General features: G+C 46.3%; 1 protein-coding gene and 1 pseudogene across 1 annotated transcript; one reads left to right on the top strand and one right to left on the bottom strand.

The window, feature by feature from the left end:
* Positions 1-33,978: 33,978 nt before the first annotated feature.
* SNTB1 (syntrophin beta 1) lies at positions 33,979-113,737 on the top strand. Its single transcript, XM_038745118.1, has 7 exons — positions 33,979-34,515; positions 83,296-83,512; positions 93,142-93,349; positions 103,761-103,900; positions 105,620-105,816; positions 110,039-110,229; positions 113,061-113,737. Exons 1-7 carry the CDS (start codon positions 34,050-34,052, stop codon positions 113,151-113,153), a joined length of 1,512 nt encoding a protein of 503 aa, XP_038601046.1. The 5' UTR covers positions 33,979-34,049; the 3' UTR covers positions 113,154-113,737.
* Positions 113,738-115,664: 1,927 nt separating this feature from the next.
* Positions 115,665-138,565, bottom strand: LOC119927146 (annotated as a pseudogene).
* Between the last annotated feature and the right edge of the window lie 5,614 nt (positions 138,566-144,179).

Here is a 144,179-nt window from a genome sequence, read left to right as displayed (position 1 = left end):
GGGAAGAATGGAGGGGGTAAATGGAGGGGTAAATGGGGTCAGATGCGCAGGTGGAGCGGGTAGATTTTGAGAGAAGGCAGGAGATCTCCTCTAGAGATACTTCTGGGAAAGATGGGAGAGTTGAAGAAGGGGCAGGAATGCGGAGAGAATGGAGGGGGCAGGAGAGATTTTAGGGAGATCATGCCTGATAGTGTTAATTTTCTTAATGAAGTAGGTGGCCAAGTTATTCGGGGCAAGGGATGGGGGAGTGGAGGGAGAGGGAGTTTGAGGAGGGAGTTAAGAACATCTGGAACAACTGGTGAGGATGTTGGGCATGGGCGTCAATACAGATGGAGAAGTAATTTTGTCAGGCAGAGGAGAGGGCAGAGTTGAAGTATGCAAGGATAAACTTGAAGTGGATGAAGTCAGCCTCATATCTAGATTTCCGCAAGCAGCATTCTGCGGCTTGTGCATAAGAACAAAGGAGACAAACTGTGGAGGTGATCCAGGGCTGTGGGTAGTGGTACAAGATCATCAAAGCGATAGGGGAGTGAGTGAGTTGAGTTTAGTAGAGAGGGTGGTGTCCGCAGTGTCAGTGTGATCATCAATGGAAGGTAGTTGCTGTATGGAGGCTAAATGGGGCATGATAAATTGATAATATTGGATGGAGTCAAAAGATCAGAGGTCTCTGTGGGGGAACAGTGCAGATTTATGGGGAGGAGGTCTGTGGGAGAGAAGGCAGGTGAAAAGGTTTTGGTCAGAGGGATTTTAGAGTTGGTGAGGGTAGAGATTGTGCAGTAGCTAGAGATGATGAGTTTGAGTGTGTGTCCAGGGTGGTGAATGGGTGAATTGGGGTGGCGCAGTAGGTCAGTGGACTTGAGTAATGATTGAAGCTGGGCAGTGGAAGGGTCATCAGGAACATCCATGTGGATATTGAAGCCCCCAAGGATCAGTGTAGGTATGGAGAAAAAGAGAAGGAATGTGAGAAAGGGATAAAAATGGATAAAGAAGTTGGAGGTGGAGGTGGGCGGGAGATGACGACTACTAGAATTTGGAGTGGGTGGTAGAGGTAGTTTATATGGGCCTCGAAAGTAGAAAAAGAAAGGGATGGGGGAGGTAGAATGGTGCAAACGAGGCACTGGGGCTCAAGAAGGAAGCCAATGCCGCCTCCTTTCCCAGAGAGTTTGGGGGAGTGGGAGAAGATGATCCCCCCACTGGAGAGAGCAGTAGGGGAGACTGTCGTCTGGGGAGAAGCAGGTTTCAGGGATGTGGAGGAGGAATAGTGATTGGGTCAGGATGAAGGGAAGCTTCCCCATGATGAGCAGGGGGCTCCACCACCCGCAGTCAGTTGAGGCTATGGACGGGGCAAGGGGTTGGATGAGAGTGAGTTGAGGAGGAGGTCTGTGGGAAAGAAGGTAGGTGAGAAGGTTGTGATCAGATTGGGGGATTTCAGAGTTGGTGAGGGTAGAGATTGTGCAGTAACTAGAGATGATGAGATCGAGTGTATGTCCAAGTTGGTGACCAACTTGGTGCTGGGACAGGATTACAGGAATGGGGCAGGGAGTAGGGTGGGGAGGGGCTGGGTGGCAAAGGGGGCAGGGGAGGTGTGGTGAGAGGGGAACAGAGGACTGGGATGGGCTGACTGGAGTGGGAGGATTAAAGGGTCATGGTGGGGTCGGTCTCCCCTGTTGCTCTCTCCAGAGGGATTAGGACCTTCTGACGTCCACACCAGTGCTCTATCCACTAAACCACGCGGCTTACAGGATACTGTATTAAGTAAGGGTTTGGGAAGTGGGAATGAGAGTCAAAGACAGGCTACCGGGCACCCAAGCACTTAGTACAATGCTCTGAACATAGTAAGTGCTCCATAAATACCTGGGATTGATTGACTCTAAACAGTCTCCCTCGACTGTAAGTTCGTTGAGGTCAGGGAATGTGTTTGCTGATTCTGTTGTATTGTACTATCCCAAGCGCTTAGCACAGTGCTCTGCACACAGTAAGTGCTCAATAAATACCCTTGATTAATTGATTAACAAATAACGCAATTATTCAGGCAAAAGGATCCCTGCTCCCAGGTAAAATTCTGACATGTTTTACCAGGTCCTGACCACTAGGTGGCAATGTTGACTAGCAACCAATTGACTGAGGCGCAACATTGTCGGGCGCTGTGTGAATTCCTGGGATGATAATAATGGTATTTGTTAAGCGCTTACTATATGCCAAGAACTGTTCAAAGTGCTGGGGTAGGTACAAGATAATCAGGTTGGACACAGTCCCAGGGCCCACAGTCTTAATTCCCATTTTACAGATGAGGTAATTGAGGAACAGAGATTTGAAGGCCCTACTGAGAGCTCACCTCCTCCAGGAGGCCTTCTCAGACTGAGCCCCTTCCTTCCTCTCCCCCTCGTCCCCCTCTCCCTCCCCTCATCTTACCTCCTTCCCTTCCCCACAGCACATGTATATATGTATATATGTTTGTACATAATTATTACTCTATTTATTTTACTTGTACATATCTATTCTATTTATTTTATTTTGTTAGTATGTTTGGTTTTGTTCTCTGTCTCCCCCTTTTAGACTGTGAGCCCACTGTTGGGTAGGAACTGTCTCTATATGTTGCCAATTTGTACTACCCAAGCGCTTAGTACAGTGCTCTGCACATAGTAAGCGCTCAATAAATACGATTGATGATGATGATGATGATGAAGTGACTCGCCCAGTATCACACAGCAGACAAGTGGTAGAGTTGGGATTAGAACCCATGACTTTCTGACTCTCAGGACTTTGCTCTTTCCACTGAGCCATGGGATTTCAGAAAGTGTTTTACAGTGAGGTGTTCACTCCATAGTGCCCAATTTCTCCAAGATCACATTACTTCTTGCCATGAAACTATCATCTGCAGATCTTGGCATGGCCCCACAGCATTGATGCACATATCTGTAATTTTATTTATTTCTGTTAATGTCTGTCTTCCTCTCTAAACTGTTAAATTTGTTGCGAGCAGAGAATTTTTCTGTTATATTGTTTTATTGTACTCTCCCAAGTGCTTTGTACAGTGCTCTGCACACTGTAAGCACTTCATATCATTGACTGCCTGACTGAATTGAATCCTTGTGAAGTTCCATCACAATAATAGTAAATGTGGTATTTGTTAAGCGCTTATTATGTGCCATGCACTGTTATAAGCACCAGAGTAGGGACAAGCCAATCGAGCTGGACACAGTCCCTGTCCCAAATGGTGCTCACAATCTTAATCCCCATTTTACAGATGAGGTAACTGAGGCACAGAGAAGTTAAATGCCTTGTCCAAGGTCATATAGCAGATGAGGTGGATCTAGGACACTGCCCAGATTATCTTTCTACAGAAATGTTCAGGACATGTCACCCCTGCTCCTCAAAAATCTCCAGTAGTTGCCTATCCACCTCCATAACAAACAAAAATTCCTCACCATTGGCTTTAAAGCACTCTATCATCTTACCCTCTCATATCTCACATCACTTCTCTCCTACAACACAACCCACTGATGCTAACCTTCTCACTGTGCCTCGATTTCGCTTGTCTCACCACTGACCCCTAATCCATGTCCTACCTTTGGCCTGGAGCACCCTCCCTCCTCAAATCTGCCAGACAATTATCTCCCCTCACCTTCAAAGTCTTACTGAAGGCATATCTCCTCTAAGAGGCCTTCCAAGACTAAGACCCACTTTTCCTCATCTCCCACTCCCTTCTGTGTCACCTTGACTTGCTCCCTTTGCTCTTCCCTCCTTTCCTCACCCCACAGCACCTATTTATATATCTATAATTTTTTAAATTTATATTGATGTCTGTTTATTTATATTGATGTCTCTCTCCCCACCCTCTAGACTGTAGGCTTGTTGTGGGCAGGGGTTGTCTCTCTTTATTGCTGTATTGTACTTTCCCAGGAGCTTAGTACAGTGCTCTGCACACAGTAAGTGCTCAATAAATGCGATTGAATTAATGAATGAATTAGAACCCAGGTCCTTCTGACTCCCAGGCCCAGGCTCTATTCACTAGGCCAGGCTGCCCATGGCCTGGGATCCAGAACCATTAATTTGGTTAAATTAATGAATTAATTCATTAATAAATTAAATTAATGTGATGGTGTGGTTCTGTAGGCTACACAGGCTTACCCAGACTGAAACCAAACCAAGAATATCTATGCATCACAGAAGAATGAATATTATTGTTATTATTATGGTAATTGATGCCTGTCTACTTGTATGTTTGTTTTGTTGTCTGTCTCCCCCCTTCTAGACTTGATTAAAGACTGTCTCTATTTGTTGCTGAATTGTACTTTACAAGCACTTAGTACAGTGATCTGCACACAGTAAGCACTCAATAAATACAATTGAATGAATGAATATTTGTTAAACTTGTACTATGAACCAAGCACTGGACTAAGCGTTGGAGTAGATACAAGATCAGCAGGAGGAACACAATCCCTGTCCCACATGGAGCTCCAAAGGAGAGGGGGAACAGGTGTTTATGGACCCCCATCCCCTGCCACAGCACCAAGGAAGGGTAGAGCTGGCTCCCACCTCTAATCAGACAAAGAAGGAATAGTAAAGACAATGAATTGGCACTTCGACTTCTCCTTGAAACACTTTCCAACACTGATGGGCAAGTCACTTCACTTCTCTGAGCCTCAGTTACCTCATCTGTAAAATGGGGATTACGACTGTGAGCCCCACGTGGGACAACCTGATCACTTTGTGCCCCACCCAGCACTTAGAACAGTGCTTTGCACATAGTAAGTGCTTAACAAATGCCATTGTTATTATTATTATTATTATTATTATTTTTGCTCCAACACTCAGTAAAGCCACACTTGAAGTTAATCCTACAAAGGATGATGAGGCTGATAATCCCATCTGATGACTGTAAACTCGTTATGGGTAGGGAATCTACCTATTATTGTATTGTACTCTCCCAAATGCTTAGTATAGTGCTCCACACACAATAAGCACTCAATAAAGATGATTGAATGAATTAATGAAAGTGTCAACCCCAATGCTTAGTATGGTGAGTGGCACAACGGGAACACTTAATAAATGCTCTCCCAAGGGCTTAGTACAGTGTTCTGCACAAAGTAAGGTCTCAATAAATATGATTGATTGACTGGAATGCCACAGTATTATTATATTATTATTATTATTGTTATGGCAGCCCTGCAGAGAGCCATATAAGCTTGATGGGATATTTCATTTTATCACCTTCACAGACTCTTCCTCTGGATATGGCAGTGTGAGAGAAATCCAGAAGATTACAGAGAGGCCATTATATCACAGAATTCTAGAGAGGAAGGAGATCTTTTTCAAGAGCCCAAGATTTCTCCATAATGACTGTCTGCATAGAATTGGAGACTTGTCACACTCTTCCACAGCATTTTGACATCACCTAAGCACTTGAATTCTGACACATCCCCTTAGCACTTTTGTACCTTTTTTTATATTTGATCACTCTTCTCTGCAGGCAGCATTTTTCTGCAACTGTCTCCCCCACTAGATTGTAAGCTCTCTGAAGGCAGGGATTGTGTCTATTAACTTTGCTGTACTCTCCCAAGCACTTTGTATCATCAATCAGTCATATTCATTGGCGCATACTGGATGCAGAGCACTATACTAAGTGCTTGGGAGAGAATTAATAGACACATTCCTTGCCTGTGACAAACTTACAATCTAGAGGGGGAGACGGACATTAATAGAATTAAATTATGAATACAGACATAAGCACCGTGGGGTTGAGGGAGGGGTGAACAAAGGGTGCAGATCCAAGTGGAAGGCAATGCAGAAGGGAATGGGAGAAGGGGAAACGAGGGCTTAGTTGCAGAAGGCCTCACACAGCACGTGCTCAGCTTGTACAACTGATTGCTTGATTGATTGATCTAGTTCTTGTCTTATCTCTCCAGTCAAACTCATTTATTGGACACTTACTGTGTGCAGAGCACCGTACTAAGCATTTGGGTAAGTACAATTCAAAAGAATTAGCAGCCATGTTCCCTATCCACAGTGAACTTCATATGTACATCTCCGCCTCTGCTCCTGCTCTCTCTCCCTCCCTCCAGGCTCGCATCTCTTCCTGCCTTCAGGACATCTCCATCTGGATGTCTGCCTGCCATCTAAAACTCAACATGTCCAAGACTGAACTCCTTATCTTCCCTCCCAAACCCTGCCCTCTCCCTGACTTTCCCATCACTGTTGACGGCACTTCCATCCTTCCCGTCTCGCAAGCCCGCAAGCTTAGTGTCATCCTCGACTCCACTCTTTCGTTCACCACTCACATCCAATCCGTCACCAAAACCTGCCGGTCTCACCTCCGCAACATTTCCAAGATCCGCCCTTTCCTCTCCATCCAAACTGCTATCTTGCTCATTCAATCGCTCATCCTATCCCGACTGGATTACTGCATCAGCCTCCTCTCTCATCTCCCATCCTCCTGTCTCTCCCCACTTCAATCCATACTTCACACTGCTGCCCGTATCGTCTTTGTGCAGAAACTCTCTGGGCATGTTACTCGCCTCCTCAAAAATCTCCAGTGACTGCCTGTCAACCTACGCATCAGGCAAAAACTCCTCACCCTCGGCTTCAAGGCTCTCTATCACCTCGTCCCCTCCTACCTCATCTCCCTTCTCCCCTTCTATAGCCCAGCCCGCACCCTCCGCTCCTCTGCCACTAATCTCCTCACTGTGCCTTGTTCTCACCTGTCCCGCCATCGACTCCCAGCCCATGTCCTCCCCCTGGCCTGGAATGTCATCCTTCTGCACATCCGCCAAGCTAGCTCTCTTTCTCCCTTCAAAGCCCTACTGAGAGCTCAGCTCCTCCAGGAGGCCTTCCCAGACTGAGCCCCCTCCTTCCTCTCCTTCTCCCCACCCCCCCGCCTTTCCTCCTTCCCCTCCCCACAGCACCTGCATATATGTATATAGGTTTGTACATATTTATTACTCTATTTTACTTGTACATATTTATTCTATTTATTTTATTTTGTTAATATGTTTTGTTTTGTTGTCTGTCTCCCCCTTCTAGACTGTGAGCCCGCTGTTGGGTAGGGACCTTCTCTATATATTGCCAACTTGTATTTCCCAAGCACTTAGTACAGTCTCTGCACACAGTAAGCGCTCAATAAATACGATTGAATGAACGAACTTAGTCTAGAAGGACAGTCTATAGTCAATCAATCACCGGTATTTATTGAGAGCTTACTGTGTACAAAGCACTGTACTAAGTGCTTGGGAAAGGAAAATACAAAATAATTAGAATACCAAAAACTTCCCTCAGTGAGTTTGTAGTGCAGAGGGACAGTTTACAGTCAATGAATCAATCAATGATAGGTATTGAGCCCTTACTATAATCCCTATTGTCTACTTGTCTCATGATCTGATGGGGGGCCGGATGTCTGTCACCCCCTGTAGGTTGTAAGCTTCTTGTGGGAGGGAAACATGTCTGTTAACTCTGTTGTATTCTCCCAAGAAATCAGTCAACCACTGGTATGTATTGAGCTCTTACTGCCGGCAGAGTGCTGGATGAAGTGCTTGGGAAAGGACAATGAGTTGGTAGACATAGACCCATATATGATAATGCTTTGGATGGAACTCCTCATTGGCCGCTGAAGACACTCCCTGAAAAGCCCTCCAGCTCTGCTGATCATCGGTAGGCCTGAATAGGTCGTGTAAAGGCCAGACTATAAATAGGCTGCTTATAAAAGTTTCTATGAACTCGCTGGCTTGTGCTAGCAGTTCCTGGCATTTGAGAGGTAAAGGCAGGGCATGGACTGTGTCCAACCCTATTAGTCTGTATTTCACCCCAGCACTTAATACAGTGCCTGGCACATGGTAAGCGCTTAACAAATACCATACAAAAAAAATGTTTCCAAAATACAGTCGCTGGAGGAACAGAGGCACCAAGAAGTGAGGTGACTTACCCAAGGTCACGCAGCAGACAAGTGGAGGAGCTGGGATTAGAATCCAGCCCTTTCTGAGTCCCAGGCCTGTGCCCTATCCCCTAGGCCATGCTGCTTCTCTACAGCACTGCGTAGCCTCTCTATGCTGTGCTCCTTCTTCCCGTGTCTGCCCTGAGGATTTCCTTTCAACCCTCCCAATTCAGCTTCTGTTGGTCCACTTACCTCTGTTGGTTGTGTTAGCTTCTGAGCCCTTAGTCCGCCGGCCCCTGGAGACCAGACCACATCCATCTATTTTGTTTCAGGACCTGACCTCAGACCAGTCCTGTCTGGCCCCCTGAACTCATCCATCCATTCATTCATTCATTCATTCATTCAATCATATTTATTAAGTGCTTACTGTGCGCAGAGCACTGGACTAAGTGCTTGGAAAGTACAATTCAGCAACAGATGGAGACAATCCCTACCCAACAACAGGCTCACAGACTAGAAGGGGAGAGACAGACAACAAAACACATCAAGTAGACAGGCATCAACAGCATCATAATTAAAAAATGGAATTATAGATATATGCACATCATTAATAAAATAAATAGAATAATAAATATGTACATATATACACAAGTGCTGCAGAGCGGGAAGGGGGGTAGAGCAGAGGGAGGGAGTAGGGGTGACGGGGAGGGGAGGAGGAGCAGAAGAAAAAGGGGGCTCAGTCTGGGAAGGCCTCCTGGAGAAGGTGAGCTTTCAGTAGGGCTTTGAAGGAGAGAAGTGAGGGTTTTGGTGGATAGGAGGAGGGAGGGCATTCCAGGGCAGAGGTAGGACATGGGCCAGGGGTCGACAGCGGGACAGGCGAGAATGAGGCACAGTGAGGAGGTTAGCGGTAGAGAAGTGGAGTGTGTGGGCTGGGCTGTAGAAGGACAGAAGGGAGGTGAACTCCTCCCTCACTTCTGCCTCACCAGCTTCTGATAGGATGGGATCGTCCTAAGCAATGCTCTCTGCCCCTTCCGCCATTCAATCCTCTGTTTTCCCCTGCTTTCCCTAAGTTCAAAGGCCTTGTGATCATCGTACCTCTAGAAGTCATGAATCCACAAACTAAATGGAGCTGAAGCTCATTCAGAAACTTCAGAGTTAAATAAACAAATGGCCTTTTCTTTCCTGTTCCAGGCAGGTGCTCGTCCAGATTTTATAAGTTTCTACAGTATCCTTGATTTGGATAACTGGTTGTTTCAAATAGCCTTGCACTACTCACCTAGAGAAACAGCATGGTGTAATGGAAAGACCACAGTTCCTGAGGGTAAGAGGACATGGGGTCTGACCCCATCTCTGCCACTTTTCTGCTGTGTGACCTTGTGCAAGTCACTTACCTTCTCTGTGCCTCACTTTCCTCATCTGTAAAATTGGGATTAAATCCCATTCCCTCCTACCTAGCCTGTGAGCCCTGTGCAGGACAGGGACTGCGTCCAAATTGATAACCTCATATCTAGCCCAGCACTTAGAACAGGGATGGACACACAGTAAGCGCTTAACAAATACCATTATTATTATTATTATTGTTTCCTTCTCTGTCTTCAACTGGAAAATGGGGATAAGAGAACCACCCTCCTAATCAATCAGTTGATAGTGTCTTCAGTGTGAGAGCACTGTAATGAAGACTTGTGAGAGGACTTGTGACAGATGTAGAAGACAGGATCCAGGTCCCTCCAAGAAGCTTCTGATATGGGAGATGGAAACAGAATAACTTACATAAAAGAGGAGGAAGTAGCAGAGTATGTAAATCAAGCTTTTCAGAAATGAAATAGGAGGCTGTAAGTGCAGAAGTACTGAGATATCTGTTTACATTCAGGTCTGCTTCCCCCTCTAAGCTCAATGTGGGCAGGGAGCGTGTCTACCAACTCTGTTATATTGTACTCTCTCAAATGATTAGTACAGTGCTCTGCACATAGTAAAGGTTCAATAAATACCACTTATTGATTGACTGATTGATGTTAGTTGAGAGGTTGTAACCAGGGAAGAAAAAAAGGACTGGAGAAAAGCAACCTGGAGGAGGTGGGGTTTCAGAAGAGCTTTGAAAAGGGGTGACCTAGGGTCTAATGGATTTGAAGATGGGGGTGGGAGCAAGGGGGAAGAGGCAAGCCAAGATCCAAGGTGGGAGAGTTGGATAGTTCTAATGCCAACTCCACCATTTTTCTGCTACCTGAGTTTGGGCAAGTCACTTCACTTCTCTGTGCCTCAATTACCTCATCTGTAAAATGGGGATTGAGACTGTGAGCCCCAGGTAGGACAGGGATGTGTCCAACCCGATTTGCTTGTGTCTACCCCAGTGCTTAGTATAGTGCATGGAACATAGTAAGTGCTTAATAAATACCACAATTATTATTATCTGCTAGAATGGCTCAAAGCCAGTGGTCAGGAGTTTCTGTTTGATGCTGAGGGGAGTGGGGAACTATGGGAGATTTTGGAGGACCAGAGAGATGCACGCAAAACAGAATTTTGGAAAGATGATCTGTGCAGTAGAGTGAAGTCTAGACTGTATGGGGATAGGCTAGAGGCAGGAAGACCAGTGAGAAGGTCCGACCTCCCCAAAGTCACCCCCACCACCTTCTCCAACCCCCCGGCTCTCAACACTCTCTGCTACTCTCCCATCCTTCCCAGCAGTATCCTCAGAGGAGCTCTCCTCCCTCCTCTCAAGTGCTACTCTGGCCACCTGTGCTTCTGACCCCATTCCCTCTCATCTCATGAAATCTCTCGCTCCATCCCTTCTCCCCTCCTTAACTTCCATCTTCAACCGCTCACTCTCCACTGGTTCCTTCTCCTCTGCCTTCAAACATGCCCATGTCTCTCCCATCCTAAAAAAACCCTCTCTTGACCCCACCTCACCTTCTAGTTATCGCCCCATCTCCCTCCTACCATTCCTTTCCAAACTCCTTGAACGAGTTGTCTACACGCGCTGCCTCGAATTCCTCAACACCAACTCTCTCCTTGACCCCCTCCAGCCTGGCTTCCGTCCCCTACATTCCATGGAAACTGCCCTCTCAAAGGTCACCAATGACCTCCTGCTTGCCAAATCCAATGGCTCATACTCTATCCTAATCCTCCTCGACCTCTCAGCTGCCTTCGACACTGTGGACCACCTCCTTCTCCTCAACACGCTATCCGACCTTGGCTTCACAGACTCTGTTCTCTCCTGGTTCTCCTCTTATCTCTCCGGTCGTTCATTCTCTTTTGCAGGCTCCTCCTCCCCCTCCCATCCCCTTACTGTGGGGGTTCCCCAAGGTTCAGTTCTTGGTCCCATTCTGTTCTCGATCTACACTCTCTCCCTTGGTGACCTCATTCGCTCCCACGGCCTCAACTATCATCTCTACGCTAATGACACCCAGATCTACATCTCTGCTCCTGCTCTCTCCCCCTCCCTCCAGGCTCGCATCTCCTCCTGCCTTCAGGACATCTCCATCTGGATGTCTGCCCGCCACCTAAAACTGAGCTTGTCCAAGACTGAACTTCTTGTCTTCCCTCCCAAACCCTGCCCTCTCCCTGACTTTCCCATCTCTGTTGACGGCACTACCATCTTTCCCATCTCACAAGCCCGCAACCTTGGTGTCATCCTCGACTCTGCTCTCTCATTCACCCCTCACATCCAAGCCGTCACCCAAGCCTGCCGGTCTCAGCTCCGCAACATTGCCAAGATCTGCCCTTTCCTCTCCATCCAAACCGCTACCCTGCTCGTTCAAGCTCTCATCCTATCCCATCTGGACTATTGCATCAGCCTTCTCTCTGATCTCCCATCCTCGTGTCTCTCCCCACTTCAATCCATACTTCATGCTGCTGCCTGGATTGTCTTTGTCCAGAAATGCTCTGGGCATGTTACTCCCCTCCTCAAAAATCTCCAGTGGCTACCAATCAATCTGCGCATCAGGCAGAAACTCCTCACCCTCGGCTTCAAGGCTCTCCATCACCTTGCACCCTCCTACCTCACCTCCTTTCTCTCCTTCTACAGCCCAGCCCACACCCTCCGCTCCTCTGCCGCTAATCTCCTCACCGTGCCTCGTTCTCGCCTGTCCCGCCATCGACCCCCGGCCCACGTCATCCCCCGGGCCTGGAATGCCCTCCCTCTGCCCATCCGCCAAGCTAGCTCTCTTCCTCCCTTCAAGGCCATACTGAGAGCTCACCTCCTCCAGGAGGCCTTCCCAGACTGAGCCCCCTCCTTCCTCTCCCCTTCGTCCTCCTTTTTCGTCCCCCCGTCTTACCTCCTTCCCTTCCCCACAGCACCTGTATATATGTATATATGTTTGTACATATTTATTACTCTATTTATTTATTTATTTTACTTGTACATATCTATTCTATTTATTTTATTTTGTTAATATGTTTGGTTTTGTTCTCTGTCTCCCCCTTCTAGACTGTGAGCCCACTATTGGGTAGGGACTGTCTCTATATGTTGCCAACTTGTACTTCCCCAGCGCTCAGTACAGTGCTCTGCACACAGTAAGCGCTCAATAAATACAATTGATTGATTGATACAGTGGTTTAATTAGGTAGTGACCTCCACTTACCTAGGCCAGGGTGATGCTGTTTGGATGGAGAGGAAGGGGAGGATCCAAAAAAATGTTGAGGGGGGTGGTGGGGGGAATGACAGGACTTCACAACTGACAGATGTGAGAGTCGAAGAACGTGAGGAGTCGAGGATAATAACATGGTCGTGAGATTAGAGGTGAGAGGACGATGGTGTTGGCTAATGTGATGGGAAAGTGAGGTGGAGGAGAGGATTTGGACAGGGAAGGAGTTCAGTCTCACGTAGAACAGGGCCTGTGCCCAATTTGATGATCCTGCCTCTATCCTAATGCTTGGCATACTGCATGACACAAAGTAAAGGCTTAATAAATATCATCATTATCATCGCCACCATCATTATCATCATTAAGCAGCCATGGATAACACACAGGCCTGGGAGTCGGAAGGACCTGGGTTCTAGTCCTTGTCTTTAGGCAACTCACTTCACTTCTCTGGGCCTCTGAGTTCAACCTGATGAGCTTGTCAAAGTACAGAGGACAGTGCTTGCCACATACTAAGTGCTTAACAAATTCCTTAAAAAAGTGAATTTTACTGCATTGAGTGCCTCCTTGTGTGCAGAGCCCTCTACTAAGCCCTAGCTGTGGACAGAACACTGTACTAGGTGTTGGGGACATTAAATAATAGTAGAAGACTGGATAATGAGCTCTCTACTCTAAAAGACATTCTCCTCTTGCCCTTAAGATTTACTTTAAAGAAGGTTTACAACATATTCGAGGGATGGGATGGGGTGGGATTTAGGTTTTCTTCCTTCCTGGGACATTCTTGGGGCACCGACCAATTATTCAGAGATTGTGCCTGGTCTGTGCTGTGAATCAATCAATCAGTGGTATTTATTAAGCACTTACTGTGCGCAGAGTATTGTAATAAGCACTTGGAAGAATATAATGCAAGAGAGATCATAGACATATTCCCTGCCCACAACAAATGAATGAATGAATCATTCATTGGCATATATTGTAAATGGTAAACACTGAAGCAGAGGCAGCAGATTTCAAATGAGTTTGGGATTTAATAGGAATAGTGTTCAATTTTCTCCTCGCCATAACCTATTTTAATATCTGTCTTTGGCTGTAGACTGTCAGCTCCTTGTGGGCAGTGATTGTGCCTATCAATTCTGTTGTGTTGTACTTTCTCAAGCACTTAGTACAGTGTTCTGCACACTAAAGGTGCCCATGTCCCAGTGGACAAAGCCCAGACCTGAGAGTCAGAGGACCAAGGTTCTAATTCCGGTTCTGTCACGTGTCTGCTGTGTGACCTTGAGCAAATCACTTCACTTCTCTGGACCTCAGTATTTCATCTGAAGTACAATCAATCAATCGTATTTATTGAGCACTACCGTGTGCAGAGCACTACCTAAATGCTTGGGAGAGTACAATAGAACAATGTCACGGGCACATTCCCTGCCCACAATGAATTTACAGTCTAAAGGGTTGGGAAATAAGATTGGGAGCCCCATGTGGGATATTCATTCATTCACTCAATCGTATTTATTGAGCGCTTACTGTGTGCAGAGCACTATACTAAGTGCTTGTGAAGTACAAGTCAGCAACATATAGAGACAGTCCCTACCCAACAATGGGCTCATAGTCTAGAAGGGGGAGACAGATAACAAAACAAAACATGTAGACAGGTGTCAAAATCAACAGAACAAATAGAATTAAAAATAAACAGATACAAATATAAAGAAAGTGCTGTGGGGTGGGGAGAGGGGAGGAGAGCAAAAGGAGCAAGTCAGGTCAACACAGAAGGGAGTGAGAGATGAGGAAAAGTGGAGCTTAGTCTGGAAAGGCCTCTTGGAGGTGATATGCCTTCAGTAAGGTTTTGAAGTGGGGGGGAGTAAATGTCTGGCGGATTTGAGGAGGGAGGGCATTCCAGGCCAGAGGGAGGACATGGGCCAGGGGTTGGCGGCAAGATGGGTGAGATGGAGGCCCAGTGAGAAGGTTAGCACCAGAGGAGTGAACTTGGCGGACTGGGTTGTAGAAGGAGAGAAGTGAGGTTAGGTAGAAGGGAGTGAGGTGATGGAGTGCTTTAAAGCCAGTGGTGAGGAGTTTTTGTTTGATACGGAGTTGGATAGGCAGCCACTGGAGATTTTTGAGGAGCGGGGTGACATGTCCTGAACGTTTCTGTAGAAAGGTGATCAAGGCAGCAGATCGAAGTGTGGACTGGAGTGAGGAGACGCAGGAAGTTGGGAGGTCAGAAAGAAGGTTGATGCAATAATCTAGGCGGCATTGGATGAGTGATAAATTAATGTGGGAGCAGTTTGGATGGAGAGAAAAGGGCAGATTTTAGTGATGTTGTGAAGGTGGGACCAACAGGATTTGGTAATGGATTGGTTATGTGGGTTGAATGAATGAATAAGGATAACCCCAAAGTCATGGGCTAGTGAGACGGGAAGGATGGTGGTTCTGTCTACAGTGATGGGAAAGTCCAGGAGAGGACAGGGTTTGGGTGGGAAGATAAGGAACTCCGTGTTGGACATGTCAAGTTTGTTGTGATGGGAGAACGTATAAGTAGAGCTATCTTGAAAGCAGGAGGAGATGTGAGCCTGGAGAGGGGGAGAGAGATCAGGGGAGGAGATGTAGATTTGGGTATCATCTGCATAGAGATGGTAGTTGAAGCCAGCCTCCACCTCCCCGAGGAACAATGTGGTGAAGTAGATAGAGCACGGGCCGGGGCGACAGAAGGCCATGAGTTCTATTCTGGCTCCGCCACCTGTCTGCTGTGATCTTGGACTAGTCACTCCACTTCTCCGGGCCTCAGTTCCCTCATTGAGGGGATCGAGACTGTGAGCCCCATATGGGACAGGGACTGTGTCCGACTCGATTTGCCTGTATCCACCCCCAGTGCTCAGTACAGTGTCTGGCACATAGTAAACACCTAACAAGTGCCATTATTATTATTATTATTCTTAGGTGGAAACCACCCCTGGAAGCCTCCTGCTGAGAATGCCCCCCCGGGGCGGGAAAGGGAGGGACCTTAGATTGGAAACCTTTCTCCAGAAGGTGGGCGGTGAGGGGCAGAAAGCGGAAACGTGCGTGGGAAGGGCGACCCCTTCTCCCATCCCCACTCCACGCCTGGGCCACTCTGTGCTTTCCGCTCCCGCTCGGCACTCTGCTCTGTGCTGTGCTCCAGGCTCCATGCTCCGCTCTGTGCTCCGCTTCGTTTTCCGCTTCGTGCTGCGCTCTTTGCTCCACACTCTGCTCCTGCTCCGTGATCCGCTCCGTGCTCCAGTCCCGCTCCGTGCTCCGCTCCGTGCTGCGCTCCATGCTCCGCTCCATGTACCACTCCATGTTCTGTGTCCCCCTCCATGCTCCCACTCCATACTCCGCTCCCGCTCTGAATTGTGTCCAACCTGATTAGCTTGTAGCGTGGTCTAGTGGAAAGACCATGGGCCTGGGGGACAGAGGACGTGGTTTCTAATCCCAGCTCCACCACATGTCTGCTGTGTGACCTTGGGCAAGTCACTTAACTTCTCTGTGCCTCAGTTCCCTCATCTGTAAAATGGGATTAAGATTGAGAACCCCATGTGGGAAAGGGGCTGTGTCCAACCCAATTACTGAGACTGTGAGCCTCATGTGGGACAGGGACTGTGTAGACCCAATTTGCTTGTATCCACCATAGCACTTAGTACAGTGCCTGGCTCACAGTAAGTGCTTAATAAATAGCACATTATTATTATTATCACCCCAGTGCTTAGTAAAGTCCCCGGCACATAGTAAGCACTTAACGAATACCATTATAAAAATCACATCAATGGTTAAGAAATGCAGATCTCCGCAGTCTTCTGAGATGCCAGCATGGCCCTGCACTCAGCTCGGGCAATTTCTGAAGAACTATTTCAGAAGCACAGGTCACTCAAAGGTCAGGGAGGGTGAATAGAGTGTCCCAGGGCTGCTAAGCATTCCATTCCACGGCTGCCATGGCCTTTCCATCACTCCGCTCCTCTGCTGCAAGTTGGGATGAGGCAGAGCAGGTGGTCGGCACAGGCTGCATTTGAAAGCCTGGGTCTCTGGAGCAGCTCGAAGGGAGTGAGGCAGCCCTAGGGGGGCTGCCATATGGGGGTCACCGTGTGGGGGCTGCTGGGTTGGACCAAAAAGCCCCTGCGCAGAAACTGTTTATGGGATAACCCAAGTTCACGGATGTTTCATTCCAGGAGATGAATTTGAGATGCCAAGAGATGAATTTCTCTGAGCCCGAGGCAGAGTTGCCCTTCCACGACCACAGCCCCAGCTTCTGTTGTTCTCTGTCTGGTTGCTTAAGCAGTTTGTAAGAAAGATGTCCCAGTAATTACGAAGCTAATCATGTGTAATATGGGCTCCCTCCCTGTCTCATTTATCTAATCCCCATTTTACAGATGAGGGAACTGAGGCACAGAAAAGCTAAATGACTTGCCCAAGATGTCACAGCAGGCACATGGGGGACCTTTGAAAGAAGGTGGAGACAGCAACGGTGTCTGTCTCTGAACCCGAGGCAGATTTGATCTCTGGAACTCCTTCTCCTCCTCCCCCCTGGATGCCTCTGTTTACAAAGCGGAAAGGGTCTCTAACTGCCCACTCCAGTTTGCCAGAACCACAGAAACAAAAGGGCCTGCCCACAGTATGCTCTCATTAAATACCACGGGCAGAAAAGGAAAGAGAGGAAGGCCAATGAGGAGCAGCGTTCCCTAGTGTACAAAGCAAAGTCTGGGCGTCAGGGTTCCTGGGTTCTAATCCCAGTTCCACATATGCCTGCTGGGTGACTTTGGGCAAATCATTTATTATTATTATTAACATATTAATTAATGTTAGTAACAATTGTGGTATTTGTTAAGCACTTACTGTGTACCAGGAACCATACTAAGACCTGGGGTGGATACAAGCAGATCAGGTTGGACATGGTCCCTGTCCAACAAGGTGCTCACAGTCTTAATCCCCATTTTACAGATGAGGTACCTAAGGCACAGGGAAGTTAGGTGACTTGCCCAAAGTCACACAGCAAAGTGGCAGAGCTGGGATTAGAACCCAGGCCCTTTTAACTCCTAGGCCTGTGCTCTCTCCACTAGGACACACCACTTTCTAACTTCTCTATTCCTCAGTTTCCTCATCTCTAAAAGGGGAATTAAATACCCGTTAGGCGGTGAGCCCAGTGGGGGACAGGGAGTAATTCTTCTGTATCTCTCCCAGAGCTTAGAATAGTCCTTGGCACGGAGTAAGCACTTAACAAATACCTAATTATTAGGAAATGCTCATTTTGGCTTCAACTAGGAAATAGACGTGAGTGCTGAGCATTGTCCTCAGATGTCCCCGTAATCGATTGTTACAACTGCACGTTCTAGCATGGATCCCAAAAGCAACATGTGCTGAATAACTGTGCTTGGCTAGAACTTCAGAACACTTCCCCAATTACAGTTACAAGGTACTAAACACACTAGTGGAATTTTAATGGCTTTTATTGGTACTGCTTCAGCAAACCCTTGAATTAACCCAACATTAGACTCTGGAGCCTGGCTCAAAGGATGATGGGAAAGGGGAAGGAACTATTTCACAAATCAAGTTTCATTCTCAATTTCTCAACATGAAGGCAAGGAAAAAGCTAAACCTAAAAGACTAATTTTAAAAAAAATTTTGTGGTATTTGTTAAGCGCTTACTGTGTGTCAGGCACTGTTCTAAGCACTGGGGTAGATTTTAGCTAATAAGCTTGGACACCATCCATGTCCCACATGGGCTCACGGTCTTAATCCCCATTTTACAGATGAGGAAACTGAGGCACAGAGAAGTTAAATGACTTACCCAGAGTCTCACAGTAGACAAGTGGCAGAGCTGGAATTAGAACCCAGGTCCTTCTGACTCCCAGGTCCATGCTCTATCCACTAAGCCTTGCTGCTTCTCAATTAGCTTCCTAAATATTTACTAATAATAACAATAATAATAATAACTGTGGTATTGCTGGGGCTTATTATGTGCCCAAAACTGTATTAAGCGCTGGAGTAGATACAAGATCACCAGATCAGACACAGGAGGGAGAACAGGTACTGAATCTCATTTTACAGATGAGAAAACCTGGGCACAGAGAAATGAAGTGACTTGCTTAAGTTCACACAGCAGGCAAGTGGACGAGTCAGGATTCAAACCCAGGTCCTCTAACTCCCAGGCCTGTATTTTTTCCACTAGGCCATGCTGCATCCTAAATCTGCATTTGTATTGTGCCTTCTATTTTTTGTTGTATGCTTCCAAGCAACCAGTTCAAAGTTCAGCATGCAGTAGACACCCAGTAAAAGTCTCTGCATACCAATTAATCAATCACTCATATTTATTGACCATTTACTGTGGTTCAATATACAATATAATAGATGCATTCCCTGCCCACAATGTGCAGCATACAGTAGAAACTCAGTGAAAACTGTTGAATTTGAGATTGACAGTGAACATACAATATGACTCTCGGTAACAGTAATAATAATAATATTTATGAAGATTTTAATATGTGCCAAGCACTGTTTTAAGCACTGGAGCAAGTACAACACACTCTAATTGGACACAATTCCTATCCAACATGGGGCTGGCAGACTCAGTAGGAGGGGGAAGAGTTCCTGACAAGAGCTGGGAGTGTGGCCTATTGGATAGAGCCCAGGCTTGGTAGTTGGAAGGACCCGGGTTCTAATCCCAGCCCTGGCACTTGTCTGCTGTGTGATCTTGGGCAAGTCACTTTGCTTCTCTGAGCCTCAGTTCCTTCAACTGTGTCCCTTTAGACTGTGAGTCCCATGTAGGACATGGATTGGGCCCAACCTGATTGGCTTATATCTACCCCAGCACTTAGTACAGTGCCAGGCACATTGTAAGTGCTTAACAAATATCATTTTTTTAAAAAGTCTGATGTCCTAGGTCTACTCACCAGCTCCCTCAACTTTACTAAATTCAATTCTCATAGGTCCAGCCTTTAATGATAAATCAGCTGCAGGAATCAACCAAAACTGAAATTCCCTCTTTGAAAAACCACTGAAAATCCCTCAACCAGTCCAAACTAGCTACTAAGGTCACTCCACTGGGCAACCAGCCATTCTGCCTCCCTCAGAACTTGCATTGGCTCTGCTCCTCCTCCTCCTTTTCCTCCTCTTCCTCTTCCCCCTCATCCTCCTCCTTCTCATTCTTATCTTCATCCTCCTTTTCTTTCTCCTCCTCCTCTTCCATGCCACCGAGGAGGCGCCATCCTGTCCTGCCTTCCTCCACCCAAGCAGGAAAAAGGACAACACCCAGAACACCAGGCTGCCACAAAACCCCTAGAAGACTGGTGGCTGCTGCAACGGCCCCTGTCGGTCTGGTTGTGCTTTGGACTCTGAGCCCCAGGGAGCTGAAATTCTGCTCTTCTAGCTACAGGACCATGATGTTTTCACTGTGTGTATTTGTTTGTGTTGTGTTTCATTAATTTATCACTCCTGATGTGTCTATCTCCAGGCCCTTTTCCTCACTTAGATTGTGAGCCCCCTGAGGCACAGAGAAGCAACATGGCCTAGGAAAAGAGCATAGGCCTGAGAGTCAGAGGACCTGGGTTGTAATCCTGGCTCCAGTACTTGTCAGCTGTGTGACCTTGGGTAAGTCACTTCACTTCTCTGGGCCTCAGTTTCCTCATCTATAAAATAGGGATTAAGACTGTGAACCCCATGTGGGACATGGACTGTATCCAACCTGATCAGGCAGAAACACCTCACCCTCGGCTTCAAGGCTCTCCATCACCTCACCCCCTCCTACCTCACCTCCCTTCTCTCCTTCTACAGCCCAGCCCGCACCCTCCGCTCCTCTGCCGCTAATCATCATCATCATCATCAATCGGATTTATTGAGTGCTTACTATGTGCAAAGCACTGTACTAAGCGCTTGGGAAGTACAAATTGGCAACATATAGAGACAGTCCCTACCCAACAGTGGGCTCACAGTCTAAAAGGGGGAGACAGAGAACAAAACCAAGCATACTAACAAAATAAAATAAATAGAATAGATATGTACAAATAAAATAAATAAATAAATAGAGTAATAAATATGTACAAACATATGTACATATATACAGGTGCTGTGGGGAAGGGAAGGAGGTAAGATGGGGGGATGGAGAGGGGGACGAGGGGGAGAGGGAGGAAGGGGCTCAGTCTGAGAAGGCCTCCTGGAGGAGGTGAGCTCTCAGCAGGGCCTTGAAGGGAGGAAGAGAGCTAGCTTGGCGGGTGGGCAGAGGGAGGGCATTCCAGGCCCGGGGGATGACGTGGGCCGGGGGTCGATGGCGGGATAGGCGAGAGTTCCTTCATGGCCCTACTGAGAGCTCACCTCCTCCAGGAGGCCTTCCCAGACTGAGCCCCCTCTTTTCTCTCCCTCCCTCCCCCTCTCCATCCCCCCACCTTACCTCCTTCCCTTCTCCACAGCACCTATATATATGTATATATGTTTGTACATATTTATTACTCTATTTATTTATTTATTTATTTTACTTGTACATATCTATTCTATCTATTTTATTTTGTTAGTATGTTTGGTTTTGTTCTCTGTCTCCCCCTTCTAGACTGTGAGCCCACTGTTGGGTAGGGACTGTCTCTATATGTTGCCAACGTGTACTTCCCAAGCGCTTAGTACAGTGCTCTGCACACAGTAAGTGCTCAATAAATACGATTGATTGATTGATTGATTACCTTACATCTACCTCAGCACTTAGAACAGTACCTGGCACATAGGAAGCACGTAACAAATACCATTAAAAAAATGAACAGCAAAAAGAACTGTAAAGAACTTCTGATTTTAGCCCCTTCTCACTGCTGTTTTAAAATTGTGCTGGAGTTCTCCATTTAGGTATTTCCCAACACCTGAGAGGAATAAGACAGACCTCATAATGAGAGGATCAGTTTTCTACAAAAACATTCAGAACATGTTTCCCCACACCTCAAGAAACTCCAGTGGTTGTCCATCCACTTGTGCAACAAGCAAAAACTCACCATTGGTTTTAAAGCACTCAATCACCTTGCCCTCTCCTATCTCACCTCAGTACTCTCCTAGTACAACCCAGCAAAGTGTGCACACTTCGCTCCCCTAATGCTAACCTTGTCACTCTATCTCAGTCTCGTCTATCTCGCCGCCAAACCCTCTCCTATGTCCTGCCTTTGGCCTAGCATGTCCTCCCTCCTCAAATCTGACAGAGGATTACTTTCTCCAAAGCCTTACTGAAGGTACATCTCCTCCAAGAAGCCTTCCCTGACTAAGCCCTCCTTTTCTGTTCTCCCACTCCCTTCTGCATTGCCCTGACTTGCTCTCTCTGTTCATCTCCCCTCCCAGTACCACAGCACTTATGTACATGTTTTGTTTTGTTTTGTTGTCTGTCTCCTCCTTCTAGACTGTGAGCCTGTTGTTGGGTAGGGACCATCTCTATATGTTGCCAACTTGTACTTCCCAAGCACTTAGTACAGTGCTCTGCACATAGTAAGTGCTCAATAAATATGATTGAATGAGTGAATGAATATCTGTAATTTATTTAATTATATTAATGTCAGTCTCCCTCTCTAGGCTTTAAGCTCATTGTGGGCATGGAATGTGTTTGTTCCAAGTACTGCGCATAGTAAGCACTCAATAAATATAATTGAATGAATAAATGAGAACAGTTTTGCACAGGTGTGTTCACCGACAATAAGTGTAGGAGTGGAATTTCATAATTAGTTTGCAAAGGGCAGGCAGACAGCAACAGCAGGTCCATTTCTACAGAAATGATTTCAAATTTCCAAAGAAGTCTGAGGGAGGGGCCCCTGCTGTAGAAGTTTGCACAATAGACACAAAGTTGCCCAATAATCAGTTTGGGCAAGGAGAAACTGGCAAGGAGAGACCAGAGAAATGAGGGAGTGTAGTTCATTCAATGACATTTATTGAGGCCTCATTTGTACAGAGCACTGTACTAAGTACTTGGTATCGTACAATACAAGAGAGTTGGCAGACACATTCCCTGCCCACAACGAGCTTACAGTCTAGATGGACAGCCTTCAGATCAATTTATTTGGTATTTATTGTGCAATTACTATGTGCAGAGCATTGAATTAAGTGCTTCGGAGAGGGCAATACAACAGCTGTCAGACTCATTCCCTTTCCACCATGAGCTTACAGTCTAGATGGGAAGACAGACATTAATAGAAATAAATAATTTATAATATATAATAAAGATAAGTATGTAAGTGCTGTGGGGTTGAGGGAGGTGCAAATATCAATTGTCCAAAGGTCACAGATCAAAGTGCATAGATGACACAGAAGGGAGAGCAAGCTAGGAAAGGAGGGCTTAATTGGGGAAGTTTTCTTGGAGGAGATGTGACCTTAATAAGGAGGGGAGAATAGTGGTCTGGCGTATATGGATGGGGAGGGAGTTCCAGGCTAGGGGAAGGACATGGAAAAGGGGTTGGCAGCAAGATAGGTGAGATCAGGGCACATTGAGTAAACTGGAGCTAGAGAAGTGGAGTCTGTGGCTGTGGCTTTTAGACTGTGAACCCACTGCTGGGTAGGGACTGTCTCTATATGTTGCCAACTTGTACTTCCCAAGCGCTTAGTACAGTGCTCTGCACACAGTAAGCGCTCAATAAATACGATTGATTGATTGATTGATTGACTGTAGTGAGAGATCAGGGAGGTGAGTATTGTGTATGGAATCCTGCCCTCTCCCCACAGTGGGCAAGCACTGGGAGAAGCACATAAGAAGCAGTGCAGCCAAGTGGATAGAGCTCGGGACTGGAAGTCAGAAGGACCTGGGTTCTAATCCCAGCTCCGCCTCCTGTTGGGCAAGTCACTTCACTTCTTTGGGCCTCAGTTCCCTCATCTGTAAAATGAAGATTAAGACTGTGACCCCAATGTAGGACAGGGACTGTGTCCAACTCAATTATTTTGAATCTACCCCAGTGCTTAGAACATTGCCTGGAATATAAGTGATTAACAAATATAATTATAATTATCAGATATTTAAAGTGAAAATAAATTGTCAAAGGTGCACAGAAAATGTAAATGAAGCCCTGTATACGAGAGGCTGCATGGTCTAGTGGATAGAGCAAGGGCCTGGGAGTCAGAAGAACCTGGGTTTTAATTCCAGCTCTGGCCCCTGTCTTCTGGGTGACCTTGGGCAAGTCACTTCACTTCTCTGTTCCTGTTACCTCATCTGTAAAATGGGGACTAAGACCATGAGCCTCATGTGGGACATGGACTATGTCCAACCTGATTAGCTTGAATCCACCCCAGTGCTTACTGAACTGCCTGGTACATAGTAAACATTTAGCAAATACCATACAAAAATCAGAATTATAAAGGATGTGAAGATGGGGAAAACAGTTCTCATAAACTCCTGATTATCCATACCAATTTTTTGTAAAAGATTTGTTTCAAATAACTGTGTTAAATCATTCTGTACAGCTTTTTTTATTTAACGAATCTCAACTAAATCAATGAATTTGAGTTAGAAAATGATAGAAACTCCAGTGTTGGAAAACCATCTACAGTACCGTGGCCTAGTTGATAGAGTTCAGGCCTGGGAGTCAGGACAACTAGACTCTAATTCTCGCTCCACCACTTGCCTGCTATGAGACCTTGGGGAAATCACTTAACTTCTCTTTGCTTCGGTTTCCTCATCTATGAAATAGAGCACTAAATACCTATTCTCCCTCCCAGTTATCTTTGAGCCCCAGGTGGGACAGGGACTGTGTCTGATTGATTATCTTGCAGCTAACTCACAAGGCTCTGCACCCAGTAAGCACTCACTAAATACCATTGATTGGTGGACTGACCATAGACTGTCCCTCTGGACTGTAAGCTCATTGTGGGAAGGGAACATGTCTTCCAACTCTGTTATATTGTCCTCTCCCAAGCTCTGAGTACAGTGCTCTACACACAATAAGTGTTCAATAAATACCACTGACTGATCAATTAACGAGATCAATCTATCAATATATAGAGTGACCCCTTCCAGCACATTACACCAAGTGAGCGGTTGGCCTCAAAATTCCGCCCCGCCTCACGCCAGGGAAACAATCCTTCCTAGAACACCCCCACTGAGGGAGATTTGTAAACTTTTTTTATGGTATTTGCTAAGCCATTCATTCATTCAGTCGTATTTATTGAGTGCCTATCTTGTGCAGAGCACTGTACTAAGTACTTGGGAAAGCACAACATAACAATAAACAGATACATTCCCTGCCCACAATGAGCTTACAGTCTAGAGGGATGAGCTTCCCTTACTGTGCCAGTCATTGTTCTAAGCGCTGGGGTAGATACAGGTTATTCGGATCAGAAACGGTCCCTGTCCCACGTGGGGCTCACCATCTATGTAGGAGGAAGAACAGGTAATAAATCCCCATTTTACAGATGAGAAAACTGAGGGACAGCAAAGTGAAACAACGCGCCCAAGGTCACACAGTCAGAAAGGGATTGGAACCTAGATCCTCTGACTCCCAGTCCTGTGCTCTTTCCACTAGGCAGGGAATGTGTTTCCAGCTCTTTAGTATTGCACCCTTCCATAATGCTTAGTAGAATGCTGTGCACTCAGTAAGCGCTCAATAAATACCATTAGTTGATTGTATAGACCATCAGTGTAGACTGTAAGCTCTTTGTGGGCAGTTAACGTGTTTTCCAACTCTGTTGTATTGCACTCTCCCACATGCTTAGTAGTGTGAGCTGCATAAGGTAAGCACTCAATAAATATCACGGATTGATTGACTGACTATAGACTGTCCCTTTAGACTGTAAGCTTGATGTGGGCTGGGACTCTAACTACCAACTCTGTTATATTGTAATTTCCCAAGGTCTTAGGACAGGGCTCTGCACACAATAAATGCTCAATAAATAGAAATGATTGATTGACTATAGACTGTCCCTCTAGACTGTAAGATCATTGTGAGCAGGGAATTTTTCTACCAACTCTGATATATTGTAAACTTCTAAGGGCTTAGGAGAGTGCTCTGCACACAATAAGCCCTCAACAAATACCATTGATTGATTAATTGACTATTGTCTGCCCCTCTGGACTATAAGCTCCATCTCTTTATGTTGCCAACTTGTACTTCCCAAGTGCTTAATACAGTGCTCTGCACACAGTAAGTGCTCAATAAATACGATTGATTGAATGAATGAATGAATGTTGTATTATAATCTCCCAAGGGCATAATGCAGGCCTCTGTACACATCAAGCATTCAATAAATATCATTGGTTGACTGTAGACCATCCCTCTAGACTGTAAGCTCACTACAAGCAGGGAAGGTTGCTCAGTGCTCAGTAAATACCACTGATGGATGGATTGACGGTGCCTGACAGGGGCCTCAGTTAGGCTCAAAAGTGACATCCAGGACAGGGCTGAAATTTCTTTTGGCTCAGTTTCAGATCCGAGTCCCCATTCCAGTCTGAGGCCACCTCTGCTGCTTGCAAGTCAGTGGTGCCTGTTTGCCAAGCAGAGGGGTGGGCACAAAGCCAGGCTTCCTCCATCAAGGCAAGCCTTTGTTCTCTTACTCCTACCCTGAGATGCTTAAAGACATGCTAATGGAATAAGCCACTCATCTGGGGCCTGACCGGCTCTGGAGAACTGGGTTTAAAGGTGGAAGAGGGGAGTGTTAACTGAGACTGTTTTTTCTGGACAAGCCCCAGAATTGGGTGCTGTTGTGGAGAGGCGGGCTGCTGTTTGTCAGACTTCTCCTCCCTCTCCACGCCTGCCCCCGTGATCTGGGGTTGCAGTTACATTCCTTCCCCAAACTCGTTTTTCTTCATACCCAAATGTTATTTTCAATAATTTTGTTTGACTTTGCTCATCTCAAAGTCCACTAAAGCCTCTTTTGATTTTGTGCATGAGAAACAAAATGTCCTTTTAGATACTGAAAACCCAGCAAGAGGAGGAGGAGGGGAAGGAGAAGGAAACTGGATTTCCTGGATTTAATGTCCGGTTTCCACAGCTGAGGAGGAAGCCCCCAAACCACCATGGGATTGGTCCTGACCAGGACTATTCTGTGGCCAGCCAGATCCAGGCTCTGGACTGCAACTGCTGGACCTTCCAGAGGGTTCTTTGACCCCCTTTTTTCTGTTGTGGGTGCTCAATGAATACCACTGATTGATTAATCTAGTGTTAGATGGCCTGTAGTGTGAAAATAGGGGAAGCAGCGTGAACAAATGGCTAAAGCCCAAGCTGGGGAGTCAAGGACCTGGGTTCTAATCCCAGCTCTGCCACTTGTCCGCTGTGTGACCTAGGGCAACCCACTTAACTTCTCTGTCTCTCAGTTACCTCATCTGTATAATAGAGATTAAGGCTGTTAGCCCTATGTGGGACAGGGACTGTGTCCAACCTAATTAGCCTATATCTGTCCCAGAGCTTAGTGTGGGATCTGGCACATAGTAAGCACTTAAAAAATACATTTGAAAATAAACTGCCTTCAAAGAGTCAGTCAAGGTGCCTCTTTGCACTCGGACATTTTCAAGCGGACAACCTTGCCCACTGGGGTTTCTGAGAGACCTGAATGATTGAATGAAGACGGAGGTTTCAGTCATCAAATTTCTCAGCACGGTTACCACGTCCTCTTTCTCGAGCTATGCTAGGTATCACCAGATACCCTAGATGAAAGGCAGGAAAAAACAGGTCCAACAGAGTTTCTCCCAGACCTTCGGCGGCAGCCACATACCAGTAAAGGCTTTAAAGCAGCCTTGTATCAAGCCAGATGATAGCCGCTGATCTGGGAATCAACCTGACCTAATGGCTAGAGCCCAGGCCTGGGAGCCAGAAAGTTCTAATCCCAGCTTGGCCATTTGTCTGCTGTGTGACCTTGGGCAAGTCACTTCACTTCTCTGTTCTTCAGTTCCCTCATCTGTAAAATGGGGGTTAAGACTGTGAGACTCATGAGGAACAGGGATGGTGTCCAACCCAATTTGCTTGTATACACCCCAGTGCTTGGGACAGTGTCTGGCACATAGTAAGCACTTAACAAAAACTATTATTATTATTATCATTATTATTATTATTATCTGGGGCCTTGTATTATTTCTGTCTTCGATTCTATCCTCAAACAACAACAATGATGAGTGATGCCTTTGAATCTCATGCCCAGGGCCTTCTCAGCTTAAGGGACTTCCTGGATGCATTAGACTGGGTTCCTTAAACTGTAAGCCAGTTATAGGTGGGGAATATGTCTACCGATTTTGTTATATTGTACTTTCCCTAGCTCTTAGAACAGTGTTCTATGAAATGCTTAGAAAATTCCATTGATTGATCAATTGTTTTACCAGGGGAGGGAGTTGGTAGGAATCTTGCCCTCTCTCTACCTCTCCCCCAACCCCCATGCCCCTGATGAGGAAAGGGCTCTCTCTCTCCCCACCACCTCTGACCCCTTTGGTAGAGCGTGGACCAAATGAAAGAACCCAGGCCTGAGAGTCAAAGGACCTGGGTTTGAATGCTGCCCCCGCCACTTGCCTGTTGTGAGTTCTTGGGCAAGTCACTTAACTTCTTTGTGTCTCAGTTTTCTCATCTGTAAAGTGGGCATTAAATACCCTTTTTCTCTACTTCTTAGATGGGGCGCCCCATGTGGGACAGGGACTGTGTCTGATCTGATTATCTTGCATCTACCCAGAACTTATTACAGTGCTTGGCACATAGTAAGTGTTTAAAAAATATGATCATGATGATGATTATAAATTAAAACTCCCATGTAAGAAGGAAAGTAAAAACAAAAATAGAAAAAGCGGAACTGAGGCTACTCACCCAAGAAGCTGGAATGTTTTTGTGGTGCTCAGCTATGCAAAGAACATTGAGTGTGGGTGATGGATGTGAAAGAAATCAATCAATCATATTTATTGAGCACTTACTATGTGCAGCACACTACTAAGTGCTTGGGAGAGTACAATACAACAGAATCAGCAGACACATTCCCTGCATCTTCTCCAGAGACAATAACTGGCTGTTCACATGGTCTGGATAGTACCTGCACACTGAGAGAGTCCAGTAAATAGAAACTATAAATAGAAATAATAATAATAATAATAATAATGGCATTTATTAAGTGCTTGCTATGTGCAAAGCACTGTTCTAAGCGCTGGGGAGGTTACAAGGTGATCAGGTTGTTCCACGGGGGGCTTACAGTCTTAATCCCCATTTTACAGATGAGGTAACTGAGGCACAGAGAAGTTAAGTGACTTGCCCAAAGTGACACAGCTGACAGTTGGTGGAGTTGGAATTTGAACCCGTGACCTCTGACTCCAAAGCCCGTGCTCTTTCCACTGAGCCACACTATAATAATAATAATGTTGGTATTTGTTAAGCGCTTACTATGTGCCAAGCACTGTTCTAAGCCCTGGGGTAGATACAAGGTAATCAGGTTGTCCTACGTGAGGCTCACAGTCTTAATCCCCATTTTACAGATGAAGTAACTGAGGCACAGAGAAGTTAAGTGACTTGACCAGGAGAACCTGGGTTCCAATACCAGCTCCACCACTTGTCTGCCTTGTGACCACGGGCAAATTATTTTACCTCTCTGGGCCTCAGTTCCCTCATCTGGAAAATGTGAATGAAGACTGTGAGCCCAATGTGGGACATGGACTGTGTCCAACCTGATTAGCTTGTACCTACTCCAGCACTTAGTACAGTGCCTGGCACATAGTAAGTGCTTCACAGATATCATTAAAAAAGGGGGGCGGGGGTGGTGGTGGTGAGCATCAAATGGCAGAGCCGGGATTTGTTTAGGATCTGTATGGCATCAACGGGGTTTTACCACTCTTACAACAAACAAAAATGGTTAGTAAAATTTCTCCCAGTAGAAATGAAACAATCTGGATAACAAATGTAATAGCCATTCTATTAGGAGAACCAAAATGTCGATGATTATACAAAACAGAGCCAGCAGGGAGTCATTATAAAACTTCCTTTTTAGGTTTTTAAAAACTTTTTTTCCCAATAAAACTGTTTGAAGCTGAGAATCGACTTAAAGAGTACAGCCTAGAAGGAAACCTAGGAATTACTGGAGCCAAAAACCTCTTTTTCACCTAAAAATATAGGCAGGCTCTCTGGCCTTTGGTCAATATCATGGCACATCCTCTTTGTCATCATCAATGGTATTTATTGACTGTTTACTATGTGCAGAGCACCATACTAAACGCTTGGGAAAATACAATGCAACAGAGTTGGTGGACACTTTCCCTGCCACATCAAGCTCACAGTCTCTTGGAAGTTTTAAAATCTGTGGATGCAGAATGTTCTTATACTGGTGTCTTTGCAGAAATCTTATTTTCAAATGTTTTATAGAGGATTGATCCTTTGATTGTAAGCTTGCTGTGGGCAGGGATCAGTGTGTACTATTATACTGAATTCTCCCAAGCACTTAATACAGTGCTCTGCACACAATATGCACTCAATAAATACCACTGATTGATTGATTAATTGATTGACTCCTCCCTCTTCCACAGTGAGTCCTTTTTGGGACTGGGACTGTGTCCATCTGCTTTTATCATGTCAATGAGAAGCAGCGGCGTGGCCTCATGGCTAGAACCTGGGCCTGGGAGTCAGAAGGACCTGGGTTCTAATCTCGGCTCCACCAGTGTCTGCTGTGTGACTTTGGGCAAGTCACTCTACTTTCCTGTGCCTCAGATACCTCACCTGTAAAATGGGGATTAAGACTGTGAGCCCCATGTAGGACAGGGACTGAGTCCAACCTGATTATCGTGTATCTACAGCAGCACTTAGTACAATGCCTGGCACATAGAGAAGCTTGAGTCTAACAAGAGAAACTAGTTTGGGGTCTTTCATCATTGTCCTTCCCAAACGCTTAGTACAGTGCTCTGCACATAGTAAGCACTCAATAAATACGATTGAATGAATGAATGAATTGTCATCATCTTCGTTATTAGTAGCATAGCAGTATTTATAAAATACCTCACTAGAGCAGCAGCATGGCCTAGTGGATAGAGCAGGGGATTGGGAGTCAGAGGACCTGTGTTCTGATCCCGGCTCCTCCACTTGTGTACTGTGTGATCTTGAGCAAGTCATTTCACTTCTCTGGGCCTCAGTTGCCCGGTCTGGAAAATGGGGATTAAGATTGTGAGTGCTATGCAGGATGGGGGAACTGAGGCCCAGAGAAGTGAAGTGACTTGCTCAAGATCACACATTGTACTAAGCACTGGGGTAGATACAGGATAATTATGTGGGACACAGTCTCTGTATGTCAAGGGGCTCACAATCTAAATTGCCCTCCCACTGGACAAAATGTCCAGATTATCTCCTTGACCAGAACCACATCTGCTAGCTGAACCACTGAAATCACTTGGGGCTTTGCTCCCAAGAATTTAATACAATACTCTCTACATAGTAAGCGCTCAATAAATACTTTTGATGATGATGATTATAATTCATTCATTCAATCACATTTATTGAGTGCTTACTGTGTGCAGAGCACTGTACTAAGCGCTTGGGAAGTACAAGTTGATGATAATGACTTCACTCCTACTAAACTATGAGTTGGCAAGTTTTAGGCAGCACCTAACTTCTTTCTGAGCAGAATCTATTGCTCCAAAGGAAAATCTCTTCCTAGAACACTCCTCCCCTACTTCCACCAACCCCAAACAAATGGTTCATTTTAGTTTAGTTCACTTAGCTTTCTGATATATTGTAAAGCACTTTAAAATTCTTCTTTTTAAGCTCACTCTGGACCTTCAGAAAATCTAGAGTTCCCTTTGATTGCACCAGAAAGCTGCTTTCCAGGTGGGGAGCAGGTGTTAAGTGACATTAGAGGAGACAGGGAGGATTTTCAAGCCTATCGGAAAACTTTGGCAGATAAAAGTGACATATCTAGCCAGAACTGCCAAAGTCACCTCTTTAAAGGAGGCTTATACCTCCTGGAGCTGGTGGATTGGGAAGGGGTACTCTCTAAATGCTAGCAGTGTAAGCTTGTCATGGACAGGGGATGTGTGCTAACTCTGTTGCATCGTACTCTCCCGGCACTTAGTAAAGTGCTCTGAACGTAGTAAGTGCTCGATAAATAGTATTGATTGATTGATTGAAAGGGGAGAACGAGTGGGATACCTTTATATTAAGAGAGAAAAAAGTGAAACGAATCTGCAATTCTCCCTACCGTATTCTAATCCCACTTACCTTCACTCCCTATTCCCGAGTGTCCTCTCCCTAGCCTTTTCCAAAAACTCCACGAGTCTCACCTGTCCATTTTCCCCTAGCTCTTAGTATTATGCTCTGCACACAAAAAGCACGTAATATACCTTTACAAGATTAGTTCCATCATGCAGCATGATCCAGTGCGTAGAGCAAAAGCCTGGAAGTCGGAGGACTCCCCCTCCATCCCACGTTATTTGTTAGGCACTTTCTACATGTGTTGTTTTGTTTTGCTGTCTGTCTCCCCCTTCTAGACTGTGAGCCCGTTGTTGGGTAGGGACCGTCTCTATAGGTTGCCGACCTGTACTTCCCAAACGCTTAGTACGGTGCTTTGCACACAGTAAGCGCTCAATAAATACGATTGATTGAATGAATGAATGAATGAATGAATGAATGAATGAATGAATGAATGAATGAATATAATAGCTCCTAGCCCTACCAACCCCGCCCCTGGCCACACCGTGCATCTCCCCCCATCCCACCCCTCTAGCTCCGCCCCCAGAGCCCCGCCCCGCCTCTCTCCGTTTATTTTACTTATACATATTTTACTTGTACATATCTGTTCTATTTATTTTATTTTGTTAGTATGTTTGGTTTTGTTCTCTGTCTCCCCCTTTTAGACTGTGAGCCCACTGTTGGGTAGGGACTGTCTCTATCATCATCATCAATCGTATTTATTGAGCGCTTACTGTGTGCAGAGCACTGTACTAAGCGCTTGGGAAGTACAAGTTGGTAACATATAGAGACAGTCCCTACCCGGCAGTGGGCTCACAGTCTAAAAGGGGGAGACAGAGAACAAAACAAACATACCAACAAAATAAAATAAATAAAATCTATATGTTGCCAACTTGTACTTCCCAAGCGCTTAGTACGGTGCTCTGCACACAGTAAGCGCTAAGTAAATACGATTGATTGATTGATTGGAGAAGCAGCATGGCTCAGTGGAAAGAGCCCGGGCTTGGGAGTCAGAGGTCATGGGTTCAAATCCCAGTTCCGCCGCTTGTCAGCTGTGTGACTTTGGGCAAGTCACTTCACTTCTCTGGGCCTCAGTTCCCTCATCTGTAAAATGGGGATTAAGATTGTGAGCCCAATATGGGACAACCTGATCACCTTGTATCCTCCCCAGCGCTTAGAACAGTGCTTTGCACATAGTAAGCGCTTAACAAATACCAAAAATTATTATTAATTATTATTATTATTGAGCAGGTTGGAGGGGGGAGCGGCAGGTCCCCTCTCCCCCGCCCGAATTCATTCATTCAGTCATTCAGTCGTATTTATTGAGCAGAACACTGTACTAAGCGCTTGGGAAGTACACATCGGCAACATATAGAGACGGTCCCTGCCCAACAACGGGTTCCCAGTCTAGAATCAACCAATCAATCAATCAATCATATTTATTGAGCGCTTACTATGTGCAGAGCACTGTACTAAGCGCTTGGGAAGTACAAATTGGCAACATATAGAGACAGTCCCTACTCAACAGTGGGCTCACAGTCTGAAAGGGGGAGACAGAGAACAAAACCAAACATACTAACAAAATAAAATAAATAGAATAGATATGTACAAGTAAAACAAATAAATAAATTGGCAACATATAGAGACAGTCCCTACCCAACAGTGGGCTCACAGTCTAAGAGGGGGAGACAGAGAACAAAACCAAACATACTAACAAAATAAAATAAATAGAATAGATATGTACAAGTAAAACAAATAAATAAATTGGCAACATCTAGAGACAGTCCCTACCCAACAGTGGGCTCACAGTCTAAAAGGGGGAGACAGAGAACAAAACGAAACATACTAACAAAATAAAATAAATAGAATAGATATGTACAAGTAAAACAAATAAATAAATAGAGTAATAAATATGTACAAACATCTATACATCTAGAAGATGTATAGATGTATACATATATACATCTCCTCCTTCTAGTCTAGGAGGAGATCTATACATCTTCTAGATGTATAGATGTATACATCTATACATCTCCTCCTAGTCTAGAAGGAGGAGACAGGCGACAAAACAAGTAAACAGGTGCGAATACCATCAGAATAACTAGATCAAGCGCTTAGTACAGTGCTCTGCACATAGTAAGCGCTCAATAAATACGATTTTTACTCTTTTTATTCATTTATTTTATTTGTACCTATCTATTCTATTTATTTTATTTTGTTAGTATGTTTGGTTTTGTTCTCTGCCTCCCCCTTTTAGACTGTGAGCCCACTGTTGGGTAGGGACCGTCTCTATAGGTTGCCAACTTGTACTTCCCAAGCGCTTAGTACAGTGCTCTGCACATAGTAGGCGCTCAATAAATACGATTGATGATGATTGATAGCTCTATACACGCTCCGGGGGCGTGGCCTGCGAGGGGGCGGAGAGAGCTGGGAAATTCGTGCGGGAGCCCGTGCCGCGTCGGTGGAGCCGTGGCCCGCGCAGCCCGGCCACCGCCGGCCGTCGAGCAGCCCGGGGGCGAGGCGGGACATGCCGGGGCGATGTCGGTAGCGGCGGGGCCGGGGGCCGGGGGCCCGCTGGAGGTGCTGGTGCGGGACCGGTGGCACCCGGTACACGTGCACTTGGATCGGGACGCCCTGGTCCTGAGCGGCGGCGGCGGCGCGGCCGAGGGGGGCCCGGGGGGCGCGGACGCCCCCGGCCCCGGGGTGCGCACCGCCTTCACCGACCTGCCCGACCAGGTGCCCGAGGCCGTGGGCAGCCAGAAGCGCGCCGTGACCGTGCAGAAGGCGGAGACGGGCGGGCTGGGCATCAGCATCAAGGGCGGGCGGGAGAACCGGATGCCCATCCTCATCAGCAAGATCTTCAGGGGCCTGGCGGCCGACCGCACCCGCGCCCTCTACGTGGGCGATGCCATCCTGGCCGTCGACGGCGCCGACCTGCGCGACGCCACCCACGACGAGGCGGTGCAGGCGCTCAAGCGCGCCGGTGGGGAGGTGCTGCTCGAAGGTAGGGAGCCCGGGACCGCCCCCCGCTCAACCCAGAACTCCCCGACGCTGCGCCGTGCAATCAGTCAATCGTATTTATTGAGCGCTTAGTCTGCAGAGCACTGTACTGAGCGCTCAGTACAGTGCTCTGCACATAGTAAGCGCTCAATAGATACGACTGATGATGATGCAGAGCACTGTACTAAGCGCTTCAGAGCGGACCGTGCAACACTGTCGTGCAGTGCCTCTCTTCGCCAGGAGGGGGCGCCGTTGTTGCCGCCCGCACTGTCATTCATTCAGCCGTATTTATCGAGCGCCTACTGTGTGCAGAGCACTGTACTGAGCGCTTCGGAGCGGACGATACAGCAGTATCGTGCAGTGCCTCTACTCGCCAGGAGGGGGCGCTGTTGTTGCCGCCCGCACTGTCATTCATTCAGCCGTATTTATCGAGCGCCTACTGTGTGCAGAGCACTGTACTGAGCGCTTCGGAGCGGACGGTGCAACAGTATCGTGCCGTGCCTCTCCTCGCCAGGAGGGGCGCTGTTGTTGCCGCCGCCCGCACTTTCATTCATTCAGCCGTATTTATCGAGCGCTTACTGTGTGCAGAGCACTGTACTGAGCGCTTCGGAGCGGACGGTGCAACAGTATCGTGCAGTGCCTCTCCTCGCCAGGAGGGGGCGCCGTTGTTGCCGCCCGCACTGTCATTCATTCAGCCGTATTTATCGAGCGCCTACTGTGTGCAGAGCACTGTACTGAGCGCTTCGGAGCGGATGATGCAACAGTATCGCGCAGTGCCTCTCCTCGCCAGGAGGGGGCGCCGTTGTTGCCGCCGCCCGCACTGTCATTCATTCAGCCGTATTTATCGAGCGCCTACTGTGTGCAGAGCACTGTACTGAGCGCTTCGGAGCGGACGGTGCAACAGTCTCGTGCAGTGCCTTTCCTCGCCAGGAGGGGGCGCCGTTGTTGCCGCCCGCACTTTCATTCATTCAGCCGTATTTATCGAGCGCCTACTGTGTGCAGAGCACTGTACTGAGCGCTTCGGAGCGGACGACACAGCAGTATCGTGCAGTGCCTCTCCTCGCCAGGAGGGGGCGCTGTTGCCGCCGCCCGCACTTTCATTCATTCAGCCGTATTTATCGAGCGCCTACTGTGTGCAGAGCACTGTACTGAGCGCTTCGGAGCGGACGGTGCAACAGTATTGTGCAGTGCCTCTCCTCGCCAGGAGGGGGCGCCGTTGTTGCCGCCCGCACTTTCATTCATTCAGCCGCATTTATCGAGCGCCTACTGTGTGCAGAGCACTGTACTGAGCGCTTCGGAGCGGACGGTGCAACAGTATCGTGCAGTGCCTCTCCTCGCCAGGAGGGGCGCTGTTGTTGCCGCCGCCCGCACTTTCATTCATTCAGCCGTATTTATCGAGCGCTTACTGTGTGCAGAGCACTGTACTGAGCGCTTCGGAGCGGACGATACAGCAGTATCGTGCCGTGCCTCTCCTCGCCAGGAGGGGGCGCCGTTGTTGCCGCCCGCACTTTCATTCATTCAGCCGTATTTATCGAGCGCCTACTGTGTGCGAGCACTGTACTGAGCGCCTCGGAGCGGACGATACAGCAGTATCGTGCAGTGCCTCTCCTCGCCAGGAGGGGGCGCTGTTGTTGCCGCCGCCCGCACTTTCATTCATTCAGCCGTATTTATCGAGCGCCTACAGTGTGCAGAGCACTGTACTGAGCGCTTCGGAGCGGACGGTGCAACAGTATCGTGCAGTGCCTCTCCTCGCCAGGAGGGGGCGCTGTTGTTGCCGCCGCCCGCACTGTCATTCATTCAGCCGTATTTATCGAGCGCCTACTGTGTGCAGAGCACTGTACTGAGCGCTTCGGAGCGGACGGTGCAACAGTATCGTGCAGTGCCTCTCCTCGCCAGGAGGGGGCGCCGTTGTTGCCGCCCGCACTTTCATTCATTCAGCCGCATTTATCGAGCGCCTACTGTGCAGAGCACTGTACTGAGCGCTTCGGAGCGGACGATGCAACAGTATCGTGCCGTGCCTCTCCTCGCCAGGAGGGGGCGCCGTTGTTGCCGCCCGCACTTTCATTCATTCAGCCGTATTTATCGAGCGCCTACTGTGTGCAGAGCACTGTACTAAGCGCTTGGCAGCGGACGATGCAACAGTAAATAGACACATTCCCTGCCCACAACGAGCTTCCAGTTCGGCGAGGGTGGCGGAAGACAGACATCAGTACAAATAAACTGCAGAAGCAGTGTGGGTCAATGGCTAGTTCACGGGACTGGGAGTTGGAAGGTCCGGGGTTCTAATCCCGTCCCCGCCACTGGTCTGCTGTGCGAGCTTGGGCAAGTCACTTCACTTCTCTGGGCCTCAGTTACCTCACCTGGAAAATGGGGATTGAGACTGTGAGCCCTACGTGGGACAGGGACTGTGGCCAACCCGATTTGTTTGTTTTTACCCCACCGCTTAGTACAGATCCTGGCACATAGTAAGCGCTAAACAAATACCATCATTATTATTACATAAGTGCTGTGGGGCTAGGAGGGGGGGAAGAACAAAGGGAGCAAGTCAGGGTGATGCAGAAGGGAATGGGAGAAGAGGAAAGTGGGGCTTAGTTTGGGAAGGCCTCTTGGAGGAGTTGTGCCGTCACACCCACTCCCGGAACATGAAAGTTTTTTTATTATTTTTATTATTATCAGCGCTTAGAACAGGGCTTGGCACATAGTAAACGCTTAACAAGTACCATTTTTATTATTATTAAGGGTACTTTCTGAATTAGTCAAATGAGCACTTAGAACAGGGCTTGGCACTTAGTAAATGCTTAACAAATACCATTTTTATTATTATTAAGGGTACTTTCTGAATCAGTCAAATGAGTGCTTGCTGTGTGCACAGCCCTGTACTAAAACGCTTGGGAGGGAACAGTAGACCAGAGTTTAATCAGATATATTTATTGAGCACATACTCTTTGCAAAGCACTATATTAATAGGTTGGGAGAATACACTAGGGCACTTCAATCAATCGTATTTTTGGAGTGCTTACTGTGTGCAGAGCACAATACTCAGCCTTGGGAGAGTACAGTAGAGCATAGTTCAATCCATCATGTTTGTGGAGCACTTACCGTGTGTGGAGCACTTTACTAAGTGTTTGGGAGAGTACAATAGAACAGAATTCATTCATTTGAATTTAGAATGCTTACTGTGTAGAGCGCACTGCTAAGGACTTGGGAAAGTATAATAGAACAGGGTTTCAATCAGTCTTGGAGCACTTGCAGTATGCAGAGCACTGTTCTAAGTGCTTGAAGGAGTACGATGCCCTCAATCAATTGTTTTTATTGAGCGCTTACAGAGAAATGAAGTGATTTGTCCAAAGTCCCATAGCAGACATGTGGTGGAGTCAGGATTAGAACCCGGTACTTCTGACTACTAGGCCCAGAGTCCTATCCACATGGCTGCGTTGCTTCCGATGTACTTCCCCCAGGCTTGACCACTTTGGGTAGAGGGCAGGATTCCATGGACAATAATCACCTGAATCTAGGTCCTAGTTCCGGGGTCTATCAACTGGGCCACACTGCTTCTCTGTGCCTCTGTTCTCCATCACCTTGCCCCATCCTACCTCACCTCCCTTCTCTCCTTCTACTGCCCAGCCCGTACACTCCGCTCCTCTGCCGCTAACCTCTTCACTGTGCCTCATTCTCGCCTTTCCCACCATCGAATCCTGGTCCACGTCCTTCCTCTGGCCTGGAATGCCCTACCTCCACACAGCCACCAAATCAGCTCTCTTCCTCCCTCCAAGGCCCTATTGAGAGCTCACCTTCTCCAGGAGGCCTTCCCAGACTGAGCCCCCACTTTTTCCTCTCCTCCTCCCCTCCCCATCGCCCCCCTCCCTCCCTCTGCCCTACCTCCTTCCCCTCCCCACAACACTTGTATATACTTATACATATTTATTACTCTATTCATTTTATTTGTACATATTAACTATTTTGTTAATGATGTGTATATAGCTATAATTCTATTTACTTGTTTTGTTGTCTGTCTCCCCCTTCTAGACTGTGAGCCCGTTGTTGGGTAGGGACCGTCTCTATATGTTGCCAATTTGTACTTCCCAAGTGCTTAATACAGGGCTCTGCACACAGTAAGTGCTCAGTAAATACGATTGAATGAATGAATGAATGAATTCAATGCCTGCTAACTCTGTCCTTTGAACTGTGAACCCTGTGTGTTACAGGGACTGTATCTGACCTGACTTATTGTATCTGTTAACAATGGACGCATAGCAAACTCTCAACAATGCCACAATTATGATTAGTAGTGTTGTTATTGTTGCTAATTCTTATGGGCTTACATGTTGTTGTTATGAAGTTACTTCATGCTTATGTATTACAGTTATTGCTGAGCTTTATTAAGCAACCACAAAACATTTTTTTGTAGAGGATTGGGAGTCCCATCCCTCCTACATGTTGTGTTATTGTTGCTTGAATTAATTAGGGCTTACAATGTGCCGAGTATTGGTTTGAATACATGAAAACCTATCTGTTAGCCTCATCAAGGGTATTTATTGAGCGATTACTTACAGTGTGCAGAGCATTTTATTAAGCACTTGGGAAGGTCCAGTAGAACAATGAACAGACACATTTCCTGCCCACAATGAGCTTACAGTATAGAGAGGGAGCTTACAGCCTATAGGGGGATCTATATGAAAGCATTTTGTAAACTCAGAACACTAGAATTGTTATTGCAGCTTATTGCTTCTCTTCAGTGGATTAGTGATAAGGCGTAAAATAATTATCAAGTCACGAGTATGTTATGAACTGCGGTGTCATCAAAGGACTCTATGCTGGCTGGGGCAGGGAGTATGGGGGCGGTGTTATAACACACACAACCTTCTTTCCTGCCAGTTCCTGTTCGGATACCAACCTCCCCACCGCCTTCCCATTTCACCTGTAAACGTCACATAGTTTGTCTGCTAATGGTATTTGTTACGCCCTTACTATGTGCCAGGCGCAGTATATTAAGTGTTGGGGTAGAGACAAGCTAATCAAGTTGGACACAGTCCCTGTCCCACATGGAACTCAGTCTTCATCCCCATTTGACAGATGAGGTGACTGAGACCCAGAGATAGGATGTAATTTGACCAGGGTCACACAGCAGGCAAGTGGAGGATCCGGGATTAGAACCCAGGTCCTTTTGACTCCCAAGCCTGGGCTCTGTCCACTAGGCCAGGATCTGGCCCTGCTCTGCTCCCGGACGTGGCCCCGTGCTGGCATGATGTGTGCGGGGTTGGCATGAACTGAAATGTACCAACCTTGTGTGGCTTCTTGGGTTTCTTATAGAAACATCTCATGGTTTGATTTTTTTACCATAGCTGAAAACTTGCCATTTTGGGAAATCCGACCCAGGTGGGATCTAGTTTGGAAAGACAGATAGAGCAAATAGCTGACAATCAATCAATAGTATTTATTGAAGGCTTGCTATGTGCAGAGCACCGTCCTAAGTGCTTGGGAGAGTACAAAACAACTGTATTGATAGACACGTTCCTTTCCCACAATGGGCTTGCAGCCTAGGGTGCTTACTATGTGTAGAGGAATGTAGTAAGTGCTGGAGAGTCCACTAGAACAGAGGTGGTAGTCTCATTCCTTGCCCACATCAAGCTTCCAGTCTAGAGGTGAAGACAAAGACAGCATCATTAGTAAAGAGAGAGCTGGCTAGTGTTGGGGCTCCTTGGGCCTTCAGACCTGAGCCCCTCCCCCCTACCCCCTGCCCCACGTCCTGGCCCTGGCACATGAAATATGGGTGGGACAGGGGAAGGAGCTGGTCCCGGAAGCTCTGGGGCTGGGGTTTCTGAACCAGACTCCCTCGCTACGGGGATGCGTAGTTGTCCCGGCTCCCTCCAGCCAAAGAGCCAAGAAGGGGCTGGGGTAGGTGTCCGGGACCGGAGCAGGAGTGCAGGGGGAGGACGGGGGAGCCTTAGGCAGTGGGGTTGGCTCAGCTTTAAAGATCAGTTGCTCACCCCCTGCAGAAACCACCTCCCCTCCCACCCTCAGGCCCAGGCCTGGGCAGTGAAACAGAGCTGGTTGACGGCTGGAGCAAGGAAGCAGAATGAATTTGGGAGAACTTTCTCCCCACGAAGGAGGGAACTGTGGCCCAGAAAATGACTCCTGAAATTGGCTGAGATTCACCTTGCCTGCCTCCCTGGCCATGGAGAACTCCCAGCTCGTGGACGCTTCCCCTCACAGCTCACACCGTCCCTGTCCAACCTGTCCAAGGAGGGCACAGTTGCCGGAGGGCAGCCCCTCTCCCACATAAATCTACTCCCGGGCCTGGGGGGAGAAACCCCATATGACCTAAGACCCCCCCCCCCCCCGCCCCCAAAAAAGCTGCTGAATTGTGGGGTCAAAATGCAGAAGAGCCCCCTTCTCAACCCCAGAGTTTCCATTCCCTTGGTGAGGCTGCAGGGGGAGGAGGGGGTTCCCCCAACCAGATGACCAGAGGGCAGTGGACTTGGAATCTCTGGCTATTGGGGATTGGAGGGTCCCGAATGGTGAAGGAGCCAGCCATTGAGCCTTCATAACAATAATTGTGACATTGGTTCATTTGTCTCTCCCTCTAGATTGGGAATGTGTCTTTTATGTTGTTGTAGTGTACTCTCCTGAGTGCCTCATACAGTGCTCCGCACAGAGTAATGATAATAATATTGGTATTTGTTAAGCGCTTACTATGTGCCAAGCACTGTTCTAAGCGCTGGGGTGGATACAAGGTAATCAGGTTGTCCCACATGGGGCTCACAGTCTTCATCCCCATTTTCCAGATGAGGGAACTGAGGCCCAGAGGAGTTAAGTGACTTGCCCAAAGTCACACAGCTGACAAGTGGCTAGACTGTGAGCCTGCTGTTGGGTGGGGACTGTCTCTATATGTTGCCAACTTGTACTTCCCAAGCGCGTAGTACAGTGCTCTGCACACAGTAAGCGTTCAATAAATACGATTGAATGAATGAATCTTTTCACTGAGCCACACTGCTTCCGAGTGAATACCATTGATTGATCGATTGATTGTTAAGCGCTTACTATGTGCCAGGTGCTGTTGCAAGCACTGGTGTGGATACAAGCAAATAGGGTTGGACACTGTCCATGTCACACTTGGGGCTTACAGTCTTAATCCCCAATTTGCAGATGATGTAACTGAGGCAAGGGGAAGAGAAGTGACTTGCCTGAGGTCACACAGACAAGTAGTGGATCTGGGATTAGAATCCAGGTCTTTCTGACTCCCAGGCCCGATCCACTAGATCATGCTGCTTTTCATGCTCAAATGCTCAAATGGAGTTTATAAATATAGAGGGCTGGGAGAGGTTGTGGGCAGGTTAAGCTGTAGGTTGTAAATCAAGAGATTGATGTAGCTCTGGGGGAGTTTGAAATAATAATATAAATAATAATAGTGGTATTAAGCACTTACTATGTACAAAGTGCTGTTCTAAGCCCTGAGGTGGACACAAGATAATCACACCCACTGGAGGCTCCCAGCTTAAGTAGGAGGGAGAACTGGTATTGAATCCCCAGTCTGCAGGTGAAATAACTGAGGCACAGAGAAGTGAGTGACTTGCCTAAGGTCACACAGCAGGTAAATGGCACTGTCAGAATTAGAAACCAGGTCCTCTGACTCCCAGGCCTGTGATCATTCCACTAGGTCACTCTGCTTCCCTGTGAAAGAACTGTAGGGGACGGTAGAGGTAACCCCTCGCCTTCTTCCCTCCCAGTCACTTGTCTAATTCCCAGCAGAGAAACTACATGGCCTCATGGAAAGAACACAGGGCTGGGTTACAGGAGACCCGAGTTCTAATCCGGGCTCCACCACTTGGCTGCTCCACGGGTTTGGGCAGGTTGCTTAACTTCTCAGGGCCTCAATTTCCTCACCTGTGAAATACAGCTTAAATACCTTTTCTCACTCCCCCTTGGTTGGGGAGCCCCATTTGGGACAGGGATTGTGTCTGACCTGATTATCCTGTAATCTAGCCCAGTGATTAACATAGTACTTGGAACATAGTAAACACTGAACAAGTACCGCAATTATTATTATTATTATTATTTAGGTGTAGTGTCTCTCCTGGGAGCCAGGGAAATGGTCCTCTTCTCCCCATGGGATCAGCTCTTAGTGCAAGCCTATAGGGGGAGGAAGACATATCCCCCTCTGGCCCAGTTTCTCAGAAAGTTTGACTTCCCTCCTGAACCCTTCCTCCTTCCCTCTCTGTCACTTGCATAATTTCCTGGCTGAGAAGCTACATGCAATAAAGGCAGTAGGGCGGCACTGGGGGAAGGCCAGAACTGGGGGATGGCCAGAACTGGGGGAAGCAGAGAGGGGAAAGAGCCCGAGCCTGGGAGTCAGAGAAACTGGGCTCTAATTTTGGCTCCCCTGTGTGCCTTTTGCATGACCTTGGGCAAGTCACTTCACTTCTCTGGGCCTCAGTTACCTCATTTGCATAATGGGGATTCAGAACCTATTCTCCATCCTACTTAGATTGTAAGCCCCAAGAGGGACAGAGACTGACTTAATTGTCTTTATCTTCACTAGCACTTATGTGCTTGACATTTAGTAAGTGCTTAATAAATACCACAGTTCTTCTCCCTCTACCTCTCTTCCCCTCTCCCTCTTACCCCTCACTCTTTCTTCCTCCCTCTCTCTTCCCCCTCCCTCCCTCCCTCCCTCCCTTTCTCTCTCCCTCTCTCTCTCCCTCTCTGTCTTTCTCCCTCCCTCCCTTCTTCTCTCCTTTCCTCCCTCTGGCCTTCATGAAGGCCAGTGGTATGTCAACATGAATCAAATAAGCATCTAATAATTTGCTCCATCCCCCAGGCCCTACAGACATCCCCACCCAAGCAGGTCAGAGTCCAGCAAACCATCCCCCACTGCCCCCCCCACTCCCACCCAGATTGAGTCTGAGCTTGAAGGGAACTGTGTGGAGGGAAAGTGAAAACTGGAATGAAGATGACCACTCTCTTCCTTTAAGCCCCCTGGGGCTCATGGCTTCTGGGTGCTTGGCCACTGTGGCATGGATAAGCATGTGAAGGGCCAGCAAAACTTTCTCTGAACCAGATGCCCCTCGTCCCATTGTCTCCCGAGGTTGTCACGCATCTCTTCCGCTTCCAAACTAGACATTTTTGATTAAGGAGCATTCAGTCACATGGAACATATAAGCTCTTTTCACCTATCCCCCTCCTACCTCACCCCACTACTCTCCTACACTTCACTCTTCTAATGCTAACCTTCTCACTGTACCTTGATCTCATCTCTCTCCGTCCACCTCTCGCCCACGTGCTGCCTCTGGCCTTCTAGACTGTGAGCCCATTGTTGGGTAGGGACCGTCTCTATATGTTGCTGATTTGTACTTCCCAATTGCTTAGCACAGTGCTCTGCACACAGTATGCACTCAATATGATTGAATGAATGAATGAGTGAATGAATGGATCACCCTCTCTCCCCATATCCTACAGACAGTTACTCTCCTGCCCTTCAAATCCTTATTGAAGGCACATGTACTCCAAGAGGCCTTCCCTAAGTCCTCCTTTCCTCTTCTCCCACTCCCTTCTGCTTTGCCCTGACTTGCTCTCTTTATTCATCCCCCCTCCAAGCCCCATAGCACTTATGTCCATATCTGTATTTTATGTATTTGTATTAATGCCTGTCTCCCCCTCTAGGCTGTAAACTCATTGTGGGTGGGGAATGTGTTTGTTATATTGTTATATTGTACACTCCCAATTGCTTAGTACAGTACTCTTTACACAGTAAGCCCTCAAATATGATTGATTGACCCTTTTGGGGTGCCAGGGAACGAGAGAATTGGTTTAGTTTGCCGGGGTGAGCTCAGAACTCCTTTCCCTGGCTCTACCACCAGTCCTTTGCACCTGCCCCCCTTCTCCCCAACCCAGGGCTGCTGAATACAGGGCAGGAAATTTGGAGAGGTGGGAATGACATTTTCCGTGCCAACTCCCAAGCTGCAGGTGGAAACCCAGGTCAGTTGGAGGATCTCGCTGCAGAACAAAACATACATTTCCTATCACATCACAGCTCTAGGAACCCAGTTAATTGATTGTATTTAGTGATTTAGTGTGCGGTTTCTTTGTAAAGAGCACTCAATCAATGGTATGTATTGAACACCTATTGTATGTGAAGCACCGTACTAAATGCTTGGAAGAAAACAGTGCAACAGAGATGGTAGAGCTTACAGTCTAGAGGAACAGTTTGTAGTCAATCAACCAATCAGTGGTATTTATTGAGCTCTGTGCAAAGCACTGTACTAAGCTCTCAGGAGAGTATTCATTCATTCATTCAGTCATATTCATTGAGCGCTTACTGTGTGCAGAGCACTGTACTAAGCACTTGGGAAGTACAAGTTGGCAACATGTAGAGACGGTCCCTACCCAATAACAGGCTCACAGTCTAGAAAGGGGAGACAGATAACAAAACAAAACATGTGGACAGGTGTCAAGTCATCACAATAAATAGAAATAAAGCTAGGTGCACATCATTAACAAAGTTAATAGAATAGTAAATATGTACAAGTAAAATAGAGTAATAAATCTGTACAAACATATACAGGTGCCATGGGGAGGGGAAGGAGGTAGGGTGGGGGGATAGGGAGGAGGAGAGGAAAAAGGGGGCTCAGTCTGGGAAGGCCTCCTGGAGGAGGTGAGCTCTCAGTAGGGCTTTGAAGGGAGGAAGAGAGCTAGTTTGGCAGATGTGCAGAGGGAGGGCATTCCAGGCCAGGGGGAGGACGTGGGCCAGGGGTCGACGGAGGGACAGGCGAGAGCGAGGTACAGTGAGGAGGTTAGTGGCAGAGGAGCAGAGGGTGTGGGCTGGGCTGGAGAAGGAGAGAAGGGAGGTGAGGTAGGAGGGGGCGAGGTGATGGAGAGCCTTGAAGCCCAGAATGAGGAGTTTTTGCTTGATGTGTAGGTTGACAGGCAGCCACTGGAGATTTTTGAGGAGGGGAGTAACATGCCCAGAGCGTTTCTGCACAAAGATGATCCGGGCAGCAGTGTGAAGTACACATTGAAGTGGGGAGAGACAGGAGGATGGGAGATGAGAGAGGAGGCTGATGCAGTAATCCAGTCAGGATAGGATAAGGGATTGAACCAGCAAGGTAGCAGTTTGGATGGAGAGGAAAGGGTGGATCTTGGCAATGCTGTGGAACTGAGACCAGCAGGTTTTGGTGACGGATTGGATATGAGCGGTGAACGAGAGAGCGGAGCCGAGGATGACACCAAGGTTGCGGGCTTGTGAAATGGGAAGGATGGTAGTGCCATCTACAGTGATGGGAAAGTCAGGGAGAGAGCAGGGTTTTGGGGGTGAAGATAAGGAGTTCAGTATTGGACATATTAAGTTTTAGATGGCAGGCAGACATCCAGATGGAGATGTCCTGAAGGCAGGAGGAGACCCGAGCCTGAAGGGAGGGAGAGAGAGCAGGGGCGGAGATGTAGATTTGGGTGTCATCAGTGTAGAGATGATAGTTGAAGCCGTGGGAGCGAATGAGTTCTCCAAGGGAGTGAGTGTAGATAGAGAACAGAAGGACACAGTTGGTAGACACAGTCCTTGCCCTCATGGAGCTTGCAGTTTAGAGAAGGAACTTGTAGATGGGGAGACAGACACTAAAATATAGGTGGGAGAAGCAACAGAGTGTTGAGATATGAACACAAGTTCTGAGGTTGGGGTTTGATAGGGAGAGGGAAAAGTGCGAGGGGCTGTGGAAGAGCTGAAATAAGAGTGGAATGGGAAATGAGAAGCTGCTTGGCCTAGTGAATAGGGCCCAGACCTGGGTTCTAATCCCAGTTCTGCCACTTGTTTTCTGGGTGATGTTGGGCAGGTGACTTCACATCTCTGGGCCTCAGTTACATCATCTGTGAAATGGGGATTAAGTTTGTTAGCCCCACGTGGGACATGGACTGCTGTGCCCAACTGGATTAACTTGTATCTACCCCAGTGCTTAGTACAGTGCCTGGCACATAGTAAGCACTTAATAAATACCATAAAAAACCCTGTGGCACTGCAATCCCTTTTGTCTCCTTTCTCATGATCTGCTGTGGGGGCTGAATGTCTGTCTCCCCTTCTAGACTGTAAGCTCCTTATAAGAAGAGAACATATCTGTTGTTGGGAACTCTGTTGTACTCTCCCAAACAATCCATCAATCAATTAGTGGTACTTATTGAGCAATTACTGAGGTCAGAGCACTTCGGAGAGTCCAATATGAGAATCGGTTGACACATTCCCTGCCCACAGTGAGTTTCACACAGTAAGCACTTAATAAATACCATTGCCTGATTAACTGATGGATAGTTGTTTAAGGTGCTGTCTCTGGCCATCCTCTAGACCATAAGCTCATTGCGGGCAGGGAATTTGTCTGCTAATTCTTTTGTACTTTCCTTTCCCAAGCACTTAGTACAGTGTTCTGCACACAGTAAACACTCAAAAAATACCATTGTTTACTTGACATTAGACTTCCCCTCTCAGACTGTGTGTTTGTTATGGACAAGGAATGTGTCTACAAACTCTGTTACTTTGTAATCTTACAGTCTAGGGGACAGTCTATTGTCAAGCAATAGAATGCTTACTATATGCAGAGTACTGTGTGCATGCATACATACACATGGGGCCCACAGTCTTTAGCATGGCTCAGTGGAAAGAGCCTGGGCTTTGGAGTCAGAGGTCATAGGTTCAAATCCAGACTCCGCCAATTGTCAGCTGTGTGACTCTGGGCAAGTCACTTAACTTCTCTGTGCCTCAGTTCCCTCAACTGTAAAATGGAGATTGACTGTGAGCCCCCTGTGGGATAACCTTATCACCTTGTAACCTCCCCAGCGCTTAGAACAGTGCTTTGTACATAGTAAGCGTTGAGTAGATGCCATCATTATTATTATTTCGCTCCCACGGCTTCAACTATCATCTCTACGCTGATGACACCTAAATCTACATCTCTGCCCCTGTTTTCTTCCCCTCCCTCCAGACTCGCATCTACTCCTGCCTTCAGGACATCTCCATCTGGATGTCTGCCCGCCACCTAAAACTCAACATGTCCAAGACTGAACTCCTTGTCTTGCCTCCCAAACCCTGCCCTCTCCCTGACTTTCCCATCTCTTGCCGGCACTACCATCCTTCCCGTCTCACAAGCCCGCAACCTTCGTGTCATCCTGGACTCCGCTCTCTCATTCACCCCTCACATCCAAGCCGTCACCAAAACCTTCCGGTCTCAGCTCCGCAGCATTGCCAAGATCCGCCCTTTCCTCTCCATCCAAACCGCTACCCTGCTCGTTCAAGCTCTCATCCTGTCCTGTCTGGACTACTGCATCAGCCTTCTCTCTGATCTCCCATCCTCGTGTCTCTCCCCACTTCAATCCATACTTCATGCTGCTGCCCAGATTGTCTTTGTCCAGAAACGCTCTGGGCATGTTACTCCCCTCCTCAAAAATCTCCAGTGGCTACCAATCAATCTGCGCATCAGGCAGAAACTCCTCACCCTGGGCTTCAAGGCTGTCCATCACCCTGCCCCCTCCTACCTCACCTCCCTTCTCTCCCTCTACAGCCCAGCCCGCACCCTCCGCTCCTCTGCCGCTAATCTCCTCACCGTGCCTCGTTGTCACCCGCCCCGCCATCAACCCCCGGCCCACGTCCTCCCCCGGGCCTGGAATGCCCTCCCTCTGCCCATCCACCAAGCTAGCTCTCTTCCTCCCTTCAAGGCCCTACTGAGGGCTCACCTCCTCCAGGAGGCCTTCCGAGACTGAGCCCACTCCTTCCTCTCCCCCTCTCCATCCCCCCGTCTTACCTCCTTCCCTTCCCCACAGCACCTGTATATATGTATATATGTTTGTACATATTTATTACTCTATTTATTTATTTATTTATTTTACTTGTACATATCTATTCTATTTATTTTATTTTGTTAATATGTTTGGTTTTGTTCTCTGTCTCCCCCTTCTAGACTGCGAGCCCACTGTTGGGTAGGGACTGTCTCTATATGTTGCCAACTTGTACTTCCCAAGCGCTTAGTATAGTGCTCTGCACACAGTAAGCGCTCAATAAATGCGATTGATTGATTATTACTAAGCACTTAGGCGAGTACAATAAAACAGGATTAGCAGACACATTCCCTGCCCATAATGAGCTCACCACATTCTGCTATCTAGTTCTAGCCAAAATGCTCTGTACTAGTAAGTGTTCAACGAACACAATAATAATAATAATGGCATTTATTAAGCACTTACTATGTGCCAAGCACTGTTCTAAGTGCTGGTGAGCATACAAGGTGATCAGGTTGTCCCACTTGGGGCTCACAGTCTTAATCCCCATTTTACAGATGAGGTAAAAGGCCCAGTGAAGTTAAGTGACTTGCCCAAAGTCACACAGCTGACAATTGTCGGAGCCGGAATTTGAACCCGTGACATCTGACTCCAAAGCCCTTGCTCTTTCCACTGAGCCACACTGCTTCTAATTAGGTCTATGTTCCCTCCTTGTTTGGTAGACTGTTGTTGAGTGAAGACCCCTGCCTTGCCAATTCCACCACCATCTCACATATGCTGTACTCACTCCTAGAGTCTTCTCATGCAAATGAGATTTCCAAGTACAATACCTTAAAGTCACCAGCTTTGAGCGGTTTGGCCGCAGGACTCAAACCTCAGAACTTACATGTATTCACCCAGCCACTGAGGCAGATAGAGTCAATTTTCACTCTGCATTTTGGCTAGAACTAGATCGAATGTGGTTAGCTCATTATGGGCAGGGAATGTGTCTGTCTGCCAATCCTATTTTATCGTAGTGCTTAGTACAGTACTCAGCATATAGTAAGCATTCAATAAGTACCATTGACTGCTTGACAATAGACTGTCCCCTAGACTGTAAGCTTGTTAAGGGCAGGGAACATGACTTCTAATTCTGTTGCATTGCAGTCTTTCAAACACGCAGTACAGAGCTTGTCACACAATAAGTGCTCAGTAAATACCACTGATTGATTAATTGAGGGAATTTTCTTCAGACAGAACTCATCTGTCTGAAGAGAATGCAATGTGATGTGGGGAGAATGGTGGGGAGGGAGAGAGAGAGGGAGTGGGAGGGAGAGAGTGTGTGTGTGTGTGTGTGTGTGCGCGCGCACGCACATACACTACTCACATCCACCCAGTATGAAACCCCGGGTTAATTGTACCACAAGGGTTTCATTAACACAGAGCATGGCAATCAGTCAGTGGTATTGAATGCTTACCTAGTGCAGAGCACTGTAATAAGTTCTTGGGAGAGTACAGTATGTCAGAATTGGTAGACCCACCTCCTTCCCAGAGAGACAGTCTTGAGTCAATCAATTAGTGGTATTTTTTGAGCTCTTACTGTGTGCAGAATACTGTACTAAGCACCTGGGAGGGTACATTTCAGTGGAGATAGTACCCTCGACCCTTGCCCACAAGGACTCAGCCCCACATTATGGGAGAACTCAGTATGCATTCAAGGCAGAGTTTGGGGAATAACATTTTTGCAAGCCAGGAAAAATAAACTTAATAGGAAGTAACGGATAAAAATAGTTCACTTTTCATATTTAAAAAAATTACGTGACTCGATCCTGACTGTGTCTTTAATTAGAACACTTGTCGTGGAATCAGCATTGCCTATGTTTGCCAAAACATATGTTTCCCATCAGCTCCTCTTGGCTGGGAACATTTTGAGGTGATAGAGGTCTGCCATTCTGGGACATAGTTCTCATCTATTTGGTAAAAATAAACCACTCAATGTTTCCAAGGCACCGAGTGAAATCAACTGCTTATATGGGGACGGCAACCCTGAAGGAGGAAACATCTAAAGGAGGAATCGTTAGAGAATGTTTTTTTGTAATGGCATTTGTTAAGTACTTGCTATATGCCGGGCACTTTACTAAGAACTGGGGTAGATACAAATTAATCAGGTTGGTCACAATCCATATCCCACATGGGGCTCACAGTCTTCATCCCCATTTTACAGATGAGGTAACTGTGGCCCAGAGAAGGGAAGTGATTTGCCCAAGGTCACCCAGAAGACAAGTGGCAGAGCTGGGACTATAATTCAGTTCCCTCTGACTCCCAGGCCTGTGTTCTATCCACGAGGCCATGCTACTTCTCAATTTTGCGAGTTCAAAGTTGACAAACCAAGTTACTGCCCTGGGTGAGGTTTAACATCCTGGGACCCCAAAAGACTATGTTTTCAGTACCCAATGGATGAATCTGGAAAGTATTTAGAAGCTAGTTTTGGGCAGGGAATGTTTGTTATATTGTTATACTGTACTCTTCCAAGCACTCTGCACACTGTAAGTGCTCAATGAATACTATGGATTGATTATTTACACTCTGGATAGTCACTAGGTATCAGCCCACTACCCTGTGAATGAGTTGAAGGGCTCAATCTAAATCATAACAGGTTGAGAAGGAGACAGCATGGCCTAGTGGAAAGAGCCCGGCCCAGTTCTAACCCTGGCTCTGCCACATGTCTGCTGTGTGACCTTGGGCAAGTCGCTTCACTTTGCTGTGCCTCAGTTACTTTGTAAAATGGGGATTAAGACTGTGAACCCCACATGGGACCTGGACTGTATCCAACCTGATTTAGCTTGTACCTACACAAGTGTTTAGAACAGTGCCTGGCACAAAATAAGTGCTTAACAAATACCACAAAAAAAGACACTTAAAATCCATGGTCCCAGGAGGTCCAGGTCCCCAGAGGATGACTGTGGCTTTGAACAGCTCCCCACATGCCCCCACGTGCTCTGAGGCTCCGGTTTTGGAGGTCTACAAACCAGAAACCAAATCTCGAGTGTCCTTTCTGGCCCTTGGCCAGCATGAACGAGACATCCCCATTGTCCCCTGGTTGGGGCTGTTGAATGACAGGGAGGTGCCAAGGGATGTCGGTCTTAACATCCAGTGTAGTGTAGCCGGTTGGGCAGGGGAAGGAGCATGTGACTGGAGATGGTCCTGGTGGAGCATGATGTGCTTCTCTCATGGGTCATCTTTGGGAGGGGTAGAGTGGGGGAACCCCACTCCACTTCCTTCCCCGCCCCCATGGCTGATGTCCATCTTTAGGCCCCAGAGGAAGCGGGGCACGACACACTTGGTAGGAATCGGTGCCACAGGGCTGAGTGCCATGGGTCTGGGAAGCGGGTGCCATGGGCCTGGGAGGCGGGTACAGCTGGAGGTGTCTCTCAGTTGAACCAGCACTGCAGTGAGCGTGGCAACCATCAGCTTCCACTTAGTGGGAAAATAATGATAAGAATTGTGGGGTTTAAGGGCTCTATGCTCCAGATGGGGCTGTCTAGCTTGCTGCCAATGTCTTGCTTATGTCCTGCCTTTGGCCTGGCACGCCCTTCCTCCTCCCTCCCTCCTCATATCCAACAGACCACCACTGTCCACCCACCTTCAAAACCTTATTGAAGGTACATCTCCTCCAAAAGTCCTTCCCTGACTAAGCCCTCCCTTCCTCTTCTCCGACTCCCTCCTGCGTTGCCAACTTGCTGGCTTTATTCATCCCCCCTCCCAGCCCCACAGCACTTATGTACATATCTCTAATTTATTTATATTAATGCTTGCCTCCCCCTCTAAACGTTCAGCTCATTGTGGGCAGGGAATGTGTCTATTTATTGTTATATTGTATCGTTCCTAAATGCTTAGTACAGTGCTCTGCACTCAGCAAGCACTCAATAAATATGATTGAATGAATGAAAGGAAACATTGGAGTAAGCACTCAATAAATATGAGTGGTAGACGGATTAATAGAAAGTGAGTGTTGAAACACTCATGTTAGGGAAGAGAGAAAGGAAGGGGCAAGTGTTTTTGATAGGGTGTGAAGGGATGGGTCAGAGGCATAGGTGGAGGGGGAAAAATATGAGAGGAGAATTTGGGAGATGTCCTGCAATACTGGTGGGAAAGTTGGGAACACCGAAGAAGGGTCAAGTGAAGGGTGGGGTTGGAGAGGAGCAGAGGAGATTTGTGGGAGATCACTCCTAATGGTTTCAATTCTGTTGACAAAGTACATGGCAAGGTCATAGTACAGTGCTAAGTGCTTAGTACAGTGGTCTGCACACAGTAAATGCTCAGTAAATGCTAATGATGATGAGAAGCAGCATGGCCTAATGGATAGAGCACAGACCTGGGAGTCAGAAAGATCTGGGTTCTGATCCTGGCTCTGCCATTTGTCTGCTGTGTGACCTTGGACAAGTCACTTCACTTCTCTGGGCCTCAGTTACCCTATCTGTAAAATGGGGATTAAGACTGTGAGCTCCATGTTCATTCATTCATTCTTTCAATTGTATTTATTGAGGGCTTACTGTGTGCAGAGCACTGTACTAAGCGTTTGGGAAGTACAAATCAGCAACATATAGAGACAGGTGCTCCCAAGACTTCAACTATCATCTCAATGCTGATGACACCCAAATCTACATCTCCACCCCTCTTTCTCCCTCCCTCCAGGCTCATAACTCCTCCTGCCTTCAGAACATCTCCATCTGGATGTCTGCCCGCCATCTAAAACTCAGCATGTCCAAGACTGAGCTCCTTATCTTCCCTCCCAAACCCTGTCTTCTCCCTGACTTACCCGTCACTGTAGATGGCACCACCATCCTTTCCATCTCACAAGCCCACAACCTTGGTGTCATCCTTGAGTCCGCTCTCTCATTCACCCCACACATCCAATCTGTCACCAGAACCTGCCGGTCTTACCTCCACAACATCGCCAAGATCCGCTTTTTCCTCTCCAGCCAAACTGCTACCTTGCTGGTACAATCTCTCATCCTAGCCCGACTGGATTATTGCATCACCCTCATCCCATCCTCCTGTCTCTCCCCGCTTCAGTCTATACTTCACTCTGCTGCCCAGATTATCTTTGTACAGAAACACTCTGGGCATGTCACTCCCCTCCTCAAAAATCTCCAGTGGTTGCCTATCAACCTTCGAATGAAGCAAAAACTCATCACTCTCAGCTTCAAAGCTCTCCATCACCTCACCCTCTCCTACCTCACCTCCCTTCTCTCCTTCTATAGCCCAGCCCACACCCTCCACTCCTCTACCACTAACCTCCTCATTGTGCCTCGTGCCTGTCCCACCGTCGACCCCTGGCCCACATCCTACATCTGTCCCAGAATGCCCTCCCTCCACACATCTGCCAAACTAGCTTTCTTCCTCCCTTCAAAGCCCTATTGAGTGCTCACCTCCTTCAGGAGGCCTTCCCAGACTGAGCCCCCCCTTTTCCTCTCCTCCTCCTCCCCTCCCCATCGCCCACCCGCCCTACTCCTTTCCCCTCCCCACAGCACTTGTGTATATTTGTACATACTTATTACTCTATTTATTTTACTAATGATACGTATATAGCTATAATTCAATTTATTCTGATGGTATTGACACCTGTTTACTTGTTTTGTTTTGTTGTCTATCTCTCCCTTCTAGACTGTGAGCCCGTTGTGGGACTGGGACCGTGACCGTGACCAATGTGATTTACTTTTATCTCCCCCAGTGCTTAGTACAGTGCCTGACACATAGTAAGCATTTAACAAATACCACCATTATTATTATTATCATTGATGATGATGAAGATGATGTTGATTGGGGCAAGAGAAAGCAGAGGATAGGGGTTTGAGGAGTAATTTCCATACTCTGCCATTAAAGCATGTATCAACTTATCCATCATTCCATTCTTTCCCCACAATTGTAAATAACTAAGGGTTCGCCTTCCCTTTAGATGGTAAGCACCTTGAGGGCAAGAATAGTTTCTTAGTCTACTGTGCTCTCTCAAGCGTTTTGGGCAGTGCCCTGGACACAGTTGATTCAGTAAGTACTAGCTATTGTTTGGTTCGGTTGGCAGCAAGAGCAGCAGCAGAGGTGATTGGAGAGAATTGACCAGTGGAATCTTAGGGAGTCAGGCCAGGCCAGCCCCTGAGGTCTTCCTCCCTTAAAGCCCCCCTTGCCCATCAAATCATTCTAAGCAACTGTCCTTCTAGACTGTAAGCTCCTTATGGGCAGAGAATATGTCTACTGACTGTTATATTGTACTCTCTCAAGTGCTGCATACAGTGCTGTGCACATGGTAAACACTCAAGAAATACCACTGATTGTAGACTGTCCCCCTAGACTGTTAGCTCGTTGTGGGCAGACTGTGTCTGCCAACTCCATTGTACTGTACTATCCCAAATGCTTAGTCCAGTGTTCTGCACACAGTTAACACTCAGTATATATAATTGATTCCTTTCTGTTTGCTAGTGAGCACACAAATTCACAGGAGGCCCTTGCTACCGCCCCATACCACCCTCCTGCAAGCGGGATTTGAACTCTCCACCTCAATGGGGCAATTTCAAAGTGGTGGAAATCTGGGGTTAGAGAGAGGAGGGGCAGACAGCTCTCCCTTCGAGACCTGGGGTGGGAAAAAGTTAGCCTCACGGGAGCAGACAGCAGGGGCCTCAGTCTTTAACTCTTCTCCACCGCCCATGGTCTGCCGATTAGATTAGGTTGCAAGTGTTTTCCTAGGCAACACAGGCCCTGCTTTTCTTCTCAGATTGGAGCTCCTCACAGGGAAGGAAGAAGGAGGCGGTTGGATTTCCGACCTTTTTTTAGAAAGTCTCAACTCCAGGTCAGGCTGTTTTCACCATCCGACTAGCTCGGATCTGTGGAGGAGATGCGGCACTGGATAAATCCCGGCCCTACTGGGTGGGGGTTAAAGCCTCTCCTCCGGCTCCTCAGTCCCAGTGGAAAGAGCCCGGGCCTGGGAATCAGATGGCCTGGGTTCTCATCCCTGCTCCTCCACTTGTCTGCTGGGTGATGTTGGGCAAGTAGCTTCACTTCTCTGGGCCTCAGTTCCCTCATCTGTCAAATGAGGTTTCAATACCTGTTCTCCCTCTTGCTTAGTCTGGAAGCCCCATTATTTAATGGTATTTATTAAATGCCTAATGTGTGCTGGGCATTGTATAAGTAAGCACTTAGGGTAGATACAAGCTAAGCAGGTTGGACATGGTCCCTGTCCCACTTGGGGCTCACAGTCTTAATCCCCATTTTACAGATGGGGGAACTGCAGCACAGAGAAATGAAGTGGGACAGAGACTGTGTCCGACCAGATGATCTTGTAAATAACCCAGTGCTTTGTACACTGCTGTATATTTACTTTGTGCTTAACAAATACCACAGTTATCATCATTCATTTCATCTCCCCTTTTCTCCTTTCTCTTGCCATGTGTCATCAAAGACCTTTCCCTGGCAGTTTCTAAACCTTCCCAACCAAGAGGTCACCTGATTAAAAACAAATGTGTCTCCTGTGGAGAGTCCTAATTCATTGTTTTTAGTGTAATAATTATTTCATCATTATCATTATTTATTGCACTTGCCCTATGCTAGGCTCCATTCTGAGCGCTGAAGAAGGAAGCGTAAGAAATCAGATTTTCTCATCAGCCCTCCGGAGGCTCAATCAATCAGTGGTATTTATTGAGCAGTCATTGTGCAGAGCACTGTATTAAGCACATTCACTTAATTGTATTTACTGAGAGCTTACTGTGTGCAGAGCACTGTACTAAGCGCTTGGGTGCATACAGTACAACAATAAACAGACACATTCCCTGCCCACAATGAGCTTACAGTCTGGGGGGGGGGGTCGGGGGGGGACAGTCCAATAGAGTGGGTAGACCCGATCGCTGCCCACAACGAGCTGTCACATCTTCCCACACTATCATCAGCTCCCCATTTCTCTCTATCCTAAACCCACTGGACTTCCTCAATGGATCAGTGGTGTATATTGAGCACTTAGAGTGTGCAGAGCCTTGTACTAAGCACTTGGAGAGTACAATATAACTGTTATCAGACTTGTTTCTTGCCCCCAGCTGGAAGCTGACTGGCTGTTGGGGTGAGGATGTGGCTTGCGCAGCAGCCTTGGTCATTTCAGTTGCATCTGAGCAAGGGCACACCTCCAGAGAAGGAAGGAGGAGAAACTCCATCACTCTCTTCTTCTTAATTTTCTTTATTCACTAGGCCACAGGAAGCATTGTGGCCTAATGGATAAAACACAGGCCTGGGAGCCAGAGGACCTGGGCTTTAATCCCTGCTCTGCCACTTGTCTGTTGGCTTACCTGGGGCAAGTCACTTCACATCTTTGGGCCTCAGGTTCTAAAGTTATAATAATAATAATGATATGTGTTAATTGCCTACTGTGTGCCGGGCACTGTTCGAAGGACTGGGATAGATAGAAGATAATTGGGTTGGACACAGTCCCTTGTTCCACCTGGGGCTCACAGTCTTAATCCCTATTTTACAGATGACGAAACTGAGACACAGAGAAATTAGGTGACTTGCCTAAGGTCACACTGCAAAATGGGGATTCAGTCCCTGTTCTTCCTCCTATGTACCTGTGAGCCCCATGTGGGACAGGGACTGTATCTGGCCTAATTAATCATCCTCATCAGTGGTTTTTATTGAGCACTTAGTATATGCAGAGCACTGTACTAAGCATTTGGGAAAGGACAGTACAACTGAGTTGTAGACATGTTCCTTGTCCATAACAAGGTTGTGAACAGAAAGAGTGTCTACCAACTCTTGTTATATTATTCTCTCCTAAGTGCTTAGTACAGTGCTCTGCATACAGTAAGCACTCAATAAATATGACATTGATTTATTGATCAGTATCTTTCTTCTGTCAGAGAACTTTACAGTCCTCAGCAAGTGTTTCCTAAAAGGACAGATGTTAGTAACCCATTGAGAGACTTAAGAAACATGCAGACTAGCAGTGAAAGGCTAGAAAGAAAGCATTAGAGAGACACTTAGATTTAGAAATTAGATTAAGAGAAGCATTGTGGATGGAGCACGGGCCTGGGAGTCGGAAAGCCCTGGGTTCTAATACTGGCTCTGCTACTTCTCTGCTGTGTGACCTTGGGCCTCAGTTACCTCAAGTGGAAAATGGGGATCAAGACAGTGAGCACCATTTGTGACATGGACTGTGTCCAACCTGGTTAGCTTGTATCTATCCCAGAGTTTAGTAAACAGACTGGCACACAATAAGTGCTTAACAAATACCATTTAAAGAAAAAAGGAAGAAATGATAGCTGAGGAAGGGGTGAATAAAGGGTGCAAATCCAAGTGCATGGGTGATGCAAAAGGGAACGGGAGAAGAGGAAATGAAGGCCTAGTCTGGAAAGGCCTCTTGCAGGAGATGTGTGTTCAATAAGGCTCTGAAGTGGGGGAGAGTGATCATCTTTCGATGTGAAGAGGGAGGGCGTTCCAGGTTCTCCAGGAACCTTGGAATCCAGTGTTTTTACACTGAAGGTCTTATTTGTAGCTACTTAGAGGTTGGTGTTTATTTTGGTGTCTGGAATTTTTTTTTCCAGGCTTATGCTTTTAATTTTCCAAATTGTAACAGGTACGTGCGCACGCGCGTGCGCGCACACACACACACACACACACACACACACGTAATTAGTCAACTGCATTTGAGTGCTTACATTGTGCAGAGCACTGTACTAAGCGCTTGGAACAGTCCAGTATGACAGACACATTCCCTGCCTGTATCGTGCTGAATCCTTCCTTCTGGCCGTCCAAACCCCTTTCACCTTATTTGTGTTTCGAAAGTAAACTGAGCTTCTGGAAGACATAGGGCCCCATGGACAGGAAAGGGGAGTAAGCGGGTACAGGGGAGAGCCTTCAAGGGGCATCTCTTTCAATCAACTTACTCTATCATTTTAAAGGTGCTGCTTCTCAGTGGGGAAAACTAAGCTCCAAAGCCCGGGCTCTTTCCACTGAGCCACGCTGCTTCTCAATGGCCCAGAAGAAACCAAATTGGCTTGGATACAATTGATTGGGTCAATCAGTCAGTCAGTGGTATTTATAATCAAAGCGATGGTATTTGTTAAGCGCTTACTGTGTGCCAAGCACTGTTCTAAGCACTGGGAGAGTACCAGGTAATCAGGCTGTCCCAAGTGGGGCGCACTCTCTTAATCCCCATTTTCCAGATGAGGTCACTGAGGCACAGAGCAGTGGAGTGACTTGCCCAAAGTCACACAGCTAAGTGGCCCCTTCCCATCCCCCCCACCTCCCCCTCCCCATCCCCCCTGCCTCCCCCTCCCCATCCCCCCTGCCTCCCCCTTCCCATCCCCCCCACCTTACCTCCTTCCCCTCCCCACAGCACCTGTATATATGTATATATGTTTGTACATATTTATTATTCTATTTATTTTACTTATTATGCATTTATTTTATTTTATTATTTTTATTATTTATTTTTTAATTATGCATTAATTTTATTATTTATTTATGTGTTTATTTTATTTGTACATATTTATTCTATTTATTTTATTTTGTTAATATGTTTTGTTCTTTGTCTCCCCCTTCTAGACTGTGAGCCCACTGTTGGGTAGGGACCGTCTCTATATGTTGCCAACTTGTACTTCCCAAGCGTTTAGTACAATGCTCTGCACACAGTAAGTGCTCAATACGATTGAATGAATGAATACCAAAGCCCCATGCGGACCTGATGGCACATCCTCCCCTCTTGAGGAGGTTTCAGAGCAAACTTGAAAACTCGTGGAGCTGGGCCAGGGGGAGTATGAAAGGGAATTAATGCCCGCATGCTGTTAACACAGCTGTGGCTTGCTGAACAACTGTGTTTGGAGGTGGGGTGGGGTTGGGGCTGTGGGAGGTGGGAGAGGAATAAGAGAGAGAACACTTCACAGTGGCTGGGAATTTTCAGTTGTAACTGCACATGTCCCTGCTAATTTGAATGGGCTTTATCACCTCTGTGGCCTTCAACAGTGCTAAGGGAGACGCGAGGCCACTTTTCATATTAGCCGAGCCTGTTTTGCACCCTGGAGCTTGACTGGCTTTTACGGATTTATGCTGTGTCATTCCCCTCGCCCCCCTTCCTCCTCCCCTCAGGGAAGGCCAGCCTGTTCCTGGTTAAAACAGGAAAATTACAGAAAGTCCAGAAAAGCCCGCTACCACCCCCCCCCATGCCAGCCTAAGGCAGAACCAGTGGGCCAGGCAGGTCGGTGTTAAATATGACCCTAATATCTCTGTCCTCTAAACACAGGACTCTCTGTGAGCATTATTAACTCATTGATCTTCCCCTGCCTCAGCAGAAGTGAAGTGGTGATATTGCTCTTCCCCCTCCCCCAGGCTGGGAGCCAGAGTCTAACGGGGAGGGGAGAGATTTGAGGGGGAATGGGAGCAGGGTGGGGTAGATATTGAGGTCAAGACTACAGAGTGAACAGAGTTGCCTTGTTTGATCTGGTGAGTTGGGAGGGAAATGAGAAGCAGCATGGCCTAGTGGATAGATCCTGGGCCTGGGAGTCAGAAGGTTCTAGTACCAGTTTCACCGCTTGTCTGCTGTGTGGCCTTGGGCAAGTTACTTTGCTTCTCTGGGCCTCAGTTACCTCATCTGGAAAATGGGGATTTAGAGTTTAAATGCCATGTGGGACATGGACTGTGTCCAAACTGATTAGCCTGTATCTACTCCAGCGGTTAGTACAGTGCCTGGCACATAGTCACTTAACAAATACCATAAAAAAGTATCTAGGGACTCTGTCGTTGGAGCTGAAGAGTTGGCACCCATGCAGATTTATATTCGTAATATCCATGTCCAATATTCTTAATGTCCATGCACCCCCTTTATTTTCTTAAGCACTTTACTCTGTGCCAGGCACTGTACTAAATGCTGGGGTAGGTGCAAGTTAATCAGATTGGAAACAATACATGTTTCGCAAGGGGCTCAGAGTCTTAATCCCCATTTTACAGATGAGGTAACAGAGACACAGAGAAGCCAAGTGACTTACCCAAGGACATACAGCAGACAGGTGGAGGAGCTGGGATTAGAATCCAGGTCCTTCTGACTTCCAGGCCCAAGATCTACCCAATAGGCCATGCTGCTTTTCTTGGGAAACACGAGAAATCTCTACATCTTTGCACTTTTAAACCCAGGCACACTTCTACCCACAAACCCCTATGCCAATATACCTTTATGCTTGGGCACACTTTTATCTGTAAATAGGAATAATAATAATAATAATGTCTTTTGTTAAGCACTTAGTATGTACCAGGCACTGGTCTAAACTCTGGGGAAGGTGCAAGTTAATCTGATCAAATGAGTCCCTGTCCCACGTGGGGCTCACACTCTAAATAGAGGGGAGAACAGGCATTGTATCCCCATTTTAAAGTTGAGGAAATGGGCACAGAGAAGTGAAGTGACTTGTCCAAGGTCACCCAGCAGGCAAGTGGCAGAGTCAGGATTAGAACCCATGTCCTCTCCCAGGCCTGTGCTTTATCCATTAGATCACACTTCTTCCCATAAACAGCTACACCTTTACTAGGCCAATCCACACTTCTACCCATAAAACCCCTACACGTTTTCTCCAGTCAATCAGTTGTATTTATTGAGCTCTTACTGGGATGCTCTGCACTGTACTAAGTGTTTGGGAGAGAACAGTATAACAATATGACAGGCACATTTCATGCGCACAACGGTCTTACACTCTAGAGGGGGAGACAAACATTAATATAAATAAATGAATTACTGATATAATAATAATAATAATAATGATAATGATAATTGTTAAGTGCTTACTGTGTGCCAACCACTGGTCTAAGCGCTGAGGTAGATACAAGGTTATTAGGTTGTCCCCATGTGGGGCTCACAGTCTTAATCCCCATTTTACAGATGAGATAACTGAGGCACAGAGAGTTAAGTGACTTGACCAAAGTCACAGCAGCTGACAAGTGGTGGAGCTGGGATTAGAACCCATGACCTCTGGTTCGAAAGCACTTATATACATAAGTACTGTGGGGCTGGAGGCAGAGGTGAATAAAGGGAACAAACCAGGGAGATCAATCAATCAATCAATCGTATTTATTGAGCACTTACTGTGTGCAGAGCACTGTACTAAGCACTTGGGAAGTACAAGCTGGCAACATTTAGAGACAGTCCCTACCCAACAGTGGGCTCACAGTCTAGAAGGGGGAGACAGAGAACAAAACCAAACATACTAACAAAATAAAATAAATAGAATAGATAGGTACAAGTAAAATAAATAAATGAATAAATATGTACAAACATATATACATATATACAGGTGCTGTGGGGAAGGGAAGGAGGTAAGATGGGGGGATGGAGAGGGGGATGGGGGAGAGGAAGGAAGGGGCTCAGTCTGGGAAGGCCTCCTGGAGGAGATGAGCTCTCAATAGGACCTTGAAGGGAGGAAGAGAGCTATCTTGGCGGATGGGCAGAGGGAGGGCATTCCAGGCCCGGGGGAGGATGTGGGCCAGGGGTCGATGGTGGGACAGGCGAGAACGAGGCACGGTGAGGAGATTAGCGGCAGAGGAGCGGAGGGTGCGGGCTGGGCTGTAGAAGGAGAGAAGGGAGGTGAGGTAGGAGGGGGCGAGGTGATGGAGAGCCTTGAAGCCGAGGGTGAGGAGTTTCTGCCTGATGCGCAGATTGATTGGTAGCCACTGGAGATTTTTGAGGAGGGGAGTAACATGCCCAGAGCGTTTCTGGACAAAGACAATATCATATGAAGAGGGAGGTGTTCCAGGCCAGAGGCAGGATGTGGACAGTGCACGTTTCTACCCATAAACCTGTACACTTTCACACCAGTACGCACTTCAACTCATTAACCTGTACACCTAATCACCATTGAATATGTCTACCCACAAACCAGCACACCTTTCCACCATTGCACACTTCTGTCCATAAACCCCTTCACCTTTACACCCACAAACCCTCTACACACATGCACTTTTACATTCACACCCATACAATTACACCCTTTCCCCCACTTAGCTGCACATATACTCTCATTCCCCACATGCAAGTCTGGGTGCTGCTGTGGGGCTAGAATGGCCTCACGTTTTGCCCTCCCACTTCTGTGAGCTTGGGTGAAAATCTATTGATCAAACCATCAGTGGTATTTATTGAATGCTTAGTCTGTGCGTTACACTGTACTAAGTGCTTAGGAGAGAACAGTATAACAAAATTAGCAGATGCATTCCCTGCCCATAATGAGCTTACAGGTTCAGGTGAAATTAAAGCTAAAAGATGGCATTCATTCATTCATTCAATCGTATTTATTGAGCGCTTACTGTGTGCAGAGCACTGTTGGCTGCCTGGGCGGGTGATGTGGGCATTTCTGGAACCTTTTGATCTGGCCTACCTGTTACTTCTCTTCCCCACACTTGTCAGCTCTATAGATTAGACTGCCTGAATCAGGAGAAAGAGCTTTCTCTTACCATCATACCTTATATCCTGTACTTGTCCCAGCTTCTCCTTCTCTCTCTCTTCCCTTTCTTCCATTCCCCCTTGGCATCTCACCAATACTGGCTCTTCTCAAAGGCCCCCTACTCCCACCAAATATCTGCTCCTTACATCCTTGGGGTTGAGGATACTCTGTGCCTTGGTGGAACGAAGCTGTGGCTGCGTCCGTCACCGCCCCACCCTGCTGATCTCGGTGGAGTTTCTGGAGCTGGTCGGATTTGCCATTGTGAGCACGACCATGCTGGTGTAAAACTCTCTGAGTGTCATCCTGCTGGTGGTCGCTTTGGCCCTGCTGATCATTGACCTGAGGATGAAGTCATTCCTAGCAATTCCAAACCTGCTGATTTTTGGAGCCCTATTACTTTCTCCTTCTTTGGAAGCTCCCCCGAACCTCATAGCCTTTGCCTGTTTCTTTAGCTGCTTAATCGCAGACCCGCTTCTTGACATCTACTTCAGTGGCCTTTCTGTGACCGATCGGTGGCAACCCTATCTGTTTCGTGGACAACTTTGCAGAAGACTCTCAGTCATTTCAATTGCATTGGTGGAATTTGCTTTTTTTATTCTTTGTGCTTTTAAACCTGGCAACTCGTACTACTGGTACTTTGTGATTCCGGGATTTTCCATTTTTGGAATTTTCTGGATGATTTGCCACATTATTTTCCTTAAAACCCTTTGGGGGTTCCATACCAAATTAAATGACTATCACAAAGTCTTTGGCACTCACAGGGTAGATAACAACAGCCTCAAATGGAATCATGGCCTCTAAAGGAATGCATCATTTTTGTTTAATTTCAGAACGACTTGTCTTTTTCAGCCTTCTTGCAACAGCAATTTTGGGTGCAGTATCTTGGCAGCCCAGCCTGCACCCTCCGCTCCTCTGCTGCTAATCTCCTCACTGTGCCTCGTTCTCGCCTGTCCCGCCGTCGACCCCCGGCCCACGTCATTCCCCTGGCCTGGAATGCCCTCCCTCCACACATCCGCCAAGCTAGCTCTCTTCCTCCCTTCAAAGCTCTACTGAGAGCTCACCTCCTCCAGGAGGCCTTCCCAGACTGAGCCAACTCCTTCATCTCCTCCTCCCCATCCCCCTGCCTTACCTCCTTCCCCTCCCCACATCACCTGTATATACGTATATATGTTTGTACATATTTATTACTCTATTCATTTATTTTATTTGTATGTATTCTATTTATTTATTTTGTTAATATGTTTTGTTTTGTTGTCTGCCTCCCCCTTCTAGACTGTGAGCCCGCTGTTGGGAAGGGACCGTTTCTATATGTTGCCAACTTGTACTTCCCAAGTGCTTAGTACAGTGCTCTGCACACAGTAAGCGCTCAATAAATATGATTGAATGAATGAGTCTGTCCCCACTGAGCTCATGAGTGGTGGGAAGAACTGCATTTTCCTGTTTTATGACACTGTATCCCTAATCTCTCTGTCTGCAGGTTTAGGCAGTACAATGAGGAAGGCATCATCGTTGTGGGGAGGGGCTGCTCTAGGACAGAGATAAGAATCTGTTGACCCAAGCTTGACCAATATAGTGGCATTTCCCAGGATTCCTCAGTCAACCAAGGCTCAGAGTTGACCTGAAGGAAAAAAAAAGCTTTTCATAAAAAGCTTTTCTTTTTTAAAAAAATTTGTTTGTTTTAGTTACCCATCAAAGAGAATGAAGTCTTTGAGTCGGATCTCAACATTCTCTCGAGAGTGTTCCCAACCCAGACCTGGGAACTGAAAATGAAAGTTGACAAGGAAGAAAAGGGAAACAACTTAATCTGTCTGGCTCCATGGTCATAAGGAGGGCAAAGCAGGAAGATCAAGCAATCACTCCTATTTACTGAGCACTTATGTGGGCAGAGCACAGTTCTAAGTGCCTGGGAGAGGACAATGTAAGAGACACATTCCCTGCCCACAGTGAGCTTACAGTCTAGAGGGGAAGGATCTGGGCAAGGAGGAGGGTGGAGAGAAGCAGTGAGTGTGGCATAGTGGAGAGAGCCCAGGCCTGGGAGCTAGGAGGACCTGGGTTTTAATCCCGGCTCTACCTCTTACCTGCAGTGTGACCTTGGGTAAGTCACTTAGCTACCCTGTGCCTCAGTTACCTCATCTGTAAAATGGGAATTATGATTGTGAGCCCCATGTGGAACAGGGACTGTGCCCAACCTGATTAGTTGGTATCTACTCCAGTGCTTAGTACAGAGCCTGGCACATAGTAAGTACACACAGTCCTTGTCCCACATGAGGCTCAGTTTCAATCCCCATTTTACAGATGAGGTAACTGAGGCACAGAGAAGTTAAGTGCAATCAGAAGCTTATAACACATATAGGGAGCTCCTCTAGACTGTAATCTCACTGTGGGCAGGGAATGTCTGTTTATTGTCATATTACTGTGTGCAGGGCACTGTACTAAGTGCTTGGGAGAGTACAACATAACAGAGTTGGTAGACACGCTTCCTGCCCATAACAAGTTTATAGTCTAGACTTTCAGAGCAATGTCAGCAGCGAGCCAAGAGCTAAATGTGACATCCTCCAGCATGACCAACTCACCACCCACAGTGGGGATCATGTCTACCACCTTTGTTGTCATTATCAATGGTATTTATTGAGCATTTATTTCTTGGGTGCAAAGCATTTGCTAAGCGCTTGGGAGAGTACACTACAATAGAGATCGTAGAGACACATTCCCTGCCCAAAGCAACCTTATAGGCTTTAGGGTAGACTCTCAATCAATCAGTGGTATTGAGCATTTACTATGTGCCTCTGCACTATACTAAGTGCATGGGAGAGTACAACACAATTAGCAGACACACTCCCTGCCCATAATGAGTTTATAGTCTCCCAAGTACTCAGTCCCATGCTCTGCCCACAATAGGCAATCAGCAAATGCTAGCAACTGATTGATTGAGTTCCCAAAATACAGTCTGTTCACTTGAGTCAAGGCAGAGCTCATGGCATCATCACTTCACCGGGAGGAAGAAATAGGTGGCAGAAGGCTTTCCAGTTGGCTACTGGGTGGGGGACCGAAAGGGAGCCACACCCAAGCCGGGAGGCCAGAAGAAATGACTTAAATGGCTAGCAAAGCCCCGCCTCAGTTTGTCATGAAAGAGGAGCAGATGGAGACCCTTGCAGCCAACAGAGCAGCTTGGCATTCAGCAGTCAGGAGAGATGGGTGGGGCTTGCCCTGTGGCAGGGAGATTTGTAGACGACCAGAATGCCAAGAGACATGTTCATAGATGGCATTGAGCATTGGGATTGATGAGGAAAAAGAATCCTTACTCTGGAGGAATCGTCCCCTATAACCCTGTTAAGAACCTTTATCAGAGGTGGGGCTATTCTTCCCCAGAAGAGAGCTTTGTTGTGTTTTTTATGGTATGTGTGAAGCACTTAGTATGTATCAATCAATCATATTTATTGAGTGCTTGCTGTGTGCAGAGCACTGTACTAAGCATTTGGGAGAATACCATGCAACAATATGACAGACACATTTCCTGCCCACAGTGAGCTTACACAAACACTGTTCGAAGTGCTGAGGTAGGTCCAAGTTAATTAGGTCAGACACAGTCCCTGTCCCACCTAGGGCTCGCAGTCTAAGCCAGAGGGGGAACAGGTATTGAATCCCCATTTTATATTTGAGGGAATTGAGGCCCAAAGAAGTGATGTGACTTGCCCAGGGTCACACAACAGACCAGTGGTGGAGCTGAGATTAGAACCCCAGTCCTCTGACTCTCAGGCCTGAGCTTTTTCCACTAGGTTGTGCGTGGCTTCTCATGAGGTTCCGACCCTGGCCCTCCCTGCCAGCTGCCCCTCGCCCCTTCCCAAGGCCCCCTGGGCCACTGACCCACACAGTCGGTGGTAGAGAAAATACTTGGCTTCCCGTACTTGGGAAACGATCATGCTACGTCAACAGCCGATGCTTCCTCTCTGGATTTTAGCAACACCAGCAGTGGTTTGTGACTCCCTGTCAGCCTAAATACCCTCTCTCTCCTTTAGAGCATTTGCATCGCCAAATAGATGGACAAGCTGATCCAACGCCTTGACATACTCCCTTTATTCATCCCCTTCTCCCAGTCCCACAGCACTAATGTACATATCTGTGCTTTATGTGTGTTACTGTCTGTCTCCCCCTCTAGACTGGAAGCTCATTGTGGAAAGGAAATGTGCCTGTTTGTTGTTAAATTATAACCTCCCAACTGCTTAGTACAGTGCTGTGCATTCATTCATTCATTCATTCATTCAATCGTATTTATGGAGCGCTTACTGTGTGCAGAGCACTGTACTAACTGCTTGGGAAGTTTGCACACAGTAAGCGCTCCATAAATACGATTGAATGAATGAATAAATGAATGGATAACGTGGGCATAATGAAATATTGGGGCAGGAAAGGCAAGGGTCTCCTTACTTTCTCTCAGCCTCCTGCCTGGCAGCCCACCTTTCCCTGAGCCACTGACTAGGCCCTAGAGTTGGACAGGTGGGTGGAAGAGGAGAATGATGTAACACCTCAATTTCTGCTATCTGGAAGCTGTCCTTTGCCATCCCACATTCTGCCTTTGGTATGAAACACCTTCCCTCCTTTTATCCGACAGACAATTACTCTCACTTTCTTCAAAGCTGTATTGAAGAGACATCTCCTCCAAGAGGCCTTCCCTGACAAAACCCTCCTTTCCTCTTCTCCCATTCCCTTCTGCATCACGGACTCACTGCCTTTATTCATCCCCGCCCCCGCCCTCCAGCCCTATAGTACTTATATACATATCTGTCATTTCTTTGTATTGTCCATCTCCCCTTTAGACTATAAACTCACTGTGGGCAGCGTGTGTCTATTGTTATATTGTACTCTCCAAAGAGCCTACAGTGCTCTGCACACAGTAAGTGCTCAGTAAGTACGATTGAATGAATGAATGAGCATGGGTGTCATTAAGAAAAGAGAAATAATTTTTCTGGGCAGAGGAGAGGGCAGAGTTCAAGCACGAAAGGATAAACTTGAAGTGGACAAAGTAGGCCTGATGGCTAGATTTCCGCCAGCAGCAATCTGCTGCTCATGGTACATAGTAAGTGCTTAACAATTGTTATTGTCATTGTTACTAGAGCTCAGTGATAATAGGAAGTTGTTAGAGGAGCTGGTAAATATGCAGGCCTGGGTTGCAGGCAAAACTCCAGTCAAAAGAAGCAGCTTTTAGTGTTTTAGTGTCTGTCTCTTCCATTACACTGTGCACTCCTCCAGGGCAGGGATTGTGTATGTTAAGTCTATCACAACTCACCCAGCTGCACTTGAATCTGTGACCTTTGGGCATCTGATATTCTCCCAACCTCAGCCCCGCAACTCTTATTTAGATATCTTTCAATTATCTGTTATAAATCACTTATTTATATTAATGCCTGTTTTCCCCCTCTAGAATTTTTGCTTATTCTAGGCAGGGAATGCACCTGCCAATTCTATTGTATTGTACTCTCCCAAGCACTTACAATAAATACAACTGCTGATGATACTGTGTTCCATACTTAATAAGCCCTCAGCAAATACTTCTTATTGATTGAAATGGGAATCTGTCAACAGACATTCGTTCTGCTGAGTAGGGAGGAAGTGGAAAATGCTAGAATTTGGAGGTTAAGGATCAGAGAATAGGAACAGTAGTTCTTAATCTGGCTGGGAGACTGACATTAACAGGTTTGGAGCCTCTAGTCTAGGTGAGAAGCATTGTGGACTGATGGAAAGAGCCTGGACCTGGGTTTGAATCGCGGCTCTGCCATTTTTCTGCTTTGTGACCTTGGGCTAGCTATTTCACTTTTCTGTGCCTCAGTTCCCTCATCTGTAAAATGGGGATTAAGACTGTGAGCCCCATATGGGACATAGACTGTGTCCAACCTGATTATGTTGTATCTACCTCAGCTCTTAGTACAGTGCCTGGCACATAGTAAGTGCTTAACTAATACCATTAAAAAAATGGTGAGAAGAGGCCTCCTCCCCATCTATTCCTCCTTCTCCACACCCCTGACTTGGGTGACTGTGGCCCTCCCTGCACATGGTAAGCCCCTTATGGTCAGAGAATATGTCTGCTAATTTTGTTGTATGGTTGTCCCAAGGTGACCCTGGGGTACCGACTATCTCAAGGTCAAATACTATCTTGTGGCTGCCTGAGCTAGTAGGCGGAACTTGAAAGTGAGGGTGGGATACCATCCCCACAACCAAAACTACTAGATTGACAGCCCAAGCCAGGAATACAGAAGGTGTCCCTCGCCCCCGTGCCTATCAAATCAAGTATGGAGGAGGGGGGAGGGCAGAGATTGAATAAATTTAGGCCGGAAGCTGGAATGGCCTAGGAGCACAGGTGATAAATACCTGTTGCTTCTGACCTTCTGGGGCAGAACACCAAGACGAGGAGCAGCAGCTGCAGCAGCAGCAGCGGCCCACATGTCTTTCTCTGCCCAGAAGGTCAGATGCCCGCTCTGCAACCAGAACCAACACACTGAGGAAAGGGCCGTGGGACGGGTGGGAGCCAGGGGCCCCGCTGCGGATGGCGAACATAAGTGGATTCCTCCCGTGTAGGGAGAGCACATGGTGAGAGCTAGCCTCCCACCACGTGCATTGGTAATGTAATGGATTCCTCCCTTGTGGGAAAGTAAGTTGATTTCTCCCGTGTGGGAAAGTACATCTATTCTTCCCACGTGGGAAATGCACGTGGGTGAGAGCTAGCCACCTCATCCATGCGCAAGTAACATATGATTGTGTTCCTCCTGTTAGGGAAGCTCTAATATTACTAACTGATTACATTCCTCCCAAAAGGGAAGTTCAATCCATTGCACCTAAACAACTAAACAATTCAATTCACCTTACGGAATAAATTTTATATAAAACTCGGGCTTTCTATTCCCCCTTTCCCCCGCGCCAATTACCGAACGAACCTGTCCCCAGACAACGGGTGACAATGGTACTCTTCCAACTGCCTAGTAAAGTGCTCTGTACACAGTAAGCGCTCAATAAATACTGTTGATTGATTATTCAGGTCTGTATCCCCTTCTGCACTGTAGCTCTTTGTTGGCAGAGAATGTGTCTACCGACTCTGGTATATTGTACTCTCCCAAGTGCTTAGTGCAGTGCTCTGCCCAGAGTAAGCATTCAATAAATATCATTGATTATTAATGTCTTCACCCCCCTCTAGACTGTTAGCTCACTGTGGGCAGGGAACATGTCTACTAACTGTTATATTGGACTCTCCCCAGGACCTAGTACAGTGCTCTACATACAGTAAGCATTCAATAAGTATCATTGACTGATTGGCCATTTTCCCTACCCCAGGGACTCTGGGAGGGAGAAGAGGGATGGGAATTTAATTTTCTTTTACTTTTCACTGTGCTTTTCTGTCCTCCCTGGAAGAAGGGAGTAGGGTGTCACTCCCAAGACAACCCAACAGTCCACACCCAGCGGTATCCAGCTAACAGAACTCCTGAGTCCTTGGGTGGGAGGGTTAGGGGCCATTGCTCTCCTGGGCACAGTTTCTCCTGGAAACATTATCTAACCTTGGCTTCATTGACATTGTCCTCTCCTGGTTCTCCTCCTATCTCTCTGGCCTCTCATTCTCAATCTCATAATAATAATAATAATAATGATAATAATAATAATAATAATAATAATAATTTTGGTATTTGTTAAGCCCTTACTATGTGCAAAGCACGGTTCTAAGTGCTGGGGAGGATACAAGGTGATCAGGTTGTACCATGTGGGGCTCACAATCTTAATCTCCATTTTACAGATGAAGTAACTGAGGCCCAGAGAAGTTAAGTGACTTGCCCATAGTCACACAGCTGGCAAGCGGCAGAGCCTGGATTTGAACTCATGAAATCTGACTCCCAAGCCCGTGCTCTTTCCACTGAGCCATGATGCTTCTCATGTGCAGGCTCCTCCTCTGCCTCCCACCCGCTAACAGTGGGTGTCCCTCAAGGCTCAGTTCTACATCCCCTTCTATTCTCCTTATACACCCACCACCTTGGAGAACTCATTCACTCCTGTGAGAACTCATTCGCTCCCATGAGAACTCATTCACTCCCGTGGTTTCAACTACCACCTCTATGTGGATGATTCCAAACTGTATATCTCCAGCCCTGATTTCTCTCCTCCTCTGCAGTCTCACATTTCCTTCTGCCCTTAGGACATCTTTACTTGGATGTCCCACTGACACCTCAAATTTAAAGCGTCCAGAACAGATCTCCTCATCTTCCCACCCCAACCCTGTCCTCCCCCTGACTTTTCTATCATTGTAGACAGAGCCATCATCCTCCCGTTATTCTCCATTCTTCTCTCTTATTCAACCCACATATTCAATGTCACCACATCCTGTTGCTTCTACCTTTTTTTAATGGTATTTGCTAAGTGCTTACTATGTACCAGACACTGAACTAAGCACTTGGGTAGATATAAGCTAAGTGGGTTAGACACTGTCCCTGTCCCACATAGGGTTCACAGTCTTAATCCTCATTTTACCTTCACAGCATCACTAAAATCCATCCTTTTCTCTCCATCCCAACTGCTACCACACCGATCCAAGCACTTATCCTGTCCTACCTTGACTATTGCATCAGACTCCTGGCTGACCTCCCTGCCTCCCTTCTCTCCCACTCCAGTCTATACTCCACTCTGCTGCCTGGATCATTTTTCCAAAAAACTTTCAGTGCTCTGTACACAGCAAGTGCTCAGGAAGTACAGCAGATTGATTAAATGACTGATGGCTCTTAGCCCCTTCTCCCCAAACTCCTGGAGGTGGAGCTCAGCTGGGGACAAGGGGCAGTGGTATTTACTGTGGTCTGAATCACACCCCAACCTTCCTGGGGAATATTTCCCCCTGCCCCCACTGCCCAACCCTTATCTGACCCACAGGCATAATTTTTGGTGGTGGTGATTGTTTTTTTTTTATGGTATTTGTTAAACACTTACTCTGTGGCACACTCTGTTCTAAGCTCTGGGGTAGGTACAAGTTCATTAGGTCGGATATGGTCCCTATCCCTCAAGGGGCTCACAAGTAGGAGGAAGAACAGGTATTTGATCCCCATTTTTCAGTAGAGGAAACTGAGGCCCAGAGAAGTGAAGTGACTTGCACAAGGCCACACAGCAAGCCATTGGCAGAATGAGGATTAGATCCCAGGTCCTCTGACTCCCAGGCCTGCACTCTTTCCATTAGGCTATGCTGCTTCTGGCAGGTGGGGTGGGGGAGTGGGTAGCCCAGAGGAGCAGGCCCAGCAATTACATGAAATTCATGGGGTTATGCCCAGGGGCTGGTGGAAGGCGACTCCGTTATGAACGTGGCAGAACCAAAAGTGGGCAGCCAGGCTCGGGAAGAGCGGGCACAGTCTCGATAGCCGGGTCACTACAGCATGGCTTTGTGGAAAGGACATGTGCCTGGGAATCAGAGGACCTGACCAAGCACTGGTCCAAGCCCTGGGGTAGATGAAAAGATCATCAGGGCAGACAGACTCCCTTTCCCACTCGGAACTCATGGTCTAAGGGAGACAAAAAACCGGCTTTGAATCCCCCTTTTATAGGTGAGGAACTGAGGCACAGAAAAGCGAAGCGACTTGCCCAAGCTCACCCACCAGGCTAGTGGCCAAGCCGACATTTGAACCCAGTCCTCTGGCTCTAAGGCCAGGGCTCTTTCCAGTAGGCCACGTTCCTTCATATCAATGTGCTTTCCCTCGTGTTCCGTCATGTTGGAGTTGGGTAGGGACTGTCTCTATATGTTGCCAGCTTGTACTTCCCAAGTGCTTAGTACAGTGCTCTGCACACAGTAAGCGCTCAATAAATATGATTTATTATTTATTTATTTATTATTTATTTATTTATTTAATGAATGAATAGATTTCCCTGCTACTTCATTTTTCCCCCAGCCGTGAGCTGAGTCTTCAGTGAAGGGCTGAAGTTCCACAGTCAGCATTCCAGGGCCAGTTCCCTCCCCTGCCAGTACCACAGCTCTGTAATCCGCATTAAGGAAGCTATTTCGATGGGAATTTTTTTTAATTTCAAGAAGTTGTCTGAAACCCAACACTTAGAGAACACCTTCTTAGGCAGGATGTGTCAAGCTTGTCCAGGTTTCTCCAGCCATAGAGCTCAAGAGACTTTAAAGGGAAGTTGTGTCAAGCAAAAATCTTGACAAGTTTCCTCTGTCAGCTCTGCGCTTGGTGGGAATGGGTTTGGAGCTTGGGGCAGAGGTCCGTGAGTCCCTGGTATCCACCCCTTCCCAAGCGTTTGCTTTCTAGCCACGGCCCTCGCCGCGGACAGGGCTGTAATTGAGGAGCGGGTCCTTCTGCCTGACTACTTCAGGGAGCAGCTGGTGGTGTTGAGTCATTTTTATGGTATTTGTTAAGCACTGTACTAAGCTCTGGGGTAGATATAATCTGATCAGGTTGGACATGGTCCATGTCCCAGTCTTAATCCCCATTTTGCAGTATGAGGAAACTGAGCCCCAGAGAAGTGAAATGACCTGCCCAAGCAGGAAGATGGCAGAGCCGGGTTGAGAACCCACGTCCTCTGACTCCCAGGCTCTTTCCTCTAGGCCTTGTTGCCCCTTGTGGACTGTCTGAAGGGCAGGCCTGCTAGCAAAGAAGGGAGATTTAGCTTGAAAAGCAATTTCCAACCCATTTATGTGTGCCCAGGGAAGGTCTCTCCCCTCCTCTCCCTATGGTGCCCCTCCCATGACACATATGCAAAACCATTCACCACCAGAGCCCACCCGAGGACCCCTGAGATTAACAGGAAACAGGTAGGTATCCACCCCAAAGTCAGTCTTTTATTCTGCTGTCAGCATACTCTGTGTGGTGCTCAGCCCTGAAGAGATGCTTAGTCAATATCAGCAATGATGATCTGTCATCAGCAACGAGAAGCAGCTTGGCCTAGTGGATAGAGCCTGGGCCTGGGAGTCAGAAGGACCAGGGTTCTGGCCCCGGGTCCACCACTCATCTACTCTGTGACCTCGGGCAACTCACTCTTCTGGGCCTCAGTTCCTTCATCTGTAAAATGGGGATGAAGACTGTGAGCCCCATGTGGGACAGGAACTGTGTCCAGCCTGATTAGCTTGGCTCTACCCTAGAACTTAGTACGGTGCCTGGCACATAGGAAGTGCTAAAATACCATTAATAAAAAATAATAATATGTAGATAATATTGATGTCCCAGAAGTCTGTTTACAAGTGTCTCTTTTCCACTTTTGGGAAACGAGGCAGGGAAACATTTGTCCCATTCAGAAATATCTTGGTTTGGGAATGTTTTTGCAAGTGATGTGGCTCTGCCCTTTCTTGCATAGCTCTGCTAAGAATAATAATAATAATGATAATAATAATAATAATATTTATTAAGTACTTACGTACCAGGACTGTTGAAAGCACTGGGGTAAATACAAGTTAATTATGTTGGACACAGTCCCTGTCCCACATGGGACTCACACTCTTAATCACCATTTTATAGATGAAGGAAGTGAGGCTCAGAGGCCTTAGAGACTTGCCCAAGGTAATGCAGTAGACATGTAGCTGAGCAGGCATTAGAATCCAGTCCAGGTCCTTCTGACTCCCAGGCCCGTGCTCAATCCACTAAGCCATGCTGCTTCTCTAATAGCTATTGCTCAAAAAGTAACAGCGTAACTTCTTGCAATTGACTCTCATCTCACCTCAAAGGTAGAATCTGTGGCTTGGAGCTAGGAAATTTGGGTCACACTGCGTGGGTGGATGGTGGGTGCTTTTTCCTGTCTGCAGTCAGTAAACATTTAAAGGAAGCACTTATACTTTTTTTTATTATTTATGGTATTTTCTGAGCACTTACTTTATGCCAGGCACTGTAGTAAGTGCTAGGGTACATACAAGCTAATCCGGTTGAGCACAGTCCATGTCCCACAGGGGTTCACAGACTGAATCTCCATTTTACAGACGAGGGGCCTGAGGCCTAGAGAAGTGAAGTGACTTGCCAAAGGACACACAGCAGACAGGCGTTGGAGCCGGGATTTGAAGCTAGGTCCTTCTGACCGCCAGGCCCGGGCTGTAGCCACTAGGCTATGCTGCTTCTTCTAGCAAATGGACTGTCCCTCGGTTCAGAAACAAAATGGCCAAACTCTAGCCCCAGTAGCATCTCTTGCCAAAAGAAGAGAAAGGAGAAGTTTTCCAGCTTTAGAACCGGAGCCAGCGTCCCCAAACCTTTAAGGTTTCTCTTTCATCTTGACTCCTTAGAAGTCTGCAGCAGGAAAGGCCTTCTCGAACTGTGTTTTGCCTCAGCGACAGCAGAAACAATTTTGTCTGACTCAGCATCTCTCTCTCTCCGTTTTTAAAGTCCCGTTTTGTATTGCTTCAGCCAGTAGAATGAAGCTGCTCATGTAGTAAACATAAAAAGGAATCAAACAATAATGAGAAGCAGCGTGGCCTAGTGGAAAGAGCATGGGCATGGGGGTCAGGAGAACTGGGTTCTAATCCCAACTCTGCCAATTGTTCACTGTGTGACCTTGGGCACGTCAGTTCACTTCTCTGGGCCTCAGTTTCCTGAACTGTACAAATGGGGATTAAATACCTTGTCCTCCGACCTACTTAGACAGTAAGCTCTACACGGGACAGGGTCTGTGTCCAACCTAATTAACTTATACCTACCCCAGCGTTTAGAGCAGTGTTTGACATGGAGTAAGTACTTCACAAATACCACAAAAAAAAGAAAATAGAGAAACTCAGAGACTGTGGCTGCCACCAACAAGCTGAATTAGTGATCTGCCTTGCAACTCTAAGTGTTCATTTATTGCTACTCTCTAGCTGTCCTGGTGTGAGAAGAACAGGTGTGATGACACTATTCTGCTGATGGCAACCATCCGCTGATGGTACGATTCTGCCGACAGGGTGGCAGGGCAGATGACCTCCAGCTACTTCATTGTATTTATTATCCATTTGCCCAGGGCCATCTTTGTTTCTGCTCCTTGATGTCCCTGATCAAATTGAAGTATCTGCTCCAAGACAGTTGTGCCATTTCTCTGACTGTGGCACACCAGGCTGATCTGATGTAGTTTTTTGTTTTGTTTGGGATTTGTTAAGTGCTTGCTGTATGTCAGACACTGAATTCAGCGGTGAGGAAGATACAAGCTAATCAGGTTGGGCACGGTCCAGGTCCCACTTAGGGCTCACAGTCTTAATTCCTGTCTTATGGATGAGGGAACTGAGGCTCAGAGAAGTGAAGTGACTTGCCCAAGGTCACACAGCAGACAAGTGGTGGAGCCAGGATTAGAAGCCAGGTTCTTCTGACACCCAGGCCCAGGCTCTATCCACTAGACCACTCTGCTTCTGGAAAGTCGATCAAGAGCCTAATATTTCTTCTGCAGCGACATTGCTGAACACATCAGAAATGGAGGGCAGGGAACCAGTTTCAGTCATGGACTAACTTCTCTATTTAGTCATCCTCAAGCATGCCAGAGGATTCTGAAAGACGATATCAATACAATTTCATACTCCTGGAATGATCTTTCAACTCAGTAGAAAGAGAACTTCATAGAGAATCAGCAGGATTTAGCTTCAGTCTGAACAGGTGGGTTAGAAGAGTGTGGTGTCCAAGTTGGCATCCTGGGACTGGGAGGATGGAGGCGTTGTCCACAGAGATGGGAAAGTTAGGATGGGTTTTGTGGGGAAAGTGAGGGGTTGAGTGTCAAGTGTTAGAGCTAAGCAGTGTGGCTTAGTGGAAAGAGCATGGGTTTGGGAGTCAGAGGTCATGGGTTCTAATTCCAGCTTTGCCACTTGTCTGTTGTGTGACCTTGAGTAAGTCACTTAACTTCTCTGTGGCTCAGTTACCTCATCTGTAAAATGGGGTTTAAGACTGTGAGCCTCACATGGGGCAATCTGATTACCTTGAATCAACCCCAGTGCTTAGAACAGTGCTTGGCACAAAGTAAGCACTTAACAAATACCCTTATTATTAAGTACAGAAGCAGTGTGGCTTAGTGGATAGAGCAGGGCCCTTGGAGTAAGGAGGATCTGAGTTCTCATCCTGGTTCTGTCACTTATCTGCTGTGTGACCTTGAGAAAGTCATCTCATATCTCCAGGCCTCAGTTTACCTCATCTGTAAAATGGGGGTTAATACTGTGAGCCCTATGTGAGATATGGACTGTGTCCAACCTGATTATTTTGTATCTACCCCAGTGCTTATTACAGTAACTGGCACATAGTAAGTGCTTAACAAATACCTTTTTTAAAAAATAAAAAGTGCCAGTGCGACATCCCTGGACAGATGGACTAGAGGTAAATCACATCCCCTCCAAGAGGCCCTCATTTACCCTATTGTCTCTTCCTTCTGTGTTGCCCTTACAATGAATATTAGTGTTTGATCGATTTATTGTTGAGTGATTCATCATTGATTTATGATTGTTTCAAAGCCTTATTGGAGGCTCATCTCCTCCAAGAGGCCTTCCTTGACCAGGCCCTCATTTCCTGTTCTCTCACTCCCTTCTGTGTCACCCTGACTTGCTCAGGGTGGGCAGAGAATCTTTCTGTTTATTGTTGTATTATACTCTCCCAAGCCCTTAATATAGTGCTTTGTACACAGTAAGCACTCAGTCAGTACTATTGAATGAATGAATGTACCCCAGCGCTTGAAAGAGTCATCATAGAGTAAGCACTTAACAAATACCATTTAAAAAAAAACACTAGCAAGAGAGATGGAAGTACAACTGAGAGTAGCAAGAATTTGGAAAAATGAATAAATGAATGGAGCATGTATGTTATTATATGCATAGGTGCAAAGGTTAGTACATAATGACTTGAGCAGGTTGGGACCATGGGGAACAAAAAGTTCTGGCAGAGTTCAGGTGAGAAAATTGTTTTGCTTTGTATTTTTAATGGCATTTGTTAAGAGCTTATGCTGTGCCAGGCACTGTTCTAAGCACTAGAGTGGAAACAAGCTAATCAGGTTGGACCCAGTTCATGTCCCTCAAGGGGCTCACATTCTTAATCCCATTTTTACAGATGAGGGAACTGAGGCCCAGAGAAGTTAAGTGACTTTCCCAAGGTCACACAGCAAACGAGTGGCAGAGCTGGGATTAGAACCCAAGTCCTCTGACTCCCAGGCCCAAGCTCTATCCATTAGACTATGCTGCTTCTCTAAGAACCTCTGGAACCTAATGTTCCTATAAATGTCCCGATAAAACTTCACCTGTCTTAGAGCTGTAGTTCCATTCTGTCATGGAAAAATTCCTGGAGATGTAGGGTTCAGTGTCACATCTGGCCTTTTTGGCTCAGAAGGTTATTGTTTGTAAGACTGTGGTAGAAAAGGAGGCAGCATGGTGAGCTGCTGCCACTGATACATGTTTGAATTATTTAGAAAATGTTTATGGCCATGCCTATCGGAACCTGACTAGTGTATTGCCCGGTGGGGGGATGATGATTAAATTGCATAGGTCCAATAAAACCCTCTTCTCCTATACCACCCACCATCCCCTGCCACCTACCACTCATCTATTGTGTGACCTTGGGCAGGTCACTTCAGTTCTTTGGGCCTCAATGATCTCATCTGGAAAATGGGGACCAATATTGTGAGCCCCATGTGGGACACGGTTGGTGAGCAACCCGATTAGTGTGTATCTACCCTAGCGCTTAGTACAGTGCCTGGCACCTAGTAAGCACTAAGTAAATACCATTTTAAAAAAATATCTCAGGAGGTGAGATTCCTCCAGTGTCTACTTCAGCCAGATTTAGAACCCCCTCCCCCACCAGCCCCAGCCCCCCTGCTACCCTTTCTGCTTGAGCAGAAATCACAGCTTTACAGCAGGATTTCATTCCCCACCATCATGTAATCAGAAAGTACGTCCTTATAGTGGGAGGGGAGGAAGGTGAGTTCCGGACAAGGGGATGGATGCTTTTCCTCCTTAGTGGCTTGTGAGCGAGATCTGGAATGTTCCCTCAGCATTGTTACAAAGGTCCCAGTGTGTGGCAGCTCACGCGCTCGCAAGATTTGCTGTTCAACTGAGGCGTTCTTCTGGAAGCAGCCCGGCCCGTCTTTGAAACCGGCTGCAGAAGTACAGCACTTGTCAAGGAGGTTTAATTGGTTTGGTGGCCAACTTTCCTTTCTCTCCCTTTTTTTGTCGGGAAGATGGAATCTAAAAGATGGAAATCTTAATTGCCAGACCACACATTTTCATTCTGGAACATGACTGGCTATTTCCATGTATTGGACTCTCCGAAGTGGTTAATATAGTGGTCTGCATATTGTAAGCGCTCAGAAAATATCATTGATAAGAAGTGCAGGGTTTATTCATCTGGCCCGATAATAGCCACCCCCAAACCGTTGAGGTCATCAGCCAGCTGGCTTTAGGAGGGCCTTGGTGTGACTGTAACTGGATGGTCACTTCAGGCAGTCATTTTTGCAGACTGTAAAGATTCTGTCCCTTTAGGTTAGACCCTCCATATAGTATACACGATCCTGTTTGTCAAGTAAGGTGAAGCTGTAATGTGACTGGAAACGTTTGCCCATCAATACCATTGTTGTTGAGTAATACTTGTGTTTATTTGTTGAGATTTTGTGGCATCTAGAGAGAGGAAAGATTTTGGTGGTGATTCTTTGGAGGAGTACGTGCACTTACTGCAATATTTCTTAAGGGCAAAACCTCTAAATTGTGTGATCCTTACAGGCAGGGAATGTGTTTATTGTTGTATTGTACTTTCCCAAGTGCTTAGTACAGTGCTCTGCACACAGAAAGCTCTGAAGAAATAAAATTAAAATGAATGAGTGAATCAACAGATGGCCACAGAAATGGCACTGTTCAGGATTTTGGTGTACAAAACTAAAATTCTCCCATGTGGAGTACTGCAGCCTTTCTATTATGAAGATTACATTCCAGGTTGCTCTCTTTGAGGTACTTGTGTTTTGCTTTTTTTGTTTGTTTGTTTTGTTTTTTAATGGTATTTAAGTGCTACGTGCCTGGCAGTGTACTAAACAGTGGGCTGATTCAGGATAATCCGGTTGGACACAGTACCTTTTCTATTTGGGTCTCACAGACTTAATCTCTATGTTACAGATTAGGTAACTGGGGTACAAGGAAGTGAAGTGAATTGACCAAGGTCACACAGCAGACAAGTGGTGGAGCCAGGGTATGAACCCAGGTCCATGTTCTGTCCAGTAGGCCACATTACTTCTCAGTGCTTGGATAAGTGAGGTGGCAGTTTGGCTGGAGAAAAAGTCACTTAGACACAAAGTATCCAGTTCCCAGGGAAGCAGAGTTTAGGATCAGCAAGGTTGAAGACACACAGGTAACCTTTATTTTTAAATGGTATTTGCTAAGTGCTCACTATGTGCCAGGCATTGTACTAGGCACTGGGGTAAATACAAGCCAATCGTGTTGGACAGAATCCCTGTCCTACAAGGGCATACAGTCTTAATCCCCATTTTACAGAGACACAGAGAAATGAAGTGACTTGCCTGAGGTCACGCAGCAAAGCAAGCAGTGTGGCCTAGTGGATAGAGCCCAGGCCTGGGAGTCAGAGGATCTGAGTTTTAATCCTGGGTCTGCTAATTGCTTGCTATGTGACCTTGGATAAGTCAATTCAGTTCTCTGAGTCTGTTTCCCCAATTGTAAAATGAGGGTTAAATATCTGGTTCTCCCTCCTAGACTGTGAGTCCCATACGGGACAGGGACTGTGTCCAGCCTGATAAACTTGTACCTACTCCGGAGCTTAGAACAGTACTTGACACACAGTAATCACTTAACAAATCCAATAATAATAATATTAACAATGGTAATAATGATAGGGATGGGTATAAATTATGTACTTATGACATAATCCCAGCTCTGACAATTGTTAGCTGACCTTTAAGTGACCTTGGACAAGTCACTTAACTTCTCTGAGCCTCAATTTCCTCATCTGTAAAATCGGGATTAAATATCTGATCTCCCTCCTGTTTAGACTGTGAGCTCCATGTGGAACAGGGACGGTGTCTAACTTGATTAACTTGTGTCTACCCCAGCACTTAGACCAGTGCTTGGTACATAGTGAGCACCTAATGTTATTATTATTATTATTACCCAGCCCAATTTACAGGGGTGGCAGAATTGGTATGCATCATCCCCCTAAAGTGTAAGCATCTTCAATAAATTTATCACTTCTCTAGTTTACTGTGGAAAAAAAATGCATATATTCTAACATGCTCCACCAGGAGGAAGCCTGGAACTAAAAGTCTAGGAACAGCTAAAACTTGTGATTCTGAGCTCCCGAACAATGAATGATGAGGGTGATCCAAAGAACAGTAGTTGGGAAGCAGTCTGGCCTAGTGGGTAGAGCGTTTGGAAGTCAGAGGACTCGGGTCCTAATCCTGGCTCTGCCACATGTCTGCTGTGTGTCCTTGGGCAAGTAACTTCACTTCTCTATGCCTGTTACCTTATCTGTAAAATGGGGATTGACTGTGAACTCCATTCATTCAGTTGTATGTATTGAGCACTTACTTTGTGCAGAGTACTGTACTAAGGGTGGGATATGGACTGGGTCCAACCTGATTAGCTTGTACCTACCCCAGGGCTTAGTGCACTGACTGACACCTAGTAGGCGCTTAACAAAATACCATTAAAAAAAAGGAAATGCAAATCCCCATGCCAAGAAACATAATTTGGGCCATCTGCCTGCTGTCAATCATGCCTATTTTTAGAGCACTGAACTAAACTCTTGGGAGATCACAATAGTGAAGAGACACGATCCCTGCCTTCAAGGAGCTTACAGTCTAGTGGGGGAGGCATACATTAAAATAAATTACACTCAGGAAGTAGTATAAAGAGTTGTATAATCGTAGCCCCTTGGGGGACGCTGAAGGGGTGAGGAAGGTGAGCACCCAAGTGCTTAGGTGATATGGAAGTGCTACAGAGGCGGTTGGGTGACAGGTGAGAAATAAGACTCTTGAGCCCCATGTGGGACGGGGCCTGGGTCCATCATGTTTACTTTGTATCTTCCTCAATACTTAAACAGTGCTTGGCACATAGTAAATGCTTAACAAATCCCATTAAAAAAAAATTGGGGAAGGCTTCCTGGTTTCAGAAGGCTTCTGGTGTTGGGGAGAGCAGGGGTCAGCCTGATGGGACTGTGGAGGTCGTTCCTAGCAGGGGGGTGGAAGAGCAAGAGCATGAGGTCCATGTCAGGAGAAATGAGTACAGGTAGATTGACTTGAGACTAATCAATTAATCAATGGAATTTACAGGGCACTTTCTGAATTAGAGCTTGGTAGAGCACAGTATAATAGAGTTGGTAGACAAGTTACCTGCTCACAAGCAGCTTACAGTCTAGAAGCAGCGTGACTCAGTGGAAAGAGCACGGGCTTTGAAGTCAGAGGTCAGGGGTTCAAATCCCGGCTCCGCCAACTGTCAGCTGTGTGACTTTGGGCAAGTCACCGAACTTCTCTGTGCCTCAGTTACCTCATCTGTAAAATGGGGATTAAGACTGTGAGCCCCCCGTGGAACAACCTGATCACCTTGTAACCTCCCCAGTGCTTAGAACAGTGCTTTGCACATAGTAAGTGCTTAATGAATGCCATTAGTATTATTATTATTATTAGAAGGGAGACAGGCATTAATATAAATGAATTATGGGTATGGACGTAAGTGCTATGGGGCTGAGGATAGGGTGAATACAGGGTGCAAATCCAGGTGGAAGGGTGATGTATAAGGGAGAGGGAGTAGGGGAAATAAGGGCTTAGTCAGGGAAGGCCTATTGGAGGAGACGTGCTTTTAAAAAGGCTTTGAAGGGGCGGACAGTGGTGGCCTGGTGGATACAGAACGAGGAGGATGTTCCAGGCCAAAGGCAGGACATGGGTGAGAGGTTGGTGGTGAGATAGATAAGATTGAGGTACAGTGAGTAGGTTGGTGTTAGGGGAATGAAGTGTTTGGGCTGGGTTGTAGTTGGAGAGTAGTGAGGAGAGGTAGGAGGGGGCAAGATGATTGAGTGCTTTCAGGCCAATAGTGAGGATTTTCTGTTTAATGTGGAGGTAGATGGGCAAATGCTGGAGGTTCTTGAGGAGTGGGGAAACGTGGCCTGAACGGTTTTTCAGTGAGAAGGAGGGAGCTTTCTGCAAAAGCAAACCTGTCTCACGGGGGGTGCAAATGCTCCAAGAGAATAGAGAATAGAGAAGAGAAGCAGCAAAGCCTAATGGGTAGAGCATGGGCCTGGAGGTCAAAAGGACCTTGGCTGTAATCCCAATTCCTCCACTTGTCTGCTGTGTGACCTTGGGCAAATTACTTCACTTCTCTGGGCCTCAGTTACCTCACCTGTAAAATGGGGTAAAGACTGTGAGCCTCATGTGGAACATGGACTGTGTCCAACCTGATTAGCTTGTATCTACCCCAGTGCCTGGAACATAGTAAGCACTTAACAAATACCATTTAAAAATGGCGTGGCCCAGAAAGCTAATGCCTGAATGAGCAGCAGGATTCAGCTCTCGTGTTTAAGAGCTTCTCACCCCAATGCTGTACTGGGAGTTGGCAAAGCATGAGGTGGGTTGGATGAAGGTGGGAGCAGTGCAGGGGAGAGGGGATGAGCAGGAGGGGGTCCCATGCAATGATAGTGGAGCCAAATGTCCCATTGCTCTTGGTCTTCCCGCTTGTTTTGCAGTGAAGTACATGCGTGAGGCCACGCCCTATGTGCGGAAAGGTTCGCCGGTGTCTGAAATTGGGTGGGAGACACCCCCGCCGGACTCGCCGCGGTTAGGAAACGCCACTTCCGACCCCCCGAGCCCGCTACCCACTGCCCTCCAAGGAGACCAGAAGACCATCCCTCTCCGGATGTGCTATGTGACTCGGAACGTGGCCCTGCCGGACCCTGAGAACAGGTATCAGGCTCCCCCGACTCACCCCGAGGCTCAGCCTGCCCATCTTCTGCTCTGTCTTAGCACCCACAGATCCCGCTGTGGGCGTAAGCTCCATGAGGGCAGGGCCTGGTTCTCCTCCTCTCCTGCAGCCCTCACCCAAGGGCCCAACCAAGGCTTTGGCCCATTGAAGGTGCCTAGTAACAGTGATCTGCCCTCTACAGGCCCCCAGGATAAACAGTCAATTGTATTTATTGAGCACTTACTGGGGTGCAGAGCACTGTACTAAGTGCTTGGGAGAGTACAATACAACAGAGTTGGTAGACACATTCCTTGTCCACAACGAGCTTACAGTCTAGAGGGGGATGCAGACATTCATAACTAATTGATCAATTGTATTTATTGATTGCTTTTGTGCAGAGCACTGTAATAACACTTGGGAGAGTGCAAGAGTTGGTAGACATGTTCATTTCCCATAGCAAGCTTACAGTCTAGAGAGGGAGATAGACATCAATAGCTAGCCAATGGTATTTACTGAGCACTTACTGTGTGTAGGGCATTATGCTAAGCACTTGGGAGAGTCCAATACAACTGAGTCGGTAGACATGTTCCCTGCTCAGAACGAGCTGAGAGTCTACAGGGGGAGACAGTAATGTAAAACAGTAAATTACAGGTGTGAACAGCGCTCCACACTAAGATGTTCAGTCCAGTGCTCTGCACAAGTAGCCTCCCTGTAAGTAAGAAGGAGTGAGCTGTGGAAAGCCTTAGCTGGCCAAAGGTTTCAGAAACACAGCCCATCATTTCAGATTAAGGCTTGAAACTCTCACTCCCTATTTATGGAACAGTGGTGGATGGTTCCCCCTCTGCCCAGAGAACCCACTACTGTGTGTCCATGGGGCATCAGCAACCAAAGTGGAGGGCATGGGCTTCTGCCCTCAGGGAGTTTACAGCCTAAAGGAGCTGACAGGCAGCCACTGACCATGTCCTTATAGAAAGGCCATCCCAGGAGGTGTGGATAGGCTTAGTAAAGACAAAACAAGGTGAATACCAAAGCCAGAGAAGCAGCAAGGCTTATCAGAAAGAACACAGGCCTTGGAGTTACAGGGACCTGGGTTCTAATCCCTGCTCCATCATTTGTCTGCTGTGTGACACTGGGCAAGTTACTTCATTTCCTTGGGTCTCAGCAACCTCATCTATAAAATGGGGATGAAGACTGTGAGTCCCCTGAGGGACAGGGACTCCTGTGTGCAACCTGATTAGCTTGAATCCACTTAAGTGCTTCGTACAGTGCCTGACACATAGTAAGGGCTTAATAAATACCACACACACACACACAAACAGTTCACTTCCCCAGGCCTCAGTTCCCTTATCTGTAAAATGGGTAATAAGAGTGTGAGCCCCATGTAGGATATGGACTGTGTCCATCCTAACTTGTATCTTCCTCAGCGTTTAGTACAGCGCCTGGTACAGAGTAAACATTTAACAAATACCATAAAAAAGAAAGAGAGGCAGTGAATGGAATAAATAATCTGGTGTTGGCTCCTCTGCCTGTCAAAAGGGACTGCTCTGGTTCTGCTAGGGACAGGGTGGGGGGAGTGGGTCCGGGCCGCTCTACTAGATTAAACCAGGGAAGGCACAGGGTCCTAATCCCAAAGTGAGCAAGCCAGCAGGTTGGCTCACTTTTTCAGGCTTCTCCCAACTCCAACTCTTCCAGTCCAGCAGGTGCAGCTCTGGCTGGTGGGTCAGGGGCTGGGGGGATGGGACAGGGATGGGGAGCCAGGAGGGACCCGGAGAGGAGGAGGAGGAAAGAGGAGGTAGGCATGGGTGAAGAGGGAGACCAGCCAATGGAGCTCGGGCACGGGGAATTTCTGTGACCTTTGCAACCACTTCAGAAGGCTAAAAATAGGGGCGGCCCCCTGGGCTCTTGTTTGGAACATGTGTGGGACAGCTGCTTCCTGCCAGCCCTAGCCTGAGCACCAGGCTGATTGAGCAGAGCACCGAATGAGCCCAGCCCACAGCTGCTGGGGGAGGACCGGGGCCAGCCCAGGGGCCCGGAGAAGGGGGCAGTGCAGAAGAGGGAGCCAGGGCCAGCTGCTCCCTCGCCTTTCTTGCTCTCAAATCAGTGACTCTTTGTCTTTTTTCCACACTGCACCAAGAATCTCAAGCTCCATCTGATTTTGAGTACAGGGCTATTAGATTTGAAGGGGGTTTTCACCTCTCTTCCTTCCTCCCTCTCTCCCTCCTTCCCTTCCTCCCTCCCTTTCTCTCTCTCTCTCCCCACCTTTCTCCCTCTCTTTTTCCCTCCCCCTCCCTGTCTCCCTCCCTCTCTCCTTCCCTCCCTCCCCCCTTCCTTTTTCTCCTTCTCTCCCTTCTTTTCCCTCTTTCCCCTCCCTCTTTTCCCCTCCCTCTCTTCCTCTACCTCCCTCCTTCCCTCCTTCCCACTCTCCCTCCCTCTCTCTCTTTTCTACCTCCATCCTTGTCTCTCACTCCCACTATCATTCTCTCTCTCTCCCTCTATTCCCCCCACACCCCTCAGATTTGTTCACTGAAGCTGTGCACTACTTTGCCTGTGGCCCAGGGAAGCTGGAGTCTGATGCAGAGCAGTGAGGTTCATGGCATGACAACATCTGCTCCTGCTTGCCCATTGCACCACTTGAGCCCTCTGTTTGGGACAGATGGCTTCAGTATGGCCTGTGGGCATGCCCAAGCAGGGTGAACTAGATCGCTCAAACAGTGGCCAGCAGACTTGCCCAATGACAATGTTCTTTTTTTATGGTATTTGTCAAGCACTCATTATGTGACAGTCACTGTACTAAGCACTAAGGTAGATACAAGTTCATCAGGTTGGATACAGTTCATGTCCTATGAGGGGCTTAAAGTCTTAATCCCTATTTTACAAATGAGGTAACTGGGGCCCAGTGATGCCCAAGATCACTTGGCCTAGTGACTAGAGCATAGGCCTGGGATCAGAAGGACCTGGGTTTTAATCCCTGCTCCACCACTGATCTGTTGTGTGACCATGGCCGAGTCACTTAACTTGTCTGGACCTCAGTTCCCTCATCTGTAAAATGGGGATTAAGACTGTGAGCCCTTTGTGTAACAGGGACTGTGTCCAACCTAATTGGATTGTATCTACCATAGCACTAGTAGAGTGCATGGCATATAGTAAGCACTTAACAAATACTACAGTTATTTTTATTCACTCATTAATTCAATTGTATTGAGAGTTTACTGTGTGCAGAGCACTGTACTAAGTGCTTGGGAAAGTGCAATACAACAATTAACAGTGACATTCCCTGCCCACAACGAGCTCACAGTCTAGAGTAGGGGAGGCAGACATCAATACAAGTAAATAAAGTTACAGATATGTACATAAGTGTTTTGGGAGTGGGAGTGGGGAAAATTACAGATATGTGCCTAAGTGCTTTGGGGCAGGGAGTGGTGAAGAGCAAAGGGAGAAGTTAAGGGAAATCATGTCATTCTGTTTTAGGTTCAATTTCATAAAGCACCTGTGACTCTCTTTTGCTTTGAAAGTAAAAGCCTACCTGAAATGGCAGAGTGGGGATTAGAACCCAGGTCCTCTAATTACCAGGCCTGGGCTTTTTCCACTAGGCCAAAATACTTCTCAGAAATTTGTAATCAAAGGTGTTGATTGACAACACCTATGCCCTTTGACTGCATTTCTTTAAACAATAGCTTGGCTTTCAGTGGAATCAGTGAACCAAATTCCTATTATTGGTGCTGACAGGCTGATTTGCATGTCCTCCACAGAATGAATGACTTACCTTAGATCTAGAGAACCCCCAGGTGAAATGCATCTTCACTTTTTTGATTCAGATCCTCAGGATTGTTTGTTCCTGTTCCTGGCAAACACAGTGCCAGGAGTTTGTCCCTTCCCATTGTGTATTCTCCCCAACTCTCTGGCCAGCCACAGGGCTTTCTCTGTGCTCTGCGAACCTCTAGACTGGAAGCCCATTGTGGACAGGGAACGTGTCTGGCAACTCTGTTCTACTGGACTCTCCTAAGCGCTTAGTACAGCATTCTGCACACAGTGAGCGCTCAATAAATAACGAGGATTGGTTGATTGATGACTAAACGTTCAGTGCCCTAAAGTTGGCTCTTTCAGGAACCCAGTGGGGGTCTAAAGTTTGCAAAAGTCAGGCAGATATTTGCCTAGATTGGATGGGTGGATGGATTTTATGGTCATAAACAGATGGCCTTTTTTCCTATCAAAAACAAAAAACGATCAACGAAAATGTTCAGTTCTTGCCTCCCCACTCCTCAAGAGCCTCCAGTGGTTGCCCTTCCATCTCCGCGTCGAACAGAAACTCCTGACCATCAGCTTTAAAACACTCTATCCCCTTGTCCCCTCCTACCTCACCTTCCTGCTCTCCCTCTACAGCCTAGCCCACACACTCTGCTCCTGTAGCACCAGCTTATTCACTGTGCCTTGAATTCATCTATATCGCTGCAGACCCCTTTCCCATTCTGTGTCCTTCCACTAGCCTGGATCTCCCTCTCCCTCCATATATGCCATATATCTCCACCTTCAAAGCATTATTAAGGTCACGTCCAAGAGGCCTTCCCCAGCTAAGCCTTCTTTTCCCATCTCACTCTCCCTTCTGTGTCATCCATGTACTTGGATCCCTGACCTTTGGACACTTGGTATTCACCCCACCCTCAACCCCACAGCCAGTATGTACATACACAGCAATTATGTACATATCTTTAAATTATATATTATAAATGACATTCATATAAGTGTCTGTCTCCCCTGCTTTGTAAACTCATTATGGGCAGGGAATGTATCTGCTAATACTGATGTTTCAATCATATTTATTGAGTGTTTACTAGGTGCAGAGCACTGTACTATGTGCTTGGGAGTATTGTACTCTACTAAGCATTTACTATAGTGCTCTGCACCTAGTAAGCGCTCAATAAATGTGACTGATTCAATCACAGAGACTTCGGAGGCCAAGACTTGTCCAAAGGAATTGGCTATTATGGGGCTAGTAATTTGAGATACTGCCACTCGCATTCTCTCATTGCTGTCAGCTGGGCTGCCACTGGGATGGTAGGCGCAACAAGAGTAGGCCAGCAGGGGTGCATCACATTGCAAAATGTGTATGTACTAAATCCATTTCTCACCAGGGAGACTATAGCATAGTGCCCAGGATCTGCTGTGCTGACATAACCAGAAGATATTAGCCGGAGTAATCAATCAATCAATCAATGGCATTTATTGATTAGGAAGCAATGTGCCTAGTGGGTAGAGCACGGACTTCGGAGTCAGATGGACCTGAGTTTGAATCCTAGCTCCTGCACTTGTCCATCTGTGATCTGGTTGACCCTGGGCAAGTCACTTCACTTCTGGGCCTCAGTTCCATCATCTGTGAAATGGGGATTCAATTCCCATCCTCTCTCCAACTAAGACTGTGAGCTCCATGTGGTACCTGTTGATCTTGTGTCTATCTCAGAGCTTAGTAACAGTTCTTGGCACAAAGTAAGTGCTTAACAAATCACAGTTATTGTTTATTGAACATTTATGATGCGCAGATCACTGTACTAGATGCTCAAGGGAGCACAATATAGTGAGTTGCTAGCCACGATCCCTGCCCTGGGGCAGCGGCTTAGGGAGATGCTGAGGTCTTGGCTGTTCACATCAGCCTGTTGTAGTTGAAGACTATAGAAGACATAGAAGACTATGCCTTCAGAATGAAATGGAAAGCGAGGCAAGTTTGCTGTTCTCAGACTCAGGTCAGGTCTTGGAAAACTCCAGTCTGATTCTTCTTTTTTTTATGCTATTGATTAAGTGCTTACTCTGTGCCAGGCATTGTTCTAAGTGCTGGGGTAGATACAGGCTAATTAGGTTGGACACAGTCCCTGTCCCACATGGAGCTCCCAGTCTTCATCCCCATTATACTGTTAAGGTAGCTGAGCCCCAGTGAAGTGACTTTTCCGAGTTCACCCAGCAGACAAGAGGCAGAGCTGGGACTAGAACCCAGGTCCTCTGATGCCCAGGCCTGGTCTCTGTTCACTAAGCCACACTGCTTCTTGAGCTCAGCAGGCTGGAGACTGGATTCTGGTGGCAGGTTGGCACCTTTTGATTAATTTCTCCTGAAGGCAAGCAGGCGGCCCTGCTTCTGGAAGAGTAGAATCTGACTGAAGCCCCAGGCAAGATTCCTGAAATGCCTTGACAGAATTCCTCGGTTCTGCCGTTGTGAATAGAATCAGTGTGGCATAATGGCTAGAGCTCGGGCCTTGGAGTCAGAAGGACCTGGGTTCTAATCCAGGCTCTCCCAGTTGTCTGCTGTGTGAACTTGGGCAAGTCACTTCACTTCCCTGGACCTCTGTTACTTTATCTGTAAAATAGGGATGAAGACTATGAGCCCATGTGGGACATGAACTGTGTCCAACTTGATTAGCTTGTATCTACCCCAGCCCCAGTTCACAGATTAGTGCTTGGCACATAGTAAGTGCTTAACAAATACCACAAAAAAAAGACAACCTGGTGGCTGAAATTCCCCAGCTTCTGGCCTAGACATAAGTGCAGGCATCTGTGTCCCTGACAGCAGGAGGGTTTAGGCTACAAGCCTCCTGAAGACCACGCCTGCTGTCCATCCGGTCTCTTTGTGCTTGCCCACATCCTCCTCGCCTTTCTGTTCCACCCACCTCCAGTATGTCTTCAGACTCTAGGTCTGCCCTGAACACTCAGACGGAAATGGTAAATCCCTCTGGATTGGAAGCTCGCTGTGGGCAGGGGACTTGTCTGCTAACTATGTTGAGTTGTACTCTGTTAAGCCCTTAGTACAGTCCTGTGTACACATAGTAAGCACTCAGTAAATATCATTGATTAGTTGATTGACAGTAGACTGTCCTAGACTGTAAGCTCCTTGTGAGCAGGGAAAATATCGACTCAGTTATATTGGACTCTCCCAGATGTTTAGTGTAATGCTGTGCACATGGTTAGCACTCAGTGAATACCATCTATCGATTGATCGCTCCCCTCTCCAGGCCACAGGAGATTCCTCTGCCACTTCCCCTTAGTTATAGGTTAGTGCCCTTGCCCTGCTCTGCCCTGCCCCACCCATCTGGAGCTAGCATCTGCTCTTGGACCTGCTGCTTGCCTGGTTTATCCTGGGCATCACCCACCCTCCAGCCCTGGCACTGGGAGTTTCCTGCCTTCTTGGATGCTTCTCTGACCCCCGAATCCCTCCTCAAGCATGGACCATCCTCACTCCTTTCCCAAGGGTCTTGTGCTCCACCCTTCACCCCCTCCCCCTCCCATGCCCAGTCCCAGGACCCACTGATTGCTGCCTGTCTTGAGGCAGGAGCTGCCTGGTCGACCTGAGCTCCATCTTGGGCTCCAGAGCCCATTTCAACTCATTTTCATTTCAGGTAGAAGTTGGTGAACACATTCCTTGCCCACAACGAACTTGCAGTCTAGAGGGGAAGACAGGCATTAATAATCAATACATCAGTCAGTTGTCTTTGTTGAGCATTTACTATGTGCCGAGCACTGTACTAAGCACTTGGGAGAGTACAATACAACAGAGTTGGGAGGTACGATCCCTGCCGACAGTGAGCTTACAATCTAGAGGGGGTGACACACATTAAAAAAAAAATTACTGATGGAGGAGATGGCCGAGTCTAAGGATAGAAGGGCTGCAGGTGGGGTAAATATGAGGAAATATGCATGCCAGCTCTGTTATTGGTACCCTCTCAAGCACATAGTTCAGTGCTCTGCACACAGTAAGTGCGCAACAAATACCAGTAATTGATTGACTATAGCTTGTCCCTCTAGTCTGTCAGATCCTTGTGGGTGGAAAATGTATCTACCAACTCGGTTCTATAGAACTCTCCCAAGCACTTTGTACTGTTCTCTGCACCTAGACCTAGTAAGCACTCAATAAATACCATTGATTGCTTGATTGCCAGAATGGAGCTCTGCGAACAGGAGGGATGCTGAGCAGTGCTTTGCAGTCATCTCCATCTCCTCTTAACCCACTGGCTGCTCCTTCTCTCTCTCTTCACCTGCTCCTCCTCTGCATCCCCTAGTAATAATAGTAATAATAATAATGGCATTTGTTAAGTGCTTACTATGTGCCAAGCACTGTTCTAAGTGCTGGGGGGCATGTAAGGTCATCAGGTTGTCCCATGTGGGACATTAATCCCCATTTTACAGATGGGGTTACTGAGGCACAGAGAAGTTAAGTGACTTGCCCAAAATCACACAGCTGACAAGTGGCGGAGCTGGGATTAGAACCCATGACTTCTGACTCCCAAGTCCGTGCTCTTTCCACTGAGCCACACTGCTTCTCATTGGGGTAGACACAAACTAATCAGGTTAGGCACAGTCCATGTCCCAATGGGGCTCACAGTCTTCATCTCCATTTTACAGAGGAGGTCACTGCAGCACGAAGAAGTGAAGTGACTTGCCCAAGGTCACACAGCAGACAGTAGGAGGAGCTGGGATTAGAAGCCAGGTCCTGGACAACTCTCCCATCCACCTCATCAGCCCCATCCTTTCATCTGTCTTATAGTCTTGCATTTCCTCCTGCCCATCCGAGTGATACAAGGGAGGGTGATTCCTCAGCCACTCTCTGCCCAGTTTTCTCACCTGTAAAATGGGGATTCAATACCTGTTCTCTCTCCCCCTTAGACATGAGCCCTATATGGGACGGGGACTGTGTCCAACCTAATTATCGTGACTCTTGACTCTACCCCAGCATTTAGTACAGTGCTTGGTATATAGTAAGTGCTTAACAAACACCACAGTTGTTATTATTATTATGATTATCAATGAGGTAACTATTACCATCCCTTTTTCTTGCCTTCTGGCAAAAACCTTTCCTGTCCCTTGGCAAGCAGGGGAGTGACAATTCCCAAGACTCCTCTCAGATTCCGCTGCTGTTGTAACTGTGTATGCCACCAGAAGAAAATGTAATGAATGAAACACTCAAGCAATTCCAAACCTTTGGAAAGGTTGATAGGGTCATGATTAATTTGAAAAGCAGAAGTGGAGTGGCTTCTTAAACCAAGTCCTGCTGCACTTCCTCTTCTACTCCCTTCTGCATTGCCCTGACTTGCTCCCTTTATTCATCCCCCATCCTGACCCCACAGCACTTATGTACAGGTCTGTAATTTATTTATGTATTTATATTGATGTCTGCCTTTCCCTGTAGACTCTAAGCTTGCTATGGGCAGGAAATGTGTCTGTTATGGTGTTATATTGTACTCTCCCAAGTGCTTAGTACAGTGCTCTGCACACAGCAAGCACTCAAATATAATTGAATCACTGACTGACACAGGTGAGGCAGTATTGTCTAATGGTCAGATCATGGGCCTGAAAGTCAGAAGGACCTGGGTTCTAATTCTGCCTCCAGCACTTGAATGCTGGGTGACCTGGGCAAGTCACTTCACTTCTCTGTGCCTCAGTTCCCTCATCTGTAAAATGGGGATGAAGACTGTGAGCCCTATGTGTGACAGGGACTGTGTCCAACTCAATTAGCTTGTATCTACCCCAGTGCTTAGAACAGTGCCTGGCACATACTAAGCACTCAACAAATACCGTACTTACTGTCTGTGTTGTAAGGCGTCAGCATCGGCTTAGAGCATCTCGGCAGACTAAAGCTCTACCCTCCATCCTCTAGGCAGCTGGAGATCCGCTCTCCGGACGGACGGCACAGTGTGACCCTGCGGGCCCCGGACTCAGCCTCGGCCCAGGCGTGGTTCAGCACCATCCACGCCAGTGCCAGCAGCCTGATCCCCAAGGTGGCCGCAGAGGTCCAGGAGCAGCTGGGCAAGATGGGCGTCGTGGGGGGCCAGGAGATCCGCCACCTTGGCTGGCTGGCAGTCAAGGTAAGGCCGGGGCCTCCTCTCCTCCATGTGTCTGCTGGTGGTCTCTGCTCCAGGGGAGGAACCCCCTTGGTCCACCGTGTTGCTCGCCCACGGTCCCATGGCGATATGGGGCTGGACCGTTTCCTGGCAGAAAGGCTAGTGATGGGGTGCAGGTGTGTGTGCATCCACTGTGTGTGTGTGTGTGTGTGTGTGTGTGTGTGTGTGTGTGTGTGTGTGTGTGTGTGTATCTGTAGTATGTAAGCTCATTGTAGGCAAGGAATGGGTCTCTTTACTGTAGTATTGTAGTCTCCCAAGCATGTAGTACAGTGCTCCGCACACAGTAAGTGCCAATAAACACAATTGAATGAATGAATGACTCTGTGGTGTGTGTGTGTGTGTGCATGCATGCATGCGTGCTTTGTGGGTCATGAGCTCTGTTGGGTTTTATTGGTCACAATTGGCCCTGTCCCCTTCCCTTTCCAGTGGAACATGGGAGAATCGCCTGAATTGTACCCTTTTTTATGGTATTTGGTAGGTGCTTACTGTGTGTCAAACATTGTTCTAATCAATCAATCAATCGTATTTATTGAGTACTTAATGTGTGCAGAGCACTGTACTAAGCACTTGGGAAGTACAAATTGACAACACATAGAGATGGTCCCTACCCAACAGTGGGCTCACAGTCTAGAAGGGGGAGACAGAGAACAAAACAAAACATATTAACAAAATAAAATAAATAGAATAGATATGTACAAGTAAAATAAATAGAGTAATAAATACATACAAACATATATAAAGGTTCTGTGGGGAAGGGAAGGAGGTAAGGCGGGGGGGATGGAGGGGGGAGGAGGGGGAGAGGAAGGCGGGGGCTCAGTCTGGGAAGGCCTCCTGGAGGAGGTGAGCTCTTAGTAGGGCCTTGAAGGGAGTAAGAGAGCTAGCTAGCTTGGCAGATGTGGGGAGGGAGGGCATTCCAGGCCAGGGGGATGACGTGGGCCGGGGGTCGAAAGCGGGACAGGCGAGAATGAGGCACGGTGAGGAGATTAGTGGCAGAGGAGCTGAGGGTGCGGGCTGGGCTGTACAAGGAGAGAAGGGAGGTGAGGTAGGAGGGGGCGAGATGATGGAGAGCCTTGAAGCCGAGGGTGAGGAATTTCTGCCTGATGAGTAGGTTGATTGGTAGCCACTGGAGATTTTTGAGGAGGGGAGTAACATGCCCAGAATGTTTCTGGACGAAGACAATCCGGGCAGCGCCGTGAAGTATGGATTGAAGTGGGGAGAGACAAGAGGATGGGAGATCGGAAAGGAGGCTGATACAGTAGTCCAGACAGGATAGGATGAGAGCTTCAATGAGCAGGGTAGTGGTTTGGATGGAGAGGAAAGGGCGGATCTTGGCAATGTTGCGGAGCTGAGACCGGCAGGTTTTGGTGACGGCTTGGATGTGAGGGGTGAACGAGAGAGTGGAGTCGAGGATGACACCAAGGTTGCGGGCTTGTGAGACGGGAAGGATGGTAGTGCCGTCAGCAGTGATGGGAAAGTCAGGGAGAGGGCAGGGTTTGGGAGGGAAGACAAGGGGTTCAGTCTTGGACATGTTGAGTTTTAGGTGGCGGGCAGACATCCAGATAGAGATGTCCTAAAGGCAGTAGGAGATACGAGCCTGGAGGGAGGAAGAGAGAGCAGGGGCAGAGATGTAGATTTGGGTGTCATCAGCGTAGAGATGGTAGTTGAAGCCATGGGAGTGAATGAGGTCACCAAGGGAGTGAGTGTAGATCGAGAACAGAAGGGGGCCAAGAGCTGAAGCTTGAGGAACCCCCACAGTAAGGGGATGGGAGGGGGAGGGGGAGCCTGCAAAAGAGACTGAGAATGAACGACCGGAGAGATAAGAGGAGAACCAGGAGAGGACGGAGTCTGTGAAGCCAAGGTTGGATAATGTGTTGAGGAGAAGGGGCTGGTCCACAGTGTCGAAGGCAGCTGAGAAGTCGAGGAGGACCTAAGGCTGGGGTAGGTACAAGGTAATTAGGTCAGACAGAGGTCAGACACAGTCTCTGTCCCACATGAGCTCACCATCTAAAGTAGGAGGGAGAACAGGTATTGAATGCACATTTTACAAGTTGAGGGAACTGAGGCCCAGGGAATTGAAGTGACTTGCCCAAGGTCACATAGCAGGCATGCAGCAGAGCTGAGATGAGAACCCAGGTCATCTGACTCTGAGGCCCATGCTCTACCCATTAAGCCATGCTGCTCTCTCTTAATAATAATGATATTTGCTGAGTGCTTACTATGTGGCAAGCGCTGTACTAAGAGCTGGGGTTGATACAAGAGGAGCAGCGTTGCTCAATGGAAAGAGCCTGGGCTTTGGAGTCAGAGGTCATGGGTTCAAATCCCAGCTCTGCCAATTGTCAGCTGTGTGACTTTGGGCAAGTCACTTAACTTCTCTGGGCCTCAGTTCCCTCATCTGTAAAATGGGGATGAAGACTGTGAGCCGCATGTGGGACAACCTGATCACCTTGTAACCTCCCCAGCGCTTAGAACAGTGTTTTGCACATAGTAAGCACTTAATAAATGCCATTATAAAAAAATACAAAACAGTAAGGTTGGACATAGTTCCTGTCCCACATGGGGCTCACAACCTTACTTCCCATTTTCCAGATGAGGTAACTGAGGCCCAGAGAAGTGAAGTACCTTGCCCAAAGTCCCACAGCAAACAAGTTGCAGAGCCAGAATTAGAACCCAGGTCCTTCTGACTCCCAGGCCTGGATTCTATCCCCTAGGCCACACTGCTTCGTTTGAGGTTAAACTTTTCGCTCCCAGCCAGCCTAGGCCAGGCAGCTGAGGAGCAGGACTCCCAGGACTTGGGGCCAGGTTTGGCTGCCAGCTGTCTGATTTCCCTACCCGGCCCCAACCCAACCCAAGTCTGGCAGTGCCAGGGATGGAGCGGTGCCACCTCTGTGCCCAGCCTGTGGGTGTCATTCTCCCTCAGCCTGCAACAATCCCTCTTTAGACCATAAGCTCTTGAGCAGGGAATGTGTCTATTGTTTTATAGTATTCTCCCAAGCACTTAGGACAGTGCTCTGCACACAGTAAATGCTCAATAAGTATGATTGAATGAATGAATGAACAAGTCCAATGCCCAGGCCTTTGTGAACTGAGACCTGTGCTAATATTTGACCTTGGATTTTTGAAGTTTGTTCACCTGGCATGCTCACCATTTGTAAGAGGGCATAGCGAGGGGAGATCCGGGCACCTGGCTTCTATGCCAGGAACGTTCCCACCAACAGACACTAGGACACTGTGGGAATGGAAGGATTTTCCCATCATCCTTCAGCCAGCACCGGTCTGGGCCGGCACACAGTCACTTCGGTCAATCAATCAATCAATCAGGGGTATTTATTGAGAACTTACTGTGTGCAGAGCACTGGACTAAATGCTTGGGAGAGTACAACACAACAGAGTTGATAGACCCATTCCCTGCCCACAGAGAGCTTATTCCCTAAAGTACTTCCACACCAATCCATCAACAGCGTTGACTGAGCACTTACTGTATGCAGAGCACTGTACTAAGTGCTTTGAGAGAACAATACGGTAGAGTTGGTAGACACGTTCCCTACCCATAAGGAGTTTCCAGTCTTGTGGACGTCAAGGGGGCTGGGGTTCTTGCCCGGGGACTGCCCTCTCTGTGCAGGTCCGTCAGTTGAAGACCCAGCCCACACACTGAGGGCCAGGAACCCATGTGAAAGGCTAGCCACAGACAGTTGGTCATTTTCACCCCAGGCCTATTCAGGAGGCAGAGACTAGAAACCAGAGACTATCTGGTTGCAAATCCACACCATGGTCATGGTCAGCTGAGGAGGGAGGGGCCCTGAAGAGGAAGGCAATGTCAGTGAAGCCAAGATTGAATGTTTCTAGGAACGAGGGTCAAGGAGGATTAGGATGGAGTAGAGGCCACTGGTTTTGCAGAAACTGAGAAAGGAGGTGAGGACGAATGACCCCAGGGAGGAAGTAATATTTATGGTACTTAACTACTTAGGAAGTGTAAAATGGGGATTAAGACTGTGAGCCCCTTGTGGCTTGTATCTATCCCCGTGCTTACTACAGTGCCTGGCACATAGTAAGTGCTTAATAAATACCATAAAAAAACGTGTCAAGCACTGTGTTAGATACAAGTTGAAGGGCAGCATGGCCTAGTGGAAAGGGCAGGGGTCTGGAAGTCAGAGGATTTGGGTTCTAATTCCGGCTCTGCCAATTGCTTACTGTGTGACCTTGGGCAAGTCACTTCACTTCTTTGTGTCTTGATTCTCCTGTTCTCCCTCCCACTTAGATTGTGATCCCCTTGTGAGACAGGGACTGTGTCTAAACCTAATTAACTCATATCTACCTTAATGCTTAGAACAATGTTTGATGCACAGCAGGGGCTTAACAAATACCATTGGGAAAAAAAAAATGTTAATCAGGTCAAACTCAGTCCCTGTCCTACATGGGGCTCACAGTGTAAGTAAGAGGAAGAACAGGAATTGAACCTCCATTTTACAGATGAGGGACTAGCAGGTAAGTGGTGGAATTGGGATCCGAACCCAGGCCCTCTAACTCCGAGTCCCAGACTCCTTCCGCCCTCTGTGCTATCAATCAATGAGTCATATTTATTGAGCACTTACTATGAGGAAGCAGCATGGGATAATGGATGGAGCCATGGGCCTGGGAATCAGAAGGTCATGGGTTCTAATCCTGCCTCCACCACTTGTCTGCTGTGTGACCTTGGGTAAGTCACTTCTCTGTGCCTCAGTTACCTCATCTGTAAAATGGGGATTGAAACTGTGAGCCCCTTGTGGGACAGGGACTGCATCCTGGCTGGCACATAGTAAGCGCTTAACAGATGCCACTATTATTATCTCCGCAGCATTGCCAAGATCCACCCTTTCCTCTCCATCCAAACCGCTACCCTGCTTGTTCAAGCTCTCATCCTATCCCGTCTGGACTACTGCATCAGCCTTCTCTCTGATCTCCCATCCTCGTGTCTCTCCCCACTTCAATCCATACTTCATGCTGCTGCCCGGATTGTCTTTGTCCAGAAACGCTCAAGGACATGTTACTCCCCTCCTCAAAAATCTCCAGTGGCTACCAATCAATCTGCGCATCAGGAAGAAACTCCTCACCCTCGGCTTCAAGGCTGTCCATCACCTCGCCCCCTCCTACCTCACCTCCCTTCTCTCCTTCTACATCCCCCTGGCCTGGAATGCCCTCCCTCTGCCCATCCGCCAAGCTAGCTCTCTTTCTCCCTTCAAGGCCCTACTGAGAGCTCACCTCCTCCAGGAGGCCTTCCCAGACTGAGCCCCCTCCTTCCTCTCCCCCTTGCCCCCCTCTCCATCCCCCTGTCTTACCTCCTTCCCTTCCCGACAGCACCTGTATATATGTATATATGTTTGTACATACTTATTCCTCTATTTGTTTATTTATTTTACTTGTACATATCTATTCTATTTATTTCATTTTGTTAATATGTTTGGTTTTGCTGTCTGTCTCCCCCTTCTAGACTGTGAGCCCACTGTTGGGTAGGGACTGTCTCTATATGTTGCCAACTTGTACTTCCCAAGCGCTTAGTACAGTGCTCTGCACACAGTAAGCACTCAATAAATACGATTGATTGATTATCATTATTATTATTATTATGTGCAGAGCAGTGTAGTAAGCACTTGGGAGAGCACAGTACAACAAAATTAGCAGAAACATCCCCCTTACAGCGAGTTTAATCAATCAATCAATCGTATTTATTGAGTGCTTACTGTGTGCAGAGCACTGTACCAAGCGCTTTAAAGTTTACAGTATGCCAAGCACTCTTCTAAGAACTGGTGTAGATACAAGTTAATCAGGTTGGACACAGCCTTTATCCCATATGGGGCTCATAGTCTTAATCCCCATTTTACAGATGCGGTAACTGAGAAGACCTGTAAACTCTAGACTGTAAAGTTTACAGTCTAGAGAGGGAGATAGACATGAATATGAATAAATAATTGATGATACATAATTTAAAGCGATGTATATAAGTGATGTAGGGTTGGGGTGGGATGAATATCAAATGTCCAAAGGTCACTGAGTCCAGCATGGGGAGTACAGAAGAGGTCGCCTGCCCCAAGGGAAAGTGAAGACGAGAAAGAGGATGTGCTCATCTCTGAGAGTGTCCCAGGAGACGGGTACTTTTATGAGCAGCTGTCTAAATATTGACCCGGAAAGGCAGTGGGAACATGACAGAGGTAGGGAACATTGACAGGAAACCCACAGTGACATGGGTGCCAGGTACACCTCACAAATTGGGCGTCCCGGGCGGACGGCCTGGCTCCCTTCTGATGAGCCCGTGGGGACCCAAGCATTTAGGGAAGCAGGGAAGCAGCATGGCTCAGTGGAAAGAGCATGGGCTTTGAAGTCAGGGGTCATGGGTTCAAATCCCAGCTCCGCCAATTGTCAGCTGTATGACTTTGGGCAAGTCACTTAACTTCTCTGTGCCTTAGTTACCTCATCTGTAAAATGGGGATTAAGACTATGAACACCCCTTGGGGAAACCTGATCACCTTGTAATCTCCCCAGTGCTTAGAACGGTGCTTTGCACATAGCGCTTAATAAATGTCATTATTATTATTATTGTTATTAGCACAGTGATTGGCACAGAGTAAACACAGTAAGTGCTTAACAACTACCATTATTATTGTTAGGTATCTGTAGCAGCAGTGTGGCCTAGTGGAAAGAGCTCGGGCCTGGGAGTCAGAGGACCTGGGCTCTGATCCCAGCTCCAGCCACCTGTCTGCTGTGAGACTTTGGGCAAGTCACTTCACTTCTCTGGGCCTCAGCTTCCTCATCTGTAAAATGCGGATTCAATACCATTCCTCCCTCCTGCTTAAGAGTGTGAGCCCCATGAGATGCAGGGACTGCTTCCAATCTGATTACCTGGTATCTATTTCAGTGCTTAATACAGTTTTGGCACATAGGAAGCATTTAACAAATTACCACTATAAAAAACAATATATCCCTCCACACTTGTACCTGAGCCCGTGAGGGCTGGAAACCGTGCCTTATCCCCACTTGTATAATCCTTCCCAGTGCTTAGTTCAGTGCTCTGCACACTGAATAAAATCCTATCAGTGCTGCTACTGCCCAGGACCTGGAGGATTATTTTAGCACTTGTAATTGGGAAAGTAGAGTTGAAGGATAATTCTGGAATCGTGTCAAGGCTCTGCCTGAGCTCTGTTCCACCTCCTCCTGACCCCTGGCTCCAGCCTCACTTCCCAAAAAGCTATCCTGTAGCCCACTGGAGCTCAGGAGCATGATTGTTGAAGCAGGAAGGCTTGGCTATCTCAATAATCAATCTATCAATCAGTGGTATTTATGGAGCACTTACTCTGTACAGAGCACTATACTAAACATTTGGGAGAATACAGTAAAACAGAGTTGGTCAACCCGTTCCTTGCCCACATTGGGCTTACAGTGTAGAGGGACAATCAGTATAATCAGTTCATCAGTTGATGGTATTTATTGGTGCTTACTCTGTGCAGACTCCCAGGCCCGTGCTCTTTCCACTAGGTCTGGGCAGTCGTAACAAGTGCAAAGTGGAGAAGAGCTGTTTTTCTACCCTCAGTACACATGTGAAGCCAACAAAACAGCACGATTAGGACTCAGGAGACCCAGGTTTTTAGTCCCAGCTCTGCTACTGGCCTGTTCTGCGGCCTGAGCCAAGTCACTGCACCTCTCTGAGCCTCAGTCACATCTGTAAAATGGGGACTGCCCACCTTCCTTCCCTCTTAGATTGTGAGCTCCAGATGGGACGATGTCATATATTCTTCTTCACTAGAGTTTGGTCCCTGTACCATATTAAGTGCTTAATAAATGCCATCATCGGGATTATTATGAGAAGCAGCATGGCTTAGTGGAAAGAGCATAGGCCTGGAAGTCAGAGGACCTGGATTCTTATCCCAGCTGTGAAATTAACATCTTGTTTGATACGGGGGAATTGGCTTTACCCCTGCGTCGGTGTGAAAGTGTGTTTAGGAAGAGTTATGTTTGAATGAATTGGCCAGTGTTGTGAAAACGTGTATTGTTCGTTGAAGATAAGTTCCTAGCTGAATTTGGGTAGCTTCGCAGATTGAGAGTCATTTTATTAGCCTGAGGTTTTTAATTCTGCTTCTTGTGCCCCCCCCTACCCCCCGTGCTTAGAATAACAATAATAATAATAATAATTATGGTATTTGTTAAGCACTTACTATGTGCAAAGCACTATTCTAAGTGCTGGGGAGGTTACAAGGTGATCAGGTTGTCCCACGGGGGGCTCACAGTTTTAATCCCCATTTTACAGATGAGGTAACTGAGGCCCAGAGAAATTAAGTGACTTACCCAAAGTCACACAGCTGACAGTTGGCAGAGCCGGAATTTGAACCCATGACCTCTGACTCCAAAGCTCGGGCTCTTTCCACTGAGCCATGCTGCTTCTCCAAATAGTGCTTTAGCTTTGCACATAGTAAGCACTTAACAAATGCCATTATTATTATTATCATTATTATGTGTCTGCTGTGTGACCTTGAGCAAGTTAATTCACTTCCTTGTGCCTCAGTTTCCTCAACTAGAAAGTGGGGATTCAGTCCTATGCCCTCCTCCTTTGACTCTGAGCCCCATGTGGGCAGGGACTTTGTCCAACCTGATGAACTTGAATCTACCCCAGTACTTAGAACAGTGCTTGACACATAATAAGCACTTCGCAAAAACCAGAATAACAATAATAATATTTACTGTTAGTGAAGCCACAAGAGGAGGCTAGAAATAAGGGATTGTAGACCAAAACACAGTGCTCCGCAGCCACAGATTAGTCATTGGCTACTGGGAGTTCTTGGCTACCATTGCCATCAGCCAACAGAGTTGTAAAAATGGCAGGCTACTCAGGTTCCAGAGAGGAGACTTTCAAAGCCAAGAGCTGGAAAAGTCCCGAGGAGATGGGCCACAGATGAGATTTCCCTTTGCAACTGGTGGTGATTTTTTTAAAAAAACTTAAGTGCTTACTATGTGCCCTGTACTGTACTAAGCACTGGGGTAGAACCAAGCTAATCAGGTTGGGCATGGTCCCTGTTCCACATGGGGCCCACAGTCTTTAGCATGGCTCAGTGGAAAGAGCCTGGGTTTTGGAGTCAGAGGTCATGGGTTCAAATCCTGGCTCCACCAACTGTCAGCTGTGTGACTTTGGGCAAGTCACTTAACTTCTCTGTGCCTCAGTTACCTCATCTGTAAAATGGGGATTAAGACTGTGAGCCCCCATGGGACAACCTGATCACCTTGTAACCTCCCCAGCGCTTAGAACAGTGGTTTGCACATAGTAAGCGCTTAATAAATTCCATTATTATTATTAATCCCCATTTTACGATGAGGGAACTGAGGCCCAGAGACATGAAAGGATTTGCCCAAGGTCACCCAGCAGCCGAGGGGTGGAGCCAGGATTAGAACCCACGTGCCGACTCCCCAGCTGGTTCTCTCTCCACTAGGCCACACGGCTTCCCCCTGTTGCTTGTAATGGTTGATTCCATTAGAGTCCAACCTAGGAGGCCCAGAGGTCCCAGCGCTGAGTTTTCTGGCCAAGAGACTTCATGCCCTATGGAACCAAAGGTCCGGACCAGGCCAGTGGGCTGGCAGGGAGGGACACCCGCTGCTATGCCCACTCCTTGCTCCAGACACATTCGGGGTCTGCTAGAGTTCTTTCCACATGTGGGGCAATGAGGCTGCCTTCTTTTCCCCCAGGCTCGTCTCCCAGGCCGGACCCGGGGCAGGTGCCTTCTGCTGGCCATGTCCTTGCCCGTGTCTCTCCCACCTCCAACCCCGGGATCACACCCTTCACCGCTGCCCAAAACTCCCACCTTACCTCAAGCTTGTCAGACCACAGCCCTCCCCATATTCTGGGTTTATGTGGGAATACTATCTCCTCCAGGAAGCCTTCCCTGATAGAGCTCGACCATCCGTGGTCAGCTCGTCCACCCATAGGACTTTTGAATGTGTTTTCTACTTATTTTTTATGGTATCTGTTAAGCACTTACTGTGTGCCAAGCACTGTACGAAGTGCTGGGGGAGATACAAGGTAATTGGGTTGGACACAGTCCCTGTCCCACATGGGGCTCACAGACGTACTCCCCATTTTACAGATGAGGTAAATGTGGCACAGAGCAATGAAGTGACTTTTTTGGGGGTGTTTAAGTGCTTCACTGTGTGCCAGCCCCCATACTACCAGCTGCGATAGATACAAACTAATCAGGAAGGGTGTCTGTTTATTGTTGTATTATACTCTTCCAAGCACTTGGTCCAGTACTCTGCATAGAGTAAGCACTCAATAATTACGATTGATTGGTTGCCGCTGCCCTGGACTCCCACCACCCTCCCCACCCACAAGCAGGATCTCAGGGCCTCTTTTGGTCTGTGGCAGGCGCCAGGAGACGAGGAGAAGCCGTGGAAGCCGGCCCTCGTCGTTCTCACCGAGAAGGACCTGCTGCTGTTCCAGAGCATGCCGCGGATCAAGGAGGCCTGGCTCAGCCCGGTCCACACGTGCCCACTGCTGGCCACCAGGTACTGGGCCGAGTGGGTTAAGGGGGCTGGAGGGCAGGGGGTTAGGCAGAGCCTGGCTTCCCACCTGTTCCCTTACTCTTCTCTGATTGGGTGAGGTGGAATGGGCACCCACTTGGCCCTTATTTGGCAGTGGCTCCTGCTACTACAAAGTAGAGACCCAAAAGTGCCCCTTCTGTTTGTCACTGTTGCCACCACCATCATCATCATCATTGCCTACTTTGTGCAAAGCCCTGTCCTGGGTAGATACAGACTATATGCAGAGTTATGCCCGAGACAGATAATTTGCAGAGTTCTGTCCCTGACAGATACAGACTGTGTACAGACCTCTGTCCTGGACAGATACATATCATATACAGAGTTCCGTCCTGGGCATGTACATACTATGTGCAGATCTCTGTCCTGGGCAGAAACATACCATATGCCGAGCCATTCATTTATTCATTCATTCATTCAATAGTATTTTTTGAGTGCTTACTGTGCGTAGAACACAGTACTAAGTGCTTGGGAGAGTACAGTATAACAATAAGCAAATACAATCCCAGCCTACAGCGAGCTTACCGTCTAGCGGGAGATCAATAAATATTTATAAGGTAAATACTAAATATTAAAATTAAATATTTATAAATAATTAAAATTACAGGTACATACATAAGAGCTGTGGAGGTGGGAGGGGAGATGCATAAAAGGAATGTCAGGATGACACAGAAGGGAATGGGAGAAGATGGCCTTTTTCTGGGAAAGTTTGCAAGCATGTTGGAATCTCAGCTCTTCTTAGCTCTGAGTTTTTCATATGAGGCCTTGGGAAAACAGTTTTTGCTTGGCCAAAGCTGATTTGATGTTGCCGAACCCAAAAGAAATGAAAACTGGGGCGGGGGTCAGTGACCTGAATGGAGAGCCTGGGCTGGCCTTTCCTCCCTTTAGTCATAATTGGTGGACAGTATTGGTCTTCAGAGAGCTGGAATTGAGGGCACCGTTTGACTGAACCGTCAGAGCTGACTGACCTGACTCATTCACGTGCTTATGTTCAGGGGTCTTGTGCTCGGCCTCTAGGAAAGGCAGTTTTGTATGTCTCCAAGAGAATGGGGAGTGGGTCTTATTAAGAGACACTGAAGCAGGGGACTAGAAAGGACCTTTAGAGAGACCATCAATCAAGCAAAATGGTATTTATTGAGCACTTACTGTGTGCAGAGCACTGTACGAAGCGCTTGGGAGAATACAGTGGAACAGAAGCAGTAGACACATTCCCATCTAGAACACCCCCTTATGCCTGTCTAGGCAGATAAGAATCTGGCTTTTGTTTAGCAACCTCTAGGGAAAGGGTGAGAAGGAGCATGGCCTAATGGATAGAGCTCAGGCCAGGGAGTCAGAAGGACCTGCTTTTAATCTTGGCTCCACCAGGTGCTGCTGGGTGATCTTGGGCAAGTTACTTGACTTGTTTGGACCTCAGTTCCCTCATCTGTAAAATGGGAATTAAGACCGGGAGCCCCAAGTGGGACACGAGCTGTGTCCAACCTGATTAGTAGTATCTACCCCAGCACTTAGTACGGTGCCTGGCACATAGTAAGTTTAGTAACCATTAAAAAAGGGGAAGGAAGAAGTGCTAGAGTGTAAAGACAGGGACATACGAGGAGCCAGGAGGGACAGATAATAAGGAGGCAAAGTCCACTTCCTGGTCCATCCGTCCCCCAGAGACTCCCTGATCCTCTTCTCTAATTTCAGGCTGGTGCACTCGGGCCCCGGGAAGGGGTCTCCACAGGCTGGCGTGGATTTGACTTTCACTACTCGGACTGGGACCAGACAAGGCATCGAGACCCACCTGTTTCGGGCGGAGAGCAGCCAGGACCTGTCCCAGTGGACAAGGAACATAGTGCAAGGTTGCCACCACGCCGCCCAACTCATTTCACAAGTCACCACCCGTGAGTACTGCCGGACCCCCTCTCTGTTGCCCTCCCCAAGCTCTGCTCGCAGTGAGCACTGCATCAACACGATTGATTGGTTGGTTCCTCAGTCAGTGGGTTTGATTGAGCTCTGCTTTTGTTCAGAGTGCTGTACAGAGGTTGGGAGAGAACAATCCAAAAGAGTTGGCAGACACGATACTTTCAGATACTTCTGGTCACCCAGACCCGATCACATCGCTTTTTCGCTAGTATCCACACCAGTGCTTTGAACAGTGCCTGGCACATAGTAAGCAAATATTATTGTTGTTATTATTATTATTATTATTGGTTCCTGGTTAGTCTGTGGCCTCGTCCTGCGTAAACAGGCCCAGCAGGAAGTGACATCTAGCGCTCCCTCCTCTTGCTCCAGAAATTTACCCTCCTGGGTCAATCTGGGTTTTTTTGGATTTTTTTTCTAATGGTATTCGTTAAGCACTTACAGTGTGCCCAGCACTCTTCTAAGTGCTGGAATAGATACAAGATAATGGGTTGGAACAGAGTACATGTCCCACATGGGGCTCACAGTCTTAATACTCGTTTTACAGATGAGTGAACTGAAGTACAGAGAAATGACGTGACTTGCCCGAGGTCACATGGCAGACCAAGTGGTGGAGCCAGGATTAGAACCCAGGTTCTTCTGACTCGCAGACCCAGGCTCTATCTACAAAGCCACGCTGCATCTCACGTGACCAGCATTAGGGTTTCAAACAAAATTTAAAGAGCTCAACTTTATGCTGGCATTCTACAATAAATAAGAGGCTAGAGGAATTATCCCGCACTCTTCAGTCATTCTCCATCCCTTAGGAAATGGGCTTAATCAATCAGTCAGTCAGTGGTATTTATTGAGCGCTTACTGTGTGCAGAGCATTGTACTAAGCGCTTGGGAGAGGACAGCACAATAGGGTTGATAGTCATGTTCCCTGTGCCCACAGTGAGTTTACAATCTAGAGAACACAGCCATCTAAAAACCAAAAAAAGTATTACTTGGCAGCCTTCTTTTTTATATTTGCTGTAACAAAGAATTTAAATCATACTTAATCAGTTAATGATCCTACTGAGTGCTTATCATGTGTGAGGCACTGTACTAGGTGCTTGGGAGACTACAAAACAGTGGAGTTTGGTAGACACGATCCCTGCCCTAGTGGAGCAATCTAGTGGGGGAGATTGCAGATGGGGGAAGCAGCAGAATATAAGGATACAATAAATCATAAGGATGGTATTTGTTAAACACTTATTATGGGTCAAGCACTGTTCCAAGCGATGAGGTAGAAACAAGTTAATCAAATGGACACAGTCCCAAATGAGACTCACAGTGTAAGTAGGAGGGAAAGCAGGATCTGTACTACCTAAGTGCTGAGTGTCAGAGTGTTTAATGGGGTGGACCTGAGGTCATAGGCAACAAAGAAGGGAGAGACAAGGCCTGGGTGCAGGGGTTAGGTAGGAGATAAAACATTAATCAAGGAAGGCTTCCTGAAGAAGATGTGATTTTAGTGGGTCTATGAAGGTGGGGAGAGCAGTAGTCTGTCAGATGTCAAAGGACAGGGAGTTCTAGACTGAATCATTCATTCATTCAGTCGTATTTATTGAGCTCTTACTGTGTGCAAAGCACTGTATTAAGCACTAGGGAGAGTAAATATAGCAGAGTTGGTATTCCCTGACCACAGTGAGTTTACAGTCTAGAAGGGAGTCTTTACTATTAGCTTTAGAGCATTCAATCACCTGGCCCCCTCCTACCTCACTACTGTCCTACTAATCCCAGCCCTCACACTTGGCTCCTCTAAATGCCAGCCTTCTCACTGTACCTCATTCTCATCTATCTTGCCGTCAACTTCTCGCCCACGTTCTGCCTCTGGCCTGGGTCACCCTCCCGCTTCATATCGACAGATTATTACTCTCCTCAGTCTCAAAGCCTTATTGAAGGCATATCTCCTCCAAGACTAAGTCCTCATTTCCTCTTCTCCCCCTCGCTCTGCATCACTCTGACACTTGGCTTTGCTCTCTTGATTCACCCCTCCCTCATCCCCACAGCATTTATGTACATATCTGTAATTCATTGATTTATTAATGTCAGTTCCCCCACCCCATACTGTAAACTCATTTGGGACTGGGAATGTCTGTTTACTGTTATATTGTACTCTCCCAAGCTTAGTAGAGTGATCTGCATACAATAAGTGCTCAATAAATAATTGACTGACCCCAAAGTCTTGACTACTTCCTCCCCTCCCCTTTCTCCTTCCCCTACTCTACTCCTGCCCCCCAACTCAGGCTTCCTAATGGGCTAGTCTATCCAGAGGCCTAGCAAACAAATCCCAAGGCATAATTCCTGCTGCAGGGTTTCTGGCTAGATAATCCATGCCTTTGTGTAATTACCTCGAAGCTAATTAGTGCTCCAAAATGTCTTTCAATCTCTAAAACCTGGGGGGAGGGGTGGGGGAAAGTGAAGAGGTTTCAATTTAGGCCTCTAAATTTTTCAGATTTATTTTGTGCTGGAAAAGAGACTGAGGTTTGGAATCCCTTCACCAGAATGAACCAGAGGCCACTTGAATCTTAAGTTGAATGAAATTGTGTTCCTTGAAAACAAGACAGGCCCACTGGACAGTCAGAGAGGTTACAGTGAATCAAGGGGAGTGAGCATGGCCTTAAAGGATTCCATTTTCACTCACCAGATCAGTGGTATTTATTGAGAAGCAGTGTGATCTAGTGGAGAAAAACAAGAGCCTGGAAGTCAGGAGGACCTGAGTTGTAATGCTGGCACCACCACTTCTCTGCTGTGTGATCTTGGGCAAGTCACTTAGCCACTCTGTGCTGGTTAGCTCATTTGTAAAAGAGGGATTGACTGTGAACCCCATGTGGGACAGGGATTGGACCCAATCTGATTATCTTGTAAATTACCCCAGCACTTAGTACAGTGCCTGGCACATAGTAAGCACTTAAAAAATACCTTAAAAAAAGTGCTTACTTTGTGCAGAGCTGTGTACTAAGTGCTTGGAAGAGTACAATAGAGTTGGTAGATGTAATCCCTGTTCACAGGGATCTTATAGTCTGGTGGAGGAGACAGACATTAAAATAAAAGACATTAGAGAAGCAGCAGAGTATATGTACTTAAGTGCATGTAGGAGTGGGTAGGGGAGAGAACGAAGGTGCTTAAGGGGTACAGACCCAAATGCATAGGTGATGCAGAAGGGAGGGCAAATGATCTGGGAAATGAGGAGTTGTGATTTTTAGTAAGGCTTTGAAGAAGGGGAGACTGTTGGTCTCTCTGATATGAAGGAAGAGGGAATTCCAAGCCAGAGGGAGACTGTGGCCAGTGGGGGGTGACAGTGAGAGCGAGGAGATCAGGTACAGTGAGGAGGTTGACTTGGAGGAGCCAAATGTGCAGGTTGGGTTGATATAAGGAATTTGTGAATGAAGGTAGGATGGGGAGAGCTTTCTTAATGTCTTAAAGCTGACAGTAAGGCGTTTCTGTTTGATGCAGAGGTGGGTGGACAACCACTGGAGGTTCTTGAGGACTGAATATTTTTGTAGAAAAATGATCTGGGCTGCAGAGTGAAGTATGGACTGGAATAGGGAGAGACAGGAGGGAGGGAGGCCAGCAAGGAGGCTGATATGATAACCATGGCAGGATAGGGTAAGTGGTTGGATTAATGTGGTAGCAGTTTGGATGGAGAGGAAAGGGTGGATTTTACAATGTTGTGAAGGTTGGACAGGATTTAGAGAGAGATTGAATATGAGAGTAGGTGAGAGAGGAGGCAAGGATAATGTCAAGGTTATGGGCTTGTGAGATAGAAGGTTGGTGGTTCTATCTACCATCAGAAGAAGGGCAGGCTTAGGGTGGGAAGATAAAGGAGTTCTGTTTTTGACATTTAAAGTTTGAGGTGACAGCAGGTCATCAACATAGATGTCATTCATCAATCATTTGCATTTATTGAATGCTTACTATGTGCAGAGCACTATACTAAGTGCTTGGAAAAGGACAGTACAGCAGAGTTGGTAGGACATGTTCCCTGCCCATAATGAGCTCACAGTCTAGAGAGACAGTCTAAAGTCAGTCAGTCAATCAGTGGTAGTTATTGAGTGCTTACTGTATGCAGAGCCCTGTAGTAAGCACTTGGGAGACGACAGTATAACAGAGGTGGTAGCCAAGTTCCCTGCCCTCAAGGAGTTTCCAGTGTAGAGCCAACACATGCGCTCTGTCTTTCAGCTTGCACATACAAAAACCAGGAGTGCCGCCTCACCATCCACTATGAGAACGGATTCTCTCTCACGGCTGAGCCACGGGACGGAGCCTTCCCCAAGACTATCATACAGTCGCCCTACGAGAAACTGAAGACGTCATCGGACGACGGAATCCGGATGCTCTACTTAGACTTTGGGGGAAAGGATGGTGAGATGGTAAGTCCTGCTGGGACCCTTCGCCTTCACCTCCTCCCATTAGCTGTGTTGAAGGGGGATTCCGGAAAGGCATGTTCAGTCAAGTTAGTCGAAGTGGCCTAGTGGACACAGCCCAGGCCTGGGACTAGGTGGACCTGGGTTCTAATGCCAGCTCTGCCATCTGCCTGCTGAGGAACCTTGGGTAAGTCACGTCACCTTTCTAAGCCTCAGTTCCCTCATCTGCAAAATGGGGATTCAGTCAGTCATATTTATTGAGGCTTAGTGTGTTAACACTTGAGATAGTACAGTATATCATGACAGACACATTCCCTGCCCATAACACGCTTACAGCCTAGAAGGGGAGACCAATGTTAATATAAATAAGTTGCAGATATGGACATAAGTACTTTGGGGCTGGGGCAGGAGGTGAATAAAGAGATCAAGTCAGGGTGATGCAGAAGGGAGATGAAAAGGAAAAGAGGACTTAGAACTGGATTCAATACCAGTTCTCCCTCCTAATTACATTGTGAGCCCCATTTGGGCCCTGATGATCTTGTATCTACCCCAGCGCTTAGTTCGGTGGATAACACAGATTAAGCACTTAACAAATGCCACGATTATTGTTATTATTATGAGGTTACAAGGTCTAGCTACACTTTAGGGTAGTACACTTCTCTGTCTGTGCCCCGAGACCCCAGAAACAAACTGTCTGGCCACCTTTGGACTAGCCATGGAATAGGGCTCAGGGAAAACAGGAATCAGTGCAGTCCAAAGGGAATCAATCAATCAGTTATAGTTGAGTGCTTTAGTGTGTGCAGAGTGCTGTACTAAGTGCTGGGGAAAGTACAATAAGACAGACACATTCCTGCCCACAAAGAGCTTACAGTCTAGAAGAGGAGACAGATACTAATATAAATAAGTGAATTATGCGTATGTACGTAAGTGCTGTGGGGGGAATGGTGTGAATGAAGAGCGTGGGAGAAGAAAAATGGAGGGCTTAGTCGGGACTCTTGGAGGAGATGTGCCTTCAATAAGGCTTTGAAGGCGAGGGGAGTCATTGTTTAATACATGGAGGGAGGGTGTTCCAGGCCAGAGACAGGATGTGGACAAGAGGTCAGTGGTGAGATAGGTGAGATTGAGGTACAGTGAGTAGGTTGGTATTAGAGAAGCGAAGTGTGTGGGCTGGGTTGGAGTAGGAGAGCAGCGAGGTGAGATAGGAAGAGATAAAGTGCTTTAAAACCCAATGGTGAGGAGTTTCTATTTGATGCAGAGATGGATGGGGAACCATGGGAGGTTTCTGAGGAGTGAGAAAACATAGACTGATCCTTTTTGTAGAAAAAAGATCTAGACAGCAGAAGAAAGTATGGACTGGAGAGGGGAGATACAGGAGGCTGGGAGGTCAGTGAGGAGACTGATAGAGTAATCAGGGTTCCCTTACCTTGGGAAAAGGTTTACATTTTCAAGTCCTTGGTTCCCAGAGTGCTTCTACTTCTGTTGGGGCTTTCTGTCACCCCCGGAGCTTGCGTCCATGAGACAGAGCCTCTTCCTCTTGTGCGCTTTGTCCATCATCATCAATGATATTTATTGAGCTGTTAGTATGTGCAGAGCACTGTACTAAGTGCTTGAGAGAAGACAATACAACAGAGTTGGTAGACACATGCCCTGCCCACAGTGAGCTTATGGTCTAGAAAGATGGTCTGTAGTCAATCAGTTAATGGTATTTGTTGCACATATACCAATGGATAGTAATAGTAATTGTAGTATTTGTCAAGTGATCACTATGTGCTAAGCACTAGGGTAGACATAAGTAAGATAGGTCAGATAGAGTCCCTGAGCCACATGAAGCTCACAGTCTAAGTAGGAGGGAGAACAGGTATCGAATCCCCAATTTCCAGATGAGGAAACTGAGGCCTGAGGAAGTGAAGTGACTTGCCCATGGTCCTACAGCAGACAAGTGGCTGCTGTTCCCAGACTGAGCCCCCTTCTTCCTCTCCTCCTCCCCCTCCCCCGCCTTACCTCCTTCCCCTCTCCACAGCACCTATATATATGTATATATATATATATTTGTATGTATTTATTACTCTATTTTATTTGTGCATATTTATTCTATTTATTTTATTTTGTTAATATGTTTTGTTGTCTGTCTCCCCCGTCTAGACTGTGAGCCCTCTGTTGGGTAGGGACCATCTCTATATGTTGCCAACTTGTACTTCTCAAGCTCTTAGTACAGTGCTGTGCACACAGTAAGCGCTCAATAAATACGATTGAATGAATGAAAGTGGCGGAGCCAGGATTAGAACCCAGGTCCTTTTGACTCTCAGGCCCGGGCTCTTTCCACTAGGCCAAATGGCTTCTCAACCCGCCTCCACTTTTGGGGAGCAGAGCTGACTATCACAAGCAAATCAAAAGACAGTGATATTTATAGAATACTGACTGTGTGCAGTGCACTGTACTAAGCGCTAGGGAGAGTACAATATTACAGGCACATTGCCTGACCACAATGAGCTTACAGTCTAGAGGACCACCAGTCAATTTAGGTGGACTCCTGCAGCTTTGTGCCCTCAAAAAGACTACACATTTCTGTGATCTTCCTGGGTGTACCCGGCCTGCAACTGACACCCTAATTTGGGCATTCCACCCCATTCTCACCTCCCCCCTCTCCAAACTTTCAGAAAGCCCATTCTTGATGGGAGTTGGAGGATTTCAACTGTAGAATCACAAATGCAGTAAAATACACACCCTTTGAGGACAAACTAATTGTCAAATGGCCAACATGGTCAAGAGTAGCTGGGGGGCCCACCAAGCAGTGTCTAATTTCACAAACAACTTTGTGTCTTTCTGTCTACTTTTAGCAACTGGACCTGCATTCTTGTCCGAAACCAATAGTTTTCATCATTCACTCCTTCCTCTCGGCTAAGATTACAAGACTCGGTCTGGTATCCTGAAACGTACTGACAACTTACCAAGAGCCGGACAATGTAGAAGCAGCATTGGATGTCGCCACCTCTGGCAGGGAGGAGCGGAGTGGGTTTCAGGGAGTTTTGGTGAGTTTGGGCGGTCCTCTAAACAAACTGCTCTCATTTTGTAAAGGAAGGGGTCGAGTAGGACAAGTACCAAAGGAATTTCAGAAAGGGCTCAACTTTCATCAAAAAGGAAAAGGGATGGATCCTTTGAGTCACAAGAGGCAACCGATACTGTACATATTGATTTTAAAAGCCCCCAAATTCTAACCATGCTGTCTTTTTCCTTGTGGGGCAAGTCTTAAGAAGTACGATTGTGCCTAGTTCCACGTTCCGGTTTTTAGGGAATAAGGGCTAAACAACTGAAGGCTGAGTGTTTATCGCATTGGAATTTTAACCACCCAGTGACTAAATTGCGTCTCAAGATAAACATTTTTCATATAGATATCATTTTTAGAAGCTAGATCAGGGATCGAGTTCTGGCTTTTCCTGTAATATTAAGATATTTTATGTGAAGGAATGTTAACAAAAAGAAAATCAGGTCGATCTAGCAGCATCTGAGTCAGGGTAAGACTAAGTTGTGGCATATTGTCTAAAAACCATTTTCGTGAAGGATAACTATGATGAGGACAAGATCACATACTAATTCAGCGTGCAGTTGTCGAGTTAACAACAGTGGTAAACTAGTGGTAGTTTGTGCTACTAATCAAATAGCAGGCAGTTCCATAATTTGGTTTGTTTGCATGCATGTGCTAACCAATAACGGCAAAAAAAATCGTAATCCATAAATCCAGGACACGAACCACAAATTTAAGTAATTTCTGGAGTCATGAAGAGTTCATATAATGATCTGAGAAATTTGTGGTACAGCACGGCAGTTTTGTACTTGAACTTCTCGAAGCTCTTAATGTTGAACCAGTAGCATGCGAAACAGAGCAGGAGAAACTTCAAAGAAACTGCTCAACTGTTAAAAGCTTTCCAGGTGCGACTGTTCGTGTCCTTCTCTGTATGGCTTTTAGAATTAGGTTTCAACACAAATTAATATAAAAAGCTTACAAGTTTTTTTAAAAGTTAAGGAATTTAAGTGGCCACCATAAGAGATCTCCCCCCCCCCCCCCCCCCCCCCCCCCGCCATACTCTCTCCACCTTTTTTTAACTGAAAACAAATGCTTATGAATTTGGGCCCAAAGATAGTAGAGCTAGTTGGAAAGGTTTGATGCCTATATAAAGTATACTGCATTATTTCATTTGACATTTTAATCACTGGAATGTTGCTGTTTGACAGTTTAACTTGTGTTTGTACATAACTGATTAGAATGCATAAAAGTGCCAATAATTCAGTTTTACAGTATGTAATCCAAGGTGCTCAGTACTAGAAATTACAAATGAATTAACTCATGATTGATTTCCAGAGAAAGACCTTATATATTTTTAAACAAGTTTTTAAATGTGGATGATTGTGCATATAGTTTCTTCATCATTTAGCAGACTTTGGACTATTAGTATTTGAATGATGTCAGTGGAATATATTCTGCATTTCTAAAAGTTGTGTTAAAATATTTATATTTTAGAGGAAATATATTTGGATAAAAATCATTGCATTTTTCTGATGTCAACTAATAAAAGGTTTAAGTGACCTACTGCTATTGCAGTAATGCTGGTTGGGAAAATTGATTTTCTTTTTAAGAATGACACAAATGAAATCAACTCATTACCTACCTACACAGCACTTAGTACAATGCTTGGCAAGTGGTAAGTGCTTAGTTTTATTTGCATATTTATATATTATGAATAAAAATACTCCCTTTTAATACAGCACATTTTGATCAAGGTAAGAAAATGTGGCTGGGTTTGAAAAAGTATATTTCAATATTTCCTATGATGCAGTGCATAACTATCATTACTATTCTTCCATTCAAACTAGTGCCCCTCTTTTTATAGCAATATAAGAGATTTTCTTTCGCAGTATCATCACTGGACCTATTTTTCCAGAATGTAGAAGTAGGAATGATGTGATGTTGGCATGATGCATGCTTAGAAGTGCATTTAAAAAAGAACCAGTGGTTCAGCAAATCATTAAGGAAGCATCCCCTAAAAACTGAAATGCTTTCTGAGTTAGGTAAGCTTCATTCTGTTTTTAAAAAGATTGGGTTGTTGGCAAATAAATGTAAGGGGACCTTTTTTGAGGTAGCCAATCAAGAAGATGTTCAAAATGGCCTAAATTCAGAGTCCCAGAAGATGAAGCAATAAAACAGTCCTATTTATTGTCACTTTTGAGAGACAGACAGCTGTACAATGTATAAAAAAATCTTATGAAAATAGTATAAAATGTGCATTTGGGGGTCAAAATTTACATCCAGAGGAAATTGCTGATATATTCTTCTTCAATCTAATTAGTCATTAGACCAAATTTGAATATTGTTTACAACCCATTAAAAAAGCCAAACATTTTGAGCCTCCCATAAATAAAAAATGCATCCAAATAAAACAATTCTGTTATTTCTTACTTGCCTTCTCTAGTACCCACTCAATCACCTATGTGGAAAAAAAGAAGATGATTATTAAGGCTATGGGGTCACCTGAATCATATTGGCACCTTTAAGGAAATGAGAATCTTGAAAGCTTGGGTAACCTCTGTTCCACCAAGCAGGCTTTTTGAGCATTGCCCAACACATCAGACATTTGTGAATATCTTAAAGGCCAGATTTCTGGACTGGGACTCTGGTTTACATAACCACCCTGAAAGAGGAAATGAAGACCTGTTTTCATCCTCATACTTTTATCCCTTTTATCGACTGAGAGGAAGGAAAGCAGAGCTCAAAAATCAGCCAGCCCAATGGGGACCAAAAGCGATTATATTCCAATTCAGTTAAGCTCATTGTGGGCAGGGAAGGTGTCTGTTACATTGTTGTATTGTACTCCTCCAAACACTTTGTACAGTGCCCTGCACACAGTAAGTGGTCAATAAATTGACTGATAGTTTCTTGCCTTTGAGTATCAGTGCCTCAAATACTGTCACTGGCATTTCCCTCAGTAATTCAGAGTACACTGACCTTGGGCAGTTGCTCTAATCAGCTCTTGAGACATAGAGCCATCTGTCTCCAAGTTAACTAAACCCATTCAACATGTCAAAATGGGGAAGTACACATGTCTTGTAACATCCAGCCTTTCAATGACTTTAAAATGATGAATGAGCCTACCTGTTTAACATTATTGCTTGCTGTTTTTTCATTTCTTCCAAAAGACCTCTTGAAGCTTTCAGATCCTAAACATGAAACAGCATTGTGACAAACAGAACTAACACTACAATATTAAAGCCATGATACTTGAGGAACAACGAGGCCTCATAAAAATAATAATAATGATGGCATTTGTTAAGCGCTTACTATGTGCAAAGCACTGTTCTAAGCACTGGGGAGGGGAAACAAGGTAATGAGGTTGTCCCATGTGGGGCTCACAGTCTTCATCCCCATTTTCCAGATGAGGTAACTGAGGCTCAGAGAAGTGAAGTGACTTGCCCAAGATCACACAGCAGACATGTGGTGGAGTCGGGATTCAAACCCACAACCTCTGACTCCGAAGCCCGGGATCTTTCCACTGAGCCACGCTGCTTCTCATGGAAAGAGCGTGGGGCTGGAAGTCAGAAGACCTAGGTTCTGATCCCGGTTCTGCCACGTGCCTGCTGTGTGACCTTGGGCAAGTAATTTAACTTTTCTGTGCCTGGGTTTCCTCAACTACAAAATGGAAAGTCAATCCCTGTTCTCCCTTCTGCTTAGACTGTGAACCCTATGGGGGAAAAGGAGTGTCTGAACTGATTAGTGCATATATATACACCCCATTGCTTAGAACAATGCTTGGCCCATAGTAAATACTTAATAATTATCATAATTATTGTTTCCTGCTGTGTTACCTTAAGCAAGTCACTTCTCTGTGCTAAGGGGGTTCTCCCTCCTTAGACTGCAAGCCCCACATGGGACAAGTACTCTGTCCAACCTGATCCACTTGTATGTACCCTTGTGATTAGAACGTGCTTGACACATAATAAGCATTTAACAAATACCTTATAAAAAATAATATCCCCTTTGTGAGGAAACAGATTTAAGGAATTTAAATGTAGTATTCATTCATTCAATCGTATTTATTGAGAGCTTACTGTGTGCAGAGCACTGTACTAAGCGCTTGGGAAGTACAAGTTGGCAACATATAGAGATGGTCCCTACCCAACAACGGGCTCACAGTCTAGAAGGGGGGAGGCAGACAACAAAACAAAACATGTGGACAGGTGTCATCAGAATAAATAGAAATAAAAGCTAGTATGAAATTTGCCTATTCATCAAACTGCCAAATTTTACTAATCTACAAACTTGGCTAGTTACCCAGGGGGATTCTCGATCTTTCGGTCCCATTCCCTCCCCTCACTCAGCACAGAGTTGGTGTTTGTTAAGTGCTTACTATGTGACAGGTACTGTGCTAAGTGTGTGCTGGGGTAGATACAAGCTAATCAGGTTGGATAGAGTCCCTGTCCCACATAGGGCACACAGTCTTTATTCCCATTTTACAGATGAGGCTTCTGAGGCCTAGAGAAGTGAAGTGGCTTACCCAAGGTCACACAGATGACAAATGGGCAGAGCTGAGATTAGAACCCAAGTCCTTCTTACTCCCAGGCCCATGCTCTATCCAGTGGGCCATGCTGCTTCTCACTTATTTGACTAGCTACTGATTCTCCTCTATTTTTAAAGATGGGTGACCTCAGTCCTATGGTATAAGAGGCAAAAATATTGTGAGCACTTGCCAAGCACCAGTTTAAAATGCTTTAGTCTAAATTTTGTTCTTTGCCACCCTTTCTGATCTGAATTTACAAAATGCCCTTCAAAACAGGCCAGGAGTGAACACATCAAATGTCAGGTAGACTGCTGGGGACTTAACGATAATCATGAGGAAATACAGGTTGACTTCAAGAATGAAGGGTTTACAAAAAAATGTTTTCCTTCATTTGCAAATTGGTCAAGCTACAAAACTAAAGACTTTGCAGTAGATTTCCCATCTCTCTATTGTCTTTAGACATTGAGGCTCAGGATGAGAAGCAGCATTGCCCACTGGAAAGAGCATGGGCCTGAAGTCACAGGACCTGGGTTTTAATCCCAGCTCCGCCACTTGCCTGCTGTGCACCCCTTGCAAGTCACTTAATGTCTCTGTGCCTAAGCTTCCTCATCTGCGAAATGGGGATTCAGGCCTACTCCCTCCTACTTAGATTGGGAGCCCCATGTGGACAGGGACAATGTTCAAACTGATGATCTTGTATCTACCTCAGCACGTAGTACAGTGCTGGCACCTAGTGAACACTTCACAGATTCCCCCACCTTAGACTCACCTCTCATCTGGACATTCTTCTGTATCAATGTCTACATGTTTTGTTTTGTTGTCTGTTTCCCCCTTCCAGACTGTTGGGTAGGGACCGTCTCTATATGTTGCTGACTTGTACTTCCCAAGTGCTTAGTACAGTGCTCTGTACACAACAAGCGTTCAATAAATACGATTGAATGAATGAATCAATCAATCAATAAACCCATCCATCTTCCCCTGAAGCATTCCCCATTCACCCAAGGATTCAGTTCTCTTTTTCCATCTGTGGAGATCACCTGGCAAATTGTTTGGTAGCTCAGCTATCTCTTACCTCCTATTTAACAGTGTTTCTGTCACTCCTAATCATATAGAAAAAATACTAGACAGATGATTGTATGGTCCTTGAGGGCAGAGACCATGTCTACTTTTACTCTGGTTTTTATTGTTGTTTTTTAATGGGATTTGTTAAGCACTTACTGCAGGCCAGGCACTGTACCACGCACTGGGGTAGATACAAACTCATCAGGTTAACCAAGTCCCATCTGGGGCTCAGAGTCTTAATTCCCATCTGAGAATTCCCATATGAGATAACTGAGGCCCAGCGAAGTGAAGTGACTTCCCCAAGATTGCACAGCAGAAAAATGGAAATGCTGGGATTAGAACCCAGGTCCTTCTGACTCCCAAGCCTGGGTTGTAGTCAGTAGGCTAAGCTGTTACTCACCGTGGTACTTTCTGAGGCACTCACTGCAGTGTTGTGCCCAGAGGATGCTCACCATAAATGCCATCATTTGATTGACATCCCCAAAAATTAAGTCAAGACAAAACATATGTACATTATTTTGTTGCAGTTCTGTAGAACAGAGAGATAGGATGGACTGGTAGAAAATCCAGCTTTGGCAATTCTATGTGTATTGCAGAAGTGTTCAATAAGTTGCTGCCTTGATTTTAAAATGTAATTTCCTGTGAGTATAAACAATGTCAGTGCAATGACAGCCATGGGAAACTTTAAGCGAGGCCCAGCTTCTTTGCTAATGTACATACATAATACTGAAGTAAAGCTGTGCTTAAAAAGAAATTACTCTACATTTCAAGCTAAAAACATTGCCTTCCTTGATTCAAGTTAGTAAGGATTGATTGTGTCATACCTGTGACTTTCAACTCTCCAAGTTGTTACTATTCCCATTTCCATAAATTTTTGAAAATCGGCCCCATTATGCATTCCTGTTCTGGCAGTTGATAGATAGTGTATTTTAAGTATTATATATGTCACAGCAACATTGCTTTTGGAGGAAAGATACCCTACCTTTAAATAAAACTTGAATATTTCAAAGAGTCACTGGCTGCATGCTGAAAAGCATTCATGATCCTCAAAGGTTCTGTGTTTCTTCAGTGTTTTAGGAACTACTTCTTTCAGCATCTTGAAGAGAAAATAATTAATCATTCATGCATCATGGCACATGGACTACAGTTTATGTTTTCAAAATTATCTGACTTTTATGGCTTGTCTAAAATTGCAAGTTTATTGACGTAAATGCTTACAACAAAAATTGGGGTTACTTATGTTGAAAAGAGTTCTCAGAAAGTTTGTGGACATGCCAGAGAATCATTCCCCCTCAAAACTGTCAGGTTGTCGTAAGCAGGGAACGTACCTGCCAACTCTGTTGTATTGGACTCTCCCAAGTGTTTAATACAGGGCTCTGCACTTAGTAAGTGCGTAATAAATACCACTGATCAATTTTTCCCTCCAATGAAGTGTAAAACCAGCATGGCCTAGTGGAAAGAGCACAGACCTGGAATTCAGAGGACCTGGGTTCTAATCACAGCTCCATCTCTTACTTGCTGCATGACCTTGGGCAAGTCCCAGCACTTAGAATGGTGCCCAGAACGTAGAACAGTTCTTGGCACATTGTAAGCGCTTAACAAATACCATAATAATAATAATAATTATTACTTCAACTCTCTGTGCCTCAGTTTCCTCATCTGCAAAATGGGGATCCAATCCCTGTTCCTACTCCTACTTAGACTGTGAGTCCCATGTGGAATCTACTGAGCTTGTATCTGCCTCAGTGCTGAGTGCAATGCCTGGCACATAGTAGGTGCTTAAATACAACTGATTATTATTATTATCATTATTAAAAGGAGAGGCGATATCTGTCTGCCTCAACTCTGAGTACAGTGCTTGGCACATTATAGGTACTTAAATACCACTATTATTAAAAGGAGAGGTGGGGAGTTGCACCCCACTGCTGTGGATTACTGTAAATGAATTCCAACAACGCTTACCCGTGTGTGGTTCTGAGATCTTGATTCCTTTGTTTTCCTTGAGGTTTCTGATTCTTGGCCGCTCCTATGACTTGGTTGAGCTGTTTAGGAGCCGGGCTGGGGAGCGGATGTATTAGCGACAGAGAGTGAGAGCTCGGGCTCGGGTAACTGTCTGGTGGCCGCCGCTGCACTGCTGCCACTTGCTTGAGATAGAAGAGAATCGAAACTTTCCGATTTTGCCAGTCTAGGGGAGGAGGACAAAGGAAACAGGTTTCATTGTTGTGGTTTTGCTAGTTTTCCGTAATAATGAGCATGATGTGTCTTACGTGCACACTATGTGCCAGAACACTGTGCTAAGCATGGGGAAATTTAATTGGAACCCAGGTGCTGGCCCACCAGGGGCTCCCAATCTGTGAAATAGGGAGATCCATCTATGTCCCCATTTTACCCCATTTTACCCCATTTTACAGATGCGAAACTGAGGCACAGAGAGGTGAAATGATTTGTCCCAGGTCACAGAGCAGGCCGGCATCAGGGCTGGAATCGAGTCTCCTGACTTTTCATTCCTTCCACTGTATTTATTGAGCACTTACTGTATGCAGAACACTGTAGTAAGCTCTTGGAAGACTGCAATGCAACTGTAAAAACACACACACACACACACACACACACACACTCTCTCTCTCTCTCTCTCTCTCTCCCCCCCCCCCCCCCCCCCCCACAGTGAGGTTACAGTCTAGCGACAAGCTTCCAAACCCACTATCTTTCCACCGGGACCCTGCTACCTCCCCTTAAGCCCATTTCCCAAATTTTTAGCAACTCACTGCTTGCATTCAATCAGTGGTATTTATCAAGTGCTCATCCAGGGGGCAGAGCACTGTACTAAGCCCTTGGGAAACTACAATAAAACAGAGTTGGTAGACATGATCCCTGCTCTCAAGGAACTTACAATTTAGTGGAATAGACGGACATTAAAATAAATGACAAATGAGAGAAAACAGAGTATAACGATGTGGGTATAAGTGCTTATGGGAGTGGGGTGGGTATCCAGGTGCTTATGGGTGATGTGGAGCTGGTGGGGAGAGAATCAAAATGCTTATGGGTCAAAATGCTTACAGGATACCAAGAAGGGAGGGCAAATAATGGGGAAATTAGTGATTAGGGAAGGCTTTCTGGAGGAGGTATAATTTTTGTAGGCCTTTGAAGAGAGCGGTGGTCTGTCTGCTATGAAAGGGGAGGGAGCTTCAGGCTAGAAAGAGGTCACGAACAAGGGGTCATCAGTGAGACAGAAGAGATCAAGGTGCAATGGGCAGGTGGGGGTTGGAGGAGCCAAGTGTGTGGGCTGGGTAGTCGTGGGAGATTAGCGAGGTGTGGTAGAAGGGAGAACTGATTGAGTTTCTTAAAGCCAATGGTGAGGAGTTTCTGTTGGACGTGGAGGTGTACGGACAATCATGCGAGAGTTTTGGGGAGCGAGCAGTGTTTTAGAGAAATGATCCAGGCAACAGAATGAAGTGTGGACTGGAGTTGGGAGAGACAGGAGGCAGGGAGGTCAGTGAGGAGGCTGTTGAGGTAGTCAAGGCGGGATAGGAAAAGTGCTTGGGTCAGCACAGTAGCAGTTTGAATGGAGAGCAAGGGAAGGATTCTAGAGATGTTAATGGAAAAACTGACAGGATTTGGTGACAGACTGAGAATGCAGGTTGAATGAGAGCGATGAGTCAAGGGTAATGACAGGGTAACAAAACACATGACTGTATGCTCAGTTTGGCAAGGAATGTGTCTTTCCCAATTGCTCAGTATAGTGCTCTGCACACAGTAAGTACTCAATAAATGCCATTGATCAAAGATGAGGCTCTCCCCTATTTTATTTCTCTATTTTTAGAATAAGGAATGTCCATAAAAATAATAATTTAAGCAGTTAATAATAATAATAATAATGGCATTTATTAAGCGCTTACTATGTGCAAAGCACTGTTCTAAGCACTGGGGAGGTTACAAGGTGATCAGCTTGTCCTACGGGGGGCTCACAGTCTTCATCCCCATTTTACAGATGAGGTAACTGAGGCACAGAGAAGTTAAGTGACATGCCCAAAGTCACACAGCTGACAAGTGGCAGTTGGGATTTGAACCCATGACCTCTGACTCCAAAGCCCGTGCTCTTTCCACTGAGCCACACTGCTTCTCTAGGCACTGACCATCTTCTGAGACCATCCGACTGGGGAGCACATCATAGTCGTGAATATGAAGAGAAACAGTGTTATCTCTCTCTCATACATTTCCTCTTTGCAACTTTCAAACTTGAGGTTTATAGAAGAAATAAACCTAAACTGCTAATACAAAACTTTCAACCTCCAGCTTAGAGCATTCCTTTGAAATATGTCTTTTGTGGGTAAAAGGCACTTGTATTTATCCCAGAGACAGTAGTGTTTTATGGAAAGACTTTTTTACAATACCTCTTATTGGGATAAAAGCCACCAAGGTCTTTGGATCTGCGTTTTATTTTAGTCTGGTGATGTCAGTCCTCGGCTTGCTTTGTAAAGTCTCCACGTCGGGAATGCTTCCAGCGTCTGACAGAACTGCAGGCAATGGGAGAGGGCTCAAGACCCATGGAAGAGGAAAACACTGTTTGGCACAGGTGGTTTGTGTTTCATAACAAGTAAGTCGGGACTGAAGTTCAAAAAAAAACCCCCATCTCTTTCTAAAGCTTTTCAGCCATCCAGACAATACCTAAGGGGGGAAAAATTTATGAAAAAGGTTTTCAAAATAAAGTTGGCAACCACTTTAGCATTCTATCACATAGGCAAGGCAAAGAGTTTGTTAGGAGAGAAGCTACCCAATTTTTGAACTGAATGAGTCCCAGTTAGCAGATTTGTTACAGTCTAATGATTTAAGCTCCTTGTGGGCAGGGAATGTGCTAATCGCTCTCCCAAGTAGTTAGTACAATGCTAACAGTAAGCACTCAGTAAATATGATTGAATGAAATATGATTGGGTGAACTCTTCCGTTTATATCTGCAAAACCTACAACCTCATTAAGGAGGTTCATAACCTGCCCTTTCTGATCACAAGGTACCTCTATTTTCTCTGTATCTCCAGTCTGATACCTTAATGAAGAATTTAGCAGACTGTGAGCTCACTGTGGGCAGGGAATGTGTCTACCGCCTCTGTTGCATTGTTCTCTCCCAAGTACTTAGTATAGTGCTCTGCACACAGTAAGCGCTCAATAAATACCACCGACGGATGGATTGCACTGTCACACCAAAACGCAACACAGCAGTTATGATCTTTGCAGCACAACAGGAACAATAGGAAAGCAGCATGGCCTAATAGAGCATGGGCCTGGGAGTCAGAAGGACCTGGGTTCTAATACTGACTCTGCTACTTGTCTGCTGTGTGACCTTGGGCAAGTCACTTTTCTTCTCTGGGTCTCAGTAACCTCATCTGCAAAATGAGGACTGTGAGCCCCATATGGGACAGGGACTGTGTACAACCCGATTATCCTGTATCTTCTCCAGCAGTACCTAGTACATAGTAAGCAGTTACATACATTAAAAAGAAAAAAAAAGGAATTACTCATCAGTAATTTACTGGTAGGTATCCAAAGAAATATACACGTTAATTTTTATCCAGAAAAGTGAGTGAGATCATAGTATGGGATCTTATGATTAAATGATAGGTTGCTACACTTAATTCATAAACTATATTATTCAAACTGTCAATAAGCTTCTTACAGTTTGGGATTGAATTTGTCCTAGAATAGATAAAACTGGCTAAATTCTTAGGGAATCATTTTCTACACTTCTTTAACACTTTGTTTCTCTGAAAACCCTTTGAACAAGCAATTTTCTCATCGGCTTGGTATTTCACACCATTTTGTTGGACTCCTCCACTTCATTTTCACCAAAGTGTTGGACATAGTCCGTGTGCTACTAAATCCTGTCAGTTCAACCTTAACAACATCGCTAAAAATCTCTGCCCTTTCCTCTCCAGCCAAACCACTACTACGTTAATCCAGTTATCCTATCCCGCCTTGATAAGAGTATCAGCCTCTTCACTGAACTCCCTGCCTCTTGTCTCTCCCCACTCTAATCCATACTTCACTCTGCTGCCCAGATCATTCTTCTACAGAAATATTCAGGCCATGTTTCCCCACTCCTCAAAAACCTCTAGTGGTTGCCCATCCACCTCCGCATCAAACAGAAGCGCCTCACCATCGGCTTTAAATCACTCAATCACCACGCCCACTCCTACCTCACCTCACTGCTCTCCTACTTCCACCCAGCCAGCACACTGTGCTTCTTTTATGCCAACCTACTTACTGTGCCTCAATCTTGTCTAACTCGCGGCTAAACTCTCTCCCAAGTCCTGGCTCTGACCTGAAACACACTCCCTCCTCAAATCTGACAATTGCTCTCCCCATCTTCAAAACCTTACTGAAGGCACAGCTCCTCCAAGAGGCCTTCCCTAAGCCTTCCTTTCCTCATCTCCCACTCCCTTCTGTGTTGCCCTTGCACTTGATTTGTGCCCTTGATTCACCCCTCACACAGCCCACAGTCCTTATGTACACGTCCCTTATTTATTTATATTAATGTCTGTCTCCCCTTCTAGACTGCAAGCCCATTGTGGACAGGGAACATGTCTACCAACTCTGTTTTACTGTACGCTCCCAAATGCTTAATACAGTGCTTGGCACACATTAAGTCCTTAATAAATACAAGTGGTTGGCATCGGTAAAAGAGTAAAAATCTATATAGAAGGGAGAAAAATGTTCATGATTCATTTAGGAACATTTAGAAGGAAGAGAAAATTTACTCCAGTCCATGATCATTCATTCATTCATTCGTATTTATTGAGCGCTTACTGTGTGCAGAGCACTGTACTAAGTGCTTGGGAAGTACAATTTGGCAACATATAGAGACGGTCCCTACCCAACAGCAGGCTCACAGTCTAGAAGGGGGAGACAGACAACAAAAACATATTAACAAAATAAAATACATAGAATAAATATGTACAAGTAAAATAGAGTATTGACACCTGGCTGCTTTCTCAAAAGGTAAGATGCGTAGTTTCTGGGGTGTGAGCTCGGGGGTCAGAACAAAAGGGTTGTTGCTGAAATGAAAAAGAAGTAGTTTAAAATTTCCCCAATATCTACCTACACCTGACAGAAGCAGCAGTTGTGGTCTAGTGGGTAAAGCACAGGCCTGGGTTCTAATCCTGACTCGCCATTTATCTACTGTGTGTCCGTGGGCAAGTCACTTCACTTCTCTGGGCCTCAGTTCCCTCAGCTGTAAAATGGGGAGTAAGACTATGAGCCCTAAGTGGACAGAGACTATGTCCAACCCGACTATCTTGTAGCTACACCAGCGCTTAGTACCATACCCGGCACACAGGAAGTGCTTAAATGCCATTAAAAAACCATGGTAGGCCAGAGTTTGCACACCTGTGGCGTTTGTATTACCTCCTCTGAATGTGCAAAGGTTAAAGATCTTACAGTGGTAACCCATCTGATGTGAAGTATTTCAACAGTTCTTTAGCATCCAGAGAGGTTGTGGATTCCCTATGACACTCCTTCCACTCCAGCAGTTGCTCGGATGACCGTGATTACATAGCAGCCCTGGGAAAACAGTGTTTATTAGGAGGGAAGAAACCACACAAATCACCCAAAATATTCAACATAGGGCAGTTGGTCAATCAATCCTATTGAGCGTTTACTGTGTGCAAGAGCACTGTATTAAGTGCTTGGGAGAGTACAACACAATGTAAGACACATTCCCTGTCCACAGCGAGTTTACGGTCTAGACGGGGAAGAAAACTCAGTCACTGAGGTTTTGTTGTTTCTTAAATGGTATTTGTTATGTGTTTACTATGTGCCAGGCACTGTACTAAGTGCTCGGGTAGATACAAGATACCAGTTATCAGGTTGGACACAGTTTCTGTCCGGCTCACAGTCTTAATCCCCATTTTACAGAAGAGGGAACTGAGACAGGGAGAAGGGAAGTGACTTGCCCTAGGTCTCAAAGCAGACAAGTGGCAGAGCTAAGATTATAACCCAGGTCCTTCTGACTTCCAGGTCCAGGGTCTATCCACTAGGCCATGCTGCTTCTCTTGGGTGTGGGTTTCGGGTTCTTGGTTGTGGAAAATTTGCAGAAGGCTTGGGAGAAACTTGATAGGGATTAAAGAGTTTAATGTCTGTCTCCTCCCTGTAGTCTGCAGACTCCTTGTAGACAGGTATTGGGTCTACCTACTCTATGGTATGCTCCCAGACACTTAGTACAGTGCAAGGTGGGCACTTAGGAGGGGGCAAAGTGATTGCTTTAAAGTCATTAATAAGGACTCCCCATCTAGACTGTAAGCTCGTTTTGGTCAGGGAATGTGTCACCAACTCTTTTATATCACACTCTCCCAAACGCTTAGTACAGTGTTCGGCACACAATAAGCACTCAATAAGTATGATTGATTGAATAATATAGATGTAGCCAGAGAACTTGGTTCCAGCGGTGGTGGCCATGATCTCCAAACTGTATTCTATTGCTCACCCACCATCACATCCATTGACTACAATTTCCCAGATACCCCTGTGGTCCCCAGCACCCACCTGGCCAAAGAGAGTATGTTCCACTAGGTCCAAGGTCCTGGCCAACCCACCTCAGTTTATGCTGACTCCTTTCCCCCTGCCTCTTCCCGCCGCCCCCCCCGCCACTCCTCCATACTGTTTCTGTAACTTTAACACATAGAAAGCACTTGAATATTCCTCCACCAAAAAAATCCCACTTTTACCAGAAAGCCAATCTGTCCAAAATTGAACTTCTCACTCTCTCTCCCAGAATTTTCTTCTCCACTTTCCCATCATTGTAGAAAACACCATCGTCCTTCCTGTCTCCTAAGCCTGCAGTTTCAGCATTATCCTTGACTGATATCTCTCCACGAACCCTTCAGTCATTCGATAACTAAATCTTGTCCATTCTACAGCCACAAGTCACCAATGAGTGATTGACAATTGATAGTCCCTCTAGACTGTAAGCTAAGTGTGGGTTGGGAACGTTTCTACCAACTCTCTTGAACTGTCCTCTCTCCCAAGCGCGTAGTCCAGTGCTCTGTACACAGTAAGCACTCAGTAAATACCACTAATTGACTATAGACCATCCCTCTAGGCCGTAAGCTTACTGGTGGACAGGGAATGTACTCTCCCAAGCACTTAGTCCAGTGCTCTGCACACAGTAAGCATTTAATAAATACCATTGACTGTTTGATTGACACCCCCATCTCCAGCTGAAATGGAGAAGGGAGGGAAGAGGCCATTCCTCCTCCGCTTTCAGTTCTTACGACTTTGTGAGAAAACCAAGTGCTGCATTGAGAAACACGCCAAAAGAGCTGTGGGCACTTGGGCAGCAGGAGGCCCGCCCAGAACAGGCCCCACGGAAACACCAAGCACCCAAGGGCATGCAGGGTACCAGACCAGCACCTGCACACCCTGTACTGAAGGCCGATCCTCTTTAACTGGAGAGGAAAGGCCAATGGGTCTTTTTTTCCAAGGTATTTATTAAGCGCTTACAGTGCACCAGGTGTTGTACTAAGTGCTGGGGTGTGTACAACTATCAGATTGGACACAGTCCCTGTAGCACATGGGGCTCACAGTCTGAGGAGCAGCATGGTGTAGTCAGTAGAGCATGGTCCTGGGAGTCAGAAGGACCTGAGTTCTAATCCCGGCTCTGCCACTTGTCTTTGTAACCTTGGACAAGTCACTTCACTTCTCTGGGCCTCAGTTGCCTCATTTGTAAAATGGGGATTGAGGCTGTGAGCCCTACATGGGACATGGACTGTGTCCATCTTGATTTGCTTGTATCCACCCCACCGCTTAGTACACTGGCTGGCAGATAGTAAATGCTTAACAAATACCACCATCATTATTAGTAGTATTAATAATGATATTAAGGGAGAACAGGTATTTTTTATGGTATTAGTTTAAACTCTTACTATGTGCCAGGCACTGTAATTAGCACTGGGGTGGGTACAAGCTAATTGGGTTGGACACAGTCCCTGTCCCTCAAAGGGCCTTAATCCCCCATTTTAGATGAGGTCACTGAGGCCCAAAAAAGTGACTTGTCCAAGATCACACAGCAAATCGGAGGTGGAGCTGGGATTAGAACCCAGGTCCTTCTGACTCCCAGGTCCAGGCTCTATCCTCTAGACTACACTGCCTCTCTGTATGCTTGATTTTCTGTCCCTGACTTTTTTAGAAAGTACTTCTTTTTTTGTTTAGCTTTTTCCAAGATTTCCAGATTCTGAAGAACACTTCTTTCTGGCCACTCCAGAGGATTGGATTCCATTGACCTGGCTTCTAAAGAAACTGGAAAAACAAACAATGAAACATTCAAAAAGTGTTAGCCTACACTTGAAGTGATTAAGCTGAAACAACTCCCATCTCCACCAGCCTTGCTAATGCCCATTTGACCTTTTGCACTGGATTCTTAGCAGAACACTCTAAGCAAGGAGAAGTTCAAAAAAAATTGTGTTGGGTAAATATTTGTATTGGTTTACAAGAATGGCACTATCCATCTAGCCTGTGAGCTTGCTGTGGGAAGGGAAAGTGACTACCAAATATGTGGTGCTTGGGAAAGTACACCACTTAGTACAATGCTCTGCACACATTAAGCACTTAATAAATGCCATTCACTGATTGATTGGTAGTACAACTACAATCCATGCTCAACAGAAACCCACTTTAGCTAATTTTATAAGAATTGAGTGATCTTGCCAATGAAAAGGAAGTAAACACTCTGGCAAGCTGTAAGCAACTGTAATCAATCAATCGTATTTATTGAGTGCTTACTGTGTGCAGAGCACTGTACTAAGTGCTTGGGAAGTCCAAGTTGGCAACATATAGAGACAGTCCCTACCCAACAGTGGGCTCACTGTCTAAAAGGGGGAGACAGAGAAGAAAACCAAACATACTAACAGTGGGATGGGAAGGCCTCCTGGAGGAGGTGAGCTCTCAGTAGGGCATTGAAGGGAGGAAGAGAGCTATAAGCCAGTAATGTAGCATTTTGTATGGCCAACATAATTTTCGAAATGAGTCCTAGTGTTCCTCCAAAAGGTGACAAATTATTCTCTTCTCACAAATAAAGTCATCAACATCACCATCAATGGTATTTATCAAGTGCTTACAATGTGCACAGCCCTGGTTTTCATGCTGGAGAGGATGCAACAGGCTTGGTAGACATGCTTCCTGCCCACAACAAGCTTACAAGTCTAGAGAGGGAGACAGACATTAATAGAAATAAATAAATTACGGATATGGTTACGCTGTGGGGATGAGGGTGAATATCAAGTGCTTAAAGGGTATAGCTCCAAGTGCAATCAATCAATGGTATTTATTGCACATTTACTGTGTGCAGAGCACTGTACTAAGCACTTTGGAGAGTACGATGTAACAGTTGGTTGACACAATCCCTGATTACAACAAGCTTACAGTGTAGAAGACAGACGACATAGAAGGGAGGATTAAGGGGAAGGGGGGCTTAATTAGGGAAGGCCTCTTGAAGTTGTGATTCTGATAAGGCTTTGAAGGTAGGGAGGGTGATGATGGTCTGACGAGTATGGATGGGGAAAGAGTTCCAGGGAGGAGGTAGGTGGGGGGTCAGTGACGAGAGACGGAAATCGATGAGGGGGTGAGCTGTCTGAGTGCTTTAAAACTGAAGGCACGGAGTTTCTATTTGAATGTGTTCATCCTGTGATGGAGAAGATCTGACTCAGATAAATTGTATGCAGACAGTTATAGAAAACTTCATCCACTAAAATGAGACAAAGGTAGCTTAAAAAGTTTTCTTTGAATCCACAACATGTTGACAACTGTTGCAAGAAAAGGAGGAGATTTTTTGGGGGGTGAATGAGGTACATCCATAGATGAGATAAAGACCAACTCAGCCTTTCACCTTTGACCCTCGACTGAAATGAAAGCATTTTCCTTTAAACTGGGAGGGAAGGATGTTTCGACTTGTTTAAAAGGGACTTGCTACTTCAACAATAATACTTAAACATGTAATGACTGTCGTATTTGGTAAGTGCTTACTATGTGCCAGGCACTGTTCCACCTGGGGCTCAGTCTTAATCCTCATTTTAAAGATGAGGTAACTGAGGCCCGGAGAAGTGAAATGAATGCCCAAGGTCACATAGCAGATGGGGAGTGGAGCCGAAACTAGAACCCAATTCCTTCTGACTTCCAGGCCTGTGCTACTTCCATTAGGCCATAATAATAATAATAATAATAATTGGCATTTGTTAAGCGCTTACTATGTGCAAAGCACTGTTCTAAGCGCTGGGGAGGATACAGGGTGATCAGGTTGTCCCACGTGGGGCTCACAGTCTTAATCCCCATTTTACAGATGAGGTAACTGAGGCCAGAGAAGTTAAGTGACTTGCCCAAGATCACACAGCAGACATGTGGCGGAGTCAGGAAGCCATACTGCTTCCCTAGGCATATTTGCTGGCATCAGCATTGCTCTTGAAGTGAGACTGCTCTGATGTGAGTAAAAGGCCCTTTAACCAGTACAAAAGTGCAAATTCATTTCCAAAGGATGTCCTAAAATGGAACTGAAATCCTTGATGAGGAACATGCCCAACTGAAGATGAAATAGGATAATGTTGCTGCGTGAAAGACATGAAGCTCGCCCAGTTAATTTTTTCTTTTTCAAAATATCTATATAATATATATAAATACATATAAGTGCTTAGTACAGTGTTCTGCACACAGTAAGCGCTCAATAAATACGATTGAATGATTGAATGAATGAAAGAAATATCAATTATTAAAAGCTGAAATATAATTTGCCCAAACAAAATGCTCCACCTTTCAATGAACAAGTTAAGCGCTCTCTTGACCTTAGTCTCTTTTAGCAAAAAGGAGTAATAGCAGTAACAGAAGTAGTAAAAGGATTGAGAAGCAGCATGGCCTAGTGGAAAGAGCATGGACCTGGGAGTAGGAGGTCCTGGGTTCTAATTCCAGGTCCGCCATTTGTCTGATGTGTGACCTTGGGCAAATCACTTCACTTCTCTGGGCCTTAATTCCCTCATTTACAAAATGGGGATTTAATCCCTGTCCTCCCCCCTACTTTGACGGTGAGCCTCATGTGGGACCTGATTGCCTTATATCTACTCCAGTGCTTAGTACAGTGCTTGGCAAGTGCCTAACAAATACCACATTATGATTATTTACTGAATGCCCATTGGGTGCAGCAATGTGCTATACTAAGTGCTTGGGAAGAACAAAGACATGTTTCTCCTATCCACAAGGAGTTTACACTCGAACTGGAGAAACACAGATATAAACATTTACAAATCTCATAGCTGACAACACCATGATCCTCCCCTTACCTGAGGCACAAAATCATACCACTATTCTTGATTCTTCCCTCTTGTTCAATCCCCACATTCAGTCTATTGCCAAATCCTATCAGCTCTTCCACCACGATATTTAGGTGCCTAGTGTCTAGAGCCCAGACCTGTGAGTCAGAAAGACCTGGGTTCTAATTCCAGATCCACCACTTGCTTGCTGTGTGACCTTAGGCAAGTCACTTCACTGTACTTTGGTAACCTTATCTGTAAAATTGGGATTAAAACTGTGAGCCCCATGTGGGACAGGGACTGTGTCCAACCTGATTACCTTGTATCTACCCTAGTGCTTGGTACAGTGCCTGGCACATAGTAAGCACTTAATACCATTAAAAAAAAGATTTCTAGATTCCACCTCACCTCTGCATCCAAAACAATCACTATCTAAACCAAGCGCTTGTCATATCACGCATTGACTACTGCATCAGCTTCTTCACTAATCTGCCTTCTTTATCCTCTCATCAATCAATGATATTTATTGACTAATTACTATGTGCTAAACACTGAACTAAGTGCTTGGGAGAGTCCAATATAACAGATTAAATAGACATGTTCCCTGTCCAAAACAAGCTTACAGTCTAGAGTCTCATCTCTCCAGTTCATAGTTCATTCACACTGATCATTTTCTAAAACTTCATAAGGCATATGCCTCCCCAATCCTCAAAATCCTCGAATGGTCATCCATTCCTCTTGGCATCATGTAGAAATTCCTCACTGTTGGCTTTAAGGCCCACAGTCAGCTCTCTACCCTCCTTTATCCATTCTCTTCACTACACCCCAGCTCACACTCTTTGTTCCTCTAAGGCTAACCTATTCATGGTGGCTCTGTTCCTGGCTCTCCCTCTTGTGCCTGGAACTCTTTCCTCTTTCAAAAATTGCCAACTACAGCTTCCCTCATCGTCAAAGTCCTTCACAACTTCTCCAGGGGCTGCCACCTTCAGTGTTACCCTCAAGAACTCACACCTCTGCAGAGCACTTTTAAATGTATGTGCATGCACATATCTTACAAACCCTATCAATTAGGCACTTATTTTTGTATTTGCTAAGTGTTTACTATATGCCAGGCATTGTTCTAAGTGCTGGAGCAGACACTAGCTGATCAGGTTGGACACAGTCCCTGTCCCAAATGGGCCTCACAGTCTTAATCCCTATTTTACAGATGAGGAAAGTTAAGTAACTGGCCCAAGGTCACACAGCAAACGGGGGAGCCTGTACATGTACCTTCATATACATTTCCCATTTTCCTTTTTCCCCCATAAGTAATTTATCTTAGCATTTATCTCTGTTCCTGTCCCCCTCCCCACCTCAGATTGTAAAGTTCTTGAGGACAGAGAACCTATCTACTAATTCTAGTGTGCTTCCCCAAGCACTTAGTATAGTACTCTGCACAAAACTATTATTTACTTATTGATTGATCCCATACTACTTTTCCAATCTGGTAGACAACTAGAGGGCAGGCACTGTGTTTTCTCCTTTCCTGGTATGTTCTCAGTAATAACAATACAAATTGTGGCATTTGTTACACACTTACTATGTGCCAGGCACTGTATTAAGCACTGACGTAGATACAAGATAATCAGGTTTCACATACTAATAGTAATTATAATAATTTTATAGTACTTGTTAAATGCTTACTATGTACCAAGCACTATTCTAAGTGCTGGGGTAGATACAAAGTAATCAGGTTGGACACAGTTCCTGTTCCATATTGGGCTCACAGTCTGAATCCCCATTTGACAGACAAGTTAACTGAGGCTCAGAGAAGTTAAGTAACTTGAGCAAGGTCACACAGCAGACATGCAGCGGAACTGGAATTCAAACCCAGGTCCTTCCGACTCCCAGGCCCATCCACTAAGCCATGCCCTTTCTCTACGCCACACTGCTTCTTCCATGGGGTCCACAGTTTTAAGTAGGAGGGATAAAAAAAGGTACTTCATCCCCATTTTGCAGATGAGGGAACTGAGGCCCATAGAAGTGAAGTGATTTGCTCAAGGTCACACAGTGGTGGAGCCGAAAGTAAAACCCAGGGCCTCTGACTCCCAGGCTTGGGTTCTTTCCACTAGGTCACCCTGTTCTCCCTAGAATAGTGTTTTAAATTGAACAATTCCCCACATCAGTGCTCTGAGGAACAATACGTGCCCAGTCCAAACAGTCATTAAGTTCGGATAATGAGGGTAATTTTGTGCTTGGATGGTTTGTTTTTCCTCCCAAAGTATAAAACCTTTCACCTGTCCTTGCTGCACTTAATTGTTGTTTCAGAATCCTTTTTTTCCAACCCCTGGACATCTCTCTAGAAAGATTTAGGTGTAGTCTTGTATTAGACTTACTTTAAAGCAGTCTCTAGTATTCAGTTAAAAGGCTAGAGAGCCAGCAGAAGCTGAAAGATTTTATTTTTCTTTTCAATGTAGTTACTAAAATATTTGTATTTGAAAGCTAAAGCTCCAGTTAGATTAATACTGCCCTCCACACAGCTAAAAACTCATCTACTTGCCAATTAAAGTAATGTTTGTCTCAACAAAGACATGCTGTTTACATCTAATTTAAACTGCTTCATCACCAGTGGCATTTTAATCACTGAGGTTTGCAAATACCAAAATATTTTCTTTGCAAGTGTTTATTTTAAGGACTCCCCTACTTATAAACACTTTGCAAACATTTAACATGTCATTCTAGACTTGACAGGTGTTAATTGGAGGTTTATTAAGTCACTCGTGTCAATGCTGCAAACAGAACTAATTTTCTAATAACTCATAGCTCTCATGTAGCTCTCGTTGCTTTTTCTACCAAATTCAAGGAAATACCTTTCCAGAAAACCCATCTCTATTTTCATATAATGATCAACATAATAATAATAGTGATAATGATGACAATGGTATTTGTTAAGTGCCACGTGGCAAGTACTGCAATAATAATAATAATAATAATAATAATAATAGCATTTATTAAGTGCTTACTATGTGCAAAACACTGTTCTAAGTGCTGGGGAGGTTACAAGGTGATCAGGTTGTCCCACGGTGGGCTCACAGTCTTAATCCCCATTTTACAGATGAGGGAACTGAGGCCCAGAGAAGTTAAGTGATTTGCCCAAGGTCACACAACTGGCAATTGGCAGAGTCGGGATTTGAACCCATGACCTCTGACTCCAAAGCCCGTGCTCTTTCCACTGAGCCATGCTGCTGTACTGCTGTACAGCTGCTGTACTAAGCACTGGGGTAGATACAAGCCCAAGATAAGCAGGTCCCTCATGGGGCTCAGTCTCAGTAGGAGGGAGAAGCCCCATCTTGTAGATGAGGAAACAGGCACAGAGAAGATAAGTGATTTGCCCAAAGTCACACAGCAGAGATTTGGCAGTTCCAGAATTAGAACCCAAGTTCTTTTCATTCATTCAGTCATTATTTATTGAGTGCTTACTGTGTGCAGAGCACTGTACTAAGCTCTTGGAAAGTACACTTTGGCTACAGATAGAGACAATCCCTATCCAATAACAGGCCAGTAATCCCACGGTCCTCAGTTGTGACTTCTACCAACCCCCAATCCCAGATGGTTCAGGGGTGCTGTCCCCACGCAACCAATGGGAACATTAACCCTATTGACAACAAGGTTGTAGTGGACCACTGCAAAGGCAACTAGCATGGCTTTAGTTCTTGGAAGGCCCCAACTCCCGAACTCTTGCTCTTTTCATTAGGCCATGCTGCTTCTCAGATGTCGGCTGAGCGCTAATGTATCCAAACCAATGAATTCATTCATTGCTGTTTATTGAGCATCTACAGTGTGCAGAGCTCTGAACTAGGCTCTTGGGAGAGTGCAACATATAAAACAAGAGATCTGAGCTTCACCTGTGAAGATTTATGACAAGCTGAGAAAGAGACACTCACAAATTGTACAGACCGTAAGCTCGCTGCAGGGAGGGAATGGGTCTACCAGCTCTGTGCTATTTTTTTCATGCCATTTGTTAAGCGCTTAGTATGTCAGGCACTGTACTAAGCGCAGGGGGCAATACAAACTGATGAGATTGGACACTGTCCCTGTCCCACATAAGGCTCACGGTCTTAGTCCCCATTTTACAGATGAAGGAACTGAGGCCCAGAGAAGTGAAGTGACTTCCCTAAGGGCACACAGCAGAAAAGTGGCAGTGCAAGAATTAGAACCCAGATCCTCCTGACTCCCAAATCTGTGCTTGTATTGTAATCTCCCAAGCGCTTAGTACGGTGTCTTGCTCAGAGTAAGCAAGTAACCTCATAAGCAAGTAAGCTGCTCAGGTAAGCAGAGTAAGCACGCAATAAATATCACTGATCGATATACATGCAATGGAAATAATATGAGGAAAACAGATAAAACTGGTAACAGCAAAATGTGATAAGAAAAAAATGAAAACTGTATGAAATAAACAAACTGACACACACAGTAAGCAAGCACTCTGGGTGGCTGATGAGGAGGTCTGCTCCGTGAGGGGAGAAAGTGGAGGAAGGCTTCCTGGAGGAGGTGGGTTTTCAGGAGCTCTGAAGGTGGGAATAAACGTGTCTGACAAATCCACTGTATGGTACTCTCCCAAGTGCTTAGTACATTGCTCAACACACAGTAAGCGCTTAATAAATACCAATGATGATGATGAGTGGTGAGATCTAGGGGACTCATAGTGGGAAGACTTTCCGGAGGTGGGAGCCAGAGGTCAGAGATGGGAGTGGCAAAAACAAGGCCCTTCCCCACTAGGCCCTCATTTCCTCTTCTCACATTCCCTTCCTTGGTCCCTCTTGCACTTGCATTTGCACCTTTTATTCCCAGCCTTGGCCCCACAGCACCTATGTACATATCTGTAATTTATATATTTAAATTAATATCTGTCTCCTCTTCTAAACTGTAAGCTTCTTGTGGGCAGGGAACGGTGTCTACCAACTCTGTTCCACTGTCCTCTCCCAAGCGCTTAGTACTCACAGTAAGTGTACAATAAATAACACTAGGTTGGAGGGAGCAAAAAGTGTGAGGTGTGATAAGAATGAAAGCTCAAGAAAGGAGACCCGCTTACAGGGAGGTTCAAATCCAACAGTCAGGAGTTTCTGTTTGATAAGGAGGGAGACATGCAGTCATCCGAGGGTCTGTGAAGAGCTGTGATGTGCTCCTCGGGAGCGAGGCTTAGTGGATAGAGCCTGGGCCTGCGAGTCAGAGGACCTGGGTTCCAATTCAAGCTCCCACACTTGTCTGCTGTGTGACCTACGGTAAGTCACTTCACTTCTCTGGGTCTCAGTCCCCTCATCTGTAAGATGGGGACTAAGACTGTGAGCCCCTTGTGGGACAGGGACTGTGTCCAACCTAATTATCTTGTATCTACTCCATCATTTAGAACATTGCTTATCACACAGTAAGCACTTAACAAGTGCCATAATTATTATTATTATTGCGGTCTTTGCAGAAGATGATTTCCCCCAGCATTTATGTAGATACATATCTGTCATTTATTGATTTCTACTAATGTCTGTCTCCCCCTCTGTTTTGTAAGCTCTTTCCGCACAGGGAACCGGTCTGCCGACATTGTTGTATTGTATTTTCCTAAGCACTTAATCCAGATGCTCTGCATACAGTAAGAGCTCAATGAATGCCACTGATTGACTGATTGCTCCTCAGATCAATTAAACTGAGTAATTCCTGAAAAATAAAAGATTGGAAAACCAAGAGGAAAACAATCAGATAAATCATTACCTGAAACAGGCCTAAAAGCTGCATGTGGAGCATCATAATTGTCCTCTCCCAAGTGCTTAGTCCAGTGCTCTGTACACAAGTGCTCAATAAAATACCACTGATTGATTGACTACAGACTGTCCCTCTAGACTCAAAACTCGTTGAGAGCAGGGAACATGTCCGCTGACTCTGTTCTACTGTATTCTCCCATGCACTTAATACAGTGCTCTGCCCAGAGTGAGCGCTCAATAAATTCCACTGATTGATTAACTCTTGACTGTCCCTCTAGATTGTAAGCTCCTTGTGTGCAGGGAACAGGTCTACCAACTCTGTTCTATTGGATACTCCCAAGCACTTAGTCCAGTGCCCTGCACACAGTAAGCGCTCAATAAATCCCACTGATGGGTTGAGAGCCAAGGCTGTGCGGTCAGGGGTGCTGTTATTGCCTTGCAACCTTCTCCTAGAAGTGGGGCCTGGGTCGCCCAGTAGGTCCAGTCCACCCCCACTCCCTGGCCCCTAACCCGCTGGGCCAGGATGCCCTGGTCTCCAGGCTCAGCTCTCCTCGGCCAGCGTTTCAGCTCACCCATGTGGACCTAATTCTCTCTCTGCTTTCAGTTGAAAGGATTCATGATGCACAACCTTATGTGCATCTCTTCATCAGGGGCATCTATCTGTACACCACTTGAATGACTTACCTGTGATGCTTTGGGCTTTTTGACAATGTATTCCTTCCATTTTCTGGTACTCAGCTGATTGGGTGGTAGAAAGGGTATGCTGCTCACGCTACAAGTCAAGATGAAAAGTGCTCCGACCTGGAAAAAACAAATGTGCTTCATGTTACTTCAATGGTCACCCCACTTTCTCTGTGAACCCCACTTGGGACAGGGACTGTGTCCAACCTGATGAAATTGTACATACCCCAGCGCTTAGAACAGTGCCTGGCACTATTATGCTTATTATAGCACTTAAAAAATACCATAAAAAAAAAAACAAGCCCAAAGATCTTCTCCCTTGTGGAAAGTCAGACAGCTCTGAGGCCATGCAGAGAAAAACAGAAATATTTTTGGCTAAGAATTTTTGGCTAGGAAGCAATGTGGCCTAGTGGATAGAACCTGAGTCTGGGATTCAAAAGAACCTGGGCTCTAATGCTGGCTCCACCACTTGTCTTCTGTGTGACCTTGAGCAAATCACTTCACTTCTCCAGGCCTCAATTACCTCATCTGTAAAATGGGGATTAACATGGGACATGGACTGTGTCCATTCTGATTACCTGATTAGCTTGTATCTACCCCAGCACTTAGTACATTTCTTGGCACATAGTAAGTGCTTAACAAATACCATAAAGACAAGACAAGACAGAGTACTATAACAAGCGCTTAGCACTGTCTGAGGGAGCATCTTGCCCCAGAGCCTACAGCGCTCAGAACATTGCACACTACTGGTGTTCAATAAGCATTAGGAATTGAATGATTCCCCTTCCTGTCCCTCAGACTCCAGAAGTCTTGTTGGTGTTTCCAAATTAAGATATAATGGGTCCTCCAGTTTTGGCAGAATGCTTTCCAATTTGTTCTTCAAAAATCCCCCTCAACTCTAGAGTATGAAGGATCCCTTAATCAATCAGCCATATTTACTGAGCACTTGCTGTGTGCAAAGCACTGTATTAAGCACTTGGGAGAGTCCAATAGAACAGAGTTTGAAGATGTGTTCTCTGCCCACAAGGGGCTTACAGCCTAGAGGGGGAGACAGACTTTAATAGAAATCACTAAATTACAGATATGGACTTAAGTGCCGTGGGGCTGAGGGGGCGTGAATAAAGGATGCAAAGCCAAAGTGGAAAGGCGATGCGGAAGGGAGTGAGAGAAGAGGAAAAGAGGGTGTAGTCAGAGAAGGCCTCTTGAAGGACATATGCCTTCAATAAGACTTAAAAGATGGGGAGAATGAATTATGCACTTCCTCCTGACAAATTCAGGCCTGGTATTTCCCTGCTCATTAAAAATTCAAACTATCACAAATCAAAAGAACAACATATAGGAGATTTTAAAAATAATAATATTTGTTATGCACTTACTATGTGCCAAGCAATGTACTAAGCACTGGAGGAGATACAAGCAAAGCAGGTCAGACACAGTCCCCGTCTGACACAGGGCTCAAAGTCTTAGACCCCGTTTTACAGATAAAGTAACTGAGGCACAGAGAAATGAAGTGACTTACCCAGGGTCACCCAGCAGACAAGTGGCAGAGCTGGGATTAGAACCCAAATCCTCTGACTCCCAGGCCTGGGCTCTTTCCACTAGGCCACACTCCCACCCTAATTAATAAATGCACTATAGGGTAAGCCCGTTGTGAGCAGGAAACATGTCTACCAACTCTGTTGTATTGTAATAGTAATGGTAGTATTTATTAAGTGCTTACTATGTGCAAAGCACTGCTCTAAGCATGGTGTGGGGGATACAAGGTGATCAGGTTATCCCACGTGGGCCCCACAGACTTAATCCCCATTTTACAGATGAGGTAACAGGCTCAGAGAAGTTAAGTAGCTTGTCCAAGGTCACATAGCTGACAAGTGGAGGAGCAGGATTCGAACCCATAACCTCTGACTCCCAAGCCCACGCTCTTTCCACTGAGCCACGCTGCTTCCGTATTTTCCCATGTGGTAAGTAAAGTGCTCTGCACACAGTAAGCACTCAATAAATACTATTGATGATGATGACAGGGTATTGCATTCAATTTTCAATATTTCCCATAACTTGTACTTAAAGGGGAAAACACACACACTAGAATGTGCCATTGGGCCTCCTTTTCAATGTACGCTTTGGGTAGCTTGCAGTTAGAAAATTAAGGTGCCACACTAGACTGTTTAGGCTCAGCATGCCATGTTACCACAGAGAGTGCTCAGGCTTATGCATGCCATTGGCCCCACTGAGTCGGTCGGTCAGTCAGTCAATGGTATTTATTGAGTGCTTCCTGTGTGCACAGCACTGTAAGAAACGCTTGGGAGAGGACAATACACAATAAGCAGACACATTCCCTGCCCACAATGAGCTTACAGTCTATTGTGAGCACTCTAGTGCAAATTCTCCTTACGCAAGGTTTCACAAGTGACTATAAATTCATTCATTCAATCGTATTTATTGAGCGCTTACTGTGTGCAGAGCACTGTACTAAGCGCTTGGGAAGTACAAGTTGGCAACATATATAGATGGTCCCTACCCAACAGTGGGACTCACAGTCTAGAAGGGGGAGACAGAGCACAAAACAAAACACATTAACAAAATAAAATAAATAGAATATGTACAAGTAAAATAGAGTAATAAATACGTACAAACATATATACATATATACAGGTGCTGTGGGGAAGGGAAGGAGGTAAGGCGGGGGGCATGGAGAGGGGAAGAGGGGGAGAGGAAGGAGGGGGCTCAGTCTGGGAAGGCCTCCTGGAAGAGGTGAGCTCTCGGTAGGGCCTTGAAGGGAGGAAGAGAGCTAGCTTGGCGGATGTGGGGAGGGAGGGCATTCCAGGCCAGGGGGATGAGGTGGGCCGGGGGTCGACAGCAGAACAGGCGAGAATGAGGCACGGTGAGGAGGTTAGGGGCAGAGGAGCGGAGGGTGCGGGCTGGGCTGTAGAAGGAGAGAAGGGAGGTGAGGTAGGAGGGGGTGAGGTGATGGAGAGCCTTGAAGCCGAGGGTGAGGAGTTTCTGCCTGATGCATAGGTTGACTGATAGCCACTGGAGATTTTTGAGGAGGGGAGTAACATGCCCAGAGTGTTTCTGGACAAAGACAATCTGGGCAGCGGCGTGAAGTATGGATTGAAGTGGGGAGAGACAGGAGGATGGGATATCGGAGAGGAGGCTGATACAGTAGTCCAGACGGGATAGGATGAGAGCTTGAACGAGCAGGGTAGCGGTTTGGATGGAGAGGAAAGGGCAGATCTTGGCAATGTTGCGGAGGTGAGACCGGCAGGTTTTGGTGACGGTAAATTGCTCACTCTAGTGTTGATAGGATGACTAAGCACATATGAAAAAAGAACAAGTTTTTTAAACAGAGAGAGCAGGAATTTTCTAAATCGGAAAATTATTCTGAACTCCTCAGCCCCTTTTCAAATGCAATTGTTTTGAGTTTATAAAAACACCACCCCAAATCATGCTTTTCTCCCAAAAAAGTAAATACAAGGCTTCTCGACAGAGAAGCAACATAACTTAGTGGATAAAGCCCTGTCCTGGGAATCAGAAGGACCTGGGATCTATTCCGGGCTTCGCTTTACTTCTCTGGGCCTCAGTAACCTCATCTGGAAAATGGGGATTCAGACTGTGAGCCCCATGGGGAACATGGACTATGTCCAATCTGATAAGCTTGTATCTACTTCAGCTCTTAGTACAGTGTCTAGCACATAGTAAGTGCTTAAAAATTACCACTAAAAGAAAAAAAGGCTAAATAAAAGCTAACTCACCAGACTCAATCTTCTGACCAAAGTCAATCCTTAAATGTAATGGATTTTCCTAGGGAACTGTAAGTCAACATCTAACTTCCACACCATGGGAAAAGTACTACAAATATGTTGCAATTTTCTCACAGCAGGAAATGCGTGATTACTGCATATTTGTTTTGAGACAGAAAATGCACTCTATATAAACATTTCCAGCAAAACTTATACGCATTCAAAAAACATTTTCAAATAAGCAAATTAGTTTTTTTAAGATGAAAAACAGCATATTTGCTTGTTTCTAAAACAATTGTGTCTAATTATATTCTTAAAGTCAATCATAAGAAAAGCATCACAGATGCTGTGAGATACCATTTCAGAAAATTTTTATAAAAAGAATTTGGACTGGTGCAATCAAAATTCTAGCCTACTTAAAAATCTTCAAATCAAATTTAAACAACTTTCTACAAATGTACTGCAAGGAGCACTTAGTCCAGTGATCTGCACCCAGTAAGTACTCGATAAATAAGAGTAAAATAAAAGTTTATTCATGGATTAGAGAAAATATTTCAAAGTGTACCCAAAAAGCTATGACACATTGATCTCTACCCTCTTAACAATGCAGCATCAAATAGTGTTTATGAAAATCAATCAATCAATGGTATTTACTGAGCACTTAGGGTGTGCAGAAAGCAGGGAGGGAAGATGCCCGTTTACTGTTATTCAGAATTCTCCCAAGTGCTTAGTACAGTGCTCTGCACACTATAAACACTCAATAAATACAACTGACTGACTACTAGGCACTTGGGAGAGTACAGTAGAATTGGTAAAAACAATCCCTGTTCTCAGTAGAGCAGAGGAGATGGACATGAAACTAAAGTACAGGTAAGGGGAAGCAACAGAGTGCAAGGATATATTTACAAGACTAAATGCTGTGGGGTGAGGGAGAAGTGAGTATCAAAGTTCCTAGAGGTACTTAAGTGAATAGGTGACACAGAGGGGAGGGGAATATGGTGGGGAGGATGAGGGGATAGTCAGAAGGCTTCCTAGAGGAAAAATGATTTTAGTAGGGCTTTGAAGATGGGGAGAGAGTGATGGTTTGTTGGTTATGAATGGAGAGGGAGTTCCAGGCAGGAGAGAGGGCATGAACAAGGGGCTGGCGGGGAGAGAGGTGAGTTGGAGCCTCAGTAAGAAGGTTAGGGTTAAAGGAGCAGAGCATGAGGGCTGGACTGTAACTGGAGAGGAGCAAGGGTGGGTAGGAAGGAGAGAACTGATTGCAGCCCTTAAAGCCAGCGGTGAGGAGTTTCTGTTTCATTCATTCATTCATTCAATCGTATTTATTAAGCACTTACTATGTGCAGAGCACTGTACTAAGCGCTTAGAAAGTACAAGTCGGCAGCATATAGAGACAGTCCCTACCCAACAACGGGCTCACAGTCTAGAAGGGGGAGACAGACAACAAAACAAAACATGTAGACAGGTGTGAAAATCGTCAGAACAAATAGAATAAAAGCTATATGCACATCATTAACAAAATAAATAGAATAGTAAATATGTTTGAGGTGGAGGTGTATGAGTAACCACTGGATGGACTGAAGGAGTGGGGGCCGTGGGGGTAGAAATCTTATTTTAGAAAAATGATTGGGGTAGCAGAGTGAAGCACTGACTGGAGAGGGGAGAAGTTGGAGGCAGGGAGGTCAGTGAGAAGGCTGAGGCAAGAGTAGAGATGGGATATGACACATGCTTCCATCAGTGTGGTAGCTGGAAGGAGAAGGAGAAGCAGATTGTAGGTGTTATGAAGAGAGAACAGGCAGGATTTGGTGACAGTTTGAATGTGGGAATTGAACAACAGAAGAGTGGCCCTAGAGTGGTACTTAACTGCTTATTATGTGTCAGGCACTGTATTAAGTGCTGGGATAGATACAAGCTAGT

This window comes from Tachyglossus aculeatus, chromosome 4 (genome assembly GCF_015852505.1).
Source record: "Tachyglossus aculeatus isolate mTacAcu1 chromosome 4, mTacAcu1.pri, whole genome shotgun sequence".
Classification (NCBI taxonomy): domain Eukaryota; kingdom Metazoa; phylum Chordata; class Mammalia; order Monotremata; family Tachyglossidae; genus Tachyglossus; species Tachyglossus aculeatus.
Note: the sequence above shows the minus strand (reverse complement) of the source record. Positions and strands in the feature narration are given on the sequence as shown.

What these genes read in the sequence shown, in the direction of transcription:
- SNTB1 (XM_038745118.1), top strand. Translation starts at nt 34,050, where the DNA reads ATGTCGGTAGCGGCGGGGCCGGGGGCCGGGGGCCCGCTGGAGGTGCTG. An exon ending in TGGGGAGGTGCTGCTCGAAG is followed by an intron (nt 34,516 to 83,295) that starts GTAGGGAGCCCG and finishes CTTGTTTTGCAG; the next exon opens with TGAAGTACATGCGTGAGGCC. An exon ending in TGCCCACTGCTGGCCACCAG is followed by an intron (nt 103,901 to 105,619) that starts GTACTGGGCCGA and finishes CTCTAATTTCAG; the next exon opens with GCTGGTGCACTCGGGCCCCG.